General features: G+C 42.0%; 1 protein-coding gene across 1 annotated transcript; it reads left to right on the top strand.

The window, feature by feature from the left end:
* Positions 1–45,910: 45,910 nt before the first annotated feature.
* On the top strand, positions 45,911–125,514 carry EIF2AK3 (eukaryotic translation initiation factor 2 alpha kinase 3). The gene is made up of 17 exons (XM_036751866.1): positions 45,911–46,406; positions 63,454–63,583; positions 85,301–85,495; positions 86,963–87,093; positions 91,137–91,371; positions 91,584–91,746; positions 93,195–93,335; positions 93,750–93,872; positions 94,967–95,187; positions 95,693–95,805; positions 99,710–99,832; positions 103,078–103,227; positions 104,940–105,714; positions 109,072–109,239; positions 112,274–112,375; positions 118,998–119,060; positions 124,314–125,514. Exons 1-17 carry the CDS (start codon positions 46,093–46,095, stop codon positions 124,488–124,490), a joined length of 3,324 nt encoding a protein of 1,107 aa, XP_036607761.1. The 5' UTR covers positions 45,911–46,092; the 3' UTR covers positions 124,491–125,514.
* Positions 125,515–144,179: the final 18,665 nt, after the last annotated feature.

Genomic DNA, 144,179 nt, shown 5'->3' with positions numbered 1-144,179 from the left:
TTTCCTCTGATTCCAATGCTCAAGCTCTTTCCATTGCATTCTGGGCTCAGTCGACATCGTAATTTCAAAGTTTCTACATCTTCATATAAAAATTTATGCTCCTGAAAGCACGGCCCATACTCTGAAAGCATGTGGCCTCAAAGAGGGATACAACCTTTGAAATTCCTAGAATTCCTGGATATGCATCAATCCTTTCCGGGGACTTCCAGGGTCTGAGAGATTTTCACAGCCCCTCAGTAGATGCTTTATCACCCTGTGTCCCATGGCCAAACAGATTTGTTCTGTGATGAGTCACTTCCTTTAATTCAAATGAGATAATATTTGTAAAGCACTTAGCACGGTACCTGGTGCACAGTAGGTACCATATAAATGCTCATTCCCTTCCATTATACTATGGTGACATGACTAGAACTCACTGAAATAGACCAAGTTCAACAAGAGGCAAGGTTTGACCAATAAGGTGTGTGTGCGCGCGCGCACGTGTGTGTGTGTGTGTGTGTGTGTGTGTGTGTGTGTGTGTGTGTCTGATTAGACAAATATACATCTGGACATACCCCTTGATAGTGAATGGGTGCTGCCTTCATAGTGAGAGTTACAGATGAGAGACAGAGGAGACTTTCTGTGGAATGTTGAGAGCTTGGGACTTTGGTTCAGCGAGGTGCTTACACATACCTGCCAGGGTGGGCACAGGACTGCCCAGCTCCTATCTGTTTGCTAAACTCTATCAGTAGAGTGGCAATCAACACCATCAGCTTGTTAAATAAGTGTTGTCACTTACTACCTATGTGACCTTGGCTTATCCAGTTTTCAGTCTTACCTCCTTGGTATCAAGCAATCAAAAATTTATTTATTAAGGGCCCACTTTGATGGGCACTGGTTATACAAAGACAACAATGAAATCATCCCTTCTCTCAAGAAACTTATGCTATTGAGAGAAACAACATGTACACACGTAAGTATGCATAAGACTCTGAGCCCCATGAAGGCAGGGACCGTTTCTGTACATTGTGGCTTCCTTGGTGCATTGCATACACGAGGGCTTACATGTCTTTTGAATGAATTACAGTATCTTTCTGTTTGAGAAGGTAAAATCTTTTTCTTCTAAGATCTTTTAACCACAAAATGTGGAATGGGTTACCTGGGGGGAATGGGATGGGCTAAAGATTTCAAAGTTGTTTTCAGCCCTGACTGCAGCTCAGTTAAATTGTTAAAAGATTTCCCAGAGATAAAATGCACATGTTCACAGAACCAAGAGGAGGGTGTGAAAGGAGGGTAACATTTTCATACTACTTTTTATAAAATATATTTTAAAAAATAATTTTTAATATATTTTTATTCTGGACTTGAACAAGAAAAAATAAATAACACTTCCATAAACAAAGCAGACAGAACTACATGTGAAAATGGGAATCTCCATTTTCCTTTGAGTATATAATAAATTCAACATGCTACTTTCAAAGCTGTCTTAGTTATCTGTGTCCTCTGAATGTCTTTCAGTTCTCTCCTGTATTTTTAAAATTGCTTCAGTGACCCTCTTTTTTTCTTTTTTTGGGGGGCAAACCTATTGGTAATTCTCCTGTTCTTTCCCCCAAATCTCCCCAAAATTAAAAAAAGGAAAAACACAATTCTTTTTTTTTTTTAAAGCATACTCAAACAAAATAAACTTACCCATTTTCTATGTCCAAAAAATCCCCACTGTCCGGAAATGGGTGGCATGATGCACTTATTTTTAATGCCAGAAAATTCTGCTCTCTGTGATATGAAGATATTTATTTTGTGATAACTCAATAGTTGAGGGTCAAAGCTTCTGGCAGATGGGGGAGGGGGTGGCAAAGAGGATTGGAAAGAAACATTCTTTGTGTGTTCTTCCCCCATTAGATTGTAAGCTTCTAGAAGGCAGGGACTGTCTTTTTCTTATCTGTATCCTCAGTGTTTAGCTCAATGTCTGGACCATAATGTTGATTTTTTTTAAAGGGAAGGGATTTGATGTGGACTAAACTCTTTAAATAAAAATCTTTCCTTCAGTGGGATGGGATATCAAATGTATACCTTTGGAGCTCTACAGACAGACTCTTCCAGGTCTGGAGTCAGGAAGGCTCACCTTCCTGAGTTTAAATTTGGCCTCAGACACTTACTAGCTGTGTGACCCTCGGCAACTTAACCCTGTTTGCCTCAGTTTCCTCATCTGTAAAATGAGTTGGAGAAAGAAATGGCAAACTACTCCAGTAAATCTTCCAAGAAAACCCCAAATAGGGTCACAGAGAGTCAGATTCACCTAGCACTGTGTGAATGCTGTAGAAATATCCATTAACAACCGCACTTCCGAGTATTGTTAACTTATAATGAGCTCCTCCTAGTGGAGAAGAAGCAATGGTGCATGATGCGATTTTTAATTTTTTCTGCAGCAGCAGAAGTGACATCATGGTTATCTTCTCTTGGTTTGCATTGCCAGGATACATATCTGGGCATGGCAGCCCAGAGCAGCCCAGAAATGTGCCCATGGCAAAGGGGAGAAAGCGGCCAACAATGCAGGAATCATTGCAAGTAATCTGTACTTAATGGTCTGTAATGTTTTCAGTGTATGTCTGTGGTCTGGACAGTTAGATTGTGGGAACCTGTCTAGATCATAACTAGTTTATGAATCAGTATACAAGTTCTAAGAAGTTGTTTGTGTATCGCATAGAGGTTAAGTCACAATAATTATAGCTAGCACTTATATAGGAGGCAGCTCAGTGGATAGAGCGCTGGTCCTGGAGTCTAGAAGACTTGAGCTCAAATCTGGCCTCAGACACTAGCTATGTGACCCTGGGCAAGTCACTTAACCTCTGTTTGCCTTAATGCACTGGAGAAGGAAATGGCAAACCACTTCAGTATCTTTACCAAGGAAACCCTGTGGACAGTTAGACCATGGAGTCATGGAGAGTTGGACACAACTGAACAACAACTATGTGTCAGGCACTTTACAAATATTACCTCATTTGAGCCTCCTCCCATTTTTCAGTTGAGGAAACTGAGTCAAATAAAGGTTAAGTAATTTACCCACGGTCACATAGCCGGCAAGTTTCTGACGTCAAATTTGAACTCAGGCCTTCCTGATTCCAGGCCCACCCCTCTATCTCCTATGCTACCTACGTACCTCCAGAGGTTAATTGATTTGCCCTGGGGTCATACAGTTATTAAATATTAGAGTCAGAATTTAAACCCACAAGTTGGGGATTCTAACCACTATACCAAAGGTGTCAAACTGGAAGTTTTACGACTGTTTATGGCTGGCTAGCTGCAAGTTTGACACCTCTGTCAAACCACCCTTGGATAATGCACGACATGACTAATATAGAAATATATCTGCATAATTGCACATACATAACCTATATCAAATTGTTGACTGTCTCAGGGGCTGGAAGAGGGGAGGCGAGGGAGAAAAGGAGAAAATTTGGAACTCAAAAATTTTTTTAAAATGAATGTTAAAATTTGTCTTTACATATAGTTGGGGAAAACATATGATTCTTAAAAACTAAAAAAGTTAACGCACACTGATAATTAAGAAGAATTATTCATAATACCATTTGGGTCAAGGCTCATTATAACAAATAGTATCACTAACCTGTCTCTCTCTAGCACTGTGAGGCTTACAATATATATACTTTCCTCATCCTGAGAAGTGGGTAGAGTGGACATCTATGTTCACACATGCATGTATACGGATACATCATGTATATATATATATATATATATATATACATATATATATATATATACATATATATATATGCATGCACAGATAAGAACATAAACAGATAGAGGTCTGGAAATCCATGAGTTTATTTCTGTGGAAAGTCCTTCTACTAATACAGATGAGAAGATGGGCAGCTGTTCTGAAACTCACGAGTCTTAGAGCCTTGGCATTGAGAGGTTGAGTGATTTTCCAAGGGTCATACAGCCAACGTGTGTCAGAGACAAGACTTGAATCCAGGCCTTCCTGACTCTGAGGGCAGTTCTTTATCCCCCACCCACCTTCCTCAAGGTACAAGTATTATTATTCCTACTTTACAAATGAAGAAACTGAGGCTCAGAGTAGTAAAGTGACTTGGCTAGGGTCATATATCTAATAAGCATGGGGAACAGGATTTGAAATCTGGCAGAGGTTTTTTTTTTTTAATCGATTTTAAACTGAAAGATTTTAGAGATCCAACTTTTTCATTTACAGAGGAGGACACTGAGGATCATAAAGAGAGATTTAAAACCAGATTTTCTGGTTCTGAGTCATAGGGTCATCCCTCTAGAGCTGGATGGGCCCTCAGGGCCAGCTAGAAAATGAGACCCATTTTCTTTTTTTTTAAATTCAATTTTATTTCATTCTCAGCTCCAAATTCTCTCCCTTCCTTCTTTCTTTTATTTTCTAAATTCAATTTTGTTTTCAATTCCAAAATCTCTCCCTTCCTTCCCTTTTCTTTCTTTTTTTCTTTCTCTCTCTCTCTCTCTGTCTCTCTCTCTCTCTCTTCCTTCCTTCTTCTTCTTCCTTCCCTCCCTCCCTCCCTTCTTTCTTTTTTCTTCTTTCTTTCTCTTTCTTTCTTTCTTTCTTTCTTTCTTTCTTTCTTTCTTTCTTTCTTTCTTTCTCTCTCTCTCTCCCGTCCTTCTTCTTCTTTCCTTCCCTCCTGTCGTTCTTTCTTTCTTTCTTTCTTTCTTTCTTTCTGTCTTTCCTTTCTTTCTTTTCTTTCTCTTTCTTTCTTTCTTTCTTTCTTTCTTTCTTTCTTTCTTTCTTTCTTCTAAATTCCATTTTAATTTCAGTTTTGGGCCTTATCTTCTAAGATTATAAGTTGCAGAGCAGGGGTTGATCTCTGGTGGTGGGAGATTTCTCACTGTGTGTTTGAGTGTTTCCTACAACAATTAAATGACAAAATCCAACACTGCAACCTCCCCCCACCCCCGCAAGAAACGATTCAGGACCAGGACATTTTCTATAACTAAAGAATGTGGGTAGCCCTATGGAGTTCATTGTTAGGGGATTTAACCAGTATACTTTAAAATGTCCACCTGGCCCATGGATTGATGCTGAGGAAGCTCTCAGCCTACCCCGAGGGTGATGCAGGGGTGTGGCCACCAGGTGTCGCACAATCTCCTCCCTTGGCCAACTGGACCCCGTCATTGGAGAATCTGGTAATTGGCTATTTATAGGATATGAAGTCTTCTTCCTGTTTAGCCCCACAAGAGTCTCTCCCGCAGCCCAGGGTCACAAGGTTTTGGGGGCGGGCTTGAGGTTTTTGAAGGCCATCCAATCATATTTCTAGAGTGTGATTTCATATATCAGCAGGTTGGCTTTCAGGTTTCGTCCCTGTTTCTGGGTGCCGTATGGTGCCTTCCTCATCAAGGCATCCCTGAAGAAAACAATTGAAGAAGAGGTTGCAATGAGTGGGGGCTTCCCCCCCCTTCTGATGCAGAGTCCTGTGATCTGGAGTGGGGCAGTGGGGGAGGGTGGCCAAACAGAAGCACAATTCACTTTACAAAGGTTGTGAGAAGGAACCAGCTGCTGCACGTTTCCCCAACACATTCCCCATGGGCCCCAAGCCACCTGCTTACAGTTACTGTCTTCCTGAGAGCACTCCTAACTAACACCAGCATTCTCACCTCAAGGCCACAGGGTGGACTCGGGCAAGGCTAACGCTCTCCAGGGTCCTGAGATGGGGGGAGTGGGGTTAGGATGGGACATGCTTAAGGCAAAGGTTCTAAGGCAAGGAGGGCTTACTATGTGCCAGGCAGTGTACTAAGTCCTAAGGTTACAATAGGAGCAAGAAGAAAGATAGCCTCTGCCCTCAAGGAGCTTATATTCTCATGGGGAAAACGATGTATAAAAGTTAGCTGAAAAGAGACATGGAGAAAATCTGAGAAGGCAGAGTGAAATACAGGGAGTAGAACGAAGATTGACCTGCATGGGCTTGACCCAAAATGGAGGCCTGGGGAGAACTCACCCACAGGAGAAGGGAAGGGGTATACAGTAGAGGAATGCTTTAGGTTGAGCAGTCGACCGACCACGCTGCTATGTACGCCGACAGATGGAGGAAAATGGGGTGGCTGTCCTAGAACTGCCCCCATTCTAACTCCAGACTGAGAATTCCACCAAGTGCTCGCTGAGACATACAAGTGAGAGTGAAAAGCAGGCTGTGATTCATTAACAGAGGCAGCCTGGAGTAGGGGAAGGAGCCTGGAGACAGGAAAACCTGTGTTGGAATCCTGCTTCTGAGGCTCACTGTAATCCTGGGCAAATCGCTTCTCTGAGCCTCAGCTTTCCCATCTGTAAAATGGAGATGGTAATAATACCACCTGCCTCAAATGGGGTTGTTACAAGAACCAGATAAGATAGGTTACATTTGCAAACCTTAAAACATTACATAAATGCAAGCTGTTATGATTACATCATTAGGGAAAGGGTTACATTGTTTTCATTAGCAATCATGTAATGACAGTATAATTGCCCCCATTTGGCCTGAAGATACCAATGAGTAAGAGTCATAGAGTTAGCTTTAGGATTCCCTCTGCCTCTGCCTTCCACAATATTGGTCCTTACCCACCTCTTCAGCCTTATTTCTCTCTGTGAACTTTCTGCCTCCTGTCAAAATGGACTGCCAGCTGTTCCATACAAAATATATCATCTGACATTAAAAGATAGAACAACCAAGGGACCATTAGGAACAACGGAGAGAGCAGTTTCAGTGGCATGATAATGCCAGAAGCTGTATTATAAGGGCTTAGGAAGAGATTAAGAGGAGAGAAAGTAGAAGCACCTAGTGTAATTAGGGAATTTAGCCACAAACGGCAGGAGAGATAGATAGGAGAAATAGACTGGGAGTCAATTTGAGAAAGGACCTTTTTTATTACTCTTGAATCGAGCAACACCCATTAAACATTGACTCATGTGTTGGGATGAAAATAGGAGGCAGCGTGAGGGAATGGATAGGATGAACCCTGGAAGATCCGGGTTCAAGCCTGACTCTCTGACATATACTGGTTATGGATCCTGGGCCAGTCATATACATCACTGCCCTAGGCATTTCTCTAAGATATTGCTGAGAAGGCACCAACCTGCCTTCAACAAATGTGAAGGTGGATGCTCACTTAGTGACCGTTGTAAGCTTCTTAGACTCGGAGGAAAGTAAGGGAACTCAAAGATTTTCTAGGTCAGTTCTAGCCCCCAAATAGGACCATTTTAACTGGGTAGGACAAAGTACCACACCCTGGACTAGCTAATTCCAAACTAATTTGTCTATACCTTTAGGCTTGGAATATATGACATGGAGTCTTTGTGGGCAGGGTAGCTCTGGGATTCATACCAAGGTTCAATCAGTTCAATAAACGTTTATGAAATGCCTACTATGTGTTAGGCATTGTGCTAAGCCATGGGGATACAAAGAAAGGCAAAAGGTAGACCCCGCCTTTGAGGAGCTCAGAATCTAATGACAATAGGCAATATGCAAATCACTAGGTACAAAAAGGATAATAAACAAGATAAATGGAAAAATAGTCAACAGAGAAAGGCACCAGAATAAAGTGGGGACGGGACAGGCTTCTGAAGAAGATGGGGTTTTCACTGGGATGAGGAGGAAGTCAGGGAAGCAAAGAGGTGTAAGTGAGGAAGGAGAGCATTCCAGGCGTGGGGGATAGCATGACTCCATGCCTACCACTATTTCTACTACACCAAGCTGCCTCTGACAGTGTACCCATATTCACCACTCTGAATGCGTCCTTTTTTTAATCACTTAACCTCCCCGCTCCTTCCCCAGGAGCCTCTCATTCTCATTAATCCAAACACCTTTCCATAATTCTTATCCTATTCCTTCACCCTCCCTTCTAAAAATCCTTCCCTTATCCTCTCCCCCCTCACTATCCCCTTAGCCTTTTATTTCTTTCTGAATTTAGTTTTTAAAAAATTTATATTTTATTTTAAACTATAAAATAAGAAAAGAAAAAAAACAAACTTAAATACTAAAACTAAAATAATACAAAATAAGCAAAGAGATAAAAAAGCAATGTCATGTGCACAGCAGAATGTAAGAGAGGATTCAAAATATACAGCAATAAATTTCCATTTCAAGAAAGCCTATATAATAAATACTATTCCTTGTGTTGGGAGCTGTCCATCTTTTTTGCTTCCTTGTAAGTTTTCTTTTGTTCTCTGCTGTGCAATTTTTATTTTGGTCTTTTCCCGCCCCTTCCTCTCTCCCACCCCCTAGGCTACAATTAAGCTTGGACACACACACATACACACACACACACACACACACACACATATATATATACACACATATATATACATACATGCATATATACACTTATACATACATATACTTAGATATCTATAATTATATTCATATATAGACATACACTCGTGTGCATCTATGTAACACTGTAGTATTTGTCCTCTATTTCTCTGCTGGTGGATAACCTGAATGTGTCTTAATATACAAATTGTTTCCTTTTTTATTCCATATTTCAATGGATCCATAGTATCATCAATGCAAGGCATCTAGATGGCACAGTAGATAGAGGGCCAGGCCTGGAGTCAGGAAGACCTGAGTTCAAATCTAGCCTCAGACACTTACTAGCTGTATGACCTTGGGCAAGTCACCTAACCATGTTTGCCTCAGTTTCCTCACTTACAAAAAGAGCTACAGAAGGAAATGGCAAACCACTCCAGTATCTTTGCCAGAAAAATCCCAAATGAGGTCACGAAGAGTCAGACATGACTGAAACGATTGAAAAACAACTTCATCGATGCTAATCTACCAGCACAGCTCACAATCCCCAACTCAGGCTAAGATTCTCTTACTTTAAGGAACATGCTCACTAAAGAATTCATTCTCTCTTGGTTCCTAGAATCTACCCTTATTTAATGCCCAACTACCCCAGGTGGCCTCTTTGATACTTCAGTCTATAGGAAAAAAAAGCTAAAGTTACCTTAGCCTTTGTTGAGATTCAACTCAACTCAGCTACAATTTATTAAATGCCTACTGTATGCCATGAGCTGGCTCTAGGGGTACAAAATGAAAATTCCTTCCTTTAAGGAGTTTACATTTTACCAGTAGAGAAATGATAAGGTCTCAGGGGTGTGCTGGTGAATGTTAATCAAAAACACCTCAAAAATGCGTGTTTAAGTTTAATCTGCACCATTTTCTCCATCACTTTCTTAAGTCGAGACAATCAACAAAACAAGAAATTAAGCCCTGACTTATTTATAACATTTGCCAATTTCTGAGGTAAAAATGTTCACACTAAACACTTAACAATTGGCTGTAGTAGAAGAGGGTTCCAGCACACTCCATAGACATAAACAAGTAAGTCTAAATAACAAGCAACATAAATACAAAATAATTAAAAGGATGGGGTGGGGAATCACTGATAAATGGGAGGAGCATAATGTTTTAAATACGGGAACTGAGAGTCCAGTTGGACTCTGCTCTGGATAGATGACATTTGAGATATTGTATTCAGATACGGGCACCACATTTTGGGGAGAACAGATAAAAGGGCATTCAGAGGAGGGTAGCTCAAATGATTGGAGAGCATGCCATATGAGGATCAGCTGAAGCAGTTGGTGACATTTGACAAAAGAAGAAGGAGGAGGAGGAGAAGTAGTAGGAGGAGGAGGAGGAGGAGGAGAAGAAGGAGGAGGAGGAGGAGGAGAATCTATATAACATTGTAAGGTTTGCAGAGTGCTTAAAAAAATATCATCTCATTCGATCCACACAACAAAACTGGGAGGTAGATGGTATTATTATTCCCATACAGATGAGGAAACAGAAGTTAAATGATTTTCCCAGAGCCACACAGCTAGTAAGTGTCTGAGGCTAGATTTGAACTCAAGTCTTCCAGGCTCCAGATTCAGCTACTCTATCCACTGATCCATCTAGCTGAGAAGATGTAGATGGGACATGATTGTTTTCTTGCAGTCATGTCTCACTCTTTGCGACCCCATTTGGGGTTTTCTTGGCAGAGATGCTGAAGTGGTTTGCTGTTTCCTACTCCAGCTCATTTTGTAGACAAGGAAACAGGCAAACAAGGTGAAGTGACTAGCCCAGGATCACACAGCTAGTAAATATCTGTGCTTGGATTTGAACTCATGAAGATGAGTCTATCCACTCTATCCACTGCACCAGTTAGCCGACCCTGTATATATTTACTGTCTGTACTGTCAATTGGAGGGGGAATCAAATTAGTTCTGCCTGCTGCAGAGGGCAGAATTAGACCCAGTGCCTTAAAGCATAGATCATTCTTCTGCTCACAAAGCTCCACACCACCCTATCTATGCTTAAACATCTATTGATGCGAGAGGTTAGTAAAAGTTAGGGAAAGCTAAGTTTCCACAGAATAATTAATGAAGTGTCAGCTTGAACAAAGAAGGGAATAAAAATTAACTAATTGGCTGAGCCAGCCGATGAGAGAATAGCTAGTGGCTTTCTGAAAACCACAAATTCCGGATATGGGCAAAACTGGCCTAAACCAGCCAGATAACGATCCAGGTTGAACAGAGAACTGGGTCAAGTTGCCATTATGCATGCTTAATTGGCTAATTGAATATCACCTTGCACACCCACAGGGAGGAATTTTCCACCATTTTTGAACGTGGGATGCATGTTGGGGGGGGGGGTGTGGGACATACCAAGGAGTTGCATGTGAGGGGCGTATAGGGAAGATTGTAACCCAGAAGGAAATGGATCAATCAGTTCTCTGAAGGGAGGTACTGGATCAGTCTGTGTCAGTCTAACACAATAAAGCTGTCGCCCCTGTATTCCCCTCTCCCTCTTCCTAAAGAAGGGCAGAGTCTGTGCCTGGCCAGGAACACAAGTCCAATTCCTTTGGATTCCTCAATAATAATAAATTGCCTTTGATACCTAGATCTCTGTGCCAAGTATATTTCTAACATTGACAAAAGTACATGGTCTTCCATTTGACATCTAAAGCTTTCCACAACTTGATTCCAGCCTAGCTTTCCAGACTTATTCAACACAACTCCTGTTACTCACTCTACAATCTAGCTAAACTGTCCTCTTGCTGTTGTTTTTTTTACACGCCATATATTGTCTCCCAGCTCCTCAGCTGCACTTAAGGACCTAGAGGGCCACATGTGGCCTCAAGGCCTCAGGTCCCCTATCCCCAGTCTAGACAGAAATATACAAGGCTAAGGAAAAATGATATTGCAATGAACAGCATTCCCCTGGTCTGCACCCATCAAAGTCCCCACTTTCATCTCCTCTAAGTCATTTGTTCCCTTAACTTTAAAAAAAAAACCAGACGTGATTTCATTGAGGGAACTGCCTCTACTAATGCAGACCACCACCTGTTCTGCAATTTATAGTCCTGGAGAATTGTCTGGACGCTGAGAGGTTTAGGGGACTTGCCCAGAGTCATACAGCCAGGAGGTGTCAGAGACTAGACTTGGACCTCTTGTGCCTAATAAATGGATTGATTGAAAGGATGAAGAGACAGATTTAGCTTCCTAACAATTAGAGTGGTTGAGAAGAGAGGAAGGGGTGACCTGGGGAGGAGGATGGACTAATGGTTAGAAGGCTGAGCTTGGAGTGGGGAAGAATCTATTGGAATCCTCCCTCAGACACTTACTAGCAGCAGGATCCCGAGCCAGACACAGACGTTGAATCCTCCTCAGGCTCTGTTTCTTCCTCAGTAAAATGGAGTAATTATAGCTCTTATCTCACAGGATAGTTTCCAGGAGCAAATGAGATTGCTAACATGTAAAGTGCTTTGCAAACCTTAAAGCTATAGAAATGTTAGTTGCTGCTATTATTAGTCCATTTCACTGGTGATCCTCAAGCAAAAGCTGGCTGACCACTCGTTGGGGGCCTCTTGGTCAGGTACTGGGTTGACCTCTGAAGTCCTGCAGTTAGGTGGTGTGCTGGCTAGAGCAATAGACCTGGAGTCAGGAAGACCTGTGTTCAAATTCAGAGTCTAACAACTACTAGCTATGTGATCCTGGACACATCACTTAATTTCTCAGAGTCTCAGTGTCCTAATGTGTAAAATGGCGATAATATTGGCACCTATGTCCTGGGGTTGTAGAGGGATGAAATCACAGCTCTGACTTTTTTTTCTAAGAGGATTTGCTATATGCCAGGAGCTGAGGATACCAAAGCAAAAATTCATGAAGAGCAAAAGGGATAGCGTGTAGCATGTTGCGAAATTAAAAGTGCTATGTAAATGTGAGTTACGACTATAAATTCCTAGACTAGAACCCAGTTGAGGATCTAAAATAGAGTGAACTCAGGATCTAGACCAGGGGTGGGGAACCTGTGGCCTCGAGGCTAACATGTGGCCCTCTAGGTCCTCAGCTGCACTTAGAGCAGGTCCTCAGCTGCACTCGAGGACCTAGAGGACCACACGTGGCCACAAGGCTGCAGGTTGGACACCCCCAGTCTAGACAGAAATATACAAGACTGAGGAAAAATGATATTGCAATGAACAGCATTCTGGTCTGCACCCATCAAAGTCCCCACTTTCATCTCCTCTAAGTCATTCGTTCCCTAAACTTTATAAAAAAATTGTTTCTTCCTTCCCACCTCATTTCTACCTCCTGGTCTTTTCTTTACTCCCGGTTTCTCCCATGTCACAGATAACTTTGCTTGGCTTTGACTTTCTTCCCATTGTTTACCTAAGCTGGTCAGGGTCAGCATGCAGACCTTTCTCCTTTCTCCATAACCCATTATCCCTTTGTATATTCAAACACAAGGAGCTTCATATCTTATCCACAAAGTGTTTGTTAAAGGTGTTCATAATGAATGGGGAGATTTTTCACCACCTGGTCTTCTTGAGAAGTGGGATAGAAGGTTCTAGACAGAATGGAACAAGGCTGAGTGAGGAAAAATGATATTTTAATGACAATAACAATAGCACCATTTTATTAGTGCATCAAAATTTAGAATCTCAGATGAGTAGGGCACTGAGGCTAAATTATTTACAAAAGGAGAATTGAGGTATCACTGTGGATAGAGCCCTGGGCCTGGAGTCAGGAAGATCTGAGTTCAAATTCACCCTCAGACATGTACTAGCTGTGTGACCCTGGGCAAGTCACTTAGCCCCAGCTGACTTAAAAAAAAAATCATTTACACAGAGTGGTGTAGAGGATAGAGAGCTGGCCTCAAAGCCAAGAAGACCTGAGTTCAAGAGCTCCTTCTGACAAGCTGGCTATATGACCCTGGTCAACATATTGAGTTCCGGGCAACTTTCTAAGAGAAGGTGGAGGGAGTTACCCTACGTGTCAGTTCCCTATGCCACTGAAACCACAGGTCTACACCCTGTCCTTTGAAGTTTAGAAAATGATGCTTTTACTGCCTTTGCCAAATGCCTTATTGCATTTAATCCCCACAACATGCTTGTGAAGTAGTTTCCATGAATATTACTAATAATTCCTATTTTACGAACTTGGAAACTGAGGCTCACAATGGTTACCTGTTTTGAAGGGTAAACAAACCTTGTGTTTGGTCTGTGGAGTGACTTACTGGTCATTTTTTAAGGTTCTTCTTAACTCATTAACAGACAGCCTGGCAATAGTGTATAGGGAGCCAGACCTTGGAGTCAGGAAACCCTAGGCTGTAATTCTGCCCGAGATTCTGGACATTTAAAATCAAAAAATCTCTCCATGCCCCAGGTATCTGTAAGAGTATATGTTACGGACCAGTTGCTGATTGCACCAGTGGTCGGGAGCCAAAGAAAGTCTTACAGCACCAATTGTGGAAAAATAGATTTTTGTTTCCTTCGATAAGGACAGAAAACAGCATCTATTAAGTGCCTACTATGTTCTGGGAGCCACGCTAAATGCCTTACAAATGTTATCTCATTTGCTCCTTATAACAACCTGGGAGGGCGGTGCTATTATGATCTCCATTTTGTAGTGAAGGAAACTGAGGCAGAAAGATTTGTACAGGTCACACAACCACCAAGTGTCTGAACCCAGATTTGAACTCATGTTTTCCTGACTCCGTGTCTAGTGCTCCATCCACTGTGCCACCTAGCTGCCTCATCAAGGCTGATCTAGGGCAGCTAGGTGGTTCAGTGGATAGAACATGGGCCCTGGAGTCCTGAGTTCAAATCCAGCCTTACATACTTACTAGCTGTGTGACCCTGGGCAAGTCACTTAACCTTGACTGCCTCCCGAAAAAACTCCAACAAAACAGACTGATCTGGCTTTCTGACAACAACATACCTCAGAGAGAGAACACAGACTTTCAGATTTGGGAAGGACTGGAGTGGCCATGTAGTCTGATCCATCACTGAAAAAGGATTCACTCTGGGACATATCCTACAAGTGGCCATCCAGCCTTTGCTTGGAGACCTCCAGTGAAGATGATGGGTTGCTTGGGTGCTTGCGCTTGGCCCCCAGTTCCAAGATCACATTTCTCCCTAGCTTCAAAACACTATCCCTGACAGTTTTCTCCCCAGGTCAAGGACACTATGCCATGGTTGAGCCTCAGTAAGACAAACTACCTTTCCCCATCACAAGAACAAGCTGACCTCTGAAGAAATTCTCTTGTAAAAACAGAACTATCTTGTAACCACAGAATTATCACATATTGATTCCCAAAGTTATCATGTACAATCCAGAGGTCAAGCTATAGTCATCAACCCTCAAAGCTATCTTCCTACAGGTGTAACAGACCAAAAGTACACCCCTGAGAAACCTCTTCCCCTGGTTTCCAGTGGTGGAAGAACAAGGATGTAAGTTATCACCTAATTAGCATGTCTGCCAGATAATCCACTACTTTTCCTATATAAGCTTTAGCATCATTCCTGTTAAGTGGCAAGTTCCCTAAGGAGCTCTGCCCACCATATTGCCGTTACAATAAACCTTTGCCACCTTGATTTAAAGAATGCTTGAGTCCATGAATTCATTCCAGATGACCCTGTCCTGCATTTCAGTCCTTGAGGGGTCCCTGAACCCCTCAAACTGCATCAGAGCAGAGCCCCCTCCTTCTAGAGGCAGCGCATTCTATTTCTGCTGTAGGAATGGAGGGGCAGAGGAGACAGGAGCCCTTCTTTTCAGACGCAGCACATTCCACTTCTGCCATAGGAATGGAGGGGCAGAGGGGACAGGGTTTGGGAGGCTGCAGCAGTAAACTCAACAAGCAGTCAGAATAGACCCGTCAGCCACAGAGCAGCCAAACCAGGCAACTGTTCTTCAGCAATAAGCACACAGGATATTGAGCAGACGTCACTAGTACCAGATGAGGGGAGGAGTAGCTAGACAGCATTTTCTTACGGAAAAAAAAAAAAACAAAAAACCAACATGTGGGGGTTGCAGTGGATGGCAAGCTGAAGATGAGTCAACCCTGTGACACAGGATGAAAAAAAATGCTAATGCGATCTGGGGCTGTGTTTGGAGGGGCAGGGCTTCCAGGACTTGGGAGGTTCTAGTCCTGTTGAACTCAGCCCATGTTTTCAGACCACATCTGAAATAATTGTCTTCTTTTCTGGGCACTTCCTTTTAGACAGGACCCAGTGTTCAAGGGTAGGAAGGGACCTCAAGTCCACATCATGAAGGTGGCTTGAAGGAACTGGGGGTGTGACGTGTAGCCTGGAGATGAGAAGACTGGGATTAGGAGGGGAAACATAACAGCGGTTTTGAAATATTTCAAGACTGGACTTGTTATGCCTGTCCTCAGAGGGCAGAGCTGGGAGCTTTGTGTTGCAAGGAGCCAAATTGAGGCTTAATGTCAGGAAAAACTTCCTAGGAACTGAAAATGTCCCAAAGTGGGATAGGCTGCCTTGCAAGGGGGAAGGGTTGGACTGGATGCCTTCCAGCAAAGGCTGAATGACACCTTCTCAGGTCAGAGGGAAAATTATTTCAATCAATCAATAAACATTTATTGAGAGCCAGGCATGGGGCTAGATGCTAGGGATACAAAGAAAGGGGGAAACTCCCTGCCCTGAAGCAGCTTACAATCTAATGGGAGTAGATAGCATCCAAGGGGCAGTTAGTAGATAGAGTGCCAAGCCTGGAGTCAGGAAGACCTGAGTTCAAATGTGGCCTCAGATACTTACTAGCTGTGTGACCCTGGGCAAGTCACTTAACCTCTGTTTGCCTCAGTTTCCTCATCTGTAAAATGAGCTGGAGAAGGAAATGGCAAACCACTCCAGTATCTCTGCCAAGAAAACCCCAAGTGGGGTCATGAAGAGTCGGATGCACCTGAAATGACTGAACAAGAACAACAAAGACAGCCTCCAAACCATTACGTACAAACAAGCTACATACAGGATAAATTGTAGATAGTATCAGAGATAAGGCACTAACATTAAGGGGGATCAGGAAAGGCTTCTTTCCAAAGGTGGGACTTCAGCTGAGATCTGAAGGAAGCCAGAGAAGTGAGGAGGTGGAGATGAAGAGGGGCAAGTTCTAGGAATGGGGTCAGCCCAGAGCTGACGAGATGGAGCATCATAGCAGGAGGCCTGAGTCACTGGATCAGAGAATACATGGCTGGGGTGTAAGGTATAAGAAGACTGGAAAGGGAGGAAGGGCCTTCATGGTTATGGAGGGCTTTAAAAGAGATAATTTTATGCTTGATCCTGAAGGCAATAGGGAGCCATGGGAGTTTATTGAATAGGGGAATGACACATACCTACATTTCAGGAATATTGCTTTGATAGCTGAATGGAACTCAGGGTCACCTCCTCCAGCGGACCTTTCTCTAGCCCTCCAGCTGGGAGGGCTCTGTCACTCTTAAAATTTTCCTGGAGTACTCTGTCAGAATCTTTCCTTTGCTCCCATCATACCTCACCATATAAGACATCCCACAGCACTCTGGAAGAAGAACGTTTTCTGTGTTACTCCTCAGGATTGTAAATACCTGTGATGGGTTAAGGGTGCCTCATCTCCAGTGCTATGAGCTCAAGTCCTCATTCTCCTCTGTCCTCAAAATTTCACAACACTGGTGCCTAACAAAGCTTAATAAATGCTTATTGAGTTCACTGGACCTCTATTTAAACAATTAACATCAGTTAGCTTTTACTTTGAAGACTTAGCAAGAGCAGAAGTACAATTATTTCCTCTCAACACTTAGGGACACATTCTCCTCTATTATATCTCAGTCTCAGGGGAGAGTGGAGTCATTCCTAATGCCACTTGTACATAGCTTTGGTCCCACCAAATCTACATCCAAATGAAGCAAAGTTAATGGCTGAAATATAAAATCTTCAGTTTGGCTTTTAAAGTCCTTCATAACCTGGCCCCTTCCTATCTTTCCAGTCTTATTACACTTTACTCCCCTCTACACACTCTGTGATCCAGTGACACTGGCCTCCTGGCTGTTTCTGATTTCTACCACTTCTTCTCCCAATGCCAGGCATTTTCACTGACTGTCTCCCATGCCTGAAGTTCTCTTCTTCCTCATCTCTGCCTCCTAGCTTCCATGGTTTCCTTCAAGTCCCAGCTAGAATCCCAACTTCTGAAAGAAGCCTTTTTCTACTCCTCCTCATCTTAGAGCCTTCCTTCTGAGATTACTCCCAATTTATCCAGTCTATATCTTATTTATACATAGTTGTTTGTGTGTTATCTCTCCCTTTAGACTGGAAGCTCCTTGAAGGTAGGGACTGTCTTTTGCCTTTCTTTGTATCCCCGGTGATTAGCCCAGTGCCTGGAATATTATTGTTACTTAATCTGTACTAGTTGACTGACTGGATAACTCCATCTCAATTGTCCCTGGGCTGGATCATTCCTCAGGGCCTTGATGACTGACTGGCCACAAAACCTGCTATGAATCTCAGATCTTTTGGTGTCTCCATCTCCTGATTCACAAGGTCAGAGACGTCTCCAATCTCCTTCACTTAAAAGCAGAGAGAGACACACACAACAGGAGCAGATGCAAGAGCAGGGTCATGCATTTGTGGGTCACATCATGGAAGCATGAGTGGGGAGATAAAAGCCTGTGGCCTCTTTTCCCACCAACAGCTTAGTCCTTGCCTCTTCACTTGAACATTCCAGGTAGGAAAAAGCCAAACCAAGGGAGAGGCCTTGGCTGAACAGTGACTGCTGAATGCACCCGGTCCTCCTTCTAGAGACAATCAAAGAATATCCTCATCAAGTAGTTAGAAGACCATTACCAGCTCCAGAATGTCTGGGCACATTCCAAAGTGCATGAAGGGATTGCATCAGCCAAGCCCATTACACTAATCTAAGTGTAACAAGAGCCCATGTGTAGTGAGAGCTGATCCCCACATACAGCTTGGGGGTGTCATTGTGTAGCTCAAAGGGAGGCAGAGTAGATGTCTTTATCCTCTTCTCTGACCTTTCTCCAAAGGAGACTTTAATTCCAGTCAAGTGAGGAAGCAGGAGGTTGGGGCCAGATGATACCATTCTCCTCTCCTCATAGAGGGGAGTTGTGGGCTAGAATTAGATCTATCCACTCTCTTAAATACCATTAGCCTAGACTCTAGGCCCTAGAGGCTATGATTTTCAGGTTTAATCTGACTTCTGCTTTCTGTTTCATTATTGGGAGGAAGCAGAACCCTAAGCTTTATATCCAAGGTTTGGGGCCTTTTTCACCAAATACTAGGTCCACAATGAACCCACCATAGTGAGTAGCAAAGAAACCCATTTATCCAAATCAGTAGCAAAACAGACATCAGGGAAGATATACATAGAAGAATATAGACCAGACAATAAAGAGTGAAGGAGTTCTCTAATTGGGAGTAAGATAACTCAGAGAGAGACAGAGACAGAGAGGGAAACAATGAGAGAGAGAGAGAGACAGAGAGAGAGAGAGAGAGAAAGAGACAGAGAGAGACATGAGAGAGAGACAGATGAGAGAGAGACAGATGAAAGAGAGAGAGAGAGAGAGAGAGAGAGAGAGAGAGAGAGAGAGAGAGAGAGAGAGAGAGAATCTTAGGTCTCACCCAAGGAGAAATGCTCCAAAGTCTCTAAGTGTAGAAATCTGGGGATGGGGACGTTATCGAGACTACTGCTTTCTCTCATATCTTCCCAGAGTCTTTTCCTTCAGCAATTTGAAATGGGGTTGGCCTCTTCCATCCTATGTCTCTTTTTAAAAATTTGTTTTAACATTTTTATTCATTTTAAACTTAAATGCAAAATAAGAAAAGAAAAAAAGAACATTTCCATGTACACAGCAGAATATAAATGATGATTCAATATAAACAATAAATTTCCACTTCACAAAAATCTATGCAATAAATCCTATGCATTGTTTTCAGAATGAAGCAGGTTTTCTGTGCTTCCTTCTAGGTTTTCTTTTGCTCTCTGCTGTGCACTTTTATTTTTTTCTTCCTCTCTCCTCCCCACTCCTTGGGGAAGGCTACAATTAAACAGGAATATATATATATATATATATATATATATATATATATATATACACACACATACATAGATAGATATTTCTATAAACACACCCATGTATATACATATATACACACATATAAGACCATACTATGCATATATCTATTTGTCAGTTCTTTCTCAGAGGTGGATAGCACCTTCCTTCACAGGTCCAAGTCTTTCCATGTTTTCTAAATCAACCAGCTCTTCATTTCTTATATCACAGCAGTATTCCATCACAATCATATCCTATCTGAGAGATTGTTTAATGAAAGTTCCCTCCCCCACTCCAATTTTCTGCTTTCCTTATAATTGTGGTAACAATGGTTTTATTTGTACAAGAAAATTTTAATTTAAAATAATCAAATTATCCATTTTACACTTTAACAATGCTCTTGCCCTATGATATAGATTATGGTCTGGTACTGATGAATTTCTTTCCTTTAGATTTTTTCCCCTTAGTTTCTTTAAAATTCTTGACCTTTTGTTCTTCCAAATAAATTTTGTTATTTTTTCTAAGTAAAATAATTTTAAATAATTTAATTGAGATGGCAAATTAGGATTAGGTAAAGTTGTCATTTTAAAAAATTATATTGGCTCTGTCTACCCATGAACAATGAATATTTCTCCAATTAATTAAATCTGACTTTATTCGTATAGTGTTTCATGTTTATGTTCATGTAGTTCCTGTGTCTGTTTTGGCAAGTATACTCTCAGGTATTTTTATACTGTCTAGTTATTTTAAACAGTCTAAAACAATATTGAACAATATTGGTGACACATAGCATAGTTTTCCTGTTTTTCTCTTTTAATTAAACCTATTTTAGCTTTAACTTTATCTGAGGTAATGATTACTACCCCTGCTTTTTTAACATAATAAATTCTACTCCAGTCCTTTATTTTATCTCTGTGTATGTCTATCATTTTTATTGTGTTTCCTGAAAGCAACATATCATTGAATTCAGATTTTTAATCCATTCTGCTGTCCATTTCCATTTTATGGGTAAATTTATCCTATTCTCATTCTAAGTTATAATTACTTGTATATTTCCCTCCTTCCTATTTTTCCTTACTATCCTTTTCCACCTATTTATGCTACCCCTCCTCATTGGTCAAATTTATTTCTACCCCGTACCATTTCCTTCTATCCTCCTCATCCTCTCCTCACCCTCCACCCTAATCTACCTGTCTTTCTAAGAGTTTCTCTTATTCCCTTTCACCCCTCCTAATTCTTAATCTACACACCTTTCTAAAAGTCTCTCCCTTATTCTATCCCCTTGTTCTCCTATTTCTTTCTAAATTCAGAAAACTTTTGTACCCTTCTAGATGTATACGTTTTCCCTTCTTTAACCCATTTCCCATGAAAGTAAGCACAACCAGACCTCCCCCCTTCACTTGCTTCTGTATCAATGCTTCCTTCTGTGCCTCATTTATATGAGATAATTACTCCTTTTTATCTCTCCCTATATAGTTTTATTTTTTTTTAGAATCACCCCATCATATGTAGCTTAGACCTAGCTTTTCTTTCAAACTACCCAAATAATGATGACAGTCAGAAGAGTACTAATATTTGTTAATCAAAAACTTAAGGAAGAAAATAATTATTTGAAAACTAGAATTGGGCAAGGGAAAGCTAATGACTTTATAAGACACCAAGAAATAATAATAATAATAGCAATAAAAACAAATCAAAAACATGAAACATAGAAAAGAATATTTTCACATATAAGAAGTGAACAGTTTGACCTTATTGAGTCCCTGGTTTTTAATGTTTACCTTATATTTCTCCTGGATCTTTTACATCAAATTTTCCATTAAGTTCTGCTTTTTTTTTTTTTTTTTGGTCACAAATACCTGAAAGTCTTTCAGTTAATTAAATCCCCCTTTTTTCCCCATTCAGGATTATACTTAACTTTGCTTGGTAAGTTACCCTTGGTTGTAACCCCTGCTCTTTTGCCTTATGAAATGTAGCATTCTCAGCCCTATGGTCCTTCAGTGTAGTAGCTGCTAGGTCTTGTGAGCTTTCAAACTTGGCTATGATAATCCTATAAGTTCTCCTGCTGGGATCTCTTTCAGGTGGTGATCAGTGGATTTGTTTTTTCCTATTTCTGCTTTACCTTCTTGTTCTGGAACTTCAGGGCAATTTTTCTTAATAATTTCTTGTAATATTGTATCAATTGTATACAGTTAATACTGTAATATTGTATTGTATCAAGATTCTTTTTTTGATCATAACTTTCAGGTAGTCTGACTATTCTCATATTGTCTCTCCTCAGTCTGTTCTCTAGATTAGTTATTTTTCTGATGAACTGTTTCACATTCTGTTCTGTTTCATTCTTTTGATTTGGTTTATTATTATTATCATTATTATTTTTATTTCTTGGCGTCTTATAATGTCATTAGCTTTCCCTTGCCCAATTTTAGTTTTCAAAGAATTGCTTTCTTCCTTTTTTTTTCTTCTGTAAGTTTTTGATTTTCTATTTTGAGTTGGTTGATTTTCTTTTCATCATTTTTTTGGATTGCTCTAATTTTTTTTGTTTTTTTTGGGGGGGAGGGCAGGGCAATTGGGGTTAAGTGACTTGCCCAAGGTCACACAGTTAGTACATGTGTAAAGTGTCTGAGGTCGGATTTGAACTCAGGTCCTCCTGACTCTAGGGCCGGTGCTCTACTCACTGTGCCACCTAGCTGCCCCTGCTCTTATTTTTTTTAAAATAAATTTTTCCTTGAGCTCTTTTATTTGATTTTTAAAGTCCTTTTAAAGTCTTCCAAGAACTGTTCTGGGGCTTGTGACCATTTGACATTTCTCATTGAAAAAGGTGTGGCCTTTTTAACTCCACTATCTTCCTCTGCATGTGAAACCAGATGTTTTCTATCCGCATAATAGCCATCTATTGTTGGTTTTTTCTCCTTTGCTTGCTCATTTTTATATTTGCTTTTGTTTTTAGCAGCTTATTGTTATAAGCAAGTTCTAGTCCCAAGGTGTGGGGAATGATGACCCAAACCTCAGGTCCTTCTTATTATTTTTCGAGCTCTGTCCTAGGGCCCAAACTTGGGCACTTTTCTCTACCCCTAAGCCATGGCTAGGGCCCCCAGCCATGCTGCCCAGCAAATACTCTTGCTCCATGTACTCCCTCCAGCAGCTGAAACCTCCAGCTGTCCTCTCTGCCCTGGAACTGAAACCAGGGATGCTGCTATCCTGTTAATGCCTACAGTCAGCAGGGTCCTGCCCCTCTGCTACCACACTAACCAGGTGTGTACTATCTCTTTCTCCCCAGAAGCTATAGCCTGGGACCATGTTTGGTCAGCACAGCTGTGATTGGGAGCCCTTGACAGTGGAAGGTCCTTCAGTCTTCTCCTACTCAGCTGTGTGATGCACACACAGTCCATCTGACCTCCACACAATCCTGTGATGTGAAAGTTCCTGAGGCTGAGGCTGACTCGAAACCCAGCTGGCCCAAGGGCTTATGCCTGTTGCTTCCACAGAGTCATCCTGGAGGTGTTTGCACTTCACTCTGACTGAACCTCCACCCCAGGAGGTCAAGTCTTTCCTGGAGTCTTCTCAAATTGTCTTAGGAGGACAATTGCTTTACCTTGACTTTTGTTTATTTCTGCTGCTCTAGGTTCACTTTGAAGCAATATCCTTTTTTTGCGGAGGAAATTTGGAGAGCCAAAAATTTTGTAACCTACTCCATCATGTTCCTAGAATCCTCTCCCATCTCCTCTCTCTCAAAGCTAGAAGTTAGAACCTCCCAAAGTGACTGGACAACCTGTCAAAAACTGAAGAACCCCATTCCTCATGTATTCATCTTCATCAATAACCAGAGAGCCCTGTAAGGCTTTGGGACAGGGATTAGATAAATCCATATCATGCACCCATAAGACTGTGAGCTCCTTGAGAGCAGGGACTATCTTTTATCTTTCTTTGTATCCCCAGTACTTAGCACAATGCCTGACACATAGTAGGCACTTAATAAATGCTTATTGACTGCCTGAATTTCACATCCCATCTCACTACTCCTGGCTCCCCAAGTAGGATACAAGCTCCTTGAAAACAAGGACATTAATTTTTTTTATCTTTACATTAGCCATACCTAGCACAGAGCCTTGCATGCAGTAAATGCTGAATAATCAAGTTGAGTTGTTGTACCTGGATAAGAAAGAATCATATTTTAGGAAAGTCACTGTCTCTCTGGGGTCTGGCTTCTTCATTTGCAAAATGATGGGGTTGAATTCCTTGACTTCTGAGGGACCTCTCTGCTCTAAATCTATAATCCTAGGTTCTTTCTGCCTCACCATAAAGTGGTTATCGAATTTCCCTTTGAAGATATCCAGGATTATGGAAGTCGCAGACAGCCCATTCTACTTGGGACGATTATTGAATCGAGTGCTGGATTGGGAGGCAGGAAGATTTGAGTTCAAGTCCAGCCTCAGACACCTACTAGCCGTGTGATACTGGGCAAGTCACTTAAAACTCTTATCTTTTCCCCTTCTTGACCCCTTCGTGAACCAGTTCAACTCTACACCATCTTTCTCTCTTGAATCCCTAACTCCCTTATCATATCATCAGTAACACCCAGCTAAGTCTCAACCTTGGATCATTCCTATCATTCTTTGCTTTTGTGCCTATACACATGGAGCTGAATGAAGGTGGAGAATCACTCACCTATTCTGACTGGGTCCGCTACAAATTTGTGTTACATGGCCTCAACTGGGCCCTCACTGCTGCCTGGCAATCCTACTATATACCTCCTTTATCAACTCACTATCCCACTGTCCACATTGGCTCTTCCAAACCTTCTCATCCTTCCTTAAACTTCCCATGGCTCCCTCTTCTCCCACTCTCTCAGCTGAGAACTTTGACTAATGTTTTACAGAAAAAAATTGAGGCCATTAGCCATAAGCTCCTTCTTCTCTATTCCATTTCCTAACACTCAGCTGCCTTCTACCACTCTCCTCTCCTTCACCTTGTCTCACACCGTACCCTTGACCAAGGCTAACCTCTCAACCTGTATAAGTGATCCTATTCCATCCCATTTCCTCCAAGAAATTGCCCTTCTGTCATCTTTACTCTTTCATTTATTTTCTTTTCTCCCCTTTTATTCACTTATTTGCTTACTTATTAATTCGTTCATCTATTTTTAACATTCATTTAAAATTTTGAGTTCTAACTTCTTTCCTTCACTTATTTTCAATCTTTCTCTCTCTATTGCCTCATTTCCTACTGCCCACAAACATGTCCATGTCTCCATCCTGAAAAACCCTCACTTGATCCTTCCATCCCTGCTAACTATGATCCTATATCTCTTCTGCCCTTTATAGCTAAAGTCCTGGAAAAGACCATCCACTTTCTCTCCTCTTACTCTCTTCTTATCCCCTTACAATACTCCTTTTGACCTTAATATTCCACTGAAATTGCTCTCTTCAAAGTTACAAAGTCTTAGTTTCCAAATCCAATGGCCTTTTCTCAATCCTCCATTCTCCTTGACCCCTCTGCAGCCTTCAACACTATTGATCACTCTCTTCTCTCTACATCTTCAGGTTACCTTGCTCTTTCTCCTCTGACCACTCTTTCTCTGTTTCCTTTGCTGAATCTTCCTCCAGATCATTCCCTCCAACCACAGGTTTCCCTCAGGGCTCTGTATGGGTTCTCTTCTCTCTCACTCTATACCACTTAATGTCTCATCAGGTCCCCTGGATTTAATTAGCATCTCTATGCTCATGATTCTCAAATCTGCCTTTTCTGCCCCAAATTCTCTGCTGATTTCCAACATCAAGTCTCCAATTGCCTTTCAGGTACCTCAAACTAGATGTCCAGTAGACGTTTCAAACTCAATATATCCCAAACAGAACTCATTATCTTTCCCCCTAAACCCTTCCCCACCCTACCCCTGTCCTATTACTGTAGATGACAATACCATTCTCACAGCCTTCCAGGCTCACAACCCAGGAGTTGTCCTGGATTCCTCACTGTCTCTCACCCCTTGTATTCAAGCTGTTGCCAAGACCTACTGATTTCACCTTTGCAACATCTCTTGAATATGCCTCCGTCTCTTGTCTGACACAGCCATCCCCTAGCACTGGCCCTTATTAGCTCACACCTGGACTACTACAATAGTTCCTGCTGGATCTGCTGGCCTCAAGTCACTCCTCACTCCAATCTATCTTCTATTTAGCCACTTTAGTAAATTTCCAAAAGTTTAGGTCCGATCATGTCACCTCCTTACTCAGTAAACTCCAATGGCTCCCTATTGCCTCCGAGAGCAAACACAGGATCCTCTATTTGTTATTCAAAGCCCTTCCTAACCTGCCCCCTCCTACCTTTCCAGTATTTGTACACATTACTCTGCCACACATATTTTTTGATCCAGTGATACTGTCCTCCTGGCTGTTCCATGAACAAGACACTCCATTTCTCAGCTCTGGACATTTTCTTTGGCTGGCTTCCACGTTTGGAATATTCTTCCTCTGCCCAGACTGCTGATTTCCCTTTCTTCCTTTAAGTCCCAACTAAAATTCCATCTTCTACAGAAAGCCTCCCCTAATCCCTCTTAGTTTCAGTGCATTTCCTCTGTTAATGATTTCCTATTTATCCTGTACATAGCTTGCTTTGTCTGTATTTATTTGCATGTTGTCTCATCTGTTAGATTGTAAGCTCCTGGAGGGTAGGGATTGTCTTTTGCCTCTTTTTGTATCCCCAGTGTCTGTCATGCATAGGCACATCTCCAGTCTTCCTGATCTATATCTTGCCACTGGACCAGATGGCTCCAGAAGAGAAAGTGAGGCTGGTGACTTTGCACAGCCCTCCCTCACTTATATCCAATTCACTTGCATGTCATGGCATCACCTCCCTGATGTTACGGACCTCTTCTAGAACTAAGGACAAACAAGAAGGCACTTAATAAACATTGATTGATTCCCTCAGTTTCCTTATCCATGAAATGTAGATAATATGAGCACCAAGCTCCCTGGGTTGCTATGAGGATAACATTTGTAGAGCATTTTGCAAACTTTAAAGTGCTACATAAATGCTAGCTATGATTATTATTATTATTGAAAGAAGGCAGGTCCAAGTACAGTACCAGAACCTAGAAGGCACTCTCCACTGTCTTCTGGAGTAGCTCACTAAAGGGACTTCTGGGTGATGGTAGGGAAAAGAACGAACAACCTGGGCAATCAAGGGTGGGATAATAAGCTCTATGATTTTCGCCAACACACATCCCGTAAATCAGTAATGTGGATCTTGTAACACAAGCACGAAAGAGCCAAAGTAAACAGAATCCAAAGTGGAGGGCCCAGAGCCCGGTGGCCAATGGCCTTTGCGGTTAATATCATCTAGCATGTTTATTATCTGACGGGAACAAGGAAGATACACAGGTATCTCATGATAATGACTCATGCCTTTGGCATTAAGGACTTCTTGAAAGCAGAACCAATCCTCAGGTCAGGCTTTAAACTGGCAGCAAGCAGAGAGGATGTTAGGCTGACATCTCACTGCAGTTAAACATTTGCGGATTTGATTTGATTTTGAAATAGAGTCAGTACTTTAGCAGATGTTGACCAGATCTCCAGAGGAGACCCAGCCTCAAAGTTTTGTACAATTCCAAAGGATTTTATGAACCTATGAAAAAGTCAGTTCTCACCTTTATAGACTTTCTGTCTGCCAGTCAGCTTCTGATCGACTCCACCTCTTACAAATGTCCTTGCCTTTGTCTCCCCAGAGTCTCTCTATCTCTCTCTCTCTCTCTCTCTCTCTCTCTCTCTCTCTCTCTCTCTCTCTCTCTCTCTCTATATCTCTATCTCTCTGTCTCTCTCTGTCTCTCTTTTTCTAAGCCTCCCAGTTTGTATCATGGACCGACCCCAAGGTGGGATCTTAGCTTCCAGAATTTAGCTTACCCAAACCCTAATTACCTTCTACCCCTACCATGGCCACCATTTTGGGGATCCCAGTTTCAATACCACCTTTCCACTCTGCCTTCTACCCTTTGTCTCCAGATACTTCAGACCACAAAATGCCTTTTCTAATGGTTATTTATTGATATTTTAAAAAATAAATGTTATTGATGACCTCTCCCTTTTACAACAGTCATTTCTGGAAATAGCTCCCCTTCCCCTTTCCTCTATAATGAAGCCCTCACATAACAAAGAAAACCAGTTATGTGATACAACAATGTTCATGTCTTGACAGTGTGTGTAGCATTCTGTCCCAGTCATTCCCCTGCCTCTCAGATGAGTAGAGGCAGGTATTTTAGCTTGAAATAATTGGTCCTCCAGAGCACAGGTGGCTTTTCAGCCTACTCAGACGTCAGCTTCCTTCTATCTGTCTTTTCGTTTATATCATTGTGGTCGTTATGTAAGTTGTTTTTCTACTTTTTGCTTATTTCATACTGCATAAATTTGCACAAATCATCTCTAGGGATTCTCCATAAGGGGGAAGATATGTTATACACGTAGTATATATTTTATATTCAGAATATATATTCAGGAATAATATATTAAGGCAAAATAATCAGTGGTGCTTCCAAAAGAAATCTACCTCTCCCCAGATTGAGGAGTCCCTGAGTTTTCCAGCCTAATCCTAAACTAAAGGTCCCCATGCCTTGTCTGGTCCATGATCCTTTCATGCCTGGACATTCTCTACCTAAGCTACAGAACCAAGATAACAATGGCCTCTTCCATCTTAGAACAACTAACTCTAAGCCCGTTTGGGACTTTACCTACCTGGACTCTCTGAATTGAGTTCATTGATTCATTCTCTTAATCTCTGGTCAATAAAATGTAAATTCCTTGAGAGTAGGGGTTATTTCATTTTTGTTTTTGTTTCATTTTTTCATTTTGACTTTAGTGCCTGGTACATAGTAGGTGTTTAATAAATGCTAATTGGTTGACAGATTGCTTCTCAGGACATCAAAAAGCCTCCTGATGGCTTAGGGGTGCTGCACCACTGCTTTCATATTATCACTTAATTAAATACAGATCCCTCCTCCCTCTGTTGGAATTGGGAGTGAGATTGCAGTACTTTCACATGAAGTTGTTCCCAAAGATGGCCTTTTATTTATGGCATCTCTCATTAGCCATTTTGTTCATGTCCTCTCTGTGCTCTGCAGCCTATAGGGAGGTCACTTTTCTAAGAGGATCTCCTTGGTGAGAGTAACTTCTCTTCTGTCTTCTGCTTCTGCTCTACCACTCCTCACTGTATGTATATATACATATACATAAATTATATAGTACAAGCTTGGAATCTGTAACCACAAAATCTATTCAGGCTAACAGGTGTAGAATCATTGCCTATTTGAATGCAGAAAGACCTCTGTTGAATCCTTGGTCATGTACCCTCTTCAGAGCTGAGACTCCCTTCTTATTGCCCACTTCTTTTCTTCAGAACCACCCCCTATTCATATCTAGAATCTTCTATTTTAGATTAGAAATGTCTTATTTTCTAGATGTTTGGTGTCTCCCTGCCTAGAAACTGCAGGTGTGGGAAACCAATCAGACTGCCTGGCCAAGACCCCTTCCCTCCCTATAAAATACTTGAATGACCCTATCCCAGAATTTCTATAATCTAAGGGAGCTTCCCTGAAGCATGTACCCAGAAGTCCATTTGAGAACCTGGTATGACCATGTGCCAAGTACTAGAAGCCTTTCCCAGAGCCATCGTGGACGCCATCTTCTTTCCGTGTCCAGAAGATCATCATGGACAAAAGATTCCTGGTCACTTCCCTAACTGTCTCTATCTTACTCTCTCCGCCCAAGTCTCATTTTGAATGTGTCAATCTCAGTATTAGTGTGAGGGCATCAATATAAGCGAACGTCAGTAAGAGTCCCAACCCTAGTATGAGGGGATTGGCAAAATACCTTAGTACCCTTCCCTTGCTCTCCCTGTCTCTGATTTCCCTTAAATATGCCAAATGAGAGGACTTAGTACTTTCACCAATGAGTGGCTAAGTCTTCTGTGAAGCCCCATTGATCCCCAAAAAAGATTTTCATATCACCTAGGCTGAGTAAGGGGAGCATATTGGGGTGATCAAGTTTTGGTCATGTAGCGAAGGACAGACTGGCTCCTAAAATAGATTGGTCATTTGAAGAAGATGATGATTATGATAGTTTGCATTTCTATAGAACTTGCAAAGTGCTGTATATGTGTTATCTCATTTGATTCTCACAACAACCCTGTGAGGCAGCTGCTATTACCAGCCCCATTTTACAGAGGAAGAAACTAAGGCTGAGAAAGATTAGGTGACTTGCCCAGGGTCACCCAGATGAGGTAGAATTTGAACCATGTGCCTAGAGAGCTCTCTTATTCCTTTGCCCTCTTCTCCCCCATTTCTTAGGTAATGGTAACTCTACCCAGCTATTCCATAAAGAAGCAAATGATAACCTTGTCCTCAGGAGTCCTTGAAAGATGTAACATGTCTCTGATTACCTGGTTGAATCTAGTTGTGAGGCTATCCAGAAGGGACCAGAAGGTCTGTGGCACAGGGAATAGCAAAGCCTCATGGGATTTTGTTGCTGAAGGTACCATGAGAAAAAAGTTTGCTAGTTTGGCCTGAAGAGAATTTCTCTCTTCATCACCAAGGCCTTGATATGGCCTTGGAAGGTAACCAAGAAGAACGAGAGTCTATAAGATGGATTTTGATGATTTAGCCCCAGGGATCATTCATCTGTAGGCAAAGCACTGGGTTTATCCTCAAGGCTGTGAAAGACAAAACCAGTGGGTCCAGTAGAAAGAGTCCTGGATCTGGGATCAGAGGACATGGGTTCAAATCTTACCCCTTTCCCTTCTCTCTCTCTCTCAGTTTTCTCGTCTATAAAATGATGAAGTTGAACGGGTTGAATGCTTAAGATCTACGGTCTTATGTGCAATATATGTGTGTATCAAATATATGTTTATTAAAAACATCTGCATTTTAAAGAGGTCAGTCACGATTTAAACTAGCTTCATGTAGCTTTACTTCATGAATCAGACTGTTAACAAGCCTACGTGGCGCACTCCCAGTTTGGCCAGCTTACTTCTTGACCTCCTCCAGCCTTTTGGTCCAACAGTCCTTTCAAGGTTTCTTCTTGATCGGTCATCCCTGTTTCACACCCGCTCCATCCTACAGCTTTTTCTTTATTTTTCTCTTGGTTTCTAAGGAAACAGGGCTATCCTCTGTCTGGAGTCCAAAATATCATCTCAGTGCCTTGTCCACAGAGCCTTAGATCATTGTTATTGTTGTTCGCTTACTTCCCACTTTTCATGACCCCATTTGGGGTTTTCTTGGCGAAGGTACCAGAGTGGTTTGCCATTTCCTTCTCCAGTTCATTTTACAGATGAGGAAACTGAGGCAAATAGAGATTAAGTGACTTACTCAAGGTCACTCAGCTAGTAAATATCTGAGGTCACATTTGAACTCAGGTCTTTCTGACTCCAGGCCAGGTGCTCTATCCACTGTGCCACCTAGCTGCCCTTACATCCTTAGAACTTGCCTAATTCAATTCCTTGTTTTATAAATAAGGAGATGGACACCCAGAGAGGATAAAATTACCTGCTTAGCTTATACAGGAAAGGAGTGGCCCAGTTGGGATTAGATTCCAGGTCTCCTTGACTTCTGACCCAAAGTTTTTTCTACTATTCTACTACTTAGAATATTTTTCTGCTCTTCTTCTGTTCTATTCTACATCTCATAGGGAATGTACAACTGCTTCCTGCGGAATTGAATTTAACACAACAGAACAAAAAGTTCAGTTCCTGAGTGTCCTTCTGCTGCCGCTCTAATTAGGAGCTCCTTCTGGCTTCCACAGGGAGCACTGTGAATCAGTCTTTTCTTCTCTTTTGAGTCTTTCTTTTTCCACATGGTCTGAGCCAGCACCCTTGGCTCATGAACAGAGCTGGAAGGGAAACTTGTGGTTCAATTTCTTCCTTTATAGATGAGGAAACTGAAGCCCACAGAAGTTAAGTGACTTCTCCAAGGTCCTCATGCAGGCAGTGTAAGAGGCCCAGTGTGAACTGGGGTCCCCTAACTGCTCATGCTGCTCCCAGTCACTCTCAGGCTCTTTCTTTTGTTGTTTGTTTAATGCTGACCATTTGCACTTTTCTAAATCTTGACAACTCATAAATTCAGATAAACTCAGATAAAGACCTATATTTGGAGTCAGGAATCCTTAGATCATAGCATCATAGAGCTAGCACTGGAATCAATAAGCACCTACTGTGTGCTCGGCAGCTAGGTGGTGCAGTGGATAGTGCTGGGCCTGGAGTCAGGAAGACTCATTCTCTTGAGCTCAAATCTGGCCTCAGATATTTACTAGCTGTGTGACCCTGGGCAAGTCACTTAACCTCTGCTTAATCCAGGGGAAAAGGAAATGGCAAAACATTCTAGTATCTTTGCCAAGAAAACACTGAAAGGGGTCTCAAAAAGTCAGACACGACTGAACAAGTATGCTAGGCACTGAGGATTCGAAGACAGAAATTAAACAGCCTTTGTTCTCAGAGAGCTCTAATTCTCTTGAAAGACCTGAGTTCAGATTCTGCCTCATATGCATACTAGCTACACGACTTTGGACAGACCACTAAACCTCAATAAGCTTCAGTTCCCTCCTCTGTGAAATGGGGTTAATAATAGCAACTACCTCACAGGGTTGTCATGAACTTCCAATGAGATAAAACGCGAGGGGCACTTTAAAGCACTACATAAATGTGAGTTAGCGTTAGCATCAGTACCGTTACCAGTGTGTAATTATCAGTTATAGTTACCATCATCAGTTATAAGTGTCTCCAAAGAGCTTGCTCTTCCTTTCCTTTCTTCTTTATTTCGCCGTCATGGTTCACACATCTCTAGGGCTCCGCCGGAAGGCTTGTCACTTTTGCCCAAAGGCCACATAATTCACAGGGCAGACACTCAGTGGTTTAACTTTTCATAAGTTCATGATTTCACTGATAAAGAACTCTGTAGATGCTGATCTGAACTACTCTGGTTGGTCCATAATCTTTAAGAGTTATTGTGACTGAATAATTCATCTCCGTTAGGTGATGAGCAGTCTCTGTGTCTCTGTCTCTATGTCTCTGCCTCTGTTTCTGTGTTTCTACATCTCTGTCTCTCTCACATCTTCACTCAGCAGGTCCTTGGTATGCACATAGTCTGTCTCTCTTCTAAGAACTGAAGATGATTGGCTTGGGACAGGAGTACAAAGGTGTTAGATATTATGGCCGTAGCCTCCTTGCTGATATGGCCTCACGGGAAAGTTTCTGGAAGTTAGGTGCTACCAGCCCAAGAGATGACAACCACCATGGCACTGATAAAATTCTTGCAAAAATAAATACTGGGGATAGCTTGGTGGTGCAGTGGATAGAGCACCAGCCCTGGAGTCAGGAGGGACCTGAGTTCAAATCTGACCTGGGACGCTTGACACTTACTAGCTGTGTGACCCTGGGCTAGTCACTTAACCCCAACTGCCTCCCCCAAAATTGTATGTTCTTGCTCATGAGATCTAAGAAGGTTGTTCATGTAAACTCCAACTTCCTGTGTAAAGGAAGTGAATTTAATTCTGGAGGGAGTATGGTCCTAGAGAAGCAAAAGAAGGGAGACTTTAAAAATACATTTTATTGATATCTTTTATTTTTACATCATCTAAATTTCTTCCTGTATCTCATTTTGCAGAGAGTTGTCCTGTATAACAAAGAATTTTTGTTAAAGAAAAAGAGGAAAAAAAGGAAAAGCCTGCAAAACCCATCAACACAATGAAAAAAACTTGACAAAATATGAAATGTTCCCTACTTCTAGACTCCCTTATTGTCCTGTCCCCCTCAATGAATGGGTGGAGGTGTCTTCTTTTCACTTTCCTTTGGGGCCATGTTTAGTCTTTGTAATTTCAAAACATTCATTTCTGACTCTTTCATGATGGTTATTCTTTCCATTTACGCTATTGTAGTCATCGAGTTTCTTGTTTTTCTGACTCTGCTTACTTTACTTTGCATCTGTTCATGTAGATCTTGTCATATTTCTCTGTATTCATCACTTCTTACAGAACATTCCATCACATTCATGTACCAGCATTTGTTTAGCCATTCCCCAATCAACAAGCATTTACTTTGTCGAGCGATGAGCTATCACAAAAAGTGCTGCAATAAATAATCTGGCATATATGAGGTCATTCCTTTTAACGATTACCTCCTTGGGGCATGCCCCTAGCAGTGGAATATCTGGATTAAAGATTATAGACATTTTAGCCATTTTATTTGCACAGTTCCAAATTGTTTTCCAAAATGGTTGCATTATTTCGCAGCTCCACCAACAATATATTAATTAGCATGCTTAGAATTTTAAAAAGTCTAGAGATTTTAATGCCTAGAGATTTTAAAAATATTTTTTAAATTTTATTTTTATTCTGAAATTGACAAACAGTAAATAAGATGGGCATATATGTGTGTATATGTATATATACATATATGTATATATACATACATGCACATATGTATATATACATACATACACATGTGTGAACACACCTTCTAGGGAGAGACTAAACTTCAGGGGTCTTGGAGGGAAAGTGTAGGACTATGTGGAAGAGCTCTGTGATCCATCCAGATGTCAAAAGTTTGCCCCAACGACAACCCCAAATTCAATTCCTTCCAAGAGGAACCATTGGAGTACCTTCACAATATCAATTTATAGGCACCTGTGAGTCTTCTATATCATATGCATTTTCTATAGGATGAAGTAAAGGTTTATACTCTATCCTGATGCATGTTACCTGGACTGTCCATATGGAAGCTGTAGACCCTATGACCCACATTCATGGAAACTTAGGTATTAAATTTTTCTGTAGTAAACTTTGAGTGGGGATACAATGAGCCAAAAAGAGATCAGGATCAGATCCAATCTGTGTGAGACCAGAAGCTTTGGGGAGACCCTGAGTGATGAGTCACAACTCAGTCAGGAAACTGACCAGAAAGAAAGATAAAGAGAAAGATGGGCACTTCTGTACAATGGATTTTTCACGAATTCATATGTATGTTAGAGAAGAGGATTATCACTACGTCATAACAGAAAAATATTGGCTCACTTAGTTTCAGTTCCTTCAAGACACATCTTGGAGGCTACCTCCAACTGGAAGCCTTTTCTGACCTCCTCATTTCAGTGTTCTTTTCTCCTCTAATTAATATTGTATTACCTCATCTCTCTTTATCCTCTGCTATATCCTTTAGCAGAATATAAGCTGCTTGAGGGCAGGGTCTGGTCTTTATTTTGTCTTTGTATCACTAGGACCTTTACAATGGAATCTGTAATGTTATTGGTATAGGGAAGTCTTGGATGAAGGAGTTCCCTCCAGCTACCTGCCATGTTGATACTTGGCAATCACTGCTTCTATTTCTAGATGTTCACCAACCATCTCTTTAATGTTTTGTTCTCACTACCTATAGCTTTAGAGAGTCACTGAAAAGTTACATGACTTGCCCAAAGTCACATAACCAGTATGTGTCAGAGGAAGAACTTAAGGCCAGATCTTCCTAGGCCAGCTCTCTAGGGACTACATCATACTGCCTCTCACACTCTACCTAGGAGGCAATTTGTTGGATTGAGTTGAATTGGACTTTAAAGTCATCAAAAGTGTGGGTATGTGGCCAGGCAGTCCATCCCTCAAGGTGACTATATGGCCTACCAGCCTTGCATTGGCCATCTCTCCTTGGAAGCAAGGCTATGCTCCACCCAGCCCAGATCATTCTTCATATGAAATCAGATCCCCCTTCAGCAGTCATTAGGGAGGCATGCTGGGAGGCAGAGCTGACCATCACCTCCATTATTGGAAATTTGTCAGATTTCACTCAAACTACGATCAAAAGATTTTTGTTGTTTGTCCTTTGTTCTCAAAGAGGCCCATGACGTAAGGGAGGTGATGCCGTGACATGCAAGTGAATTGGGTTTAAGTGAGGGAGGGCTGTGCAAAGTCACCAGCTTCACTTCCTCACTAGAGCCATCTGGATCTAGTGGCCAGACATGGATCAGGATGACTGCTGATGGTCCCATAGCCTTGTAGGCTGCAAGGTAAGGATGGCTCCAGCCATTGCCATCTCCCTGCTCAGCCCTGCTCTGTGAATTGGGGAAGCAGCAGAAAGAACACTAGCTCTGAAGTCCAAGGATACGGGTTCCAATTCTGCCTCTGAGGACGACCTGCAGGAAGACCTCAGACGAGACAATAAATAGGCCTCACCTGTAAAATGAGAGGGTTGGCCAAAACAGCCCCTGAGGCCCCTTCCAGCTCTGGGTCTAGGATCCAGCCCATTGACCGACTTCTGCGGAAGGGTGACCAGTTAGTGTTTAGTGTTAGGTACTTGAATAAAAATATATGAACCATTCTGTATATGTTCATATGTGTAGGTATAGATACACTCATAGAGTTTGGGTTCGGTCTCATTATTGTGCCCAAAGCAGGAAGATAGTCCATTTAATTTCAATTAAATAGCAATAACTGTAATAGCCAACATCGATACAGAACTTTAAAGTTTGCAAACACTTTACATAAATTAGCTCATCAGATGCTCATAAGAACCCTGTTTGGTGAGGGGGGTGCTATTATTATGCCGTTTTGTTGTTGTTGTGGAGTTGTTTCAGTCATGTTTGTCTCTTCCTGGCCCCATTTGGGGTCTCCTTGGCAGATACTGGAGTGGTTTGCCTTTTCCACCTGCAGCTCATTTTACAGATGAGGAAACTGAGGGAAACAAGGTGAAGTGACTTGTTCAGGGTCACACAGCTAGTAAATGTTTGAGGCTAGATTTGAACTTAGGTCTTCCTAACTTTAGAGCACTTACAGGTGCTCTAGCCACTGTGCCACCTAGCTGCCCTATATCCCTTTTACAAATGAAGAAACTGAGGCTGAGAGAGATTAAGTGATTTACTGAGTATCTGAGATGGGATCTGAACTCAGGTCTTCCTAATTTAAAGTCCAACACTCTATGCACAGCAGCACTTTAAGGTTTGTAGAATGCTTTATTAACATTAACTCATTCGACCCTCTCAACCATCTTGGTATTCACTGTTACTATTTCCATTTAACAGATGAGGAAATTCAGGCTAAGAGTAAGTTAGATTTAAAATCCACTGAATCCAATTCATTCATTTTACAGATCAAGAAACTGAGGCACACAGAGAGGCTCAGTGACTTTTCCCAGGGTCACAAAGCTAGTAAATGTCCAGGATGGAAGGCTCTGGTGACTTTGTCCCTTTAGGGTGACTGTTGACTTTCATTAATACAGGGCACATATTTCAAGCCTTTCTCTTTATGTACATATTTTTCACAAAGTTCTGCATTTTAAAAGCCCAAAATAAAGCAAATGGAGTGAAAAGATTCGAGGTTCCACTGTGACCTTCTTCCTTTTCTAAGGGTTTCTTTGAAAATGCAGCGAATGACTCCCATGGGCTTCTCTGAAGATAATCAGAACAGAAACCTTGTGGTCAGGTGGCACTTAGAATAACCGAAGATTGACGACACTTTCCCTTGCTTCCTGGGCTGGTCAGCACTGTTTTGCCTAGGAACAGTCACTACTTCCTTTTTTCTTTACCACCTCTTTTACCTACCCCCTCCCTTCACAAAAAAAGGTGCAAAAAAAAAATCTAAGTTATCTCCATAGTCCTACATGTGGGAGGGTCCGATCTTGACTAGAGCTAGCTCAGAATTAAAAAGCTGTTTGAATCCCAGAAATCTCTTCTTAGATTGACACACTGCTGAAACCTAGGACCAGGCTTTCTGACATCAGAATCATAGCCTGTCAGATCTAGAAGAGACCTTAGGGCTTGGTTATATAATCCAATCCTGTCAATTTATTCCTAAGGAATCTGAAGCCCAGGAATGAGACTTGCCGAAGTAGTAGGGACCAGGGCCTTTTACTTACACAAATAGTAGGGACCAGGGTTATTTATTTATTTGTGCTGCTTTTTAGAAGGTCAGGGCAGGCTGTTCACGTATTCAAATTTTTGCCTTTTTCAATAAATCCTGGGGGAAGTGGGAGGTTGGGGCCAAGTTGGGGCAGGGAGGGCAGAGCGATGGAAAGAAGATCTCTTTACTTCTTCCTCTAGGATTTTCTGGGTCATGATCAAGGTTGGCATACAGCAAGCTGCCCTCTAACTCCAGATGGTAAATAGAAGGGGAGAGTTAAGTCAAGGGCAAGAGTCCTTCAGCTCCTGGCCTCCTCCCAGAGCATGTCATCTGTAGGACTTTAGCCAACTTTATTAGAATCTTCAGGTAAATAAGGACTCCTGATACTGGTGGGCCCCAGTTCAGTTCTAATCAACCCACTGTCCACACCATCTGTCCTTGGCATGTTACCATTGGTCTTCTGGGGAGAGAAACCAGCTTTCGTGCTCTTCTCTCACCCAGAGCTCATGAGCCAGGGGACTTGTTTAAGAGAAGCAATGAATTTGACTACTTAAAGAGACTGTATTTACTAGACTTGGAGACAGAAAGACCTGAGTTCCAATCTGGCTTCAGACACTTACTAGATGTGTGACCTTGGGCAAGTCACTTAATCTTATTTGCTTCAGTTTCCTCATCTATAAAATGAGCTGGAGAAGGAAATGGCAAACCAACCACTCCAGTATCTTTGCCAAGAAAATCCCAAATAGGGTCACAAAGAGTTGGACACGCCTGAAAAACAGCATTACTGTTGGGGTAAGATATGTAAGCTATTGCAAATCTTAATGTGTCATGTAATTGGGGGGAGAAATTATATTTGTATACACGTATGCATGTATATATATACATACATATACATGTATATGTATGTGCACACACACACACACACACACACTAGCTTTTACTAGGATTCTTGGAAAAGACAAGAATGATGGTCCTACTTCTTGAACTCATGAGTCATGAGGAAATTGCTTTCCCCATCAAGGAATAGCTTGAGCAATCCTGTGTCAGGAAGCTGGCCACTGCTTGCCCTCCTTGGATAGGAGCCACTCCCCTTAGGCGATTTTTCATCAGACCATCAGTGTTAATGGAGGATGGGCTCATGTTCCCTGGCCTTCAAAGCCTGAATGCTGCAGTCTTTTTGATGAGAAAGCCTCAGCTAGCTGGCGTGAGCTAGAATGCCTGGCAGCTCCACCCATCACAAAATAACAACCCAGAACTGTGGTTCCTTGGGGAGGAACCAAGATGACCTTTGGCTGCATAGATTGACCGGAGCATTTCAAACACATCCCTGCAGAAAGAGGGACAGAGTCAACTAGTCAAGCCAACTGGCATTTATGTTGGAGGCACTGTGCTGAAGTCCTTCTTCCCCAAACTGGGCTAAGCCTTGTATAATGACATCTCTTCACAGCCTGGTGCCTTTTTACCTCTCCAGACTTCTTACACTTTACTCCTGAGCATACACTAAAGCCATCTAGCTAGACTGGTTTCTGTTCCTTGAACTGGATATTCCATCTACCATCCCCATGCACTAGTGTGACAATTTCCTTGGCTTCTTCTGAATATCAACTCGAACCCCACCTTTCAAAGAAGGCCTTTCCTGGTCTCGATTCCTCCTCCAACTTCAGCTTTAGCACCTTTACTTTGGAGATGACCTTCCCTTCACCCTGAGTATATTCTGTATTTACCTAGTTATTTATATGTTTTCTCCCCATTAGAATGTAAGTTCTTTGAGGGCAGGCCTTTCCTGTGTCCCTAGAACCGAACACCTTGGAAAGAAGGGATAGGTTAGCTTTATAACACAACTCTGCAAGTCTTTATAAAGCACCTATTGTGTTCCAGGACCTGAGCTACATACAGAGGGTATAAAGACAAAAATTAAAACTGCCTCTGCTTTTAGTGGGATAGGAGATGTAGAATAACCTCAGAAAGAAGGGTCAGAAGTCAAATAAACAGGTGGAGGTCACAGAAGAAGCACAGTGAGAGTATTTGGGAAAAGGGAGCAGGAGATCGTGTCCCAGCCTGCAGAGAGGGTAATCGGAAAACTGAGTTGAAATGGCCATCAGATTCAGCAGTTGAGAGATGTCTATAACCTTGCAGAGAGATGTTCAGTCAGTAGCAGGTGTATGAACCATTAGTGATATCTGTGAGCAGGTGGAGGTGCCTAAACCCAGATAGCAAAGGTTGGGAGGTAGGAAGTGAGTAATGACCATAATGTGTGGAGGAGACTTTGTCTACCTGTTTGGCTACAACAAAGATGTGAGATCTAGGACAGTTCCTGGAAGGGGTTGGTACAGTTAAGTGAAAGTTTTTTGAAGGATGGGGAGATTTGGAAGTGATTGGGAGCATTGGGGCGGGAACCAGTAACTTGCCTGTGTTTTGGTAAGATTACTGACATTCAGTCTTCCTCTAAACACTCTTAACCTGGTGTTTATAAACTTGTTTATTTTTTTAGGTATTTTGATAATTTTTTTAATATAACTGATTTCCTTTGTAATCCTATGTATATGCATTTATAGACAGTATTCTGAGAAGGAATTCAAACTCAGAGGATTACAATATCATAGGATAGTCGATTTAAAATTAGATATCTAACCTCCTGGGAGCAGGGCAGAAAGGTTAAAACACTTGTCTAAGGTCACACAAATACTAAATGATAGTGAATAAGAGAACCCAAGAGTTCTGATTCCAAATCTAGTGCTGTTTGGGGTTAGAATTTTAGTTAAGCAGCTTACTAGTTCCACATCCTTGGACAAATTCACTTCAATTTCTCTTCTCTTCAAAATGAAGGAAAGAGTCTATTGGGGTAGGAAACCTGTGGCCTTGAGTCAGGCTCTTTGACGGAATTCGTCAAAGGGTCAAACTTGAGGACCTAGAGGGCCACATGAGGCCTGGAGACCACAGGTTCCCCTCCCTTGGTCTAGGTGATCTCCGAAGTCCCTTTCAACTGAGATCCAGAAAGAAGGTAGGAGACTCAAAGCAACCTTGTTGTCTCTGAAAGGTAATCATAATAATAACTCTAATTTCTACAGTGCTTTAAGGATTAAAAACTTCTTTCTTCATAGTAACCCCAGCAGATAGATGGAAGGGTGTGGCTTAATGAAAGAAATCAATCAAATCATCCCACTTTACTTAAAGTCTCAAGATGCTGAGTGCTGCTGCCTTACCGAGGTGAGAACACATCTGTATTGAATCAATCATAGCCTTTAGACTCGTTGTGGAAAGAGTACTTGATCAATTGTAGTGAATTTGGATTGGAGGAAACCATGGAATCTTGGATATACCTTGGGGGTAATCTAGAGACTCTCAAGTCCGTTTGGTCTCAAGAATTTGGAGCTAGCACAGAGTCCAGAGTATTCCGGCTAAACCTTTGTTAGGCAGTGCAGTGGATAGAGCCCCAGCCTGGGAATGAGAAGGATCTGAGCTCAAATTTGGCCTCGGATACTTGACACTTACTAGCTGTGTGACCCTGGGCAAGTCACTAAAACCCAATTGCCTTGCCCCCCCTGGCCCCGCCCTTGTCAAAAGGAATTGACTGGGGGAGAAGCAGAGTCCCAGGCCTCAGTCTCTGTCTCTTCCCCACTTAGAGGAAGACCCTGTGAGTTTTGAAAGGTCTGAAGGATTTTAGATTTCCCATCTTCCTTTCTTTTTTTTCCTAGCAACATCACTTGTCCCCCAAACAGCTCATGGCCTGGCAGTGTCTGCATCAGGGTCAAGGACAGACGGGACGATGGTTCGGGGGTCTACAAAGAGCCCAGTGAAAAAGCTACCTCACACCTAAGGGGAGTATCTCAAGGATTCCAGCAAAAGGACTTCAAAGAGCTGTAAGTTACCCCTTCCCCTCACATGCTCTCTGAGCTTGAGCCCACTTTCCCCTGGATTCTCCACGTACTGGTAGGAGAACATCACTGATTTTGGGGGGGAAGTTTGGTGCCAATTGTTCTTGCTATACTATTTTAGTAAATACTCCTTTCTAAACACTAATTAAGTCTGGATGAATAATTGATAATTAACCCATAATCATGGTGGGAAGTACACCAATGGGAGGTCATGAACTGTATAGAATTAGAACTGAATAAAATCATATAGAGCTCCATAGAACTATATAATCGAATTGGAACTGCTCCTTTTCATTACAGCTACCTCCAGGAGAGGAAGTAGCCTCACCATGGGGACCCAGCCTGCCAGGGAGAATGGAGGTTGGGATAATCCCCACTTAGCATGAACTAACTATATAGATATTACTGTACTCATTTTGCAGGTGAAGTTGGTGTTGTCAAGGTGTTGGCTGGAGCTAACCTAATTCCCCTTGCTGTTGTGCATCTATTGCCCTCTGCTTCCACTGTTTGATGGATAGAGTTAAATTCTTCTCATTCCTCCTATGGGAGAGTTCTGCTCATTCACATTAATGATTCAATGTCTCAGCTTTGCAGCTTACCATCAAGAGTTTCTCAAGCATCAGTGGTTGGTGTGAGTTGCAGAGTCAATGAACGCAACAACTAGGTCAACAGATGGAAGCTTCCAGAAGATGAACGGCTAAGAGAGGTCCTTGCCCTTGTAAATGGCAGCTTTGATGCTTGCCCTTCTGCCCAGAAACCATTTTTGTCATTGCTTCCTTTTAATTACTTGTAAATTCAGTTTCACATTCCCAAGAGTTTCTATAATTCTATGGGTCAGGAGAAGAGAGGGCAGCAACTCTTTCTTATATTTATCTCGTCATCTCCACAACACTATCCCTGAGACAGAGTAAGTGTTTAATAAAATCAAATAAGTCCTACCATCAAAAAGCTCACCTTTTATTGGATGGAAACAACATATAGAGAGATAAGTAAATGTAAATATAATATAAATATGCATGTGTGCATGTTTACACATCTACATGTGTACATATAAATACATGCACATATGTCCATGTATATGTTATGTGTTTATGCATACATATGTGTGTGGCTATAGAGATAAATGGCTGGCTGGCTGGCTGACTGGTAATTTGGGAAAACCTGAGGCTGGAGAATATTAAACTGAGTTTTCTTCTGAAGGACACTAGGGAGAGCACTGTAGGGATGGGTAAAAGCCTATACAAAAGTATGGCACCAGAAATGGAATGTCCAGTACAGTGAATAGCTGGTAGGCCCAATTAGCTAGAACATGGAGCATGTGAGTGGGAGTGATATGAAGTCAGTTTAGAAAAATAGGCTTGAGCCAGGGAAATGATGTGGTCAGAACCATGCTCCAGGAAGATCAATTTGCCAGGTATTTGGGGAATGGATTGGAAGGGGAGACATTAAAGGTAGAGAGACCAGTTAGGAGGCTGTTGTAATAGTCTAGGCCAGTGGCGTCAAATTCAAAAAGAAAAGTGGTACATAAGGATTCCTGTGGGCAGCATATTGATTTAGAAAATCACATATTAATATTATTTATGTTTTATTGTGTTTTTATTTATTTTGTTAAATATTTCCCAACTACATTTTAATTTGGTTGGGCTATATGGGAGTGTTGTGGGCTGGTGGGTTGGACACTTCTGGTTTAGGCGAGAGATGATAAGGCTCTAAACTACGGTGGCTGTGGTGTGAGAGGAGAAGGGTCATATGGCAGAGATGTTGTGGAAGTAGAATAAACAGGACTTAACCACTGTTTGGGTATTGGGGCTGAGGGACACTGAGAACTGAATCTGGGCAACTGGAAACAGTGATGCCATTGGCAGAAACAGGAAAGTTAAGGAAAGAAGGGTGAGCTTTTGGAAGAAGATAATGAATCTTGGTTTGGGCATGTTGAATTTGATGTGATGATGAGCCATATAGCAGGAGATGTTGACTAGGGAGATGGTGGTATGGGATTGGAGCTCAAGAAAGAGAGCTCTCTCTCTCTCTCTTTTTTCTCTCCTCCTCCTCTTCTCTTCTCTTCTCTTCTCTTCTCTTCTCTCCTCCTCTCTTCTCTTCTCTTCTCTTCTCTTCTCTTCTCTTCTCTTCTCTTCTCTCCTCTTCCCTTCCCCTCCCCCCCTCTCAATATGTGAGTCACCTATATAGAGATAAGAATTGAACCCAAGGGAACAGGCGAGGGTTCCATACAGAGCCCTGGGATACATCCAGATAGAAACAATAGGCTGGAGTCAACACATCACTGTTTTGAGGATCAAATGAAATAATAATTGTAAAGTGCTTGGCACATAGTAAGAGCTAGATAAATGTTAGTTGTTTTTATTCTTATTAGAGGGGGTGACAAAAGAAGCAAGCTTCCAGAGGGCAATGGAACAAGAGCACAGGGAGAGGGATTGGTCTTGGCAAGGAGAAAGACTGTGCCTTCCTCTGAGGCTAGAGGAAGAGGATGTTGAGGGGATTTGAGGTGTGCAAGTGGGGACAATAGGAAACTCCTGTCAATTTTCTCAGACAGGTTCATGAGGGGAGAAGGAAGGGATAAAGGTCTGGTGTAATTGGTTTGAGAAGAGTAGGTTTGGAATAGCCACGGTGGAGAATGTGATAGGAAATCAATTAGGAAAAAGTGAAAAGATTGTAATGAAACAGTCAGGACAAATATGGAGGGGACCCAATGAGCACAGCTTGTGACCTTGTCTGTCGGTTTTCAGCAGAGGAGGCATATAATGGAGGTAACCCAGGCCTGGGTTGGGAAAATGATGAGCAGTGATAGGACAAGAGAGAAAAGAGGGAGACAATGGAAAGTTGAAAAGATTAACTATCATGTCAAGATTGAGAGGTCAGAGTATCGTGATGGAACAGGAAAGCAGGGAGGGGTGGAGAAATGAGGCAGAGGAGAACAGACTTGGGGTGGAGGAACATGACAGCTGTCTTCAGGAATCATTAGGGATGTTAGACAGAGGTATTAGACTTTTTGGCCTCAGAAGGCAGATCTAGGAACATTGGGTAGAAATGGCAAAGAGGCAAATTTAGGCTTGGTTGGAGCTGGCCAGAAATAAAAGAGCTGCGATAGAGAGGTGGTGGTAGTGGGCTTCCCCTGGGGGGTGGGGGTTGTCTTCACGAAGAGTCTGGATGAGACCACTATTTTGTATAGTAGGGGATTCTTTCGAAGTGTGGGTAGATGAGCTGGCCACTGGGTCCCTTTCAACTCTTGAGTTCTTCTTACATCTCCTCAGAGGCAGGAACAGTGCATTACCTCATCTGTATCCCCCACAATGCTCTGCACACGGAAGGCGCTTAATCAACACTTACTGAATTGAATTGTGGGAACAAGCATTTTTTAAGCACCCACTGCGTTCCAGGCACTGTGCTAAGGACTTTACCAATGTTGTCTCATTTGTTCCTCCCAACTGCTGGGATGTAGGTGCTCCTGTGATCCCCATTTTACAGCTGAAGAAACAGACAGACCAGATTAAGTGACTTGCCCTGGGGTCACACAGCGGCTGAGGGCAGATTTGAACTCAGATCTTCCTGACTCTAGTCCTAATGCTCATTAAAGATGTGAACATCTAGAAAGGGAAGCATTTAGATGACAAAGAATCAGCCTGGCTTCATCATGTCAAGCTAACCCCATGTCCTTTTCTGACAAGCTTATTAACTAGTAGGTTAGGATAATGCTGTGGATACAGTTTGCTGAAATCTTAGCAAACCTTTTGATAATGTTTTCATTTCATTTCCATTTGCCTTAGTTTCCTCAACTGAAAAATGGGGATAATAATTGTACCTTCATCCTAGGGTTATTGTGAGGCTTAAATGTGATAAAGTGCCTGGCACATAGTAGGCACTATATAAAAACTAGCTATCAGTATTATCATATTCTTGTGGAGAAGATGGAGAGATGTGAGTTAGATTAGATGGTGTCAGAACTTGGAGGTCCAGAAAAGAATATATTGAGTGAATAGATGAATGGTAATAATAATTTATATTTCTATGTCAGTTTAAGGTTTACAAAGCATTTTACCTACAACTACCCTGTGGGTCAATTACACCCATTTAACAGTCAATGAAGTACATTCAGAGAGCTTCCCTGCATTGCCCAAGGTCACACAGCCAGTGTCAGAGTTGGCATTCGAAGCTAGGTCTCTCCTAACTGCTTTTCCTGCTACAGAGTCACTGGGAGGTAGTCTCCTTCTTGGAGGAGCCATGTAAAGTATTTGGGATTTTAATCTGCCTCTGTTACTGGCACAAACAGGAGCTCAAGATTTTTTTCGAGCTACAACTCCTTTAAGGTTGGCTCCGCTCTCACCTTGGACTCCGCCTTCCGCTATTCCTTTCACATGGGATCTGCCCGGTTTCGTCATGGCCACTGCCCCACCCCTTTACAGTCAAAATCAGCCACGTATGAAGTGATGCTTCCAGCCAATCAGAGAGAAGGAACCGCCGTTCCTCAGAGTGGCGTTAGTGTTAGCCAATCACCTTTATGTATTCTTACAGCTTCCCAACCCGAGAGGAGATGATCATCTGATTTCTGACCAATCCTGTATCAGATAAATTTCCGCGAGTCCTAGCGGTACCACCAATCAAATAGGAAAAATGTGGGGAGATGAGTCTTCCATTGGTCAGTCACACCCGGAAGAGCGACGGACTCCGGGAGCTCCAAGTACGATTTGATTGGCAAGCTCCGTGTTGACAACCAGAGAAAGCACGCCCTCCCCACAAGACTCTGCCCCAGGACACTGAGTGGCAGCTATTCGAACTAATAGATGGGCTCTACTCCCGAGGAGGGCCAAGATGGGCGAGGAGGCTACCCAATGTGCAGCCTCGGCGGTGAGGGGCCGCAGAGGAGGCGGGCCTTAGACGTGGCCCGGGGAACCGAGCCGACTGTCAAAGCAGTCTGGGTGTCGGCGCTGCCGCCGTGTGCTTCTGCGCCCGGCCCGGGGCTAGTCTAGAGGAGCTGGAAGAGGTTCATTACGGCGGCCGGGTCTCCATGTCCGCGCGGGTGGGGCGCCGCTGATGGAGCGCGCGACGCGCCGGGGCCCGCTCGCTCTGGCTCTGCTGCTGCTCGGGTTAGCGGCTGGGACGGCGGCCGCAGCCCCGGACCCGGAGCGCAGCGCCGAGTCCCCGGGGCCGGCGGCGGCGGAGGAGGATGTGACTGCTTTCGGCCTGGGCGCCTCGGCTGCCCCTACTTCGGCCGCCGCCGCGGTGCCCTCGCTGGCAGCCGCTGAGGTAACGGTGGAGGATGCAGAGGCGCTTCCGGCGGCCGCGGGCGAGCAGGAGCCGCGAGAGCCGAACCTGGACGACGAGCCGGACTTGCGGCAGAGCAGCAGGTGCGTGAGTCAGGATCTTTCCCCTCACTGTCCCCCCCTAAGTACACAGAGGGAAACTGAGGCCAAGAGAGGCCCGGCGACTGGTCCCAAGGGGCAGAGCAGAGATTTGAACTCAGGGCGCTACCGTGGGGAAAAAAGCACGGGGTCTGGGATCCGACGGCCCGAGTCCTAATGCTATCTCCGGTCCTGCCTGCGTGACCTTAACCTTCTGGGCCTTAGTTTCTCCGCAACAAAACGTGGGGTGGGGACCAGACGGCCCCCGAGGTCACTTTCATCCTAGAACCCTCTGACTACGGTTCTCTTCCTCGCTATCAAGCCTATCATAATTTGTTGCTGGAATAGAGACTTTAAGAGATCATCGAGGGGTAAAATGAGGCCCAGAGAAGGCAGGCGACTTGCCCAAGATCAAAGTGGCAGAGTCGAGATTTGAACCCAGGCCTTCTAGAACCAACAGTCTTTGATTTCCCTCCACCAGAGAATAGGCGGGAACAGAAGTGATACCGGGAATGGGAGCTCTTTGAAGTTCACAGCTTTTTTACCCCGGCAGCATTGAGGGCATGTATGCGATCCATCCCCACTCGGTAGATGAGAAGATGGGCTCAGGGAGGTCCTAGATCAGTTCAGCAGTTTAGCGAGCAATTGTGTATTAAGCGTCTACCACGTGCAGAAGTGCTGGAGGTACCAGGACCGAAAGGAAACAATCACTACCCCTCTAAGAATTTACATTCTCCTGGGAAGTGCTAAGGGTACACAGATAACATAAAGTGATTTCAGGAAGGGGGGAGTGTTAATAACTCAGCGCAGAGCAGCCCTAAAATGTTTATCCTGGAATGAGGCTTAGAGATCAATTTGTCCAATTTTCTTACTTTTATCGAGGAAGAAGACCGGGCCCCAGAGAAGGGTAGGGGATGGTCCAGTATCACACAGCTACCTAGTGGTAGACCGGGGTTCTCCCGACTCCTGGCCCCGTGCTGTTTCCCCGGCAGCACACAAGTACGGACTTGTCTCTAGCAATCCACATCTGGAAAGGCATAGGAAAACAATAGGGGAAACAGATTTGGAAACACTCCTTCATTTCATACACGTGGAAACTTCCCTACAGTAACTCTGGTGGGGGACTGTCAGGCTCAGGAAAAAAAAAGATCTAAAGCAGGTTGGAGGCTTGATTGCTGAGGAAACTTTTGAATAGGAAGGCAGTGGTAGGAAACCCTAGGGTAATCCCCTGCCGGGACACTCTAGACGGGAACGTCTGTGGTCAGTTTCTGTTACGGTCCCGATCTCCCCTCCCCCACCGCAGGACTGCATGTGGGATTCATCCTAGGGGCCTCAGTTGGTTTAGGCTGTGGGGCTGTTGGTGCTTCGCTGTGCCTGTCTTCACACCGCTTCCGATTTCACAGAATCAAAATATTTTGGAGCTGAAAAGTACTTTAGAGACCACTTCCCATTAAGGACGTGGTATCTTCCCTTGTCAAATGAGAGTCCAGGCTCTGACCAGGAAGAATGGAAAGTGGAGGAGGGAGGGGGTATTGGAGGAACAAAGCTTCCCTGGAAGTTATGGGTGGGGTGATGCCAATCTATGTCCCATGCAGTTTTTTCTTGAATACATTTAATGATCACTTCCCATAGTGCCTACAAGACTTCAGGAACTGGAGTGAGATTGTTTCTTGGAGAGTCAAGTTAAGTGAAATAGTTTAGCCCTTTCAGTCATTGTTTGAAATGCTTGGAGAAAAGAGACCTCACTTTCTTCCACTCATTGTCTTCTTCTTTCCTTGGCAAAGTTACCTTTTAAAACACAACAGCACTGTTTTAGATGTCTGACCATGAAGATGCTGTGCCCTTGCATCTGTATTGATGTTTTTCAGCAGGAACTTTGAAAAGATATGCTACACAACTTCCTTTGAATGTTGGCTGACCTTTTCCCCCCACCCACTACATAAACTTTGTAAGGTGGTTCTGGATCAGGGATCACTAACTACTGTCTGAGTTGCTTAGCCTCCTACTTTTTAATAATACAGAGCACTGCTCTGGAGTGTAAGTCATCCTATAACCCCTCAGGATTCTGCTTTCAATTGAGTCAGTTAATTTCATCCTGAATTGCATCTGTCAATCAGTACTTGAGTTAGAAAATTGGGATGAACTCTGGACTAAGGAGATGACTAATCCTGGTTTACTAACCAGAACCAGCTGTTTAAGCCAGAGGAATGAAAACGGCTTCAGTTCCTTAAATTCAAATGGAGATAATATCCTCTCTATTTCACAGAGTTGTTGTAAAGACCAAATAAAATGAAAGCCTGTTCTAAATGTACCATGCCAATGATGATTACTTCAGAGTATTTTGCAGACAACTAATCTTCCCAGCAACCCAGTGAGAAATGCTGTCCTATTTAACAAATAAGGTTGACTGGAGAAATGTTGAATGGATTAAACCAACCTAATGCTCTAAATCAGAATCAAGACTAAGAAGCAAAAGAATCTGACAATGTGGTGGTTTCCAAATTATTGTAATACCACCTTCTTTAATTTTATTAATTTTGTCAATTTTAATTTTTAATTATTTATAAACAATATATACATAGTTATGATAAAAATTTTATATAATAAAATATCGCTAATAACATTAATCATTAATTTATTAATTTCTTCAGTTTTATTAATATCCCAGTTCCTCTTAATCCTCCCTTTTCTGTTCATTATTTCCTATTTATCCTGCATATAGTTTGTGTATATTTATTTACTTGCTGTCTCCCCCATTAGATTGTGAGTTTCTGAAGGGCAAGGATTGTCTTTTGTTTCTCTTTGTATCCCCAGTGCACAGTGCCTGGCCTGCAGTAGGTGCTTAAAGCTTATTGACTGACTGCCTCTAGAAACCCTACACTATTTTTATGCTTCTTTAAGGTAAATGGATGAGAACTAAAATTGTGTAGGGAGCTATTTAATGGATTTTTATATGAAGGCCAATTTAAAGTAGACCACCCTTTGGTGAAATTGTTTCCTAGCACTCTACCGAAGCAAGAATCAGTATTAACTTCATAGTTAGATCTTCTTGAAAAGGTATTAGCTATCATTCTTTTGCAACTCTTCCATGAATCAGACATGTGTAGAAAAGGTTATTTAAAAATAAATTTCAGAAGTACTCAGTCAAAACAAATCAGAAAAAGTACTATAAAAGCATTTTAGCTTCATTCTACTTTTTGTTATTGTTGTAGAAAGTCCAGACAACCTTTTCTTTTTGTAATGTGTTCATTTAAAACACATGCACACATACACACACACACATCAAAACTGAAAAATGTCAGTTCCACCATGACAGCTCATGTCCTGTTTGTATCAAGGAGGAGGAGTTAAGGAAACAGACTTTAGTTAACCAAGCATTCACAACCAACAGCTGAGGAGAAATATTTGTAAAGGTATAGACAAGTAAATAAGTACTAAAACAATTTTGTGTATTTTCTTTTGCTATTCTGAAATCATTGTGATAATTCCTAATTGTTGATTGCAAACATTTTCTTTAATAGAATTTTCAAAGTTTTATTTGTTTCAAAATGGTTAATGCTGTACATTAAGTTTTGGTCACTGAATTTAATTGTTTTTGAAAGTTTATTTTAGCTGTGCCAGGATTGTGAGATGTGCTTTTTCTCCTAAGAGACAATTTTAGGAACATAAGATTTCAACTCTTCTATGTCCCTCCCGGTTTTTAATCAGTCAACAAGCATTTTTTCTAGCACCTTTATTTAAGTGATGGGGACGTAAGGGAAAAAAAAAAAGCAAGCTGTGCCTGCCTCCTCAGAGTCTACCTCTTGTTAGAGGAAACAACATAGACTGAAAAGAAAATACCAAATCTGTGCAAAGCACAATCCTGGGTTTCAGATGGGCTTTGGCTCTTGTCACTGTGTTCAATTTTGACTGAAAAATGAATCTAATTTTGAGTTTGTTGTGGTAGACTGGCCTTTTGAGGGCTTTGTTTAGCTGGAAAGCTGTATGTAAAGGTGTGGAGAGGACGGGATGAAAATGTAAGAATCCTGTGGTTGGGAATCACTTTATGGAAAGGTTTTGTATGTAAAAAAAAAAAAAATCAAATACCTGGAGTGATGAGTCTTGGTGCTGTAGCTTTTGTACAGTAGGATCAATATGGAACAGTGGGTCTAAAGGTGAGTATACCTGTTTAATAATATGTAGGATAGAATGATAACTCACATTTACATAGAGCTTTAAGGTATGCAAAGCCAGCCTGGGAGGGAGGGAGGTGGGGTAAGGCTTAGAATCCCCATCTTATGGATGAGGAGGCTTAGGTAGGTGAAGTGACTATTCCCACAGTCTGCCGGGGTCAGGTGAGGAATCTGAACCCAGATGTTTTGCTGAAGGAGGAACTCGAAGTTAGATGACCCAGATCTCCTGACTTGCAGTCTGGTATTCAGAAAGTTGGGAAAAATCCATTCATTTCAACTACTCCATGCTGATGTGCCTAGGGAGAAATTTAGCATTTAAGAGACTAAAAGTTTGTGGTAGAGTTGAGGGCTCTTAAGTAACTCTTTACTACTTTAGTTGGCATTTTGCATAGTGGCACTAGGGGTCTCTGCATTGGGTTTGGGATCTTCAAGGGGAGAATAGGTTGATAAAATGTCAGGGACTGAGAGTGAGAAGCAGGAACTGGAAGATTTATTTTTCAAGGAAAGAGATGGAGTTTAGCAACTCTGGCGGCATCGGTAGTGGTGGTGGTGGTGGTGGTAGTGGCCGCAGATAAAAGATTTGAGAGTCTCTGGGAAAGTGAGATCTCAGAGGATAGAGTGGGATAAAAGGGCAAGGAGCCCACAGAAATAAGATAATCTGTATAATTTTATTAAATGGCCAAAGTAGTTTTTGACTAAAAACCATATGAAGACCACTGCAATAGCTCTTCTGTTTGTGTAGCTTACTTGTGACTAGGAGTCTTACTGGGAGTCTGGGCCTAAGAGTTAGATTCTTTCTCTTGATTTGCAGAATAAGTATATATGGCTGTATTTTCCTGACTCAGTTTCCTCAAACTTAATGGGATTTTCATCTCCTTTTGTGAATTTACTTTTAACTCAGTCCAGTCTGACTTCCAACTTCATCCCTCAACTACAACTGCTCTGTCCAAGGTTACAACCTATGGGCTCTTAATTTGATGACGTTGTTTTAGTTCTCATCCTTCTTGATCTTTCTGTGATATTTGATACCACTAACTACCCCCTCCTCCTAAATTTGTACTTCTCCCTGGTTTCTTATGACACTACTCTTTCCTACCTTTCTGGCCAGTCCTTCTCAGTCTTCTTTGCTGGCTTGTCATCCATGGATGTCTCCTATTGCTTTTTCTAAGGTCTTCTTTTTCTACAACTTTTCTCTTGGTGGCCTCATCAGCTGCCAAAGGTCCAATGATCATTTCTATGTTGATGATTCTCAGTTCTATATATCTAGCCTACATATTTTCCTTTAACATTAGACCTGCCTCACCACCTGTCTATTGGACATTTAGAACTGGATGTCCTGTAGGTATCTCAGACTCAGCATGTCCAAAATGGAATTCTGTCTTTTCCCCAGACACATCACTTTCCTTAATGTCACTGTTCTGCTAAGAGTACCATCATCCTCCTGGACACTCAGGTTCTCACTTTGAGTCATCTTGCACTTTTCACTCTTCCTCAACCTTAGTATCAATACATTGTCAATTGTCATTTGTTCTACTTCAGATCGCTTTCATCTCTCCCCTTCTTTCCATTTGTGTTATAATGACCCTAGTTCCAGCTCTCTTGGTCCTTGCCTATACTACTACATAGCCATCTAATTGTTCTCTCTGCTTCTAGTCTCTTTGGCCTCCAATCCATCCTCCACTAGCTGTCAAATAGGTATTTTAAAAGTGTGAGTGCGACCATTCTCTCCTCCCTCCCACCTCCACCCCCCCCCCCAAAAAAAAAGCAGCTTTGGGTTCCCTTTTGTCTCAAGAATAAAATAAGGTTCTCTCTCTGGTGCTTGAAGTCCTTCCTGGTCATCCTTCACCTCACACACTCACTCTGCTTCTCTTCTCTATACTGGATGGCCTGTCTCCCACTCCACACAGGCTGGTCACCAGTCTGCAATTCAGTCCCCTCTTCCTTCTGTCTCCTGAAATCCCTAGCTCCATTTAAGGTTAAGCTCAAGTCTCACTTTTTACGAAGAGGCCTTTTTTGATCTTCCCTGAAATGACTATGTATTTACTTTGTATCTCTATTGTATTTTTTGTATACAGTGTTGCTGTTTTGTATTATTTGTGTATAATGTTGCTACTTTGTATCTGTTTCATATTATTTATATACAATGTGGTGTTTTGTATCTGTTTTGTATTACTTGTGTACAGTGTTGCTTTTCACTAGTATAATGTAAGCTCCTTGGGGGGAGGGACTGTTTAGTTCTCTCTTTGTATCCCTAGTGCCTTGAACATAGTAGGTGCTTAATAAATGCTTCCTGATTGGATGGTTGAATGAATGTTAATATGGTATCTGAATATAGAGCTCACTGTCTCTTTAAGAATATGCTGTCTTATAATCATTAGTTCTTTGAAAGCGCAGTGGTGGGTGAAATACTTTTCCTCAGCCACACTGTCATAAGTGGACGATTGGCCACATTAGGTTAAAGTTGTGACTTTAGGGTTTGGTTTACTATTAATGAGTTGAATGCCTGTATTTTTTTTTTCCTTTCATTCTCTGTCACCTTGAAATAATACAGGGGCACAGTCAGAGGGGGGAATTGAAGAAGATACAATTTCTGTTACTAAAACCTATTAAACTTAGTACCTTCGTTAAAAGGACTCAGAACTAAATTAAGGAGGCTCTGAGATCCAAAGCTGGAAGGGACCTCATAGGTAGGAATATCCATTTGAATGAGTCATTAGTAATTGTATCCTTTTTAAATCTTTTACATATTTAAGCAAAAAAAATTTTTTTTTACTTTGATGGCCCTTGAAAATCTCAGGCTGTTCTAATCTCAGCCTGAATCACCGGAGTGGCCTGAGCTAGGTCTGGATTAGAACAGAGACCATCTAGTCCAGCCCCTTCATTTCCAGTTGAGGATGGTAAAGTGACTTGCCCAGGGACATTTAGATAGTTAACCTCAGAGATGGGCTCTGAACCAGGAATCCAGGGTAAGTATCTTTCCATGATACTGGTCATATTACTCATTTCAGGTCTGATTTGCTTTAAGGGCAAAAAATGAACATACTGTTGAACTGATAAGTTTTTACCTTACATTTAGTTCTCTTTCTAGCTTGATATGAAGCCAAACCCAAAACTCATCAGAGGAAGAGAAGAGTAATATTTTGTCCTCATTTAAACTGAACTTGGAGCAGCCAAGCCAGGTGACCCAGCGGATAGAGGGCCAGGCCTGGAGTCAGGAGGACCCATCTTCCTGAGTTCAAATCCAGCCTCAGTCACTTGCTAGCTGTGTGACCCTGGGCAAGTCACTTAACCCTGTTTGCCTCAGTTTCCTCATCTATAAAATGAGCTGGAGAAGGAAATAGCAAACCACTCTATTGCCAAGAAAACCCCAAATGGTCTGATGAAGAGTCAAACATGACTGAAATGATTGAACAACCTCAATCCCTCCTCAGGCGTAGACCACTCCTGAAAGATAGTAACACACTTTTTGTATTATTTTACTTCCAAGTCCTCACCTACTAAATAAATATTGCTCTCTAAATCATACCTCCTTTATTTGAGTAGATGCCATCACAAGACTAGCCATGCCCCAAATCAAAATAGAGCAAAAGCCAAGTATCTGACTATAAGGTCAAATATTGCCAGTTAAATCATATGACATTTAAAGCAACAATTAAGTTTCACTTAAAGAAATATGTCAGGTCTTTAACATCAGTTCAGTTCAGGAATCAGTCAATAAACGCTTGTTAAGCACCTACTATGTAACAAGTTGGTTCTGAGGAAGGCAGGAGCCAGTCCCTGGAGCTTCCAATTGTCCTTTTTTGATTTGATTACTACCTATGTCAGAGTTTTGCCAGGAAGCTAGGAGATGCAGTGGATAGAGCACTGGGCCTGGAGTCAGGAAGACATGAGTTGAAATCTAGTCTGTCACCTTACTAGCAGTGTGACCCTGGGCAAGTCACTTAACCCAGTTTGCCTCAGTTTCCTTATCTATAAAGTGAGCTGGAGAAGGGAATGGGACACCACTCCAGTATTTCTGCCAAGAAAACCCCAAATGGAGTCATGGAGAGTCAGACGTGACAGAACAACACCACCTGGGTTTTCTGCAGTGGGATTAGTACCTTCAAGTGGAGAAGTCTGGAAGGGAGAGTATAACAATTCCAAAACCGAAGAACTGTCTGTTGTTCCACTGTAGCTTTGGTGACTTATTTTGGCAAACTGTCATTCAAGTAAAATTCAGTGCATTCTAGGCGAGGAACCACGTTTTGAAAGGATTGGCAGGCAGAGTTGCGACAGCAATTTAAGTGTATTGGGCAGCTTGGTGTTGCAGTAGGGAGAGCCCCGGGCCTGGAGGCAGGAAGACCTGAGTTCAAATTAGGCCTCAGACACTACTAGCTATGTGACCCAGGGCAAGTCACTTAAGCCTGTTTCCCTCAATTTCCTCATCTGTAAAATGAGGATAATAATGGCACCTAGCTGTCAGGGTTGTGATCCCAAATGAGGTCATAACTGTAGAGCGCTTAGCTCGGTGCTTGGCACATAACAAGTGCCATATAAATGTCAGTGATGATGACGCCAAGCTATACCACATTGCCTGGCTTTTCTTATTCATTAAGTGTCTTAAAAATAACCCTTTCACCCATATTTTAGACACTTCAAAATATGAAAAACTACTCATGGGAAGATGTCTGATGCTTTCCATGACTTTCAGCTTATTTTGTTCACTTTCCACCTTTGTTTGATGTTTGTTCTTAACAATTTGCTATCACATTTTCGACTTTGTTCCTGTGTTGAACAAGAGTATAGTTCTTTGTGGGGCAGCTAGGGGGCGCAGTGGATGGATGCTTGGCCCTGGAGTTCAAAGAAGCTGAGTTTAAATCCGGCCTCAGACACTTGATGACCCTGGGCAGGTCACTTTGACCTGCTTGCTTTGGGAAATAAAAAAAAAGAGTATAGTTCTTTACTGCTTGGCAGGAAGTACCTGCTCACTTTCCTGTTTATATTATTTTCCATTTTTGTATCAGTGTTCAAAGAATTCTGAATTGTGACATTGATTTTGGCCCGAGGTCATTTAACTGAGTTGTAACATAAAAATTTGCAGAAAGATGATGTCTGGAGCGATTTGTCCTTGACCCCCTCTCTCCCATTTTGGTTATGAACTTATATTTTGAGAAATGCCAAATTCATATTCCTTTAAAGTTTCTGTAGAATAATGGATATGATAATTTCTTTGACTTTTGATTTTTTACTTTTATTATCATAAGCTATTTAACTGTGCTGCCCATAACATTATGCTAGATTGGGCAGTCAGGTTATTCTGTTGAGTCCTGTTCTATATGCAGTGACATAAACAGGTGAATTTATTGTCCTGTTACTGTGCTGTCCCCCTTACTCCTCCCCCCATCTTTGTCCACAATGTCCCCTCCCTTGGAGGTCCTGCTCTTTCCCTCTGTACATGACCAAACCATCCTTGCCTTCCACATCTGCTGCAGCCCTGGGCAGCATTCTCGTCTTTGAACTCCAGTGGCAGAGGTCCTGTGGAATGCATGTGGCTCCTAACAATTTTTAATACTTGTATTTATGCTGGTCATTTTCCATACTCCCTTATGACAAAGGAAAAAAAAGAAAGCAAGCACACCCTGTGCTGAGAGGGAGGAGGCAGATATGTTTCTCATGATCTCTGGGATTTGCATGGTTTTTTCCATTTCTGAGAGTTCCACTTACTTTTAATGATCTTTTCACTTATAATGTTGAAGTTATCTGTATTCTCCTGATTCTGTTTGTTTCAGTAGCCATTGATCTATACCTGTTTCCCCATGTGGCTCAGTAAGCATTTATTAAGCACCTTCGATGTGCCAGGCTCTGCACTAAGCACTGGTGTACACAGAAAGGCAGGACAACAAGAACAACAAACACTGGTCCCTGCTCCCAAGGAAATTCCCATCTATTGAGGAAAATAGAGCTTCGAATAAGCGAGGTAAACTGGAGGTCATCTCAGAGGGAAGGCGCTCAGACTAAGGAGGAGTGGGAAAGACCTTAGCTGAGATTTGAAGAAAGCTCAGGAAACGAGAGAGGCTGGAGGTAGTTCTGGGTGAAGATGTCAGTTAGCAGATGGATGGAGTGAGTGTCTTGTCTGAGGAACACCAGGAAGGCCAGTGTCACCAGATTGCCAGTGTGCAGAGTAGAATAAGGTGTAAGAAAAGGGGAAAGGAGCCAGGTTATAAAGGGCTTTGAAAGCCAAACAGGATTTCATGTTTGATCCTGGAGGTAACAAGGAGTAACAAGAGTTTATTAAATGGTGGCGTCAAGGGGGGAGAGTGACATAGTTGGATCTGTACTTTAGGAGGGTCAATTTCCTGTTTCTCTGAATCATTTCTTACTGTGCTTGGGTAAGTCTGTTTGCTCTATGAGTATCTTCACCAAGGATGCCCTCTGATTCATGTTTAGATGATCCTCGTAAGGAATTTGTATAGCTAGGAGAATAGGAGCAGAGGTCAGTCATAGCTGTTTTCTTGCTTATCTTTAAAAAAAAAAAACCAAGATCTGAGTTTTTTTCTATACCTTTGATGCATTCCCCTAGTTTAGATACCTTGCAAAGGTCCCTCAATGCTTTCACTGGTCTTCTTTCTGTTATTTAATATAATTCTGCTGCTTCTTCCTGAGAAAGCTAAGTGAATAAATAGAATTCTAGACTTGGAGTCAGGAAGACCTGAGTTCAAATCCAGCTTCAGATACTTATTGATTCTGTTAGTAAGTCACTTAATTTCTGTTTGCCTCAGTTTCCTCATTTGTGCTGTGAAGATAATAGCAATGGAGTTATAAGGATCAAATGAGATAACATTTGTAAAATGTCTTGCAAACCTTAAACCACTATGTTAACTCTGGCTATTATCAATTTTCATCCTTGTTTTCTAAATTCAGTGCTATTTCGTCTTCTTCCATAAGTACCCTGGGGTCTGTGATTTTAGGGGTCCACATGGAAGATAAAGTTTGTTGTAACAGTTTTTGCAAATCTTGTCTCCTTTTCTTCTATGTAGTTTTTCTTTCTTTTTCATTCTTGAATTCCCTTGGGTTGACTTTGCCTAGTTGGTTGGTTTTAACCTATCACTGCTTTATGAAATAATACTGCTTGTAATTGTTCATTATCCTTCTTTGTAAAATTTTACAGATGGGTTTATTTTCCAAACTGGTGTTATCTTTAGCAGTCATATTTGTTTGGCAAGTAAGACAAATGTTTGCTTTCTGAGTTCTTGTAATAGTCAATTTATGTGGGTTTAACTTCTGGATGAAATTATAGTTGGTATCACTGTCATTTCTTTTGTCCATTTCCTAATTTAAAAATATCAGCAGCAGGTTTAATTCAAGGTTAAAACTTCTTAAATGCCATGTTTTTTTCTCATTAGTATTCTTTCTTGTTTATTATAAATTCCCATCTTAGCTCTGATAAATCAGTGGTCTGACTTGTTACAGAAAGCTGAATTAGGGATAAGAACTTCAATTCACGTCTAAAGCAGATCTTTCCTCATCCGGTAAAAAATAGGTAGTTTCATTCCTTGAACTGTTATTTTGAAGGCTGCTGTGCCCAATGCCTAACCATTCTTTTTTTTTTTTTAAGAAAGTGCTCATATTATAGAGGACTGAGGTATCTATATAACCCACAGGGCTTTGACTGCTTTCATTCTTTCTCCTGAATCATATTTATTTTCTTTTTATTAGATTATACTCTGTGAGGGTAGGGTCTGTGTCACATGTATCCCTCTCATCTAGCGCGAGTGTGGTATTCAGGGAGGACTAGCACCTCTGGTGGGAGGGCTGTGAAGCCTTTTTCAGAGATGCTCATTCATCTTTGGTGTCCACTTGCCATTCAACTCTCACCTGTGGCTCCAAGAAGCTATAGCATGTGCAGCGACCACTTCCTGGTAAAACCAGCTAAACCAGGTTGAGGGTAATTGATAGACCACAAAACTGTCACTGAATTTGGGGGATGTCTGCTCTAAGCATATGAAGACTTCCCCCAGTGCAATAGGCATATAAGAACAATTTGTTCCAACAGCCACAAAGGTGCCAGGAGCTTTGTCAGACATGGATGACCCAAGGTCATCCATTGTGTCCCAGCCCATTGCCAGTTGTCTTGACTTTTGTCTTGCCATTGGACTTCAGTGACTGCAGGAGAGAGAGTAAGACTTGTGACTTTGTGCAACTATATCTCACGTAAATCCAGTTCATGGGCAAGTCAAGACATTACCCCATGATGTTGTTGGTCCTCTTTAAAACAAAGGGTGAATAACATATAGCATGGTACATACCTATAGGTAGTGGATGTTTAGTGAATGCTTGTTGAATTGAATGCAATCCCAATATAAATCATCAGGTACAACCTTGACTCTTATTTGAACATTGAACAAACTCGCCATCCCTTGACTCACTTCTTAAAGAGGCCTATTCACTGAATGGGCATTACCTCACTCTAAGTGAGTACATGAAAAGGTCTTAGCCTAAAAGGGCAGGGTCTCCCATTGCATCCTGGGCCATCTCCAGTAATCCTGATGAATATTTGGTCACTGGACCCAGATGGCTCTGGAGGAGAAAGTGAGACTGGTGACCTTACACAGCCTTCCCTCACTCAAATTAAAGTCAAGTTTGAGTCGTGTCATCATTTCCCTGATGCCATGGTCCTCTTCCAGAACGAAGGACAAACACAACGACTTTGGGCAAGTCACTTAAGGCCTCTGGGGCCTAATTTCCTCATCTGTTAGATTTCAGGGGCTAGACTAAAGGACCTCTAAAGTTCCTTCCAGCATGATGATCTGTTGTCCTTGGTCCTTAATACATGACCTGACCTGCCTCCTTTCTGATCATATATTTTCTGAATGCCGCTTCTTTGGCCACTTGTGTGCAAGTGATTAGTGGAACAATGCTTCTTTTTCCTTTCATGTGCCATCCCTCTCTCCCTTGACCTATGGGTCACTCATGGATTAGTTTCTTCAGAGGTTAGGGCATTTCAAGGTTCATAACCATGTGGCACTGCCAGGTTAGTTTTTGTTTCTGTTTGTTTTGTTCTAAGGAGTAGGGCCTTTCAAGCCTTGCACAGTTTTCCACGTGCAGTCCATTCCACTGTCTTCTCCCTTCAGTTTTGGAATCAGCTAATTTCTGGTACCTGTCTCAGATATGTGGACTGGTCTTTCCACTATATGTCTGAACAATCGATATTTTTCATAAATTTCTCATTTAGTTAAATCCACTCTGGCCATTGCTGTTAGCTGCCCATAACACCTGTTAATTCCATTTGGCCCATGATGATATTCAAAATAGCTTTTTGTCAAAGAATTTGTTACTTGACCAGAGACCATGCCTGAGAAGATCCCATAAAAACACTTTTCTTTCATTAATTTTATTCATCAGCTATGTTGAAAATAAAATAATTTTGTTTAACAAATATTGTATAAGACGTTCTGCTCTGTTCAAGGACTACAAAGATGACAAATGACATAGCCTCTGCCTTAATGGAATTTATAATCTACTGGAGAGTTATTTCAAGTACCCAGAGGGCTGATATATGGTAGAGTTAATAGGTCAAGGAGATAATCAGATGAAGTGCCCTAGAAGAATCTAAAGAAGAGGACACTTTAGGCATTTAGCGTTTGTGGAATTTATTGGATTTGCTAGAAATTCACTGGCACAGGTGGAGGTTAGTGCTATCCAAGTAGCTAATCCATTAAACTTTCCAGTAGTGTGTCTTATAGCTAATTCATCCTGGTTCTCCAGATATATATCTCTTTAAAATGAAGGAGAATACTGAGCATCTTGTTTGGTTGAAGCAGTTGGCTAGTAGTGCCTATCCAAAAAAAAAAATATCAGGCTAGTATTTGGGTTCCAGCTGCTGGGTTTTAACAAAGGCTGGGCTGCTGGCCAGGGCATGTGGGGTGATGGGTCTATGCCATGGTTATGTATTAGAATGGTCTGCTGGTGCTAAGATTTAATTTTTTGTAAAACAGCTATCTGGTTGCTCTAGTTAGCCTAGAATTAAGACAGAAGTGTACAAAAATAGAGGGATAGAGATTGGAACTGTGATTTCATTGGTGTGAAACTCCAGGTTTCATTGGCTGGGAACTCCCACATAAGGAAACTGCCTCTATCCATGCAGTTCCTGGTCTTTTTGGCAACTGATAATTTTAAAGCAGGGATGGGGAACCTTTGGCACAAGGCCACATGTGGCCTTCTAAGTCCTCAAGTGCGGCCCTTTGACTGAATCCAGACTTCGAAGAACAAATCTCCTTAATAAAAGGAGACCAAGTTTTACAGAACAAATCCTTTTATTAAGGAGATTTGTTCTGTGAAGTTTAGATTTAGTCAAAGGGCCACATTTGAAGACCTATCCCCACCCTGGTTTTGGAGAGTTGCCTGCTCTCCAGAGCACTGAGAAGTTGAGTTGCCTGGGTCCACACAGCCAGTATATTGAATATGTTTCAAAAAACATGCAATTTCTTAGCTTTACTTTTTATTTGTCCATGCTGCTTAGATTTACAAAACACAATTTTACCTTCCTCATTTTGTTAGCTAGAATAATTAATCTCATAACTGTAGAAATAGATTGCAGTTGAGAACTTGACTTAATTTTTCAGGAGTTTTTTTTTTGTTGTTGTTGGGTTTTTTTTGGAGGGGAGAAGGGAAGGCAATTGGAGTTAAGTGACTTGCCCAAGGTCACACAGGTAGTAAATGTGTCAAGTGTCTGGGGCCAGATTTGAATTTAGGTCCTCCTGACTCCAGGGCCTGTGTTCTACTCAGTGCACCACCTAGCTGCCCCTTCTCAGGAGTTTTAAGTGATAAATAAGATGCTTTTTCTTTTCCTTATCTGAATACAGAATTAACTTTTAAAAATGAAATAAATGTTTTATTTTTTGTAGTTAATTAGAATTACATTCATTAGTGTGAAGTAAGAGAATCCAAAGCATCTAAGAAGTAGTTTTTAATCATTTCTAAAGAGAAAGTAATACCACCAATTTTTTGAGGTTTCTGAAAAACCCTCAGAACATGAAGCTGGCTAATAGATTAGGGGAAAAAACCCCAACTGTTAGGCCAGTCAAAGTTTTGCACTGTGGATTTCTTCTCTTTTTTTTTTTCATAAGGATAAGAAAGAAGCAGGGAATTTGGAAAGTCAAATGGGAGTGTTTGCCCAATAAATTATAAACAGAAAGTAGAAGATTGGGTTAAATGAAAGTTTCTAGCCAAAGGGAGGCTAGGATTTTTGATCATAGTGATCCTGCTTTAGGAGCCTTGCTTACTGTTTTTTACTCAAACTTATGGAAACCTTAGTTAAATTAAGTAGTGAAAGATAAAAATAGATTTCTTTAAAAAGATACCCAGTTATACCCAGGCATTAGTGTTTCTTTAAAAAGAGATTTAAAATGATTTAACTAATTGGAAAATCACGCTCTAATTTTTTATTCAACCACACCCAGAGCAGGTGTTCAATGGAAGTTGGTAACAGAATTACTGCTCTTGATTTGAGATACTAAACCCCCGAACTTCACCGAAACATGTACATAAGGAGAATTGCTATGTTTATATGTGGAGATTATAGTCTACCTTATCCCCTTTTGAGATTGGTAAACTTTGAGTGCCAGAATATTGTCTCTTTTTCATTGTGAAAACCCTTTGAATAGTTGGAATAATGCCATGATTCCAGTAAATTACAGTTAAGTGTTTCAGATTGCCACATGTATTCTGCTCCAATAAGTGACATGCTGGGAAAATAATGGATCTTTAATGTACTGAGTGAAATAAAACTGAATTGATAATACAAAATTGCCCCCTTTGGTTGGTTTGGGGGGTTAATATTGTTAGTTGGGACTGAATTGCCTTCCTGTTTCTAAAAGTTGGAGATTTGAAGATCTTGTAAAAAATCCATATATAAATTTACTTGGTTTATTCTTGAGGAAGGTGCATTGAGGACATGCAGGGATTTTTGTTGTTGTTGCTCTTGGGTTAAGTTCTGTTATTTGTTTACCTGTTATTGGTGAAGTTTATATTTTTCAGAAAGGAAATTAAAATGTTTTGTAGGGAAATTAACCTCTTAATTAGAGAATTAGCTTTTCATGGACAAGGACAACTTTGAAGCTACATGTTGAATTTATTATATACTTAAGTAGAAAACTACATAATAGAGATCTGCAGTTTTAAGTACAATCCTCTTTTCTGTTCTACGTATATCGAAATGCCCATTTTATTTGATGTTCAGCTTCAAAATAAATAAATCTTTGAAAAGAGAATTATCTTCTGAATCATACTCTGTAAGATTTTTGGAAAGTGTGGATTTGTGGAACTTACTATTGAGATTATTTTATTTTAGAAAAGGATATGAATGGAATATTTGCCAGATCATTTTTTTTTTTACTAATGGTTGAATTTGCAATTTTTGCAACAAATAAAAAGAGGGCAAAATTGTTGCAAACTAATTAGAAAAAGTGAAAGAAAAAAAATATTTACCTCTCCTTTTCATAAATGCCATGCCTTAATTCTAGGCCATAAGTCCTTACCCCAATTTTAGGTCATAAACACCTGTCTTTATTCTAGCCCATAAGTGTCTGTCTTGGTCCTTGCCTGTGAACCTCTTTCTTGATCCTGGGCCATGAATGCCTGTCTTGATTCTGGGCCTGTCTTGATTCTAGGCCCATCTTGATCCTAGGCCTGAGTGCCTGTCTTGATTATTCTGGGCCATAAGTGCCTGTCTTAATGCTAGGCCTGCTAGAATGATCATATCCCTGTTCTTCTCTCTTTTCTCTCCAAAGATTCTTGCTTTCTATCTCAAAATGGACTTGGTAGAATTGAGAGTGTTTTTATTTATTAAATGTCTTCTTGGTAGTGCTTTAAATTTTGACTGGTGACTGTTTTTAAAATTATAGGTCATTGGTGATTATCAGTACGTTGGATGGACGAATTGCTGCCTTGGATCCTGACAATCATGGTAGAAAACAGTGGGATTTAGATGTAGGATCTGGCTCCCTGGTGTCATCCAGCCTCAGCAAACCAGAGGTGAGACTTTTTTTTTCTGCTAAATTTTGGTCTAGTTTTTTTTCTTTTTTGCAGTGTATATGCTGCTTATTAATGTTATCTCGGGGCTTCTAAGAACCACATCTGTATTAGAACAACAAAACTCTTGAGTTTCATTAGTTAGAAATCCATGTTTTATAGCCCTATTGACAGTTCTCTATATTTCTCACAAGCTCCTCTTTATTCCTTACAATATCATTTCAGAAGAATCTGTATTTCTTTCAGAAGAGCAAATTAAGATTCAGAAGTATTAGGTTTTAGCCCCTTCCTCCTCTTCTTCTTGAACAAGTCTTTTCTTTGCTTGTATCAGTCACTCTCCTGACCCATGTTATTGCACATACAAAAAGTCCACCCTGACCTAGTAAGTGAAGATGAGCAAGTAGTAGCTCTTATCCTTGTGATTCCTTCTGTTGGCACCCAAAGTGAGGGCTCTTATGGGTCTTCCTGCAACAATTTGCAGCCCTTAAGTTAGGGGGTAATTTTAGTTTTCCCATCTATGATTTTACTCCCAAATTTTCAGATTATTGACTGGTAAAAAGTAAAGAGTGAAAGCCATCTGCAGATACAAAGCTCTGAGAATGACCTGTATACTTGTAATTTGGGGGAGAGCAAAGAGTAGGAGAAGAGACTTTAGCTGGACCTGTGAATCTGTCAGTATAGGGAACTCTGTGTGTGTGGAAATTTCTTCAGCAATCCAGATTAGCAACTCATCTGCCATTTATAGTCTTAGAGAGTTTCTGGAGATGGTGGTGGGGTGTGTATGTAACACCAAGAGGTTAAGTGATTTGCCCGTGGTCACACAGCCTGTACATGTTTCACTCAGAATTTGAACCCGTGTCTTCTTGAAACCAATCCTGGCCAAGGATCGTTCCCATTCATTGGAAAGCTACCATCCTCATACAGCCCTATAGAACAGGATGTAGGACATGATAACTCTGGGAAACTCAGCCAAATTTTTTTAGCCCCTGGCAGGGATGTCCTATGGAATCTACTCCCAAATACATTTCTTGCTTGCATTCTAACATGTAGCTCTATGGTGGGTGGGAAGCCATGCCAGATTTCCTGGAGACCAAGCTCATGTTGGGTATGCTTTTCTATGTTAACTTTAAGTTGTCAAGCATTTTGATTGTAAAGTGCATTAAGATTTTCAGATGCTACATGCAAAATAATTACAACTAAATCTGATTTTATTTGGATTTCCTGGGGTTGTGTTTGGTTTTCTTTTAAGCGAGACTTAAGAGATGATCAGCAAACATAGGAATTTGCCCCTGCTAGAAGACTGTAAGCTGCTGTCCACCTGAGGTAATGTTGTAGAGTGGTGCAAAGCATGTTTGTGTTTGCAAACCAAGAATGTGCCTAGAAAAGGAAGCTGAGCTGTTTGTTTGCATGAACTCAAAGTGGACCCCACATACCCCATATCACCAACATACTTGTGTATGTGTGTATTTAAGTAGGAGAAACTGTGCATGTTCAGTGGCTCACTTTCAAATGTACCTCTATTAATTATTTTTACTACAATAAAATTGCATCTTCCCCATCTTCCTTTGTCTCACCTTATCTGGTTTATCTAAGCTATTTTGGATCCACCATTCTACTCTCTCACATATATAGATTTCGTAGAACTTGGGAATTTTATGCATGTAGGAAAGGTCCCCACATACCAGTTTATGTAGCAAGAGGCCCCCTCACTACAATAGACAATTTCAAACTCTTGTCTAGATGGATAATGGCCCTGAGGTAATATTTAAGATAATTTAGATTGTCATATTCTGTCCTTCAAGAAGCAAAAATGAAAAATCTGAAAATAATAGGTTGCCTGTAATAACATGGTAGGTTCCCTGTCTTTATTGCCCCCCTCACCCCAATCCCAAAGGCATTTGGGTCCCCGCCAAGGACCTTGAGATGGCAGCCTAACTGTCCTGTTCTTCATAGTCATAGAAGATTATCAGAAGCAAACCATGCAGGTTTTCAAGAGAGGCTCAGGAAAGGAACTCTGATTGGGGATGCTGAGATTGGGAGATAGAAGAGGTTCTTGGCCAGGTACTGGCTGGATGAAATGGAGGCTGAGGTTTCTTCTAATCTAGGATCTGTGCTTTTTGAGTTCAGTACAACTATTGTTAGAGCTATGAGAAATTGTAAGAGTTTAATAATAATAATAATGATAAAATTATACTTTAAGGTTTGCAAAGCACTTTACAATGAATTTGTAGTCCAGTGTAGGAGTTATATTTAATGAGAGCTTCCTTTCTTTGCATAGAGATCCAATGATCTGGGTTTACTTTGTTCCTGGCCCATATCCTTACACTGTTATCCAAGAAGTTTTTATTCTCTTTCGAGTTTCACTTTATCCCTGGTGTACAGAGTTTTCTCTGTGACACCGCTGACTGCTCCAAGATACAGCAGTTCCCATTTTTACCCCCCATTTGCTACACAGAGGGCAGTCTAGGTGGTGTTCCTGGACCAATTACCTCAAAAAGTGATCTTATTGTCTCTAACTTTTACTGAAGCAAATTCTCTTTTTCACTAACTGTTATTTCTTGTGTTCCCTTTTAATTTCTGAGATCCCTAGAAACCTCTACTTCATTTTCCAGCTGGTGAGGCCACAGAGAAAAGCAGCTTTATTTATCCATTACCACTTAACTCTTGACATTTAATACTCTTAATTAACATCTATAAATATTGGCATGATCATAAATATATCCTTTGAATACGTAGAATGGGGGGTGTGTGGTGAGGGTAGCTTCTCAACATTTTTCCTTATTTACTTTACATGAATGATAAGACTTGTTGGCTATTCCTGATCTGGCCAGCTAGAACTTTGAAAGTTCAGAAGGAATTTTGCCTTCCTGCATTGGATTACAAGGAATCATCTCCCAACTCAGTTCATCAACCTCAGTAAAATCTTCATTGAATATTAGGCACTGTGAAAGAACATTACACATGGAATCAGGAGGACCCCAGTTTCTGTCTTGGCTCAGAGTATTACCAGATGTACAACAATGGGCTGGTCACTTAGTCTCTCTAAGATTCAGTGTCTTTAAATGGTGGTAGGGATAATTACACGACCAATTTTAGGGGCTTGTTGTGAGGAAAGTATTTTGTAAAACCTGAACATCTCTCTAAATCTGAGTCATGAGTCTGGCCAATCTATTGCCATCCCTACTGATTTCTAGGGCTTATGGACTTCTAGTGGCAGGCAATCATTTGTGGCATATTGAGGCCATCTCCCTATTATTTAGGTACTCAAGGACCTCCCTGGATTTCCGACCTTGCTTCAGCCAAACTCAACTACTTGTCCCTTATGCTTGTCCATTGCTTTCCAACTGCAATTTTTTTTTCTCACTCTGTTGCCTCTGCCTGAAATATCCTTTCCCTCCTTCCTTCTCTAATTTCTCATTAAAATCTTCCCCATTCTTTGAGGCCCAATTCAAATGCCACACTCTCCATGAAGTCTATCCTGGTCATCTGGATTTGGAAATAATTGTTGTTTCCTTGGATCTTTCCTATCACCCTCTTTCTATCCTTCTTGTGCCTTTTATCCTATTCTGCATTATGGTGATTTTATTGTTATTTCATGTTTATGTATCTTGCACTTAGTAGACACTTATAGATATTTGCTGAATTGAAATATATACATAAATTGAGCGCTTTCTGTCAGATTGTGAACTAATAAGGCAAATAATAGAGACTTAATGACTTTTTAACAACCTGCCTCAGGGCTTTCCATATAGTAGCTTAACAGAAGGGCAGTTGGATGAGAAGGTTGAAGAAGAGGCAAAAGTTTTTTGGTTTTTTTTTTTTTTAGGAGGGACTAAGTGTGGTTAGAATCACATGTGTGCTTTTTGATCAAAGAATGCCAGGGTTTGAAGAGTAATAAGTAAAGCTGTTTTGAAAACTTTAGTAGAGAAAAACCTGGAAAGACTTACATGAACTGATGCTGAGTGAAGTGAACAGAACCAGGAGAACATTGTACACAGTAACAGCCACATTGTGTGATGACCAACTTCGATAGACTTAGCTCTTCTTAGCAATGCAAGGATCTAAGATAATTCCAAAATACTCATGATGGAAAATACTATCCATATCCAGAGAAAGAAGTTTGGAGTCTGAATACAAATCAAAGCAGACTATTTTCACTTTTTTTCTTTTTTGTGGTTTTTTCCTTTTGTTCTGATTCTTCTTTCACAACATGACTAATGTGGAAATATGTTTAATATGATTGTACATGTTTAGCCCATATCAGATTACATGCTGGAAGGGAGAAAAAAATTTGGAACTCAAAATCTTATAAAAGTTAATGTTGAGAACTATCTTTACATGTAATTAGAAAAAATAAAATACTATTAAGGGGGAAAAACAAAACAAAACAATACCTCCACAACCTTCCAAAATGAAATTTTTTCAGTAGTGATGGTTTTCTCTAAAATGTTTTGATTAGGAAACCATTTTCTAACTATAGGTCGATCAAACACCTGAACAAGTTATGTTGAGGAGTGCTCTGATCGTTCAGTCCTGCAGCCGTGAAGTGGAGAGAAAAAAGTGTGCTTATTATTTTGCTGTAAACAGTGCTTGATTATTAATGAAAATTTTTTTTCTCTGAGAATGAGAAAGATTGACAGTTCTATTATATATAGAATGTTCTATTATTGAATATTTATTCTATTATATATAGAATGTTCTATTATAGAACATACATTATGTTCTATTGCACAATCGTATGCTGTAGGAAGATAATATTATTTGGCAAAACAGTTTTGATTTGCCTAACTTTTCTTTCTGCTCCAGATTTATTTATCATTATTCAGTTGTTTCATTTATGTCCAACTCCTTTGTGATCTCATTTGGAGTTTTCTTGGCAAAGATAATAGAGTGGTTTTCCATTTCCTTCAACTCCAGGAAACTGAGGCAAACAGGGTTAAGTGACTTTCCCCAGGGTCACATAGCTAGTGGGTGTCCAAGGCTAAATTTGAACTCAGGAAGATGAGTTTTCCTGACTCCAAGCCCTGCACTATCCACTGTGCTACCTAGCCATACTAAGGCAGCTTAATTCAGCTGAAATATAATGTAGATGATCTAACATGCTTCTTTCTTTTTGGTGGCAATAATTGTGGTGACTGACATTTATGTTGCATTTAAGCTTTGCTGAATTTTTGCATGTATTATTTAATTTGATCTGCACATGAACCCTGTAATTAGTTGCTGCTCTCATCATTTTACAGATTAGGAAATTGAGGCTCAGAGAGGTTAAGGGACTTTCCTGAATCATATCACTTGTGATGCCAGAAGTGAGATTCAAAACTAAGTGCTTGTGGCTCTCAGCCAATCATCGTTTCTAGTAGGCTGTGTTGCCTCTTTGCGGAGAGACTGACTGGTCTTGTATGATATGGTTCCAAAGGCAGTGAGTGGGTCACATCAGGAATTGACTATTGTGCAAAAAAGGAAGATATCAATAAACCTTTTTAAAAGAAATAAGTACAGTGAAATAGATACCTATGCCATGCATATCGGATGAGGTGGTAAAGCTAATATTTATAAACATAAATAAAAAAATCCTAGGAAAAAGACTACCTGATGTGTAATCTCATTTTCTCTCCTGTGCTAATTAATATGCAGTTTAAACCTTGACAAAGTCTTCATAGACTGTCCTAAAAATTCATCATATAAAATATTAGTTCTTGTTTTGAGCCCCTCATACAATGTTTGTACCCCATTGTTCCAAAACAAAGGGAGTATAACATATATGGTTTCTTAAATTGTACAAGCATTAAAATAATATTGTAAATTCCAGTAGTGATCAAAGGATATGAACTAACAGTTTTCAAAAGAAGAATTGCAAATTATTCACAACCACATGAAGCAATGCTCCAAATTACCAGTAGTAAGAGAAATTAAAATCAAAACAACTCTGAGGTTTCACCTTATACCCTACAAATTGTCAAACATGACAAAATGGCAGTAATTAATGTTGGAGGGATTGTAGAATGACAGGCACACTAATTCATTGTTGATGGAGCTATGAAATGGCACAACCATTTTTTAAAACAGTTTGCAATTATGCAGGTAAAGTAACTAAACTGTCCATACTCTTTGAACCAGAGACTTCATTACTGGGCTTATTGATAAAAAGATAATCCTCAAAGATGCCAAGATATCTGTAGCAGCCCCTTTTGTTATAGCAAAGCATCGGAAACAAAGTAGATGTCAATTGATTGGGGAATGGCTAAACAAATTGTGGTCGATGAATGTGATGGAATATCATTGTGCTGTCAGAAATGATGGGTGTGATGAATCCAGAGAAGCATGGAAAGATCCATATAAACTGGTGTAGGTGAAATCAGCAGCTCCAAGAAAACAATATACACAGTGACTGTAACAATGTAATGGAAAGAACAGCCACAGACACAATCAAAAGTGAATATGACAAAATGACATAGTAGATCAAATATGACTCAGTGGAGAAAGACTAGAGGACTCCCCCAGCCCACCCTTCCACAGGTGTCACACATGGCACAGGTTTTCAGACTTTTCCAATGTATCAATCAGTTGTGCTGATTTTTTTTTTCTTTGAAAAATACTCTTTGTTATATGGGATGACTCTGGGGGAGAGAGAAGGGAGGGATGCCGGAGATAACTATATTATAAAAAACAAAAGACATCAAGAAAAAGTTATTACAAAAGAGAAAATCTGAAGTACAAATACCCCATCTGTTCATCTTTGGCACGCTTGTTGAAGTAGAGCCTCATCACTTGTCCCCTAACTGAAAACTTGTCATATATTTATCCTTGTGTTAAGATGCAGAGGGTTTTTTTTCTAATTGTCTGTTTACAAAAGGAACAAATCCCACCTCCCACCCACTGCCACCCCCTTAGATTATGATTCCACAGGTAGTGTTTATTTGGGGGTTTTGATTTAATTCAGCAATGTTTAAACCCAATGAGGCATGAGTTTGTTTCTGACTGGTGAGGATGGAAACAGTGAGATTCTGGTGGGCTTCCTTCTCTTTCAAAGAGCCTTTTAAAAGACTTTCCTCACATGCTTAGCGGTTATTAACTGATGAATTGATTGATGTCGATCTGACCTGTGAGTTCATCTGTGTAGGGAGCTCCCAGGAAGGGCCTTCTTCTGCTAATGCCCATTAGAGCCTTTTCTATATCTTTGAGTCTGAGAGAGTTTCCTGGGATGCTGAGAAGGGAAGATACTTGCACAGGATCACATGGCTAGTCTGAGTCAGAGATGAGATATGAACTCAGGTCCTCCTGACCTGGAGGCCAGTTCTCTAGCCACAAAGCCAAGCTGCCCAGCTACTAATAATTTTCTTAAATTATCAGAGCTCATGAATTCTCTAGAAAGGATCTATTATTAGATGCCTGCACTTTCATTCCCTAAACCATGGTTTTTAGGAAATTTTGAAAGTTATTTTGACTCTTACCATAATCACTTCCAAACCAAATTTACTTTTTCCCTGTAGACAGATTAATAATTTATAAATCAATAGCTCTTACCATGTTAAAAAATTGAATCAGTTTTTTGCTGATTCTTCAGAAATGATCATGCTTTCTATTCAAACACAGTAAATTATTTGTTAAAATCTTGGGAAAATATGTAATCCAGTGGTGAAAACACTAGCTCTGGAGTCAGAGGAACTGAGTTCAAATCTTGCTTCTCATACTGCTGCCTGGGTGTCAGGCAAGTCTCTTAACCTTCCTCAGACTCATCTGTATAAAATGAGGTTGGATTGGATTGCTTCTGAAGTCTCTTTTGGCTTTAGGTCTGTGGTGCTATGAAATGATAGATTGTGCCCAGGATGAAAACACTTCAAACTCAAGAGTTTTCAAATTGGGCAAAATTGAAGCAGCCGGTGGCACAGAGGATCTAGAGAGCTCTGGGCCTGGAGTCAGGAAGACCTGAGTTCAGATCTGGCCCCAGACACTTCCTAGCTGTGTGACCCAGGCCAAGTCACTTCAGCTCTGGCTGCCTCAGTTCCCTCAACTGTAAAATGGGTATATTTATAGCATCTACCTCCCAGGGTTGTTGTGAGGATCAAATGAGATAATATTTGTAAAGTGCTTAGCACAGTGCCTGGCTTATGAGAGGAGCTGTAGAAATGTTAATTATTAGGTTTCTGTACTTGTAAATTGAAATTTAACAAGTTCCAAATTTTTTTGGTGAGATTCTACAAATGCAGAGTATTTTTTATTGCTCTATTAATTTGGTATGTTAAATAGTTAACTTTAAAAATTAAATTGAATTCTGTTTGGTTATGTGTTTATCTGAATCAGAAGAAATTAAGTTTACTCGTCTGTACTTAGCTATCACCACTACCATTGCAATTTCTCTGGCTTGAAAAATGACTGTCAATTGTATAGTGGTGCTACATTTGGCTAATTATGTAATTGCCTTTTTACTAATTATTGAAATGAAATACTGCTTTGATTTAATTTTGTTTTTATTAGCCCCCTGGAAAAAGTTTTGGCTTATAGCTGAATAGGATGCTGAGAACTGAACTAATTTAGTTCAAGTGTGTGCACTGCCAAGTAAGAAATGGATTTGACTGGCCTTCGAGGAAAGGACTTCGATGCACAATTTGTTAGTCACCATATCTGCTGCTCATTAATCTTGGGGAAGGTGGAGATAATTGTTTAAAATGCATAATGTTCACATCCATGTCGATGCAGGCTTATGGGCTAATTAATGAGTCACCCTTGCTCCTTGGTTTTTAATAGAGAAAATTTTCTGGTTTGGGGGTTGAGTGTAGAACAAAGGAGTATTATGTTTGAGTTACTGGCTCCACTGCATGTCTGCCTGGGACTGTGATTGTTGATTTCTTTGGAGTTAAGACGCTCTGGGGAAAAAGGGTGACTTTTTTTTATGATTTATACCCTCTCTGAGAAATTGCTGACTATAGAATAGGGGTTTTCAACTGATGTGAGGCAGTGTGGCCTACTGGAAAGAACCAGTCTCAGAATTAGGAAAAGCAAGGCTCGTGATCAGCCCCTAGAGATACTGGTGCTTCAGCCCTGAGGGAATGATCTCTTTGATCTCTGGGCACCTGGAAGACTCTTAGGTTGCAGAACAACCAATTGTTGTCAGTCAACCTAGGTAGAGGAAGTTTCCTTATCAGGAGGTCCCTATACCAAAGCAGTCATACAAGGGCCAAAAAAAAAAAGAAAAAGAAAAAGAATCAAGAGTAACACCCACATCTGTGCCCCTTTCTCTGACATGGCCTCTCTGACTGGTCGGCCATGTCTTTTGATCAAAGAGCATCACCAAGGTCTTGTGCCCTGCTTCATGAGAACTTCCCTGGCAGCACCATCTCTCATGGAATTCAGAAGATTTAGATGCTATGAGGCTGTGTAGGTCAGGCCTTTCATTTTTACCAATGATGCATCTGAAGCCCTGGAAAGTAAAGTGATTTGCCCAAGTCATGCAGGTGGTAAAAGACAAAGCTGGAATTTGAACCCAGTTCCTTTGACTTCAAATTCGGACCTCTTTCCACTATACTAGGGGTTCTTAATTTCCATGGATAGAGTTCATGGGGTCTCTTTACTTGGGTTGAAAAAAAATTAATTTCTTTTTTCAATAATTCCTAAATTCCAGTTCCCAATGTAGGCCTCAAATCTGATTCTGAGAAGGAACTCAGAAACTTCACCAGACTGCAAAAGGGGGTCCATGACACAGAAAAGGCAAAGAACCCCAGCACTACACCATTCTGCTCTTGTCCTTTCACTTTCATACAACTCCATATATTGGGGAATGTCAGAGTTTGGAGGAAATAAAAAACCATTCTCCCTCCCACAAAGGTTGGTGGGGAGCAGTGCTCCTGGTGCATGATGTATATTGTAAACTCTTATGCAAATAGGATATTTGAACAGGGAATGGGAGAGTAGACTTGACAGTTTTTTTTCTCTTTGGCCTTTTTTACCATAAGTAAATAGAAATTGTCTGTGAATGTTGTTGTTACAGGTGTAGACATAAACCACTGTGTTTGGCATGATTTTTGAGATTCTTTTTGGTTATTTTAAAAATGATTGCCTACTAAAGGAGTTTTTTAAAGGGTTATTTGTTTTTTTTTAATTCAAGATGTCAACAAGCATTTATTGAGCACCTATTGTGTGCCAGGCACTTTGCTAGGTGCTGGGGCTATTATTGTATATAGGGAAGAAAGACAGTTTTCTAGAATTTAGGAGGTGGGAAGTGGCAGGATAGATAGATATGAGAATCAGTAGCATAGACAAAGAGGAAGAGGAAGAAAGTGGAGGTACCCATTGTAAATACCTTCTGGAGGAGTTTAGCTACAAAGAGCAGAAGAGTTATAGGGATATGGTTAGCAGGGACAGAAGGATCAAGTGACTGCATGTTTGTAGGCAGTAGGAAATGAACCAGTAGACCAAGAGACAGAGTGAGGATGACAGAGAGGGCAGTCTGTTGGAGGAGACAGGATGGAACTGGATCACTTGAACAGGTAGTAGGTTTAGTCTTGGTAAGGAGTAAGGCCACTTCATCCTGTGACAGGGGGTGCAGGAGGAGGGTGTGGCTGAAGGCACCTGAGTGGTAGGACATGAGAAAGAGGAGAGAAGAGGGAGCTCATGGCTAGGGGCCTCATTTCTTTCTATAAAATATGAGTCAAGGTTCTCAGTTGACAGAGTGGGCTGGGTGGAGAGGGAGCCATGGGAGGTTTGAGAAGGATGAAAAGGTTTGGAAGAGCTGCTGTAGAGAGTGGGAGAATGAGTTGATAAGGAAGTATGTAGTAGGATTGCCTAGCAGCAGTGAGGGCCCAGTTGAGGTTGGATTACATAAATTTGTAGTGGACTCAGTAGAACAGGTGAGTGATTTTTTTTCCCACCTTTCTTCAGCAGCCCGTGTGTAGGAATGAAAACAAAGAATGATAGGAGTGATCCAAGGCTGAGACTTGGCTGGGTGTTACTGATGATATGATAAGAGAGAAAGACAGTATAGAGTTGAACTGGTTCACCAAAGGGTCAAGATGGGAAGAAGAGAAGAGAGAGGCCAGTGCAGGGGACATGGTCTAGGAGGGAACTGAGTGGGCGCAAGGGACTGGAATTCACTGTGTGGATGAAAAGTAGGATTTTTGGTAAAAGCAGGCAGAGGGAGAGGTGGAAATGGAATATTATGATAAAGAGTGTAACAATCTTTCGGTGTGGCTGAAGTGGGATAGAGAAATAGGGTGGGGAGCTGAGTGGTTAGGTAATTTGGGGGAGAGTCACTGTGTATGTTGAAGTCCCCTAGCATAAGGGCAGGCGTGGGGAGGAGAGAAAAATTGTGAACCAGGTACTGAACTCATTAAGGAAGGAAGGAGTTCTGTAGAAACAGCTACCAGGAGTTTGATTGGGTGGAATATATAAATTCCATGAACCCCAAAGGTGAAGAGGTTCCTGGATGAGGAAGGTAGGGGGAGAACCTGGAAGTGGCCACGGGGAGCAGGAGCCTTCCGACTCTCTTGCCTCAATCAATGAGCCAAGGAGAATGAGGGAAGATGCAGCCAGCACCGGAAAGTACTAGAAGCCAAATAATCCTGTTATATCTTTGTATTTTATTTCCATGCCAGGTAAACTTGTAGTTACTTTGGGGTTGAAGACTCTTTGGGGCAATTAAGCATGCTATGTGTCTGAACACTGGGTTTTCAGATTGTTGCTGTGAGGATTCTTGTAAGAGCTGAAAAGGCAGGCGGTATTTGAGAATGCCCATTTTCATACTGAACTCAAGGCAAGTAGGGGGAAAAATCCGTGTTTTCATTCAGGTAAAGGAAGTTTGTATTTATATTTAGTAGTGTTCATTTGTCTTCTGATACAGTAACTGGTACCTACTTTCTTTGTGTCTTCCCTCGCTGTCCCTCTCTCCATCTGTGCATTCATTTGGAACCCTGACTCCAGCCCTAGCTCCCCTTTGCTGAAGCCTGAGTGAAGATGGTGAATTTCCCTAGTAACGTGTTCCATCTGTCTTCATTATGCCAGAAATAGAGGATGAAATACTTCACTTAGCTACACGGGGACTGTACAGACAGAGACTTTTCTGATTGGATGTTTGCCTCTGTGTTTCTGACCAATGTGGCAAATTTTAATTTTTACAAAAAGAAAAAAAGTAGTGAAAATGCATTCTTCTCTTTTTGGACAAAAAAACAGACATTAACATTTAAAAATATGGCTAACGGGAAAAGCAAATCACTCAACAATTAGGGGACGTATTGCTGAGCAGTGAATTGGAACAAATAGCTACTTACCGTCTGACGGATCAGTGGAATGTATAAAATGCATCTCTGTAACCTACATTTTCTCTACCGAGAGATTTCAGCTGCCTCTCTGGGTGACTCATTCCTGGGCTTAGAAGGTGAGGTAATGCTTTTGTGAGGGGGTGATGTCATCTCTCTACCTGAAGTGCATACTGATGCTGCTTCCTGTAGCTTTCCAGGAAAAGCACCATCTGGGTTCACAGCTGGAGTTGGAAAGAAAACTCATTCTTTACATTATGTAAGTGGTGGCAAATGTTAGCAGACATGTGTCTGCCTAATCATAAGCACCTAATAAAAGAATAGCAGGTCAAAAGAGGAATTTTAAAATCCAGAAGTAAATAATTGCATAGCCTCATATGGGATGACTCGGAAATGCAATCTCTTTCCTTAGGCATAACCTGAGTTATCTATACTGATAAATAGTTGCCACTTCTATAAAGGGACAAGTTTGAGGAAGTCTTAAAATTTTTTCCTTTGTCGGTGAGATCAATATTTTCAGAACCTTTTGTATTTTACCTTTCCTTCTGGCTTGAATCCGTTTAGGTCTATTCCTGACAGCCCTGTAGAGTGGAGGATAAGTGAAACTTCTCTTTAATTTTAAAAGAACATGGTCAGATGAAAGGAAAACTTAGCATCGTGGCTTGATTGGGGGAGCTGTTACTCTTACCTTATCTTTTCACGTGGTAGTCTAGTCTCACTGAATACTCCTGTTGAGCGTGGTCTTACTCAGGAACCAAAGTAGTTATTTAGGAAGAACTTGGAAGTTTTAGGAGAACTGAGCAAAAATGGATTTTTTCCCCAGCTTCTCTACCCTTTATCCCTTCCATTCTTGTTTGATAATACTCATTTTTCTTCTTCCATGTTAAAGAATTATATATAAGACTGAGGGTAATTTAAATACCTATCATTAAATTCTGGTGTCAAATTATATTCAATATTTTAGTGTAAAAATATATAGACATGGATATAAAAATAAGAGATTACATATAAGTTAGAGGACATTAAAGTATTTGCTTTGTAAGTTTGGGCAAGCCACATTATCCCTCTCAATTTTTCTTAGCTGTAAAAATAGGGATGATAATTCCTTCCCTTTCTACCTTACAGGACTGTTGGGAAGACCAGTGAAGTAATGGATGTAAAAATTCTTTATATACTGTAAAACACTATAAACATGTAAATTATTGTTTGATGACCATATATGTATTGTAACATAAGAGCAATATAGGAGACTCTCATTGATAAAATCACACATTACAGTAGGCTGTGCATCCAGCAGGCTGTGGGCTAATCTCATTAAGTGTCCAAACGTGAAGTTGGATACTCTCCAAAATATCTCTAGGAGAGGAAATATGTAAAAGCTCTTCATGTTACCCGAGTTCTTTAAGAAGAAAATGGATGTAAGAAAAGAATGTGAAGAGTAAAGTAGTGATGTAAGCTTTAGTGAAAGTCAGAGGCGTGGAGGTGGAGTGGCTGATAGCCTTTGAATATTACATTGAATATTATATTGAAATAGGGACAGTCTCACATCTTAAAGTCACCAGAACAGACAGAAGTACCGTACTCATTGGTGTTTTCTGGCTTCAGATGCTAATAGCCGTGTGTGTGTGTGTGTGTGTGTGTGTGTGTGTGTGTGTGTATGTGTGGATAAGTACACCAATAATAATAACAGCAGCAATAACGTCGTGGAGAGCCAGCATTGATAGAGCCCTTGGAGGTTTGCAAAGCTCTTCACAACAACCCTAGGAGAACGGTCGCAGGCCCAGGTCGCACAGCTCAAGTGGATAAAGCAATCAGATCTTCCTCCCACGAGTCTGGCTGTCTATGTGCTATCCCACCTGTTCATACTTAGAGGATGACTTCTAGTGTTAAATGAGTTGTCTTGACCTACAGCTCAGGGAGACATTACTTCAGGGAGGATTTTTGTGGCATTTGAGTTAAGCCTTAAGGAGTGGTCAGGATTTTGACAGGTAGAGTAGTGGGGGGTGAGAGGGAGATATTCTAGGCAGAGACTATGGTCTGAGGAAAGGCATGAAAGTATGAGATATGTTTAGGAAATTAAAAAGAACTCACTTTGGTTGGAGTATAGGGTGAGTGTAGGGGAAAAGTGGGAGATAAATCACAAGGTTCACTTGGGGGCTTCTAGTGGCAGGCCTTGAATGCCGGGCCAAGGAGTTTGAATTTGATGGGCTAAGTGTTGGGCAGCTGCAGAAGGGTTTAATGGCTGAGGCTGTTGGTATTGTGTAGAATGGGCTGGGAAGGAGAGAAATTTGCCTCTGAGAGCCCCCTTATGAAGCCTTGACTATATTCATGGTGAGATTTCATCAACTTGTTCCTTTACTCTATTTAGGCCTCTCTTTTTCCATTACAAAGAGGATGTTGGGCAAGAATCTTTTTTTTTTTTGATTGAATTTCATTTCATTTTATTTATTTTATACATTTTTTTTTTATTTTTAGTTTACAACATTCAGTTCCACAGGTTTTTGGGTTCCAAACTTTCTCTCCCTCCCTCTCCTCCCCCCTCCCCCCCCAAGATGGCATGTAATCCAATGTAGGTTCTATATTTACCTTCACATTGAACTTATTTACATTAATACTTCAGTTGTAATGAAGAATTATAATCAATGGAATGAATCATGAGGAAGGAGAAACGACATCAATTTTTTTGTTTTTGAGGAGGGAAGGCAGGGCAATTGGGGTTAAGTGACTTGCCCAAGGTCACACAGCTAGTAAGTGTGTCAAATGTCTGAAACCGGATTTGAACTCAGGTCCTCCTGACTCCAGGGCTGGTGCTCTACTCACTGCACCACCTAGCTGCCCCTCGGGCAAGAATCTTTGAGCTCTAACATCCAGTGCTTCTCTGGTACCAGGCAATGAAGGTTGAGCCATGGTGATGACTGGGAATGGACAGGGGCAGGGAATGAATGTGAGAGACACATAGGAAGAATTAATGTGGTAAAGTGGCCATTATGTGCAGAGCACTATATTGGGCGCTTTGGAGATACAAAGATGAATGGGAATATTCCTGTCCTCAAGGAGGTCAAAAGTAACGCTGAGGTTTGGCCCTGGCTTGATTAGGCATATGTTAGCGTCCTTAACAGACCATTGAAATACACAAAAAAGGCCTCAGCACAGTCCAAACAGACATGAAAACCTCATGCGCCTTATTCTTAGGACAGGCCTTCATTCAGAGCCTACTTCCTTGATCCAGTTAGTGACAGCAGGTGGGGATCTGATTTCCCGTCCCTCTTTCTGTTAAAGGGAGCACCATCCTTTCAGGCACCCAGGTTTACAACCTAGGAGTCATACTGGATTCTTCCTGTCACTTTCCTCTTAGATTCAGGCAGTTGTCAGTCAGTAAACATTTATTAAGAACCTGCTATGTGCCAGGCACTGTGCTAAGCATTGGAGTAGCGGTTGGTATATTCTACCTCCCCCACATCTCTTGCAGCTGGCCCCTGCTCTCCACTCTCACCACAGCCACCCTACTTCAGGCCCTCCTGACTTCTCATCTAGACTGTTGCAGTAGCTTCCTAAAGGTCTCCTTCCATATCCCTGCCAAATCTGTCTTCCTGAACTGCAGCTATGGCCATGTCCCTTCCCCATTTGAGAAGTTTTAGTGGCTTCTGAGGTAAGATAAACATACTCCTGGACTTTAAAGTCCTTCATAATGTGCCTGTGACCTTTCTTTCCCGTCTGACTATACATAATTCATCATTATGCCCTCTATGCTCTAGCCAGCTGTCCTATATGCTAGTCCCGCTTTCGTCACCCTGACCCCCCCCAATTTGGAATGCTCCCTTTCCTCACCTCTGGCTTGTGAAGCTCCGGCCTTCCAGTCAAGGTGCAGCACCTTTCCTGATGATCACAGCTCTTAGCTCCCCTATCCCTAAACTTCCTTCTACCTATCTTGTATGTGTTGTTTTGTATTTACTTCTCCATGAACTTGTTAATTCCTCTCTCTAGGAGGTAAGCTCCTGGAGGGCAAGGACTGTCTCTCTTTGTGTTTGTACTATGGAGCCTAGCACAGTTGGGGCACACAAGCTCCTTCCCCTCCCCCTCTCAGAGAGCCTTCCGATGCGATGAATAAGATTTTTTAGAGAGGAAAAAAAGTCAGCACAACTGATACATTGAGAAAGTCCGTGTCATGTGCTGCATGTCGCATTTGTGGACCTCCATCCTCCATGAAGGGGGGGCGGGGGTGTCCCCTCATCCCTATTCGTTGGAGTGCTGCTTGATCTTTATATTTTTATTATGTTTACTTTGGATCTTTTGGGGTATAGCTGTCCTTTCCATTTACATTGTTGTTGCGGTCTCAGTGTGTCTTGTGTTCTTGACTCTGCTGACTTCACTCTGCATCTGTTCACGCACATCTCTTTCCATGCTTCTCTGTGTTCATCACACCCATCATTTCAGACGGCACAGTGATATTCCAGTACATTCATGGGCCATGGAACACAAACTCTTAATTAGTGCTTGTTGACAGATTGATCCTACAGTGAATCAGAAAGGGTTTTGTTACAGGCAGGGGCAGGAAGAGATGGCAGCTGGTGGCCTAATAGGGAGGGAAGAAGCACGAAACTATAGAAAACAGAAGCAAGAATTGAAAAAGTATAATAGTCTGGCCCATTATTCCTTGTGACAACGATAGTGGCAAAGCACAGTATAAGTAACTGATGTGGTACTGCTGAAAAAGTGCTAACTTTGGAGTTAGGGGACCTGAGTTCAAATCCTGCCTCTGACACTACTTGGGTGGCCTTGGGCCTGTTTCCTCATTTTTAAAATAAGGGAGTTGGACTAGATTGTGTCTGGGTCCTTTCTAGCTCAAGTTTTAGAATTCTTTGTTTTTAATGATGAAGAAGAGGTGTGATCTATTTTAGAAAGATTTTCACTGGAGAAAACAAAAACAACTTTAAAAGGAAGAAGCATGAAAGAGGAAAGCTTTCTGCTGCAATAACTTATGCTTACTAGTGCTTTACGGTTTTAGAATCAGGTGTGGTAGTACAAATGCTGGGCTTGGAGTCAGGAGCCTTGGGTTTGACTTCTGGCTTACCAGCTGCCTGCCCATGAGCTGGTAAACCTAGAAAATGGACATCATAATATTGCTCCACCTACCTCAGGTTATTGTGAGGGGAGTTGCTTTTAGCCTTGAAAGTAATATATGAAGTGAGTCGTTGTAATGCGCATCACTGAGTTTAATTCACACCAGTCCTGTGAGGCAGGTAATGTGTTATCCCTGTTTTATAGATGAGTAAACTGAGGCTCACATTGACATTTGACTAGACTCATGTAGCTAATAAATGGCTGAGCCAGGAGCCAAACTTAGGGCTAATTACTATAAATCTTTTAACCACACCATGAAGATCTTGGATTAGAAAATCCAGTTATGTCGATACCTCAGTGGTGTTATAGTCCTCAAAGTGGACTTTTCTTTCTTAATCCAAAGGAGATGTGAAGATGATCTTCCTTCTCTGATAAGTCTCTGCACACCAAAGCTTTGCTTCGCAGCAAACCCAGGCAGGAACCTTGAGCCTGCTTCCTTTTCCAGGTAACCTGAGTCTTCTCCTTTGTTGCCAAGCTTCTGGGAAGGCCCTGTGGGTTCATGGAACAAATGCTGGGCTTGGAGTTGGCAGAGATCTGACTTCTGCTCCAGAGGCTGGTGCTTACTATGAGTCGATGAGCAGGGCTTTTTATACCTGAGCTTCAGTTCTTCATCTGTGATGGAGGAGTAATAATGCTCGAAGCACCCGCCTCACTTTCTTCTTCCTCCTCTCTCTCCTCCCTCCTCTTCTTTTTCTCCTCTCCCCCTCTAGAAACCTGTTTAACCATTTTGTCATTTCAAAGGTCCTCAGTTACCTTGTCACCAGAGCCTGCCTCTCTCCCCTTTCCTGTCCTGCTTTCTTCACTGGCCTCTCTTCCTCCTCCTCCCCCATCAATGTGGCAAACTGAGTTTCTGTCCTTGGCCCTCCCTTCTTCTCTCTATAATTTGTTTTCCTTAGTTGCCTTATCTACTTTCATGGTGCCAGTGATCACCTTCCTGTAAGATAAATCCAAAATCTGTATGTCTAGCTCAATTAGGTTAGGCTCCCTGTGTTCAGAAACATGTCAGTGTTCAAAAGAGAACACAGCTGTCCTAAGCTTGTTTTCATTGTGCACTCACTGCTTGGTTATGCATCCTCAGCTGAGTGTCTTGTAACCTCAAACTCACTGTATCCAAAACCAAAACCACAGAATCTCCGAGGCCCTCCTGTCTAACCTGCACCTGAACAGAAATTCCCCTCTACATCATGGCTGCAATGGTCATCCAGCCTTTATCAGAAGGCTTCTAGTGCAGGGGAGCCTCCACCTCCAGAGGCAGGGCTTCACACTCATGAGTACATGGAGTTGTTAAGAAATTCAGAGTGCCGTCAAGCCTCTGCCTCTCTGTCTCTTTAACCCATTTTTCCTGGTTCTCCCTTTTAGGGCCATATCCCTCTCCCACATGAGCCCTTTAAATAGCCGACGACAGCCATAACATCAGTCCCAGTACACAGAACTGATCTTTTCGGGGCGAGGTCTCAAGGCCCCTCGTCAGTCACTTAGCCTCCATCTGGTTGCTATCTAGCTTGTTAATGGTCTTTCTCTGATTTAGTCCTTCAAATCATAATCATAACAATAATAATTTATTGTTGCTGTTCAGCTATTGCAGTCATGTGACCCCATTTGGCATTTCCTTGGCAAAGATACTGGAGTGGTTTGCCATTTCCTTCTCCAGCTCATTTTACAGATGAGGAAACTGAGGCAAAGAAGGTGAAGTGACTTGCCCAAGGTCACACAGCTGGGAGATAGCTGGCACTAGCTTCCTGACTCCAGACCCCTCTAGCCACTGTGCCACGTAGCTGCCAATAATAATGATAGCTAGCATTTATATAGTGCCTACTGTGACAGGCACCATGTGCTAAGCTCTTTAGAAACATTATCTCTTTTGATCCTCAAAACAACCCTGAGAGGTAGGTGCTATTATTATCTCCATTTTACAGTTGAGGAAACTGAGGCAGACAGATTATGTAACTTGCCCAGGATCACCCTGTAAGCAAGTGGCTGAGATAGGATTTGAACTTGGGTCTTTCTGTCTCAAGGCCCAAATTTCTATTCATGGTGTCCCTAGGATCCTTCCAGAAGAGTCATAAAAGACGACTTTGAAAAAACTTGTGAAGTGACTAGCTAAAGACAGGACATCTGGAGACAAATGAAGAACCAGAGTTTTCTTTAAAAAAAAGTATGGTAAATAAATAAGCATGATAAAATAACTGATTTTTAAAAACCTTAAAAAATGATTTAAAAAAACCATGAATACCAACCTCCAGGGACAGTCCAACGAGATGTTGACCTCTTGTGCACTGTGTACTAGACACCTCTTAATGCAGCTTGAGATTGCATTAGCTTTTTATTGGCTGCCCCTCGAAAGTGCACCTTAAGAGGTTTCCTCTTCTCAGCGTGTGCATGGCCATTTGTCCGGCATGTCATAGTAGGATTTCCTTTGCTGTATAAGTTGGATTAGATCACTGCCAAGGTCTACTAGCTCTCGGCTTCTCTGATGCCGTGATTAATCAGCCTGCTGACTCCTGTTGAGCTGTGAGTCCAATAAAGGGAAACAGCTGTCCAGACTTGTGACTCTCTTCTTAGACTTGTGAAGTTGGTTTTCTTTCCCCAGGTAGAAGACTTTATACTTATCTTCATTTCATTTCATCTTAGTGGATTTGGTCAGCTTCTTCTAGTCTGTCTGTCAAGATCTTTTTGGGTCCTGACTTCGTCATCTAACATGTTGGCTACCTTCTTTGTAACATAAGAGTCTTTGAGTCACTTGAAGGCCTCAGGAGGAAGCCAGTGAGTATCCAAGCTGGGCCATGACACCAGGCCTTCTCAGCTTCAAGGCCAGCTCTCTGTCCACTCTACCTTTGCTGCCTCTCAAGAAGCACTTAATAGATGTTTATTGAATCTTGTCTCCCTGTCCTAGCAGTTGGTCAGGAGTCTAGCAAATGTCTGATATTCTCCTCTCTCCAATGAAAGGAGTACAGGATTTGCTCTCAGGGCCCCCATAATTATGGACACTTATATAGTATTTAAGGGTTATAAAGACCTTTCCCACAGTTATCACATCTGATCCTCACAGTAATGTTAGGAGGTAGATGAAATTATCACTCTTTATAGATTATGAAATTGAGGCCCCCCAGAGGTTTTGTGACTTGCCTGTTATCACAGCTCATAAATGTAGAGGGGAAACTCTGGCCTTGGAGCTGCAAGTCCAGTGCCTGGGCCTTTGAACCAAGCTGCCTCTGCTTCCAAATAAGACGACTGCCCGTTGTCTGGCCTTGCTGCTGACTGACAGAAAGCTGCTTCAGAAACCATTCTGTTTCCTACAGAAGGTTCTCTTTTGATCATGTGAAACCTAATAAGCATAATGCTTCAAAAATAAATACAGCTGTGGAGTTCCTTTGTACTTGGTTTCACCAAAAATGTCAAGTGTAAAGAAACTCTAGGTTCACAGTGCTCTTCGTCTATTAATAATGTTTTATTTGTGGATGTGATGCTTTCTGTTTCTAAAGTGAGGGAAACGGTACATTTTTCTGTTGAATTTTTGGCTTCCCTTTGTAATTATGAAGAAAGAAAAAAGAAATCAGAATCTTAGGCTTCATCAGTGCTTCTAACTGTATGGTACCTAAGTATGGGAACATAAGGAGCCATATGCTGTCTGTGTTTGGAAAACTCTTCAGTTGAACCAGGTGAAGAAAAGAATACTTAGCTTTCTTTCAAGGATTTAAAAAAAAATAAGCAAATAGCTCCCTCCCCACCACCTTGTTTATGAACTTGAAAGTAGTTTCTAAGGAACAGTAGTAATACATTCTGAAATAGACTTAACATTAGTGACTAAATTTTGTTTCCTATTAGATCTTCTTTGGAGAAATTGCATAAGCAATACAATCTGATCTGTAATCCTTCCTTGTTTAATAACTACTTACATATGCTAACTTTGTATTATGTTGTTTGTTGAATGAAGAAAGATCACTTAGGTTGTTAATTTTAATTGAAACATCTCTAAGTGATTTTTTTTTTTTTTTGGAGAGGAGGGTGGCACTTACCATATTGATCTGAAGACGGGATGTATGTTTTTCCCCCTCTCAGGTTTTTATAAAGCCTAGGTGACTTTTTAGCTTATGCATTTACATTTTTTTTCCTTTCAAAGGATCTCATTTTAAGGCCATGACCTATATTCAAGAGTAGCCTTATCATTGGATCAATCCCATAATTGTGTGCTATATAATAGTGGTTTTAGAATGAAATGTATAGATAGCCTCTATTTAACTTTCCTAATGTCAATGCCCATAGTTTGATGTTTTGTCAAAATCACCCAACCCTCAGCTAATGGCCTTGGTTTAAATTTCCTGACTTTTAAAAAGTAATGTTACTATTTTAGGTATTTGGGAATAAAATGATCATTCCTTCCCTGGATGGAGACCTCTTCCAGTGGGACCGAGAACGGGAGAGCATGGAAGCAGTTCCTTTCACAGTGGAGTCTCTGCTTGAGTCTTCATATAAGTTTGGAGATGATGTTGTTTTGGTTGGAGGAAAGTCTCTTACCACATATGGGCTCAGTGCCCACAGTGGAAAGGTGAGTGAATTGATGGGATCTCTATTTTGGGCATAGGGAAAGAAAGATGGCAAAGATGGCACTGAAGGATACAGTACTGAAGAAGTAATCGAGAAGGGATACTTGAGGTCTCTTGTTCTGTATTCTTCTTTTGAAGAATTTAGAGTGCTTTTATGTATGCTTTTATTATGTAAGTATTCACTTATTCTAACAAACAAATGAAACTTAACAAAAGTCATCGATTATCCTGCAGACCAAGAAAATGACCTAGGCCTGGAGGTATAAATTAGAACCTCTGTGGCAGTGAGAGTTGATTGGAAAGATTTGAACTATTTAAAACTCTCCTTCTCCTTAATTCTTTAACTAGATGGTCTGTAAGTCACAATATGATGTGGGTAGGCTTAGGATGATTGCACGCCAAAGAATCCATATCTAAGGATGTTTTCACATGCATTTCATTTCTGACTTTGTGAGAGGACAGACGTATCTCCTTGCTGTGCCCTCCCCCTCTCCCAACCAACTCACCTGGGTGAGATTGTTAAGGTGATGTGATGTCATTCATGAATGTCTCCTGCCCTGGGAGTCCTGAGCTCTGCTCCTCGTCTGACCCCACTAAGGTCTTGAGTCTGAATTTTCTTCCTTGTGTAATGAGGGAGCAGGGTAGACTAGTCAAGCCTTCTTAATCTTTTTCCACTCGTAACCCTTTAGCACTTCTTCAACTGTGGGTCCCACAGTTTAAGAAGCGCTGGACTAGATTCTCTTTAGACCCTTCCAAATATAAGAATCCTCAGCTTGTGATTCTAGGTCCTACTACACAAACTGGTACCATAGCAGGGTTATTTTTCTGATGGTTTTCATTCAATGCCTGCTAAGATTCCTTCTTTGCAAAAATTTGGAGACATTTTTAAGCTGTTAGAAAAGGTTTCTGACGATACCACCAAACACTGGTGTTATAACAACATTCTGGAGACTTATTTTTACTGATGTGGAAATATCCCCTAACTTACCAAAGACCTTTTTCCATGAAAGAAAGATAAGAATACTTACTCTCTGTCCCTCACCGAGTTACAGTGAGTGCCAAATGAAGCAGTCAGTCTGAAAGCATGTTGTGAAACTACTATTGAGAAGGCAGCATCGTAGGGAATAGGAAGCTGGATTGGCATTCAAGAAAACCTGAGTTCAAACTCTGCCTCAGACACCGACTCAGTGTGATCCTGGGAAAACCACTTTAGCTCTGAGTCTTGAGTTCCTTATTTCTAAAATGAGGGTGATAATAATAATCCCTACGTCACAGGATGATTGTGAGAATTAAACTAAATAGCACCATTAAAGTGCTTTGCCAGCCTCCAAGTACTCTGTGAGGTGTTGTTACTCTTACTAATGCGTAGGTTTCTTTCTGCTTCCAAGAATTATATTTCTCTGTTCTCTTGTTCTTTGTAGCCTTTGGATGTTGGTGGCTGATGGTTTTCATTGCTTACTTCTTTTCAGGTGAAGTATATTTGTTCGGCCATGGGCTGTCGCCGATGGGATGATGAGGAGCTGGAGCAAGAAGACATTCTCCTTCTACATCGGACACAGAAAACAGTCAGGGCTGTTGGACCACGGAGCGGCCATGAGAAGTGCGTATTCATAGGAAGTGTTTTGTTGCTGTTCAGAATTTTTTTGTAAGACCAGGAGTCATACATTTCTTTTTGGAGGTTTGACTTGCCAAGTGCTAATAGAGAGTGGCCCAAGGACTGTGTCTAGTGCACCAGTGGAGGTGTCATCTCAGTAATGTATATGTGGCTTCTGGTGACACAGATCACAACCATACATACCCATGGACAATGGATACTTTTCTTTCACTTGATTTTTTTTGGGTGTGAATACTTAGGCTGAACTCTAGAGTGATCATGGATCTCATTCAGGAGGCGCTGCAGTGTCCAGGGCTTGATAGCAATTAGAACCATATCATGTGCAAAGAAGAGCATCTGGAGAACCTTACCATGGAATCCCTCTTCACTCTGACACTGGCCACACCTTTGGCTTGTTCTATAGCCCATTTGATCTTTCTGTTCTGAAGGTCACCAAAGTTATCTCTGTTATTGCATCTTTCAAAGAATATTGTATGATTTTGACATATGCATGGGAGACAAGTTCTTGAGGGAGAGCATTTAAAAGGCAATGTTTTGCTTTGCCAACTGAAGTGTTTTTCTGTAGTTAACAGATAAGCCCAGTGGGATCTCGTACTCTACGGTTTTTGATTGATTGTATGTTAGTAAAGACAGGGTTGGCTCTGCCGTGTAATTGGAAGGCCTGCTTTTTCTCTCCTCATGCTCCCATCAAAGATGCCTTCAGTGGATGAATATAGTTATTCTGATATAAATTTTATATAAATGGTAAAATGGCCTACTAAATATTTTTTATTTGTTTGGTTTTTTTTTTCATTCCCCTCAGGTAACAGTAACCTGAAAGTTTTGGGGTCTTTAAATCATCCATTGACATATAATAAAAGTATGGTGAGTCTCAGTGCCCTGCTCTGATATCTCATCATCTCAGTTCTGGAAGTCTGTGCCTGGGTAATCTAGGTCTGGTAGGTTCTCCTTTTCAGGAAAGCCACAGGTACAGGTACAGGTCACAGAGTGAAGAGGGTGCTTCAGAGGACACCTGATCTAACCTACACCAGAGTCAGATTTCCTTCTACAATACAGCATTCAACAAGGGGCCATTTTGCCACCCAGGGCATTCATTTTCATTTTACTTGCATTTATTTGGCATCTACTTATTTTTGTAAATGTTCTCTTCCTTGAGGGCAAAGAGTTTTTTTTTGACTTTGTATCGCCTGGCCTAGGACATTGTAGATGTAATAGATGTTGGGCAATTGACCAATTTGTAACTCTAATTATTAAGAAGCTGGTTTTTCTCCCCCCATATCAAGCCTAAATCTTCCTCTTCTCCCTAGTCCTACCTTCTGGGCCAAACAGAAGAGATCTGTCATGTGCTCCTCAAGTTTTTTCTTCTTCAGGCTAAATATCCCTTAGTTCCAAGTTCTTGTCTAGCATAAACTAGAGAGATACTTCATCATCTTGATTGGCAAATCATGTTATTCTCAACATGGAGGCTGTCTGGCACTGAGTACAAATGGAAGAAAGATTCCCTATAGATGTTGAAGTCCTCCAGATTATCCTTCTTGTAGAAGAAATTATGTTGACTGCATCCAGCCCCAGGACATTGCAGAGCCTCTTAGATGAGATCCATAATAACTCAAAAGTTTGTGATAAGTCAGGGTGAATAAAGAATCTCTCTTTTCCCGTCTGTGACGTGCAATTGGATGGACAGCCCGTAAAGGTGAGAATATATCCAGTAAACCTTGGGCAGTCACTACAGATGGACAGTGAACTGGACCCAGAATGGGTAGGAGAAGAGTGGATTGGATTCCATTTGGGGAATTGTGCCATGCTCTTATTACCTCAAACCTCTCTCTGAAACAAAGGTTCATCTTTTTAACCCATATTCTTCCGGTGATGCTCTGTATTTGCAAAGCATAGAGTACCACGGTTGACAAAAGATGATGGTTGTAGATCACTCAAAGAGTTATGAAGGGAAGCGTAGTGGGAGTCAAGTATAGCATTTTGCCAATGAAAAACTGAGGGCTATAAAAGATATCACCATAGAAAGATGGTGGGAAAAGGAGGTGAGCTCGTCATCCTGCAAGGTCAAGGCACGTGCAACATTGGCTCATGTGCAGTGTCAGAACTAGAGCAAGTTTCTGGAGTGTTGGCATGTCCTGTGTCAAGGATTTGTGGGAGCACAGAGGATGAGGAGGCTTGGAAAGGTTGTGATCTGTGCGCTCAGAGACAAGCGTGCACCTTAATGACATCCCAGAGCTACCCAAGTGTTGTCAAATAGAAGGACTCATGTAGGTCATACCTTGTCTAGACTGTGTTTATCAAAGTGTTCCATGAAGAGTGTGATCTTTTTCATGACAGCCCCGTTGAGCAAAGACAGATTGGTTAACAATACTTTCTGCTCAGTTTTGTTCTACCCGTTGGACTGTTCTCATTTCTCTTCACCAGGTAACTGTATCTTTGGGTCTTGAAATATAATTTTATGCCTCTTGTCTCAGTATTATTTCTTTTGTTGATGTAGTTCTTTGCAAATAGCAAGTTGCTTATATCATGAATATATTACAATACGTGGGGATAGGGAGTGGATCTATGATTTCATTGATCTAGCAAACTTCCAAATGATAAATTCCTCTACCCATGCCAGTTGGCACCTTCTCCACCACATATTGTCTTGGAGGGTTACCTGGGACACTAAGAGGTTAAGGGATTTGCCCAGAGTCCCACGGCCAGGGTGCATCAGAGTTAGGACTGCAACTCAGGTTTGCCTGGCTCCTAGTTCATTTCTGTCCTTTATGTCATGCTCTACTGAGGCACAAGAATGAGATGTCCTCAGTTGGAACTGCTCCTCTGATTTTTAACTCTGCTCTGTGCTTGCATCAAGCACCTTTAAATTTAAACTTGCTGCAGAATGACAGCATTGTTATGTCATTTTTTTCCCTCATTCAAAAATAAGCCAGGTTTTTAGATCTTGCTTGTCTGCTCTGATGCAGAATTTTTATTTCTTCACTGAAAATAGCCCCTCATCAAGATGACAAGGAATGTTTCTTCTTTTTTCTTTAGACCAGACCATGAGTGGTAGCAGTTTTGGATAGCTGCTGACTACCTGACATCAGCACTCCTCCTCTGGATGGAATTTAGTCCATCCAGTGTGTAGTGAGTGCTGAGTCAGCATAGAACTTAACGTACACTTTGACACGTAATTCTGCCAAGCTTTCACCAGCAGGAAGCTGTTATGTCTTAAGATCCATTCTCTAAATGTAGTCTTTACTAGGAGCCATGTAGTCGGATGACTCATTTCCCAGCCCAGCTATTTTATAGCTTAGTGACAGAGAATACTTTGTCAATATTTAAATGATTTTTTCTACTCTTGGGACAGCACATAAACAGATGGCCATCAGTGGCTTTTTAAGTATTGAAAAATTAAAACAATATCTTGAAAGAGCCAGTGTTATTGTCTTTATTGGGGTAGATAGATTCAGAAGTTCAATGTCTAAGTCATAGACATGTAGGTTTTAAAGCTAGATGGGGACCTTAGAGGTCATCTGGTCCAGGTAAGGAATCTGGAGCCTGGAGAAGTTAGTGACTTACACAGATGCTGAATCAGAGGTCCAGGATTCACATCTAGGTCCTTTGACTCCAAATCCAGGACTGGATTTTTAAAATAGAGAGATGGCAGGTTGCAGGTGGCTTTGTTCTATTTAGGGTCACCTGTACAATTATTTTACTGCATTCTGCTTTTACAAAACCATTCTGAATCTGGGTTAGAATGTTTGGGTGGAAAGAAAATCAGTGTCTGAAACCCACGCATATGCAAAATGTTTTGCTCAAAATGTAAGGTGTTAAGTCATGAAATAGAGCAATTTTTTAAAAGCTCTCATGCGCCCTCTAGTGACCTAAGTCAGCACAACAATATGTTCAAGTACTGAGACAAAATTGGTGCGATTCCTTTTGTCAAAACTTAAAGTTTTGTTATGTGTTTCTTTAAGCTAGAAGAGTGGTATGCTTAGTTTTGTTATTTAAATGTAATTTCTAAAATGTGCCTTTGTAAATTTAAGGTGGAATTTCAGTGTTGGCCACTTTGAACTGCGCTATGTTCCAGAGATGGAAACTAGAGCTGGATTTATTGAAAGTAATTTTAAATCCAGTGTTAAAAAAGGAGAGTCTAAAATCATTTCAGATGTGGAAGAACAGGAAGCTGCCCTGCAGGACACTGTGATAAAGGTCTCCGTCACCGACTGGAAGGTTCTAGCCTTTAGCAAGAAAGGTGGACATCTGGAGTGGGAGTATCAGGTATTAAAGAAGCAGAGTTGAAATTGCCAGGTGTTTGTCATGTTTTCAGGGCTCATTCCGGTGGGGTGAAGAGCAGCCATCCTTTGGGTGGGTGGGTGGGGTTCTCCTGGTGCTGAGATTCTTGTAATTCAGACTATGTACAGTTGAATAAATTAGGTACACGGATGGCCACTTGGTTGGTAAAGTCCAGCTGTGACCTTCTCTTTGTTCAGTTTTGCACTCCAATTGCTTCGGCTTGGCTGGTTAAAGATGGGAAAGTCATTCCAATTAGTCTGTTTGATGATACAAGTTATTCATCTGAAAGTGAAATTCTAGAAGATGAAGAAGACATTGTGGAAGCTGCCCGAGGAGCCACTGAGAACAGTGTCTATTTAGGTAAGGGAGAATATGTTCTTTATTGTAGGGATTGTGGGCCTGAAGACCTGGGCTTTCCTTACTTCCTTTTGACTTCAGATGTTTGTAGAGTAAGTCTGAGTGCAAGTTATCGTTTTTGTGGTTCCTAGTTAAACTCTAAGTCTTGGGTTGTTCTCTATAAACACTGCTTTCATTTAGTATCCTGACTCTTGTCCTGATGTGGCTACTTATCATATCTCCCTATCCCCTTGTGAGAGGGAGGGGGAATGATGGGAAGGGACTGTCTTGTTTAAATTTTGTTTGCACCTAGCGTAAGGACGTATACCAAAGAAACTTAGTAATGTAGAATCCACATTCATGTTTTCCAACCGTTTATTCAGCCATGAATCTGAAGAAAATGCTAGTGTTCTTATGGCCAGTGCAGGACTTGAGCTTTTAGTATGGTGCTTTTCACAATTGCAGAAATTATCATTTGAAAAATATTCATGAAAATTATTTTCTAAACTCCCTTTCCCACAATTACTCTAGCAGTCTGAAAACAAGGGGCAGTGCTTGAAAATAGAACGTCACCTTCTACTTGCCTGCTGCCAAACAACACTGGAGGAAATAGTGTAATCTTACTGGGTCCACTGGTTGGTGGGGCCCCCCTGAGTTTTGTGTCATAGCTTTATTTTTATTTGATTTAATCCCTATCACAACACCCATAGTGGTGTTTCAGATGTTTTCTTCTTTGCTCATCTTTTGCATGACCTATCATTCCCCCTCCCTCTTACATGATTCCTGCCTTCCAAGAGTTTGTAATCTGAAATATGGGTCAGTACCTTTGACCCGCCAACATTTGGAGGGAGCTTTACTTAGGACCTATGTGTAACATTTTGTTCAGATTACAACAAGGTGGGGGAAAAAAGGATGAAATTCCCTTTGATTACTTGTTATGTAGTGCTATTTCTCTTCTGGTGAGATTAAATTCAGTTTGACAAATATTTATGAAGCCCCTTCTCTGTGCGGGGTGCTAGCTGGCAGATTATAGAGATAAAACCAAACGGTCCTCACCCTCCTGAGGGGATATAGTATGTACACAAGTAACTGATTACACACATAGACACGTTCAAGAGGGAAACCACACACAGTAGATTATTACTTGAGAAATCCAGAAACACAGCTTCCATATTTGTCTTTCGGTTGAACATTTGTAGATAAGACTTATGATATACATCTAAATGACCAAAGGAGGAAAATTCAAATTTATTTGTGTTTTAGATTCGGTTCTGACCATCAGCCAAGGCCCACAAGAAGTAGTATTTTCTAGTATCATCAGAATAATTCACTAGCCAAACTTGAGTTCTTTCTGTCCTACATTGTTTCTCTTTGAAAAGAGGATTCTAGCATGTCGTTCATCAGAGAAGAACTAAAAAATAACCCTCTTTCACATTGTTGGTGGGATCATTGTCATCTGGTTTACCCTTTAGGGATGTACAGAGGTCAGCTGTACCTTCAGTCATCAGTCAGGATTTCAGAAAAGTTTCCTACGAACCCAAAGGCTTTGGAATCTGTCAGTAATGAAAATGCAATTATTCCTTTGCCCACAATCAAATGGAAGCCCTTAATTCGTAAGTAATAAAACATTTACCCTATTGTACATTTTTAAATCCTAGTCATTACCCTCTTTGCTGTGGCTGTTTAGGCATTTTATAATTTAAGACCCTTTCTGTGTGATACTGAAAGACCAAGCTTTACCGATGAACCCGAGGGCTAAATGTTCACCTTCTTTACCAATAGATTTTAATGGTAAAGTGCAGATTACAATTTTGTAATGTTGTACAGGCAATTGTTTCTATACTGAATGTTTTGGTTCATGAGTTTTAATATCCTACTTAAAAGTCTCTTCACCATTAATAATTATGAAATGTTTCAGACAAAAACTGCATCTCCCCAGCAAAAACCTATTTACAATACTTAACTATAAGGGAGTTTTCATTCATGTCATCACATATGATTGACACTTTTCCGCCTTCTATTTGTAGATTCTCCTTCTAGAACTCCTGTCTTGGTGGGCTCTGATGAATTTGACAAATGTCTTAGTAATGACAAGTTTTCTCATGAAGAATATAGTAATGGAGCACTTTCCATTTTACAGTATCCATATGGTAAGTGTGAATGTCTTTGGTATGAAGACATTGAGTTTTCCTCCTCCATGATCTTTAATTAACAGAAAAAATGATAATTGGTAGATAATTGTCAGATTATCATATGGTATTACTATAAAGGCAGATGAAGGAAAATACAAAGGAGTTTTAGATGTAGAGCAGTGAGGGGGGATCATTTTTCTTGAGCATAATTTTGGCATACTTAGCATGATTTTTTTGGTGGGGACCTATAATTTTATTGATATGGGGAACTCCTGGGTAGAAAACATCTGCTGATTAGATCAGCAGAAATCAGCAAGATCTAGTTTCTGAGGCCACTTGAGGCACCGAGAAGTTATATGTTCTATGCATGTCAGAGGCTGGCTCTGTCTCCTCCACCATGGAGCCTCAGAATAAGGAAGATCAGTCACAGAGGTGGAAGGGGCATTGGAGCTCAGCTAGTCTGTCCTGTTTCAGAATAAGAGTGCCCTCCAGAAGTCCCTGACAAGTGGTCTTTCTTATGCTTGTCTGGGTGTTGGAAGGCACACGGTAAAGGAGAATCCATCAGCGGCCCACAGGAAGCACATGGGCTCAATTTTGAATATAACTAGCCTGGTGAGAAGTTAGATGGACAGCGGTGAACTGCTAGGCCATGGAAATGGTTGTTTTTTCTTCACTAAAACAATAAAAAGGAAAGTGTTCTAAGTTAATTATTGTAGGATATTATGTGTTAGCATTTCAACAAGACCTAAAAGAAATAATGATTTTTCCATTTCAAGCTCTGGGATTCCGTGGCAGAATAAATTTAATATGGAAGTTACTTATCAATGAAGGAAGATTCAGGGGAGGCTCATCTTTGGCAAAGTCTTAAATGAACCAAACGGAGAGTGAGCCGGACTGTCTCCATTTATTTAGACCTGCTGAGAAGGTTCAGTGCTGAGTGGATAGACCTTTAGCTTCAATGAGATACTCAGTTGTAGATGAGCTGCGTGAAGGCAGACTTGAAAACAAAAAGACAGATTAGTTCATTTCATCTTTTTTTTATCTCTAACTTACTACAAGTGATATTTCAGTTAATCTTTTTGTATGAATTTCTTCTTTTTTTTTTTTGAAAGATAATGGCTATTATTTACCATACTACAAGAGGGAGAGGAACAAGCGGAGCACACAGATTACTGTGAGATTTTTTGACAATATCAATTACAACAAAAATACCCGGAAAAAGGACCCCGTCCTCCTTCTGCACTGGTGGAAAGAAATAGTTGCGACCATCCTATTTTGCATCATAGCGACAACTTTTATTGTGCGCCGGCTGTTCCACCTGACTCCTCATAGAGTAAGTAATTTTGATGGGATTTGTTTGAAAGGTTTATTGATATAGAAAACCTATACAGATTTCCTTTACCTCTCCTTTTTATAGTCACTTTGGTGTCATAGAATTTTAGATCTTATGCTAAAGACAATGAAAACCAGAGTCAATAGGTTTTTATCGTTGGAAGCATTTCTCTTCATTGACAGCACAGAATGATTTTTCAAGCATTAGCAGCACTAAGTTGTGCTACAGATACCTCTGACCCTATATGATGAATATTTTTATCATATTGTTGTGGCCCTCTAATGAGTAGTGAATAGCTCTCCAAGTTACTTGCTTACCTTTATTTCTGTGAGGAGTGCTTTATAGTTATATAAATCTTACGTATGTCTTAGTAGGTTGACTCCCATATACTTGGTGCATTTCATAGTTATTCTGGATGGTATTTTTTTAGTTGTTGATTATTAGCTTTTATTAAATACTGTATGGAAATGCTGATGGGACAACTCTTTTCTTTCATCAATATCAGCAAAGGAAGGAATCTGAAACTCAGTGTCAGACTGATAATAAGTATGACTCCATAAATGGTGAGGGTAGTGACAGTAGCTGGGCTGACTCCAAATCCTCTGGATATACATCAAGGTAAGAGTCCAGTATCATAATGTTAAAGATATATGTTTCTCCTATATGATGAGAGTCCATTATATCTGAGAAGAAATGATAATGAAACCTAGCATAACTTGTTAACTTCTGTGCTTCATTATCAATCACTTACATTTGTATCTGCTTTTGCTGGGAGATTATTGGGTTCCAAACTTGTTGCTTGGAACAAAATGTTAATCCTCTCATGTTGCTTAATCTGTTAAGAACTATTTATTTTTCCTGATGTTGTGGGTGGGAAATAAGACGTGAGAAAATGAGAGGATTTTGACAGATGGAATTGAACACTTGGCACAGTACACAAGGTGGGGGAAGAAAACTGCATCCTGAGTCAGAGGGCCTTAGAGTGTATGCAGTTGAACCTTTTCATTTCTCACACAAAGAACCTGAAGGATGCACAGGTAGGAAGTAGCAGAGTTTGGGCCCAAACCTAGGCCTCCTGATGCAAAAGCCAGGGTTCTCTCCACTACTCAGGTTGTCCCCTAACTAAGGAAGCAGAATAAATACTTTTATAGAAAGTGGTGAAGTTACATCAGAGGAAGGTGCACTGGCTCTGTGGCTCCTGGGTTTGTGATTCAGCCTTTGATTTTGGGGGGTTAAAGGAGGTAGTGAAAACATGGATAATTGGAATTCCCAGGTAGAGCCAGCTTGGCTGTTGGGGAGCCGTCCAGTCAGCCAGCAAATTGCTCTCTTAGACCATCTGTTCATTGTCTCATTGCTCCTTAGCATTTGGAATAGAGAAGGACAAGCAAAAGCTGAGAGTCCTGCCACCTTCATACTTCAGGTAGAGTTTTATGGGATGCAAATTTGATTGACATCTAAAATGAGGCACCCAATCCCCACACATCCCATTGTCTAGTAATCCTAAACAAGTCTGCAAAGGTAGACTGGAGTGTGACTGCCAAGGACTTTGTAGTTTCTATTGTGTCCTCACGATGGGGAGCCACTTGGGTACTTGTGTTTTAGGAAGATCATATTGGCAGCTGAGTAGAAGTACTCAGCGATGGGAGGAGAGGCTGGAAGCAGGGATCAGTTAGGAGCATATGGCTATAGTTGAGGCAAGAGCTGACAGAGGTCTGGAGGAGGGTGGCGTGGGGGTTTTGGTGGACCACAGTACGAGTCAGCATTGTGATGTGGCAGTCAAAATGCCTAATACGGTCCCAGACTACATCAAGAAGGGCCTTCATTGCTGGGAAAAGAGAGGTGAAAGTTCCACTGCATTCTGTGCTTATTGGACGTCACCTAGGATCGTGTATGTGATTCTGGGCCAGGACACTGGTACCCAGAGGAGGGCAATCAACATGGTGAAGGGCTTTGATTCAGTGATGCAGGAAGATAGCTTAGGGAAGAGAAGGCTTTGGGGGTGGGGAGAGGGGGTGACAGTCATGTCCAGGTATTTCCTATAAAGGGGGGAATCAGACTTATCCTGTTTGACCTAGAAGTTGAAAAGAGGCCGGTCGAGGCTGGACATCAAGAAAAGCTTCCTGACGGGTAGAACTGTCCCATAGTGGAATGGGCTGCCATTGGAGGTAGTAGCTTCTCTCTCTTGGGAGGTTTTCAGGCAGAGGCTGAATGACTGCTTGTCAGGTATGTTATAATGGTCCTTTTGTGTATGGGTTGGACGAGAAGGGACTGCTGGGGTCCCTTCTAACTCTATTTCTGTGATTCCATGGCTATGTCTGAGGTTATGAACCTACATCGATTGGAATTATGGTGGTGTTTTCAAGAGAAATAGGAAAGCGTGGAGGAGGGAAAGGGTCTGGGGAAAAGATAGTAAGCTTCTTTTTGGAGGTAAGGAGTTTGTCGTGCCTATAGGGAATATAGGTGGTGATGTATAACAGATGGGGAGTGACGCAGATCTGAAACTCTGGATAAAACGCAGCCTGAGACTGGATACATACAGTTGAAAGTTATCTGTATAGAGGTAGTGATGGTGCCATGAAAACTGATGGTAGAAAAGGCCCAGGATAGAGCACTGGGGATCAAAGCACAAAGGGGCAAGAGACAGAAGACGATCCAGTGAAGGAGACTGAGAAGAAAGAGTCAGACAATTAGGAGGAGAACCCAGTGTGGAACTGTACAGAGAGAGATCCAGGAGCATCATGACTCAATGACTGAGAAAAGTCCATCAGATCTGAGAACAGTTGAGCTCATTGGTAAACTTTTCTTGCTTCTGGTGAAGATGTGAATTCTGAAGTAGCCCCTCCGTCGAGCAGTCATCAAATAAGAGGTTAGGGAAACGAGGGGTCTGAGTGAGCAACTATGGAATAATTGAACATTTGATAGTGGGTTGGGAATAGGCTGGTGTCCAGTATGTGGGCCTTTATAATAGTTATAATCCCCTAAGTAAAAGGCGATAATTATCTATTTTCAAAAGATGAACAATGTCTGCATAATGGGCTATCTTTCATATTGTGACCTCCATTAGCAGGACAGTTAGGGGTAGGGGTGGATTTGTTGGGAGGCACACATCTCTTTCATCTGTCCCTTTGTGGCCAGGGACTCACATTTTGAGTTTAACTCATCACAGTGAGGCATGCAGAAGATGGCTACAACAGCTTTGCTCTCTATGCCCATAGGAAGTTGAATCTATTATTTACCCTCATCAGGACCATGCTCTAGCCAACTGTATTAACTAGCTGAGTCATCATGTAAAGATTGTAGATGAGAGAATCCTGGAAGTTGGAGGGGATTTCAGAGGACATCTTGTCCAATAATCTCCCACCGTATGCAATAATCCCTTCTGGAAGTATTGAGTAGGATTGGTAATTAGAAAGATCATTAGCTAAAAATAATTTTGATATAACGGAATGAAATCCAATATGGGTCTACATACCAAACCAAAGAAGGAGACAACTCTACTGAAAAACTGTCTGGTTTAAAGCAACAGTGAGAGCAGGGAACACGAGATTGTAGAGAGTTGGGTGAGTGATGGGACAGAAGGGCACAGAGGAGTTCTACTGGACATTACTAGAAGGAGAGATTATTCCCAGTGAAGTAGAAGCTTATTTTCAGATTCCCAAAGAAGATAGGAAAGCATTTGCTTTGCAGAGACAACGAAGGGCATTGGACAACTAGGATGTGTGTTTTAGGAGCTTTGGAATTCTAACAATAATGACTGTCCACGTTGATATCATGTTTCGTCATTTGTGAAGTGCTTCAGTACACAGATCACTTTGTGTCGGTGGGTCCTTGGTCAAGTAACTTAACATTTTGTTTCCTCATCTGTGAGATGAAGGGGGAGAGCAGATTTATAAAATCCCGTTTTTGCTCAATAGCAACAATCTTACCTTCCCGACCAAAACTGATTTAAAGTTTTTAACATAGAAGACAACAAGAGGGTGTAGAACTTAGAGTCATGATGACAATCTTTGATCCTCTTCATCGTCACATGGAGGTGACCCTGGTTTTCCAAAGGCTGAGCCAGCAGAGCATAGGCCTCGAAGTGTGAGCTCAGTGATAGACTGCACTTATGTTGTTCAGGGACCAGCTTTAAGGTGGAGAGGCTCATCACTGCCAGCCACAGCAACTCTCAAGGACCATCTCCATTCTAGAGAGATTGTGATCTGCATTGGGGGAGGGAGTAAGTACCCACATCATTGAAATTACAGATTCTTGAAGTATCGAAGGTAGCAAAAGATAACTAGTCTTTCTCTTTTATGTGGGTAGCTTGAGTGAATTAAGTAAACCAAAATGGTAGTTGTGTATTTCTGTGTGGATAAGAAAAACATGATCGTGAAGTAGGAAGGATCACATATAGTGGTGGGTATGATGAGATCCCTTCAGCTTTTAAGCTTCTTACGGATTATCCCCTAAGGATGTAGACTTGAAATCTTTGTTCCCGCATTTTTACTATTTAAAAATGTTGTTAAAATTTCCTTTTTAGATATCTAACAGATTTTGAACCAATCCAGTGTATGGGTCGTGGAGGATTTGGAGTGGTCTTTGAAGCTAGAAACAAAGTTGATGATTGCAATTATGCCATCAAAAGAATCCGTCTCCCCAATAGGTAATGAATATTGACTTTATAATAAAGTTTGGGGCTCATTCTTTGTGATAAAGCCTTATGTGAGGTAGTGTCAGATTGCCTTGAAGGCAGCATAGCATTCTTGTTTGAAGCTAGTAATTATTAATTATTTGAAGCTAGTAATTATTAATCATTAATTATTTACTGAGCTCTTCTAATAAGCCAAGTACTGGGAAGATATGTCGAAAATGGGCATTATTATCTAGAAACCAGAATTAGAAGAAATTGTCACCAAGAAACCAGCATTTGCTCCATCCTCATCCTTCTGGGTCACTCTGCCACTCAACTTCCCTCTGGATACACCCCTCTCTGGATTATATCTTGGTGTTCTCTCGTGGTTCTCTTCCTTGTCACACTGTTCCTTCTCAGCCTGCTTTGCTGCATCTTCATCCATGTCATTTCTGCTAACTGGGGTTGGCCCCCAGGGCTCTGTCCTCAGCCTCTTCTCTTTTCTCTTTGTACTCTCTCACCATCTCCCATGGGCTTAATTATCGTCTCTATGCAGATGATTCCTAGATCTATTTATACAGCCCAATTCTCTCCCGAGCCTCAATCCCACGTTACCAGCTGCCTTTTGGACATTTCAAGCTAGGTGACTCCCAGATATCTCCAACTAAACATGGTTTTTCTTCAAGATGTCCTCACTTCCAAGGCCACCACCATGCTTCTGATCACCCAGCTTTACAACGTCAGTGTCACCTTCAGCTTCTGCCCCTCACGCGCCCCATCTGTCCAGTCAGTGACCAGATCATGCTTTTTCTACCTCCCCAGCATCCCCTTCTTACTCAATCACACACACAGCCACCATCCTGGTTCAGTTCCTTCTTATCTCTGGACCACTTCTGTACCAGCCTTCCCATTGTCTCAAGTCTCTGCTCTGACCCAGTCCATTTTCCACATCATTGCCTATGTGATTTTCCTAAAGCAAGGGTCTGACTATGTCCTCTTGGACCCAGAAAACTTCTGCTGCCTGCAGGACTAAATATAATCTCCTCTCTTTGGTATGTGGAGCTTGGCACTGCTTGCCCCACTGGACTTCATACATATGCCTCTCTTCTGGCCTTCTACAGTTCTGCCATCTTGGCCTTCTTGCTGTTCTACATACAATGCTTCAGCTCCTACCTCCCTGCCTTTGCATTCACTCTCCCCCACACCCTGAATGTTTTGCCCTTTAGAATACCAGATCTGCAGAGCATGCCCCAGTCTGCCCCTTGGTATTTGTCCCAATATTGCCTATTCAACATATCCAATTTGAGATCACCAAGACGTTTTAAACTCAGGTGTCTAAAACTGAACTCACCATCTTCTTCCAGACTTCTCTATTTCTGTCAAAAGCACCACTATCCTTCCAGTGTCTTAGGTCCATAACTTAGCATTAATTTCTCCTCCTCTCTTTCTCACTCATCCTGCATATCCACCCAGTTCCCCAATCTTGCCTTTTCTACCTCCACAGCTTCTCAGTCAGCCAACCCCTTCTTCCTACTCACACAGCTTTCACTTTAGCTCAGTCCCTCATCACTTCTCACCTGGTTTATTGCAGCAGCCTCCTTGCTGGTATCCTGAATTGTTCAGGGGTACAATCTATCCTCCACACTGCTGCCAGAGTTATTTTCCTTAAGTGCAGGTGTGACTGTGAGGCCCTCCAACTCTGCCATCTCCAGTGGCTTCTTGTCGCCTCTGGAATAAAGTATAGACTCTTCTGTGTAGCTTTTGAAGCCCTATGGAGCCTGCCCACTCCCTTTTCCAGCATCACTGGACATTATTCTCCCCTTCTGCGCTCTATGAGCTGGCCTCCCCGTCCCTCACTCTGTGATCCAGCCTCCCTGCTTCTGTGCTCTGTGATCTGGCCCAGCTGGCTTTCTTTCTAGTCCTTGGGGCTCACCACACTACATCTCTTGTCTCCTTGCTTTTGCATTGGCTTCCCTTGTGCCTAAAATATGTGGCCTCCTTACCCCTGACTCCTAGAGTTCCTCTCTTCCTTTAATTTGCACTTCAAGCATCATCCAATCTAAACCAATAAACATTAGGCACCTGCTAGTGCCAGACACTATGCTAAAGGCGGTGGATACAGTTAACAAAAAGAAAGATGGTACCTGCCCCCAAAGAACTTACAATCTAAAGGGGAAGACAGCAGAAAAAAGGCAGGGCAGCAGATGGAGGGGGAGAGAAAGATGGGACACCAGAGGGCACCTTGTTCTGGGGAGCTGACTCCAGGAAGAGCAGCAGATGCCAGGTGCAATGATCTGAGAGTCCAGCTTCTGCCCTCTCTAAAGGAAGGCTTTGGGAGGAGTTTGGGACTTGCCCTCCAGCCCCAGTCAGAGGGAAGAGGAGGCTGAGGGAGGCTGTGCCAGTCAGGGCTGGAGTTAGCAGCATGGTGGTAAGTTTAGAAGTGATGAGCTCATCCTGGGCAGGGCATCTTGTTCCATGAGTTCAAACCAGGTAGGGCAGCAGAAACAGATGGAATGAGCTTTGCCACTTTTTCCCATCATCTTCATGAAATATTCCCATCAACTACCAGTGCCCTCCCTCACAGACTGCTTTGTGTGTGTATGTATATATGTGTGTATTAACTTTGTATTTATACTATATGTGTTTTATATTTTTGTACATAGCCTTTATATGGCACACATATATACATAAACTTCCTTAGCTGTGTGGCCTTGGGCAAGTCACTTAACCTCTAATTGCCATTGAAAAAGGAATTGGCAAACCACTTTAGTATCTTTGCCAAGAAAACCCATGGACAGAGGTTCACAGGGTCAAGAGTGAGAAATGGCTGACCAACAACAGATACTTAATAAAAATCGGTTGATTGATTAAGGTAATTAAGCAAGAATTTAAAAATTGTAGAGATTTATTTTTAAAAGCCTAGCATAGTGGTTGACCTGTAGTAAGCTCCTAGTAGATACTGATTTGATGAATGAATAAATAACTCTGTCATTCATCAAAAAAAAAAAAAACAACAACCCTTTCTGAATGAGGAATTTTTTTCCCTGCCACATGACATGGGCCCCTGCAGAAGAAAGAACCTTTAAGGCTTTTTCCTCTCTTTTTCTAAAGACTTGCAGTTGAAACAGAGAAGTTAGGAATACCTAATTTTATACCCCTGCATGAAATATTGTCTTTCTAATTGGAGAGTGATGTAGGGTGGTAATTTAGAAAATCTTTTTTGTTTATTATGAATTTGTCAAAATAAACAACCCAGTGCTTCACATCTTTAATAACAGGGAATTGGCCCGGGAGAAGGTGATGCGAGAAGTGAAGGCTTTAGCCAAGCTTGAGCATCCAGGAATTGTGAGATATTTCAATGCCTGGTTGGAAGCACCACCAGAAAAATGGCAGGAGAAGATGGATGAGCTTTGGCTGAAAGATGAAAGGTGACCTTGCTAATGTTCCCTCCTTGGAAGGCTTTTACTTTGTTTGAAGGAAAATTGGTTTATGTATCTTGGGGTAAAATTCTAAAATTTGAAAGAGCAGCACATTCTTGCTCTTAGTGATCAGATTTCTTATAACTTTTCCTGGCCACTTGTCCACTAAATCTTTCTGTAATTAACAAAAACCATTGGTGTCTGTTGTCTTTAGATCACTTCTATTTCCTGAATATATCCTGTCCCCCTTGGCTACCTAGTGAGTCACTCCTTGTAATACAGAGTGAAAAATAAAGAAAAAGACAACGCAGTGCAACCAAAGTAACTAGTATATTGATCGTGTCTAGAAATTTACTCCATATTTTGTGCCCATAGGCCCCCACCTCTGCTAAGAATGGAAGTAGATACATTTTCTCAGCTACTCTCTGGGGCCATGTGTGTCTGTGTGTACATACATACATACATGCATATAGATGTTTGTTTTCTTATTTGCTTTTAAGAACAATTCTTTTCCTTAGAAAATGTGTCCCTCTGAAATTTAGTTCAATGAGAAACTTGCAAGTGATGTTTCTCAAGTGCAAATCATTCTGTGGACTGCTTTAATTCTTTTGGCTTTCACTTTAGAAATTAACAATATTTTAGAAATCTTCTTTCCTAGATACTTTTGGACTGAACATTTTAAAACTGAGTCCTGGTAGGCATCTTAAATAAATGAAATCATAACAAGGAATTAGCTCCCCCTCCCAACATGTGATCAAATGAATTGGCTAATTTTATTTGTACAAAATGTGCTTTAATGGATTTGCTGATGGCTTTAATGATGGATTCATTCTTTCCATGCTTGAGCAAAAAAAGGAATCTAATAGCCTTAGGAAGAGATCATGGTACTATAGCTATAGCGAATAATGCAAAAGAAAAAATCCAGAGTAAGATCAGCAAAATAAATACAAATTGTCAAGGGAGGAGAGTTTCTTTAATAATAAGAATGGCCTAACTTCAGATTTTGTACACCGACCCCTTCTCAATTGAATTATGATAAACGAAGCACCTCTTAATGTATGTGGTCCACTCACTTAGAGTACTGATCCATTGGTTTTAGTTTTCTTTAGAAGTAGCCCCACAGTGAGATTGTAGGCCTGCTAAATTATATATACCCCACGCCACCCCCAATTACTATTTGAAACATCTCAGAGGCTCTGGGAATTAGGCTGGCAAGTGGCTAAATACACATTTAACAAAATGGGGAGGGAAGACAGAAAAGTCAGGAATGGACCAGTTCAGGGCTTCTTTTGGACTATATCATTACCGGGAAAGAGGTGACGCTATTCTGGCACAATCTAAAGTGGAGAGACAACTGCTGAGATTGACCCTTGGAACCAGACATAAGGGTTCCCCAGGAAGGTTTTCAGCTAAAAAAAAAAAAACAAACCAAAAACTCTTCCTCTTGTGGCATATCAGCCCCTGGTGATTCCTTTTGAGAGTGTGGCATAAGAAAAGCCTTTGAATTGACTTGTCCAAATGGGTTAGTAATATGGAACTCATTATTTTATGCTGCTTTCTGTCATTTAAAACTTTTTTCTGTTAGATCAGATGGTTTAATTGTGTGACTGATTGTTCCAGGCTGCTCTGTGCATGGTGAATCACTAATGCATTATAGAGCAGGTGAAAGTAAGAGGAGCCTTAACCTCAGAACAATCTCCCCTGCTTTTATTATCTTACAGCACCGATTGGCCTCTCAGCTCTCCCAGCCCGATGGATGCACCGTCAGTGAAAATCCGCAGAATGGATCCTTTCTCCACAAAGGAACATATTGAAATCATAGCTCCTTCCCCTCAGAGGAGGAGGTCATTTTCTGTAGAGGTTTCCTATGGCCAGGAGAGTTCTGAGAGTCATTTCTCTCCCCTGGAGTTTTCTGTTACTAGTAATGGGGATGTGAGTGGATCAGGAGACCCAGTGGTGAACCTGCAGGACAGCTGCCTCACAGACTGTAGTGCTGAAGATGACACGATGGATGGGAATGACGAAGGCCATTCCTTTGAACTCTGTCCTTCCAAAGGCCTTCCTTACCGAAAGTCCAGGGAGAGAACCTCCTCTTCCATCGTATTTGAAGACTCTGGTTGTGACAACACTCCCAGTAAGGACCTCAGACCCGTGGCGTTACACAATGGCAGCCAGTGTGCACGCAAACTCTCCAGGCTCCAACAGTCCGACTGGAAATGTTCTTCTGAAAGCCCTTTGTCCATTTCTCCTCCAAGACCGACAACCTTAAGTTTGGACCTCACTAAAAACACTGCTGAAAAACTCCAGCCAAGCTCACCAAAGGTGTATCTTTATATTCAAATGCAGCTTTGCAGAAAGGAGAATCTCAAAGACTGGATGAACCAAAGGTGTGCTCTGGAGGAGAGAGAGAGGACCGTGTGTCTGCACATCTTCCTGCAGATAGCAGAGGCTGTGGAGTTTCTGCATAGTAAAGGACTTATGCATAGAGACCTCAAGGTGTGTATTCCTCAAGGTGTATGCCAGGTGGGTTTGGGGCCTTCCTCTTCCTTGGATCATTTCCAGAAAGAACTGCCCCAGGAATCAGGAGCCTGGGGCCTTCCATCCCCACAGGGAGTCTGTTTTCTCATTTGTGAGGGGCAGGATGATGACGATGTCAGGGTCTGTCTGTAAAGTGCTGTGATTCCACTCCAGATAGATGCACTACTTTGTGGGATGGCATGGGAAATTTCGCTGCACAGTTTTGGATCCTTTCCAAAGGACATTACTTTTTCTCAGGGCAGAGAAGGTCTGCCGGTCCTGTCTCTGCTTCATTTAGTCAGTGTCTGATGAGTAGATTCTTCCCTGTTCTCAGATGCTTTCTATGACCTTTGTACTTTGCCCTGTTCGTTAGTGCCTCTGCTGCAGGGTCAGGAAGGAAAGGTTGTGGAGACAGAACCTGTCTCTTTATTTGTAATTGACAGTAGCAGTGGGCAAGGAAGAGAGCCCCAAAGAACTTTCTGATAACTTCATGCTTTCATTTCAGAAAGATTAAGTTACCCTACGGTTAAACCTAATTTAATGGTGTGTTTCAGCCTTAGGCAGCAGTGAGGTTGAGAGCACAGGACCTTAATGTTCCTGCTCTTTTAATTATTACTAGTAGTAGTAAGAATAGTGATGGATGTGGACATAGCATGTTAGGTTTGCAGAGTGCTTAAGCTGCACCATGTCCTTAGGCCCTCACAGCAACCTCCTCCCTGCCCATGACATCAGTGCAGGTGTGGTCTCCGTTTCACAGATGGGCGAAATGAGGCTCAGGGAGGTTGGATGACTTGTCCGCGGCCACATAGCTGGAAAGAATCAGAAGTGGTTCATCTGTATTTTAATTCAACAAGTATTTCTCTTACACCTAGGAAGTCCTTACTAAGACCAGGATTGCCTGACACTTTTTAATTGCTGTAAGTGAACTTTTGCTTTAGCATAAACTGCTTTGCTTCCAAATAATCATGGCCGGGTTTAATAGCTATGTCTGGTCAGTTAACAAGATAACATAATTTTAATTTAAACTTCTTAAGTAAACCAGTTTCATAGGTTCTGCCTGCTCAGTTTTTGCTGCTTCACATTTCCCGTGATGCTTTTTGGCATCCCCCCATAAAGAACTAAACTTCATTTCTTGAGAGCATAGGATAGTAGATAGAGAGGCAGCCTTGGGATCAGGAAAATGGACTATCCTTTCCATTTTTCAAAGGAATTCACTTCAGTATACATTTATTTAACTTCTCTTATGGCAAAGCATGTGGACAGAATTAGGGTGGCAGTCAGGAAAACTTGGATTCAAATCCTACCTCTGATGCTAACCGTATGACTCTGCTCAAGTCACTTAGCCTGTAGATAAGCTGGGCATCTCCTAAGGTCTTGCCTACTTAGTCATAATGTTCTGTACACATAAGTAATTCTGACAAAAAATCATAAAATGACGTGTACAAGGCACTTAGAATAAGATGTATTGTCCACCCACAACAATAATAATGATAATAAGGCTTCCTGACCCTGAAGCAGAGGCACTAAGGATGATAAAGCAGGTGATCTAGCCATTCTAATTGCATGGAAAAAACTAAGACATACCTGTGGTTGGCTTTGATATTCCTTAGCTGCCTGAGTCATAGAATTTAGGAGCTGCAAGGAAGCTGAGATAATAATTCCACTTCGTTCATTTTATAGATGAGTAACTGAAGCCAAGAATTTTCATCTGGTGTTTCTTGTCTTGGGATGAATCCCTAAAATCCTTTTTTTTTTTTTTTTTTGGTCAAAGCTGGACCTCCCTGGACAGTTATAAGAACTTGGCAGGGGCACTTAGGTAGCTAATTGGGTAGTAGTTGTGGCAATAGGCCATTAGGGATCAGGAGTCACTGCCCGGAACTGAAGGTCAGGGGCTACCCAATGGATTCTTTGGGTTGGGAGGGAGAAGACCAAGGGAGGAAAGAAAAAGATATTTTCAACTTCAGAGAATAGTAACTCTCTGGCTACACAAATAACTGCTTACTGCTTAGGTAGGAAGAGCCATCTGCTGCTATAAATGCACATTTCCCATAATCAGGCAAGTTTTGTCAAATAATAATATTACTGTTCTGTTTTCCTTTGATTGAGGGAGACTTGTACCTGACTCTAGTTAGGCAGAGTGGAGATGCACTGGGTTGACCTATTGATCTTCTGAATAGCATCCTGTTTGAGATACTGCCTTCTTTAATGACATACTGCAGAATTCCACGAAGAGAGGGAATGAGCCTCTTTCCCATTGTGTTTGCTTTCGAGAAACCAGGTTATCCTTCCTGGAAGTGAATCTGTGGAAAGGAGCCTTTTTGTGTTTCTAGGAGTCCATTTTCATTACTTTATGAAAGGGTTTCTAGGGTTTGAGAAAAGAAAGCACAGCAGAATCCTTTTATCTTTAGTTGAGACTAAACTGTGCATTCTGATATATTCAGTTCAACAAGCAGTTACTAAGAGCCTACTATGTGCTAGGCACTGGGGATAGAAAAACAGTCCCCGTCTATACAGTCTAAACAAGGGGGTCTTTCTGGCACCCCTGGCACCGGGTGTCCTAGTCAGTGTTATCTGCTCCTGCCTTTTGGCTAAGTTAACAAGAACGCCTCTGCTGCGGAATGGGTGTGGTGAGAGAAATGATGACATTAGAACGTCAGTCTTGCTACTTGTTAGCTGCTTTGGTGCCCAGGTTGGGGAGGGAGAAATTTGAAATGATGGTTAAAGTAAGTTATGTGCATTTTGTCATTCTCTGCTTGTGAATGGATCTGAAGAGAGACCCTAATTGATTTGGGGCATTTGGATACTGGTGAAGTTGTTCAGGTGCCATCATAAGCTGACTGGTTTTCCTTTTTACACACTTCAGGGAATTCTCAAGATAGGTTTTATTGTTATTTTAACTTATGTATTTACAGAGAAAGTGAGAGAGAAAAGACGGGAGGGAGAGGAAAGGTAGATGTGATCCAAAGAGCAGCTTAGCTAAGTTTAGAGAGTAGCATCAGAAGTTGGTCTCTAGGTGATGAATGTTTTGGCCACAGCAAACTAAAGGAAACTGTCTACTAAGATGTAAAGGGGCCATGCTTTCTATCAGTAGGAATGCACAGGGTTGAAGGACTGCACATCCATTGACAGATCTTTTGAAGTATGAGATTAATCGAGCATCATTGAATCAGTTTTCTTTTTATTGACAGGCCACCTTCAAAACCACCACCCATTCATTCATGGTTGAGAGTGGCCTGTGCCTTGGATCAAGTCCTTTCTTCTTTCCAGTAATCTCTCTGGGTGTTAATTTTCCATTGTTTCCCTCTCTCCTCACTCCCTCTTCTGCTGTTTTCCCAGCCTTCCAATATATTCTTTACAATGGACGATGTGGTAAAGGTTGGCGACTTTGGACTGGTGACTGCCATGGACCAGGATGAGGAAGAACAAACGGTTCTGACCCCGATGCCCGATTATGCCAGGCATACCGGACAAGTGGGGACCAAACTTTACATGAGCCCAGAGCAGGTAAGATGTTTTTCCTTTAAGAACAACGACCATAATATATTGTGATTGGAAGCAGCAGCTTATTAATGATTCTGATGGAAACCTAACAGTAGCAGGCTATTGCCTATCCATTCTGTAAAGTCATGAACTCCTGCTATGTGTTTATAAATGCGTGTGTGAGAGCCTTACACACTATGTGCCCAGCTTAAAAGTGAGAACGTGGTCAAAGAAAACCCCTCAGAGTTTGGGTAAAAGATAGAGAAGTGCTGCTGAAAGTCCAGAGTCCCCTTGGACTAGGTCCAGAAGGCAAAGACCTGGGACGTGTGGAATGGGCAGGGACTGCTTCACTTCTTTCCAGTAGCCCTGTTCTGTGTTAACGGCTGCTAGGGACTAGTCTGGGCAAAGTCTATTGATTAGATCTAAGATGACCCTCTATGAGGAAGTTTCTCAAATGGTGTGCTCGCCCTCTATGAGTTAAGAGCAAAAGACTCATTTTTATAAGTTTTTTCTCTGAAGCAAGGCTTCTTGTTAGGAATGATGTTGGACAATAGAATAACTGCAAGTCATTCGTAATTCTCCCTAAGCAAAGGGAAAGGATTATAATGCCAGGTGCAGTCCCCCTCCCTGACCCTATCTATAATTCTGGGTGCCAGGAAGTAAACCCTGGAGCCTCCTCCTGTGGGATGCTAAATCTAAGGTCTGAACTCTGGGAGGACATGAAGGGTGGCTTCTCTTTTTCTCTTCCTGTGCCCTTATTTTTGCTATATTATGTCAGGGAGTTATTTTACATTTTTGACCAGCCCTATGATTTCATTGGTGTGGGAAACTTCCCAGGTGAGGAAAATCCATTCATCAATGCAGATTGGCAACTGTTTTGCATTATTTATAGTCTTAGAGGCTTGGCCAAAGCCCTGAGAGGCTTTGCCTCAGCTGGGCTCACACAGCCACCCTTTGTCAGAGACAGTGCTTGAACAGAGACCTTCAATCAAGTCAACTATCATTTATTAAGGACCTACTGTGTGCTAGGTACTGGCTGTATGAGTACAAAGAATGAAAAGTCCTGACTTCCAAAGAGCTTACATTCTAATGGACGAGACAAGTTCATTCTAAGTATATACAGAGTCAAACCAAATAAATTCAGAGTGGTTAAAGACAAAGGAGTTTGAGAGAGAGGCCATCAGCCCTGAGGATGAGGAAGGCTTCCTGTCAAAGAGACTTGGAGGGGAGGATGTGGGATCATGCATAAGGAACCAAGGGAAGACCCATGAAAGAGATTTCTTGACTCTGAAGCTGGTGCTTGCCATCACTCCACACAGCCTCAGGTGTGGGTCCACAAAGCAATGAATCTCTCACACACATCTTCCTCAAAAACCTCTTAAGGCCCACCACAGTTCCCAAGGAAGAAAAGAAGCCCAGTGGAACTGGGATAGGCATCCAGCAACTGCAGTCATTGAGAAGGGAAGGATCAATGGAGAAAAGAGAGGGGAGGGGAGGCAACTAGAACTTGTCATGTATCACTTTAGGAAAGGGATTTGGGGATCACGAAGATGCAGGGGGCCTGTTTCCAGGACCTTGTGGTAACACTGTGGCTGCCAGTGTAAGAAATACACTTTCAGAGCCTTCGAAATGGTGACAATATCCTCAGTCCTCTCTTTGGCAATTTAAGAGCCGCAGACCCAAAAGAATGACCCCTTCTCTCTCTGATCTCCAGTCTCCTTCTCTCACCTGCTTCCTTCTTTGGCACTTACACACACACAAATCTCTGCCATCCTTTGAAAACAAAAACAAAACCTCATCATACCTTGTTGTGTTGATCATTTCAGTTGTATCTGACTCTTCGTGACCCCATTTGGCCTTTTCTTGGCAGAGATACTAAAGTGGTTTGCCATTTCCTTCTCCAGCTCATTTGACAGATGAGGAAACTGAGGCAAACAGGATGAAATGACTTGCTCAGGGTCACTGAGCTAAGCTAGTAAGTTTCTGAGGCCAGATCTGAACTCGGGAAAATGAGTTGTTTTGACTCTGAGCTCTGTGCACTGTGGTGCCTCCTAGCTGCCTCAGAGTAGTCTTTTAACAAGTCAGTGGTAGCTTGGAAGATGGTCTCTAGTGGGACAGACCAAGGATCTGTGCTCCTCCCTGTGTGGGCTCTAACATTTTTACCAGTGACTCGGAAGGAGTGTTGTGCTTGTTGGATTTGAAGGCAGCAGAAAGCTGGCCTGGGTAGTTGAGCATCAGGATCCCAAAGGCTTTTGATAAAGAGGTGCAGCATTAGGTGAAGGCTAATGAAATGCAGTAGAAGTTCAGGAATTATCTGTACAAGTAAAAGTGAAGGTATGGCTAGACGGGCATTTGAATAAAAAGATCTGATGGTTTGAATGGCAGCCATCAAAGCTAATGTCATTTTAGGCTGTATTGAGGAAAATGCATGTCCAGGACTAAGGAAGTGACCATTCCAATGTGTTAGGCCCTGGTTAGACCACGTCTGGAGCTCTGTATTTAGTTTTGGGCCCCACATTTGAGGAAAGGCATTGATGAGCTTAAGAGGTTTCAGAAGGTGTATTGGATGGTGAAGAGCCTTGAGGTCATGCCAAATGAGGATTGTTAAAAGAATTCAGGGATTGAGAAGTTGCTGAGAGACAAATTTGGCTTGATGTTAGGAAACACTTGTTCATAATCAGAGCAGCTGTCCTAAAGTGGAAGGGCCTGCCTTGGGAGGGAGGGAGGGAAGAAGCTCCCCATCACTGGAGCACTTTTCTGGCAGGTTGTAAAGGGGCTTCATGTCCAGGTATAAACCAGACTGGAAGTTTCCCCAGGCTTCTCCCAGCTCTGAGCTTTTGAGAGGCCACGTGACCTGGGGAGAACATATTTGGAGGGTTTTTAGCTGCCAACTACATGATTAACAGAATTTTTATATTCTTAATTAACTGTCCTTGATGCTCTGTGTGGGCCAGGAGGTAACTAGATATTCCACAAATGTTACTGATGCCTTTTTATTCACTGATTTCCTCACGGATATTGTTTATTTCACTAATTCCCATCTCATGTTGGATTTCAGATTTATGGGAATACTTATTCCCATAAAGTGGACATCTTTTCTTTGGGCCTGATCCTATTTGAACTGCTATACCCGTTCAGCACTCAGATGGAGAGGGTCAAGGTGAGTATTTCTTTTAAAAAGAGTGAAATGAAAATAATGTTAAAAGATGTAAGAATAAAGTTAAAGGAAAGACTAAATTCTTAAAGTGATAAGCTAATCGACATTAGAAATGAAACATGACATAAAGAAGGGCAGTCACATGAAGGATGAGATTACCCTGGGAGAATTGTAACAGTCGTCAATTTAGAATTATTTACACAAATTCTGTTTAATTTCAGTTCAATCTTTAGCCTTTAAATTCTGGCCAGTTGAATTTGTTCCCATAATTTTGCTTAATCTTCCTATAATTTACCAATCTGTTAAATGCATACTGTATGTCCACTAAAATGTGTGAGGGAGACAGAAATATAAACCTTATTCTTATCTTTCAAGAAATTTGCCATCTAGTTAAGGAAGGGAAAGGAACACATGTGAAACAAAAGAATTAGCACTCTACATGTGATGAGAAGGTCAGTACTTGAAGAAAGGCCTCAAAAGTTGATTTGGAGAGTCACAAGAGCAGGTTAGGGTGTAATGGCATTCATTCTTCAAACCCTGATTGAGTCCCTGCCAAGTGCCAGGAACAGTGAGAGGCTCTGGGGCTGCCAGGACAACAGTGAAGCCATCTGTTCTCCGGAGCTGACCCTGTGTTACTGACTGGAGTGAGGGTGAGTCTTCAGGGAGGTTCACTGGCCCTTTGAGAGAACAGGGAGTGGATCAGAGTCCCAGTTACTGCAGAGCAGTGCCGTGAGCTCCCCCAGAGCCTGCTTTAGTTAATGATGCCATGTAACAGGAACAGAAGCCTAGGGGAGGGATGCAGGGAGAGAGCAGCTCAAGTAGACTGTGCATGAGGGCAAGCAAGTGGAGCAGCCAGATGTGGCTGCACCCTCAAGGGCAACAGGAGGACTTGGGGCTTCATGCAGTGGGCATTACCCCAGACTGACACAGGATCCCGAGCAGGGGCTGCACATGAGAAAAATGATGTCTGCCCTTTTTCATTGAGCATGGAGCATGGTTCACTATGGTATGGAGCATGGTGCGCACTGGTCAGCCTGCACAGAGGTCTTTGTTAGTTTGGCCCAACTGCTTTTTTCCTCATTCTTTTCATTCTTTGTTCCAAAGGATGGTTCTCTGGAGATGGAAAGTTGTGGGGGGAAGGAAGAGAACTAGATTCAGAAAGGAAGGGGGTGCAAAAACAAATAGCAATAAATGGCTTAAAAGGATTAATTGGATTTATGTTTTTCAACCCCAAGGCCTAAAACAAAAGTAACATTTTCAAAACAAAATGAATTCACTCCTAGCACTGATTATGTCAAAACTAGCCTTTGTCCCCTAGTCTACTTTGTGCTAAGTCACTTGCTTTTTCTTACCCCTTTCGAATGTTCCCAGAGAGCTTAGGCAGGAAGTGAAGATGACCCCTGGTGACCATCACCTCGGTGGAGCTGGGGATCACTTGCTGGTCCCGAAGGTAGTCTCTCCTCCTGACCATCTTCTCCTCACCAATAAGCCTCTCTTGTTCCTTTGCTACCCAATCACAAGTTTACCCAGGAGGTGGGAGGGCACATCTCTTTCAAAATTTCTCTCACAATAGTTTTACTGCATTTTGAGATGAGGAGTGCTGATTTAAAATGAAGACATGTCACCTCAGGGCTGCCTTCTGTGCCTCTTCTCATTCATAATCCTGGCTACCACTGCCTCATTCACTACTTTAATAATTTGGTTTCATGAGATTGATCTCCTTCCCCCTTCATCTCCTTTCCTACCTGTCTTCAACCCCCTTCATTTAAAGAGATGACATCCCTCCCCACCCCCCACCCCCACCCACCCTGTCCCCATCATTGTCAGACCTTGATTTGGGCGGGGCAGCCCTGAGCATTCTCGTCCTTCCCCAGTTCTGCTTAGTGTGAAGGCCTGATTACAGGGCTTGTTAGATGATTGGGTTTCTCTGACAGCAGAATGTGCTCAGAATCTCACCTCCAGCAGGAGAAAGCTGCTGCGGAATCCTGACTGACTGCTGTGGGCCGTGCACTGTCATTCCTCACCTGGAATGCCCATCTGACTCACTCTCAGTTACTCTGCTGGTCTGCCTTTGATCTGTGTTTTTATATGTTTATATTAATGCCTGTTGTTTATATCACATGGTGCTCCTCCCCCTCCCTTCAGTACTTCCCCTCTTCTCTAAGAGCCTTCCTTTGTAAAAAAACAAAAGAACCAGTTCAGGAAAACAGCCCGCAAGTGCCCCAGTGCATGGAGCATCCCACCCCTGGGGTCTCCCCCCCTCCCATGGAAGGAGGGAGCTGTTTCTTCCTCTCCTCTCTAGGGCCAAGACAGGTCTTTATAGCCGGGTGCTGAGTTTTATTGTTTACTTTTTGTTTACGTTATTGCAGTCTTCTAGGTCATTTTACTCATTCTGCTCACTTCAGTCTGCACAAGTTCATGCTCATCTTCGAGTGTTTCTCTGAATTCTGTAGGAATGTTCCATTGTGTCCACAGGCCACCCTTTGTTTAGCCACTACCCAGTCTTTGGGTCCCTTTGTAGAAACGCTTACCTGCATGTTAGCAGGCAGGACCCACAGGCCAAGAAAGGCTTGATTCCGTTGCTTAAAAACAACAAAGCTGGAGTTCCGGGGGACTGAGCCAAGATGGCGGCAGGAAAGCAGGGACTAGCGTGAGCTTCCCTGCCGAGTCCCTCCAAAAACCTATAAAAAATGGCTCTGAACCAATTCTAGAAGTGCAGAACCCACAAAACAACAGAGGGAAGCAGGGCTCCAGCCCAGGACAGCTTGGATGGTCTCTGGGTGAGGTCTATCCCACACGGAGCTGGGAGCTGGGATCTGGGAGGGGAGCGGAGCAGAGCAGAGCCCAGCGTGAGCTGTGCGGACCAACTGAGCTGCAGCAGTTACCAGACTTCTCAACCTACAAACACCAAAGACAACAGAGAAGGTTAGTGAGAAAAGCTGCAGGAGTGGAAGGAGTTTGGGGTAGGGCTACTGGCCCCAGGGGCAGCGGAGGTGGGGCAGCTACAGCTGCAGTTGCTTCCAGCCCTAGGCCCACCTGGTGGGAGGAATTAAGTGGTGGATCAGAGCAGGAGTGAAGAGCCTGCTGAAGATTTAAGCCCAGTCTGGGTTGGGGGTTCTTGGGGAAGGAGGAGTGCTGGTGTGGCAGAGCTGGCACATCCCCCCCAAACATGGAACATAGAACTCTCTAGTCTACAAGCAGTCATACCCCACTGAAAAACTCAAGGGTCAAGTCAGTTGGTTGGGAATATGGTCATGCAGTGAAAATGCACCCAGATTCAGTCTCAGACTTTGGATTCTTTCTTTGGTGACAAAGAAGACCAAAACATACAGACAGAAGAAGTCAACAAAGTCAAAGAGCCTACAACAGAAGCCTCCGAGAAAAACATGAACTGGTCCCAGGCCATGGAAGAGCTCAAAAAGGATTTGGAAAAGCAAGTTAGAGAAGTAGAGGAAAAATTGGGAAGAGAAATGAGAAGGATGCGAGAAAACTATGAAAAACAAGTCAATGACTTGCTAAAGAAGACCCAAAAAAATACTGAAAAATACACTGAAGAAATAGACTAACTCAAATGGCAAAAGAGCTCCAAAAAGCCAATGAGGAGAAGAATGCCCTGAAAGGCAGAATTAGCCAAATGGAAAAGGAGGTCCAATGGACCACTGAAGAAAATACTACCTGAAAAATGAGATTGGAGCAAGTGGAAGCTAGTGACTTGATGAGAAATCAAGATATTATAAAACAGAACCAAAGGAATGAAAAAATGGAAGACAATGTGAACTATCTCATTGGAAAAACCACTGACCTGGAAAATAGATCCAGGAGAGAGAATTTAAAAATTATTGGACTACCTGAAAGCTGTGATCAAAAAAAGAGCCTAGATATCATCTTTCAAGAAATAATCAAGGAGAACTGCTCTGATATTCTAGAGCCACAGGTCAAAATAGAAATTGAAAGAATCCATTGATCGCCTCCTCAAATAGATCCCAAAAAGAAATGTCCTAGGAATATTGTTGCCAAATTCCAGAGCTCCCAGATCAAGGAGAAAATACTGCAAGCAGCCAGAAAGAAACAATTTGAGTATTGTGGAAACACAATCAGAATAACCCAAGCTCTGGCAGCTTCTACATTAAGAGATCGAAGGGCTTGGAATATGATATTCCGGAGGTCAATGGAGCTAGGATTAAAACCTAGAATCACCTACCCAGCAAAACTGAGTATCATGCTCCAAGGCAAAATATGGATTTTCAATAAAATAGAGGACTTTCAAGCTTTCTCAGTGAAAAGACCAGAGCTAAATAGAAAATTTTACTTTCAAACACAAGAATCAAGAGAAGCACGAAAAGGTAATCAAGAAAAAGAAATTGCAAGGGACTTACTAAAGTTGAAGTTTTGTTTACATTTCTACATGGAAAGATGATGTGTCTGATTCATGAGACCTCAGTATTAGGTATATATGTTTATGTATATATATAATATATACATAAGTGAATGTGTATGTATGTATATATGTATGTGTGTGTGTGTGTAGTGTGTATATATATATATATATATATATATATATATATATATATATATATATAGGGAGAGAGAGAGAGAGAGAGAGAGAGAGAGAGAGAGCGGACACAGGGTGAGTTGAAGATGAAGGGAAGATACCTAAAAGAAATAAAATCAAATTAAGGGATGAGAGAGGAATATATTGAGAGAGGGAGATAGGGAGAGATAGAATGGGTTGGATTATCTCCTAAAGGTGGCAAGAGGAAGCAGTTCTGTGGGAGGAGGGGAGAGGGCAGATGAGGGGGGAATGAGCGAATCTTGCTCTCATCAGATTTGGCCTGAGGATGGAATACCATACATACTCAATTGGGTATCCTACCCCACAGGAAAGAAGGGGGAAGAAGATAAAAAAAAGGGGGGGATGATGGAGGGGAGGGCAGATGGGGGTGGAGGTAGTCAAAAACAAACACTTTTGAAAGGGGACAGGGTCAAGGGAGAAAATTCAATAAAGGGGGATGGGTTGGGAAGGAGCAAAATATAGTTAGTCTTTCACAACTTGAGTATTGTGGAAGGGTTATACATAATGATACCCATGTGGCCTGTGTTGAATTGCTTGACTTCTTAGGGAGGGTGGGTGGGAAGGGAGGAGGGGGGAGAATTTGGAACTCAAAGTTTTAAAAACAGATGTTCAAAAACAACAAAAAAAAGTTTTTGCATGCAACTAGAAAATAAGATACACAGGCAATGGGGCATAGAAATTTATCTTGCTCTACAGGAAAGGAAGGGAGAAGGGGATGGGAGGGGAGTGAGGTGACAGAAGGGAGGGCTGACTGGGGAACAGGGCAACCAGAATATAGGCCATCTTGGAGTGGGGGGGAGGGTAGAAATGGGGAGAAAATTTGTAATTCAAACTCTTGTGAAAACCAATGCTGAAAACCAAATATGTTAAATAAATAAAATTAAACTGAAAAAAAAAACAACAAAGCTAATTTTAAAAAACTGCTTTTATTGAATTTAAAACAATGAGCTCAAAGATGAATTGACAAAAAGCCTTACCTGTTAAATCTAGGCTTTGATCTTTGTTCTTTTTTAATTCAGTGCATTTCTAAAATGCCTTTCACTTTCTCCAGTCCAGGGCCAGCCTTTTCTCCTGGCCTTTCCACCCTTGAGTGCAGACACACCTCTCCCTCATCTATGGGCCTACAGGGAGAGCCTTCCAGTTCTTTGGAGCATCTTCCTTTTTGTGTGTCAGCAATTTAGGTTTCTCCACAGTGTAGTAAGAGCAAAGGTGACTCAGCATTCTGGCTTCTCTTTTAAAGTGGGTGGAGAAATAAATGCCCGTTCCATTCCACCCAGAAATAGGGCTCAGATGAGGAAGGGACCATGGAGACCATCCAGTCCAAAGCCCTCACTTTTCATTTGAGGACACCAGGGGCTAGCAACATGAAATTCCTGGCCCCCGGTTACCTGGGCAGCAGGTATTAGAACCTGGACTCCAAACCAGGGCCTTTAATTCTACATCTGGTTGCCTTTCTACTATACCACACTAATGGCTTCTGAAAATTAGTTTTCCTCATCAGGGAAGGAAGGGAGGGGAATAAACATGCATACTACTCCTCTGTGCTCCTGGCCCTGTATGAGGTGCCTTTACAAATATTTGATCCTTACTACCAAAGATGACAGTTGCCCGTTCAGTATAGAACATAATATTGGCATGAAGTTTAGTGAGTAGATGGCTCAGGAATGTGTCTCCCCTGGGGGGAGGTAATATGCCTGTTCTGCATAAATCCATGAATGATGGACTCTGGCACAAGCTCTTTCATCTCATGATATCCTGGAGTCAAGGCCATGTGTCACAGGCTTTTCCTGCACTGTTAGGATCTAATTACATTTGCGTTATTTGCTTGGGTTTGATCTCTTGATGCCGTGTACATTGGGACTCTGTGCAGCAGTGAGACAGACAGTTTTGGCAGGAAGAGATGTCAAGTTTCCCTTTGATTTCATTTCACACCTTTCCTCCTGGTCTTTCTAGCCATCAAAAAAGTTTTGTTTTCAAAATGTTTGGTAGACCTATGATGGGACAAGAAATAAAAAGATGAGAAGATATTCAACATTTTTTTTTCTTTTTCAGACATTAAGTGATGTAAGGAATCTCAAATTTCCACCACTGTTTGCTCAGAAGTATCCTCAAGAAGTAAGTACATTTGTCCTCACTCATCCCCCTTGTTCTTTAGAAACCCAAGATGGTAGAGCTGGAAAGGACCTCTGGAGATCATCTAGTCCAGAGATCGGGAACTAGAGTCCAGTCTCTCCTCCCTATTTTGTAGATAAGGAGATTAAGGGTCAAAAGCTGAAGTGACTTGTCCAAGGTCACTGAGTAAGCACTGGCAGACCTGGGGTCTGCTCTCTGGCTCACCGGCCCAGCTCTCTTGATGCCTAGTGCAGTGATTTTCCCATGGTACCATCCTGCCTCCCACACATAACATTAAATCACCTGCTCCGCTTGTTCTGGGAGATAACCATACATGCTTCTAGGACACATGCTTAGCTTTTCAGAACACTTGCATGTTTTAGCCTTACAGGTTGTGCTTTTTGGTTAGAAAAAGCTGTCCACATATCCCACTGTTAATAATTTTCCTGTATCCCACTAAAAAGTTTCTCCACTCAACCACATTTTAGTTTCTCATCAGATTTCATAAAGAAATGTTTTAAAATGTGTTGAGTTCAAAAGCAATGAAATAAATATTTGTATAAAAGTGCTCGGTCTTCCCTTTTCCTTTGGTCCAGTTTCCCTCACCCCCCAGAGCCCAGAAGCGATTTGCTTTTGGCTTTTTGTATCATCCCTCTTTCATTTACCTTTACCCACATTTGCATGAATTTACTTGCAATTTTTTTCAGCTTTTCTTTTCCCCTTGACTTTCTTCCTCTGGCCTGGTGGTTTTCACTTGTCTGGTGGGCCCTACCCACCCCGTCCTTTTCTTCTTGAGTCCTAGGCCTGTTGTCTCCATTGCCTTTAGCCTTTCCAGCTGCTTCTCCCTTGCTTCCCTTTGTCTTCTAAGGATGGACGTTAGACCAGATCGATGCCAAAACTACCTTTCCCCTTAGCCCCCAGCCCCTTTTCTGCCGTCCTGCCTTCTTGAGATGCTCTTGTTTATCCTTCAGGAAGGCACCTTTCTTCCCTCACCTTTGTTTTCCTGACATCATCTAAAATCTACAATGTCCTGGTCTAGCAGACAGGTCCAGTGTTATTCTCCCCACTGCAGTAATTAGCAAGATGGGGAACAGAAAGATTAAGGCACTTGCTTTAGTTCCTGCAGCTAATTAGTTGTGGGGCTAATGGTTAATTAACTGGATTGTGCCAGCTGTAAGCTAATAGTTTTCCACACAATGGGCAGGCCCATCTGCAAATAGGCTACTTTCTGCAAATTTGCCTTAACCTAGAGGGACTGTTTATAAGCTTAGAAATCTGAAATACATGGAGGATGTGAACAATCTGGCTTTGATGATTCTTTACCAGTTCTCTCTCTTTGTGTTCCCTATGCCCTTCTATTAAACACATACACAGAATCTAGTCCATCCTTGCTTTAAATAATAGAAGTTTTTTTCTTGGTAATTAATTATTTTATTAATAATGCTAACATTTTATTATTAAAAGGGTCAGTGACACTCTCAAATGCCAAAGACCAGTCATAGTGGCAGGCTCACAGAATAATAGAAGTTTTAAGTAAAGTATTTTTATTCCTATCCATCACCTCTTATTTCAGTGAAAAAAATTGAGGTCATTCACTGAGAGCTCCTAATTCTTCCCTCCTTGTCCTCACATTCCTCAGACATCTTCCCCACTCTCTTCTCCTTTACCTCTGGGTCTCACAGAGGTGTGACTCCTCCTTGCCAGGGCACACCTCTGAATGGACAAGTGGTTGCCTCCCATCCTATCTTCTCCAGAACATTACCCGTCTACAGCCCTCTAATCCTCAGCCTCTTCCTATCCATTGGCTCCTTCCTTTTTGTCTTTGAACATGCCAGTGTTTTCCCCATCCTTAAAGAACCTTCACTTGATTCTACCATCGCTGCTGGCTGTTGTCCTATATCTCTCATCCACAACCTGTGCCCCCACGTCCTCTCCTCCCTGATTCTCAGTTCTTTGCAGCTACGGCTTGCAAGCAGCCTTATCTTCAGGCTCAAAATGCTCTCTCTCCCAAGTCACCAGCGACTTCTGAATTGGCAAATGTAATGTCGTATTCACAGCCCTGATCCTTCTTGGCCCCTTGAGTCTTCAACACTGTCAGTCAGTCACCTCCCACATTCTCTCTCCTCTAGGTCTTCATGGCATTGTTCTCTCCTGGCTCTCTTCCTACCTTTCCAAATGCTCTTTTGTTTCTGGTTCTTCATCCAGATAATGGCCGCTAACTGCAGCTGTCTGCAAGGCTCTGTGCTGGACCCTTTTCTCTTCTCCCTCAATGCTGTCTTGTTTGGTAGCCTTGTCGACTCCCCTGGGTTCAGTTTGCATCTAATCTTTCTCCTGAGCTCCAGTCTCACATCACTGACTGACTGCCTTTCGGACATCTCCAATCGGATAGCCCATAGACATCTTACACTGGACACATCCAAAACAAAACTCTTTATCTCTGTCCCACCATCATTATCATCCCATTATCATTATCGCTGATATTATATACACCATTAGGACTCCTCCCACCATCCCTGCTGTTATTGTGGAGGGTCCCACCTTCCTCCTGGCAACGCTGACATCACCCACAGCTCCTCGTACACACTCACTTCACTGCTCACCCTCATCAGCTCTACTTTTACAACATCTCCTGTGGATCCCCTTCTTTCCATACGTACACCCCCAAGCCCAGTGCAGGCCATCATCACCTCCCCCTGGACTATTGCAATATCTTGTTGTTTGGTGTCTCGGATGGCAGAGTGAATGTTCCTGAAACACAAGTCCAACCTGGTCATCCCCTTTGTGTCCAGCGTTCTTATACTTGCTCCTCTCCGTGTGCTTCTTCTTGAAGTGACATCTGTCTTCTTGATGTGGCTGGCACCTGTCACCTCGCCAGTGCCCTCCTCACCTCTCCTTCTTGCTTTCAGGACCTGGCTCCTGTCCCATCCTCTGCAAGAGACCTTTTTCCCTGTCTCCCTCTGAGATCACTTTCCATTTGCACCCAGTCTGGTCGTCTGGTCACATGTTGCCTCTTCCATTAGAATGTGCACTGACCGAGGGCAGGGGCTGGGTTTTTGCTTTTCTTTGTTTCTGTAGCTCTTAGCACAGTGCCTGGCACATAGTCAGTGCTTATAAGAGTGTGTTGACTACCTGACTATGAATTATGGGTTGTGGACCTGTAAGATCCTTTGAAATCATCTCGTTCAAACTTATAGTCCAGCCTCAGACACTCACTAGCTGGGTTCCTACCTGGGGCAAGGCACTGAATCTCTTTGAGCCTCAGTTCCCCTATTTGTAAAACAGGGATCAGAACAGCACCTACCTTTCAGGGTTGTGTATCTTTGAACAATTTTCCACAGCCAAAATAGAACATACATTCAGCCTTGATCCAGGGTTGTCGTGAGGATTAAATGGGATGATATTTGTAAAGCACTTGGCACAATGCCTGGCACATAGTAGGTGCTATATGAATGTTAGTTATTATCGTTGACTCTTCTTAGTTAAGGCATGAAGCGAAAGCCCAAGGTTATCTGGGTTGGAAGTGGATGAGCCAGCGTTTGCCTCCAAGCCTTGAGACTCAGTGGAGGGCCGTTCCTCCTGAGTCTTCCCCTGCCTCCATCTGTACTGCCTCCAAGCAGTACAGTCATCTTTGTCTGGAAATCTGTCCTTCCCTTAGTCCAGTGTTGCTCCCTTCAAACTCTTCTCCCTTTTAAAATTGTCCTGGTTCATTCTGTACTTTCTGCACCTTGGATTTTCTGCCCCTTTTTCATCCTTTAGATGCCATCAGTGTCTTGGAGGGGGTGGGGGTGGGAGGAGAGAGAAAGAGAGACATTCCCTGTTTTACCCTTAGCCAGCTGATCTAGTCATGACATAGAGAATTAAGACAACCCAATGTATACCCAGGAGTTTGGATGTTGAGTTGAGATAATTTCATTAAACCCTATTTATTAGTATTATTTTTTTTTAACACCACACTGCATCCAGTAAGAGAGGGGCAGTGCTTTTGAACACAACTATTCCTCTATATTTCTAGCAGGAAGAGTGGTCAAAATGAGTCCTTGAAAGAAGAGCAGAATGGAATATTCTCTTTTAAGTGTTAGGGCAATGCTGCCCATGTGTGTTTCTTGGTGAATTTTGAGGATTTTTAAATGAATAGCCTGATAGAATGGGAAACTTTGGACTCTGAGCTCCACCCAAGTTTTCCTTTCCTCCTTAGTGGCCTGGAGATGACCCTGGGCCCACAAAGGTTGTGCCAGTGGAGAATTAGGCCTGGTAGGTGCTGCCAGGATGGGGGCCCATGGGCATGGGCTTGGATTCAGATTGTGTCTGTCATTCCTGGGTTAGCCTACCTTACTTTGGAGAGACTCACCACTATTTGGTTGGAGTGGCCATGGTTAACTTACAAAGCCATTTCCTTGGGCCCATAATGGCAAAGGGGATTATCCACATTGACAAAAGTCACAGATCTCTTGAAGTTGAAGTCTGAAAACGTGGATTTTGTTTCAGTTCTGCCTCCACCCTTTATCAGTGGGGTTCTGGGCAGGTCAGTTGGTTAACCTCTTAGGGCCATCTAAATTGGAGGCAATGATTGTACTGCCTACTTCACATGGTTCTTAGGTTCAAATTGTTAATAAGAACTTTTATTCACTTGTATTTATAAAAAGGTTTCTTTATCATTGAGTTCATGCTTAGCAGGGAGTAGCACAGTAAATGGTAGTGGAGAATAGGAAGGAAGGGCTAGGATAGGTCAGTGTGCTAGGCAGGCCCTAAGTGAAGCCCTGGGGATCCAACCCCTGGCCACCTTGCAGCTTCCATTCTATGGGGGGGAGGGGCAGGGAAGCAATATGGATGCAGAGGTGCGGTACTGAAAAGGAGGGTCGGGAGAGGCAATGGGGCTATCATGAACTGAATGAAGCTTGAAGGATGTGAGAGAGGCCGAGATGACAGAGGGAGCAAATTCTAGGCATGAAGGGACACCCCGTGCCGAGGCCTAGAGTTGGGAGATGGAATATTATGGGGGGAGAGCAAAATACTGGTAAAAATCATATGCCAGGGAAACTAGAAGTATCTCAGCTAAAGACAAGGATAGAGTCAGGCTTGGTACAACAGCCCAAGTTCTCCAGCAGATTGTGAAAATCTTTATGCATTTGAGGGCACGTGGTTCAGTAATAAGGTGTTCATTGTCAGAAAGCCAAACACTGTTGACTGATGTGAAACCTTGCTTCCTGAGCTCATCTTAATTCTTTTGCCCTAAATTTTGTTTCCTTCATATTTCAGTACATGATGGTTCAACACATGCTTTCCCCATCTCCGACTGAGCGACCCGAGGCCATGGACATCATTGAAAATCCTTTATTTGAAGACTTGGAGCTCCCGGGGAAAACCGTGCTCAGGCAGAGGTCTCGCTCCCTAAGTTCATCAGGAATGAAGCATTCAAGGCAGCCGAGCAAGTAGTGGCATCCTGGCAGCCCAGCTGACCACAGCCCTACTGGGCCGGCCTGGCCCCTCCAACCCTCACAGCCTCAAGAGTCACATCCCACCTACTTCTTAGACTTGAAAATCATATTCTCGGGCCATTTAAATTTGGCCTGTTCTGGATAAGGCAGATTTAAATGGCCTTCTCAGGCAAGGCATGAGAACGTTGATCAATGTTTGTTCTTCAGGCAGTCCCTGAACTTCTCTCCAGGTGGCCGCCCTGGCTGGCCACTCTTCCCACTCCTGACATCCTTTGTTCTTCCGTGTGTTAGGGTCTCTTTGAAGCCCACTACCCGGGGAAGAGAAAGAGATTCCTAAATGTATATAGAATTAAGATATTTTTATAGCACAGAAGAAGGTCTCCACATGCCATGATTCTATTGTTCTAGAAATTTACTCTTTGAGGACATCATGGTTATTTTGAAACTGGGCTTCCCAAAAGCAGACTCCCTTTTTGTCCTGGTTGGGTCATTTAGGAATCTGCACACTTTACAGGGCAGGCAGCACAATGGTAGAGAGGCCTCTGTCCAGAGCTAGTTTTCTAGGGGGTATCTGTGGTATTATCATTCCATATCTTAGATGGTCCTACGCAAAGGTTAAGGGCGGTTTATATTTGCACTCCATTAGAGGGAAATGAAGCTTTCAATGTAAATTGGCCATAGGCACTAGGGTTTTTTTGGAGGCAAAAAAATCTTAGTAAGAAATGAACATATATACAGCTAATTCTTAGAATTATAAAACATGTCCAACCTAATGAAATCATATGTCTTAACATAATCTCGTAGATTGGTACTTTTTGAAACCTGATTGTAGACTACTGCTTAATTATCTAACTTATCTGCCTAATATGGTTTTATTTTTCACTGTAAATATGTTCATTTTTATTTATAAAAATGCTGAATCAATCCATTTGGGTTGGTGGTGTACAGAACACACATGAAAGTGTGTTAAACTATTGTGACTTCTTTCAAGTCTAAATGATTTAATAAAACTTTTTTTATTTATGGCTTGTCTTTTACTTTGTGAAAATCATAAAACAGAGGACTCTTAAATTTTCCAGGGCTGATCACACCTCTGCCTTCAGGAAGCCTGGTTCTAGAGGCCCAGAGGTACCTCACCTTCCTTTCTTTTCCTTTCTATGTAAGGTTCTCCAAAGTCATCAGCACCAGCACCAAACACATTTATTGGCTGAGTGCCTAAGCCCACTGCAGTCAGATACTTGGTGGTCTCAGCTGCCATGAATTTGTCATCTCTCTCTATGGTGGTGATTTTCAGATCTACTCACTCAGCCCTAGCTTCTTCTCTGCCCACCTCCAGTCTCACATTTCCAACGTATCTATTAGACATTTCAAACATGATGTCCAGTAGACTTCTTAAACTCACTGTGGCCAAAAATGAACTCATTATCTTTCCCTCCAAAGTTCCTCTCCTTCCAAACTTCCCTGTTACTGTTGAAGGCAAGACCATCCTCCAAGTCCCCGAGGCTGGCAAGCTCAGCTTCATCCTCAGCTTCTCACTGTCCCTCACCACCCCCATATCTGGTCTCCTGCCAGCTTTACCTTTGTGGCTTCTCTTGAGTACCACTCCCTGTCTCCCCCTCCTCTGATGTAGCCACTTCTCTGTAAAAGAGAGGACCTCATTCCTTGAACTGCTAGCATAGCCTGCCACCAGCCTCTCCCCACTCCAGTCCATTCTCTGCTCAGCTGCTAAAATCATTTTCCTAAAGCACAGGTTGGACCATGTTACTCACAGTCAGTAAACTGCAGTGGCTCCCTATCACCTCCAGGATCAAATCAAACATCGAATCCCCTGTCTGGCGTTTGACACTCTTTAAAACCTAGCCCCTGCTATGTTTCCAGTCTCCTCTTCCTTCCCCCACCCTCTTTGATCTAGTGACACTGGCTTCCTTGCTATTGCTCATACAAGACCCTCTCATCCCCTCACTCTTGGCATTTTCACTGTGTGTGCCCCATGCCTGGAATTCTCTGCCCCTGGATTCCCTGGTTTCCTTCAAATTCTAACTAATGTCCTACCCTTCACAGGATGTCTTTCCCAATCCCTCTTTATTTCCTCTGTTGATTATTTCCTATTTATTCTGAATATAGATTGTTTGTACATGGTTGTTTATATAATAATAATAATGTTGTTTTGAGTTGTGTCCAACTCTTCGTGACTCCTTTTGGGGTTTTCTTGACAGAGATACTAGAGTGGTTTGCCATTTCCTTCCCCAGCTCATTTTATAGAGAAGGAAACTGAGGCAAATAGGGTTAGGTGATTGGTCCAGGGTCACACAGCTAGTAAGTATCTGAATCAGAATTTGAACTTGGGTCTTCCTGACTCCAGGCCCAGCACTCAACCCATTGTATACCCTAGCTGTCTAGTTTGCATATTGTCCTCCCTGTCAGACTGAGAGATCCTTGAGGGCAGGGACTGTCTTTTGCTTTTCTTTATATCCCCAGTGTGTAGCACAGTGCCTGGAACATGGTTGGTGCTTAGTAAATATTTACTGACTGATTTTGAGAAAACGGTCCAACTGGGAGTGGGATGCTGTACACATAACAAACTTATTAACAATACAAGATGGCAGCAATTCATCTAAGTAGTTCTACTGACTGCTTCCTAAAGAGCATATTCTCCATGCTGTTCCTTCCACTCTCAGGATAGTTTATATCCCCTCACTAAGGGATGCTTTGCTATTGGAGCGGCAATAGGGCCACGGTCTTGAAAACTGTGCTAGCAAACAGCATGAGCTGTGATAGGCCCTACTGTCCTGGGAAGACTTCAGGTCCAAGGTAGGTGCCAAATATCTGTTATCTCAAAACTAGCTAGTTTAATTCCCAGAAAGTAGTCATCATCACATGGTGATGTCTTTGATCAGAACTGCTCCAGAAAATAGTCTGCCAAGGGGCTGCAATCTGGGGTGAGGGATAGAGAAGGGGAAGGATAAGAATGTGAGTCTTAGAAATGATAGAGCCCTTTCTCAAGCTCTAAAGGTGAAATGTCATTTTGACTTCCTGGATGCCCTCACTTCCCGGGGAATCACCATTTTGGTGATGGAGTTAATGCAGACACCTGATTGACTTGAGGGACTCACCATATTGGTGATGGATTTAATGCTGACAGCTGATTGGCTTGGCCCACTGCCGCTGAGAACTCCTGAGCTCAATTGCTTCACCAAACTCAGCCTCCCTGAGAGCCAGGATTAAAAGCTTCCTGCACCATGCCTGACCCAATTAATATCTGGATTAAATACCTGACTCAATGTATGTTTGAATGAATGAAAAACACCTTTGTCTTCCCATGGTTGATCTAGTTGCTCCAACTGCATCTAAGACAAAACTCTTTCATCTAGCCGGAGTTACCCATGTTATGCACTTCTACTTCTCACCAGGTTGTTGCCTTAATTTGCCAATTATTTTACCAAAACAAAACAACTATTACTAGAGATCAAGTACCAAAAAACTTATGGTTAATGTGTTTATTTCATCATTGTGCATTTCATTAGTCTGGGCTGCTTTAAGAAAAAATATCTGGTGATGGGCAATCTAAGAGAGAGGAAGGCACCCTAGGCTCAGAAGAAGCTGACTTGGAGAAGAGCCGGTGCCTCAAGGATATCCCTATTTCTAGTTTGCTGCACTAGAGACTAGGGGGATTTCCCCTTGGGTGAGACTGGGGACCCCCCTCTTGGTCGAGCTAGGATATCTCTCTCCCAATGGAACAGAGTAATTCACTGTGTATTTTTGTAAATTTTCAACGTGCAAGGCAGATTGAGTACAGCATAAGTACAGTTCATTTCCAAATATGAGTATTTAGTACCATGTCTGCTACTGTCTAATCACTATTGCTAAAAGAGATACCAAACAGCTCCTGGAAGCTAGTGTAATTCCGATGCAAAACATAAGCCACATAATTTCACATGATGGGAACATGGCTAGTGATAAGGGTATTTACTCTGTTTGTTCAGAGCACAGAGCATTCATGCCTGTCTATCCGTGTGTCTTGTCCATGCTCCTTGTAAGTTTGCTATGGGGCAGTTGGGGTTCATTCAGGATGCCTGGGGCGTCTTCACTTTCCCTTCACATAGCAAGGCTAACAGTGGATGTGGGTACCTTTAGTAACCTCTGCCCTTCTTATTGAAAGGCAGGAGGACAGAGCAAAGAACTCCCCCAAAGCTTCCATTTAAAGAGGCACCAAGACCAGCCAACTCTTCATGTCCTACCAGCTGTTCCTCTTGGCTTGGGCTCCTCCATGCCTATGCCCCCAGGAAACTCATCATCTTTTGAGATTGTATTAACTTCAGGAGATTAAGCATCAGGAGGAGAGAATGGGCACGGATGTCAATGGGATTTTAAAATATACAATATGAGGAATTATTTCACTAAAGTAGAGGAATAAGGTTGTCTGGGCTTAGTTGAGATTGGACTCAGGAGGAGTTAACAGGAGTGAAAAACTCATCTTAGAGTCTGAGGAGGGAATTTTTAGTGGATCCAGTCAAATGATGATGAATGAATGAAATGCACATTATATACACTGTGTTTTAGGATGCTTAGAGATCCTTTCTTGTAAGAACTGTTTAGAAATTGTAGCTCTCTTGACTTTTGCATAGCTAGAGAATTGATCTTATGTGTGTAGGATTCCAGTCTGTTTTATCTTTATTTCTGCACCTCTCTCATCTTCCCTTTGGAATCGTAGACTTCTTGAGAGCAGGTACCTTGTCTTATGAATCTTTGTATTCCCCTTGGCTAGGTGGCACAATGGATAAAGCATGGACCTGAATTCCAATCTAGTCTCAGACACTTACTAGCTGTGTGACCCTGGGCAAGTCACTTAATTTCTGTCTGCCTCAGTTTCCTCATCTGTAAAAATGAGCTGGAGAAGGAAATGGCAAACCACTCCAGTATCTTTGCCAAGGAAACCCCAAATGGGATCACAGAGAGTTGGACATGACTAAAAAATGGCTGGACAACTCAATCTAGCCATCACCTCATTTCACACTCATCTGCTTTCTTCTAAATTTCTCCATCATGATCTAGGTACCTTCTCTCCCTCACCCGGCTCTGCCTTTCAGCTTCCTTTTGTATGTTGTCTCCTTGAGGGAAGACTTGCTTTTATATTTCCCTTGAGGGAAGACCTTCTTTTTCATATTTGTATCCCCAGTGTTTAGCACAGTACCTGGTGCATTGTAGGCATTTAATAAATGTTTGTTGATTAATTTTATAAATGAGAGATAAGACCATCAAACACATTAAGAGGTGCAGGAAATTCTAGTGCTTAACAGTTAACTATTCATTCCAGTCAACTGGTACAAAGCATCTTGGGCTAAGCGAATCTTAGCCCGAATCTCAACTGGGAGAGGATCAAGGGTCCACAAAGCCTGGGGGAGATACCCCTTGAGTCCCTTACCTTCCTAACCCCTTCTTCCCAAGGGTTTGGGTATGGGTCCTTGAGTCCCTTCCAATACTGTGTGCTCACTCTATCAATATTCTCCTCCCTCACCAAAGAGACATCAAAGAAATCACAAGTGTGATGCCCAATCCATCACCAATCCATCCTGTTAAAAAAAAACTGAAATCTTTTTTTATTACATGCATCTCAATGCAATGTTTGTTGAATGAAATATTTGTTGTATTGATAGAAAGTAGTCTAAGCCATCCTTGGCTTCCAAGTGAGACCATCCCTCACCCATTTCTTACCCTTCTATCTCTTATATGCAAAAGGGCTGAATAAATTTTATTGGGGTTTGAGTCCCTACATGGCTTCCTTGGAATCTGCCATGGCTTAGAACACTGACCTAATATTGAGACCCACAAAGCTGTCAAGGCTACATCTTCCATCTAAACCCCAGGGAAGATGTCTGAAGCACTCCTCTACTTTTCTCTGACATCTTATCTCTCCTTGCTGTCTTCTGCCCCTTCCCCATACTAAAGATAAAACAAAAATCAACAGCTAGTAACTAATTTGGGATTGCAAATTAACTTGGCCTCTTTTCTTAGGTTTTGAAACCTTTTCAAGTTCTCTGGGTCTTGGGATCACTGAATTGTCCTTTGCTATGATTTTCTGGTCTTCAAAGACATCTGTTGTTCTCTGCTCCCATATGCTAGAATGTAGAGGTTAATAAGCCTCTCCATGATAAGAAAGAATGAAAGTTTTGCATGTGTACATAGTCAAGGGCTTTGAGGCACTCACTGCACCTATCCAGAGAGCCAGCAAAAGCCAGCCAAAATGCACCAGGATCTAATTAAGTCTATTTAGCCACTTTTCTCCCTGTGCCTAGACAACTATACAGTTTAAGATGAGAAAATTCTTTTTCATTCCTATTAAATCCCTGATTATTATTATTATGTAACCCCAAAATTCATTTTAGAGATTACTCCAATGAAACCCCAAAGGTGCCATGTAGGGCTGAAACTCCTCTGATGCACCCATGAATGCCACAAAAATGAATCAAAGTTAAAGAACAAAAAGATGAAGCAGATAGGATCACAGGCTCTCCATCTCCATTTCACATTTAATCCTTACTTTATGTATACCAGCAACAAAATCCCTGACTCTCCCCTATCCCCACCTCCACCTTGCTTTCTGGCTTGCAGAAACAGAGTAGAGGTTGACAAACTTTTGCTGTAAAGAACATGCAGTAAGTACTTTAGGCTTTGCTGGCCAGGAGGCAAAAGTGGGGTTATGATGTCAGGATATTCTATTGTATTCTTCCCTTAATATTTGCCTTTGAACAAGTCATTACATTGCAGCTTAATCACTTCCATTTGAAGGTTAGGTAGAAGCTCCTTAATTGCACAGGTAAATGGATTTGAAATATGGAAATTTCTTTTGCACTTGCATTGAGGTCCAAAAAATGCTGCTGGAACTGTAGTTTGAGCTCAGAAAATATATCCACTGCAAATCTGCGTGGGAATGAAGATTTCACTTCTTTAATTTTTGATAGCAGCTTGACATGACTTGTGATTCAAAAAACATTAGTTGTCAAATTGATTTAGCCATAGTGTAAGTTTCACATATAAACACTGTTTTGCCTTGTAATTTTAGATTGAATTCTTTAAGAAACATTATCAAATCTACAGCAAAAACTAATTTCCAAAGCTATTCAGTGTTTGATACTAGCGGTCAAGAGCAGTTCTTCAAGTTCAGAAAAAATTTCAATCGTAACCCTGAGCTCAAAAAATTGTCATTTGTTTCCTTCTTTTTTATTCTTCTTTTGACATGATGAGTATGAAAAATGTGATTGAGTTTTAACTGTCACTGTGATTTGCAGTGCCTAGCAACAGTGAGATGAGAGCCCTGAGAACATCCCATATAGTTTCTGTCACCAAGATTCAACTCTGCCCTTGTAGCACAAAAGCAGCCAAACAAATGAGCTGAGTGAGACTGTACCCTGGTAAAACTTTATTTACAGACACAGAAATTTGAATCTCATGTAATGTGCATGTCAGAAAACAGTATTCTTCTTTTGATTATTTTTCAACTATTTAAAAATATAAAAACTATCCTTAGCTTGAAGGTGATACAAAAACAGGGCCACAGGCTGCTTTTGGCTTGTTGGCCATAGCTTGTTGACCCATCTTAGATAGTGGAGACAGCTGAAATTGCTTTGTTTCTTGTGCATATTATTCTTTGGGAGAGGTTTTATAGATCATGAGGGCTGGAGAAAAGATGTAATTTCCCCCCTTGTTTGTATTGCCATCTCAAAGTCAACCTATATTTTTTGCATGCTTATTTAATAATAGGTAGCATTTATAGAGTACTTTAAGGATTACAAAGTGATTTAATAATAAAATGGCTAGCATTTATATAGCACTTTAAGAATAATAATAACTAGCATTTATTTGGCACTTTAAGGTTTTCTAAGTGCTTTAACAATAATAATAGCTAGCATTTATAAAGTGTTTTAAGGTTTACGAAGCACTTTAAGAATAATAATAGTTAGCATTTATTTGGCATTTAAGGTTTTCAAAGTGCTTTAACAATAATAATAATAACTAGCATTTATTTAGCACCTTAAGGTTTACAAAGCACTTTAGGAATAATAATAACTAGCATTTATTTGGCACCTTAAGGTTTTCAAAGAGCTTTAACAATAATAATCGTAGCTAGCACTTATATAGCACCTTAAGGTTTATAAAGCACTTTAAGAATAATAATAACTAGCATTTATGTAGCACTTAAGGTTTACAAAGCACTTTAAGAATAATAATAACTAGGGGGTGGAGCCAAGATGGACGTTGGAAAGCAGGGACTTGTGTGAGCTCTCCCCCAGCTCCCTCCAAACACCCGTAAAAAACGGCTCTGAACAAATTCTAGAGCTGCAGAGCCCACGAAATAACAGAGGGAAGCAGGGCTCCAGCCCAGGAAAGCCTGGATGGTCACAGGGAAGGGTCTATTGCACAGAGCTGGAAGTGGAGCAGAGCAGAGCCCAGCATGAGCCGCACCAGGACCAACCAGACTGGGAGCCGAGTGGAACAGGCAGTAGGGCCCTGAATCATTGAACTGTGGCAGTTACCAAACTTCTCAACCCATAAACGCCAAAAACAACAGAGAAGGTTAGTGGGTAGAACTGCTGGAACTGAGTGAAAGGAATACATGGTCGGCCCCAGTCCCAGGGGCACAGAAGTGGTGCAGCTCTGGGAATGCTTCCAGCTACAGTTACTTCTGGCCCCAGGCCCACCAGCTGGGAGGAATGAAGTGGCGGATCAGAGTGGGAGTGCAAAACCCTCTTGGATCTGAGTCACGGTCTGGGTTGGTGGTTCTTGGGGGAGGAGGAGCACTGGTGTGGCAGAGCTTGCTGTGTAGAAGTAGTTCTGAAAACAGCAGCACAAGGCCCCTAAAGCTTGGGACAAAGTACTCTCTACTCTACAAGCAGTCATACCTTTACAAAAAGCTCAAGGGTCCAGTAGTTGACTGGGAACATGAACAGGCAGCTAAAATGGACCCAGATTCAGAATCAGACTTTGGAATCTTTTTTTGGTGACAAAGAAGACCAAAACATACAGTCAGAAGAAGTCAATGAAGTCAAAGAGCCTACATCAAAAGCCTCCAAGAAAAATATGAATTGGTCTCCAGCCATGGAAGAGCTCAAAAAGGATTTGGAAAAGCAAGTAAGAGAAGTAGAGGAAAAATTGGGAAGAGAAATGAGAGTGATGCAAAAAAAAATCATGAAAAACAAGTCAATGATTTGCTAAAGGAGATGCAAAATACTGAAGAAAATAACACCAGGATAACTCAAATGGCAAAAGAGCTCAAACAAAAAAAATAATGAGGAGAAGATGCCTTGAAAGGCAGAATTAGCCTAAAAGAAAAGGAGGTCCAAAACACCACTAAAGAAAATACTACCTGAAAAATGAGATTGGAGCAAGTGGTAGCTAGTGACTTTATGAGAAATCAAGATATTATAAAACAAAACCAAAGGAATGAAAAAATGGAAGACAATGTGAAATATCCCATTGGAAAAAACTACTGACCTGGAAAATAGATCCAGGAAATTATTGGACTACCTGAAAACCATAATCAAAAAAAGAGCCTAGATATCATCTTTCAAGAAATTATCAAGGAAAATTGTCCCTGATATTCTAGAGCCAGAGGGTGAAACAGAAATTGAAAGAATCCACCCATTGCCCCCTGAAAAAGATCCCAAAAAGAAAACTCCTAGGAATATTGTCGCCAAATTCCAGAGCTCCTAGATCAAGGAGAAAATATTGCAAGCAGCTAGAAAGAAACAATTTGAGTATTGTGGAAACATAATCAGGATAATACAAGATCTAGCAGCTTCAACATTAAGGGATCAAAGGGCTTGCAATATGATACTCTGGAGGTCAATGGAGCTAGGATTAAAACCAAGAATTACCTACCCAGCAAAAGTGAGTATAATGCTCCAAGGCAAAATATGGATTTTCAATAAAATAGAGGACTTTCAAGCTTTCTCAGTGAAAAGACCAGAGCCGAATAGAAAATTTGACTTTCAAACACAAGAATCAAGAGAAGCATGAAAAGGTAAACAAGAAAGAGAATTCATAAGGGACTTACTAAAGTCGAACTGTTTTGTTTACATTCCTATGTGGAAAGATAACATGTAGGGATGATATTTAAAAAATTAAATTAAATTAAGAGATGAGAGAGGAATACATTGAGAGAGGGAGAAAGGGAGAGATAGAATGGGGTAAATTATCTCACATAAAAGTGGCAAGAAAAAGCAGTTCTGTTGGAAGGGAAGAGGGGGCAGGTGAGGGGGAATGAGTGAATCTTGCTCTCATTCGATTTGACTTGAGGAGGGAATAACATAGACACTGAATCCCCCCTTTTTTATCCCCTTCCTCCTTTCCTGTGGGGTAATGATAGAAGGGAGGGCAGATGGGGGAGGAAGTAATCAAAAGCAAACACTTCCAAAAAGGGACAGGGTCAAGGGAGAAAACGGAATAAAGGGGGACAGGAAAGGAGGGAGCAAAATATAGTTAGTCTTTCACAACATGAGTATTGTGGAAGGGTTTTGCGTGATGTACACGTGTAACCTGTGTTGAATTGCTTGCCTTCTTAGGGAGGGTGGGTGGGGAGGGAGGAGGGGAGAGAATTTGGAACTCTTAAGTTTTAAAAGCACATGTTCAAAAAAAAAGTTGTTTTTGCATGCAACTTGGAAATAAGATATACAGGCAAGGTGGCATAGAAATCTATCTTGCCCTACAAGAAAGTAAGGGAAAAGGGGATGGGGGAGGGGTAGTGGGGTGACAGAAGGGAGGGCTGACTAGGGAACAGGGCAATCAGAGTATATGCCATCTTGGAGTGGGGAGGAGGGTAGAAATGGGGAGAAAATTTGTAATTCCAAATCTTGTGGAAATCAATGCTGAAAACTAAAAATATCAAATAAAAAAGTCTAAAAACAGAATAATAATAGCTAGCATTTATTGGGTACTTTAAGGTTTTCCAAGTGCTTTAACATGAACAACAGCTAGCGTTTATAAAGTATTTCAAGGTTTACAAAGCACTTTGAACAACAACAACATGTTAAGCAACAATAACAAAGCACTTTACAAATGTCTTACTTCATCCTCACAACAACCCTGGCAGGTAAGTGCTATGATTATTCCATTTTACACATCTGGAAACTGAGGCAGACAGCTAATCAGTATCCGAATTCAGCTTCGAACTCGGATCTTCCTGACTCCAGGCTCAGCGCCCTACCCACTGTGTGGCCTCACTGCCTCTATACGAATGTTGGAGGGCAGGGGTGGGGTGGGGTGAGGAAGTAGCAGTTAGCCTTAAAGAGGCTGCCGAGAGATGTGGTGTCTTCAAGAGAAAGCTGTGCTGCAGTGAGGGCTAGAAGATGGAAGGAATGTGAGAAGAAAGGGGAGCTGATAACCAGTAGAGAAGAGTCTCAAAAGGTACAGTGGAAAGGGAAGGAGACAGAGAGGCCTGGGACTGTTTACTCTGGGAAAGAGGCCAGCTCACATCATGTACTACTTTTATTAGTGAACCCCAACTGCCCCCCATAACACACACGTAAGCGCACACGTGCACACACCCCACACACACACACACAAACACGCACTGATCCCAATAATCCTGGGTAGTGAGAGTCTATACGTCCAAGCACTGTCTGCCCTTGTGGGAAGGCGGCCCGGAGAGGATACAGGTCATGGAGTATGACAATCCAGGAGCTGGATGTGAGGGAATGGGCTGGTGGGAACAAGAAAATTAGGCACATGTTCCCCATCCACCAATGGCAATTTTCTGGCTGCCTTTCCATCTCTGCCTTTTAATACGAGGTTGCTGGGGACTAGCTAGAGCTGAATTTGCTGTGGGGAAGCCTTGGGGATGGAGGTGAGGATGATCAGTGTGAGCTGCCCTTCACCACTGATTCCCTTCTTTCCTTCCCCAGTTCTGTGGTGATCCCAAGTGTCCTGTATGGAGCAGGAGCAGGTCCCCAGACCCATTAAAGACCCAAGAGAGAGACATCATGAACCCCTGGGATTTCTGGCACCTCCCCCACCCTCCATAACACACACACACACACACACACACACACACACTCACGCAGGCACGCACGCACGCACGCAAGCGCACACAAAGGGGACAAAGCCTCAGCTGCCCCATCCTAGTTCTGGCTGTGGTTATTGGACACAGAAGGACAAGAAACCTTCCAGACAGGATTCCAGCAGGGTGAAAGTTTTGTAAAGTTGACGACTCTATGGTGTTTATACCCTATTTTGTCCTTATTTTCTTCCCAGCCTGCAACTCCCTAAGAAAGTTTCTAAATCCCAACTGTGCTCAGGTTTGAGGGCAGCTCAGTGGCACAGTTGATAGAACATGGACCTGCAATCAGGAAATGTCATCTTCCTGAGTTCACATCTGGCCTCAGACACTTACTAGCTGTGTGACCCTGGGCAAATCACTTCACCCTGTTTGCCTCAGTTTCTTCATCTGTAAAATGAGCTGGAGAAGGAAATGGCAAACCACTCCAGTATCTTTGCCAAGAAGACCCCAAATGGGGTCACAAAGAGTCAGATGTGACTGAAACTACCAAACAACAAAAATAATCAGGTGACACCTAACTCAGAAACTGAGGATTCCAATTCACTAAAAACTAGGCAAAACTTAGCTGCAATGGGAAAGTGAAAACAGAAGCAGCATTTCTTTCTTTTGAGGTGAGTGGGGTTAAGTGACTTACCCAGGGTCACACAGCTAGTAAGTGTCTGAGACCAGATTTGAACTCAAGTCCTCCAGAATCCAGGGCCAGTGCTCTATCCACTAAGCTACCTAGCTCCCTGAAGTAACAGATTTGTTGTTCTAAGGACCCAATGAACAAGTAAGGTGTTGAGGTTTGTGTGGTCTGGCTTTCTGGCCATGCCTGGAACTTTCTCCTATCTCTTTTCCACCTCTTGGCTTCCTTCAAGCCTTTCCCCATCCCTCTTCATTCGAACATCTTCCCTCTGTTGGTAATCTCCAATTTATTCTGTTTCTCTCTTCTTTATATGGGTTTGCATGTTGTCCTCCCCGCCTCCCCCATTAGCTCCTTGAGAGCAGGGACTGTCTTTTGTCTTTTGTTGTATCCCTAGCACTCAGCCCAGTGCCTGGCACATAGTAGGTGCTTAATAAATGCTAGTTGACTGATTTTTTTTTTTTTAGAGAGAGAGATATTTGATGTTTCAATGGCAATGAGGGAAGCTGGTCAGAAAACAGTAAGGATCCTTGAAATGTAAAGGGGAAGCCAGGCAGGGCAGGGCCTAAGAGGGTCTCAGCTGACCCCTCTTGTACTCTGAGTTTTTTATAGATATAGATTTATAGATAACATATCAACTGCTAGAAAGGACCTGAGAAGGCATTTAGCTCAATCCCCTCATTTTATGAATGAATGAATAAATGAATGAATGAATGAGTGAGTGAATGAATGAATGAATGAGTGAATGAGTGAGTGAGTGAATGAATGAATAAATGAGGAAGCATTTAGTCAGCACTTCCAGCATGCAGAGGCCTGTGCTAAGCACTGAGGCAGCAGACAGAGGGAGCTCCATTCTCATTGGAGACACAACATGAAGGGAAGATTCAAGCTGCAAGTCAGATGGAGAAATGTCACAGTCTTTGGGGTGACATTGGGTAACAATGCATTCTCCCTAATGTCTTTATTTAACATCAGTATTCCCTCTTGGGTTCAGGGTCCTGGGCTGCCATCATCAGTCTGAGGGGAGATGGTGGTCAAGGTGCTGCTTCAGGTAGAGTGTGGCAGTAAGCCGACTGTCGGTGGGGATGCCCGGCCCCTTCTCCGCTGGGGTTGTCTCCCTGGATGGTGGTTGTCAGAGCTGGGCTGGACTCAGCACCGGGAGTCTAGGGTCTGGGGGTGCTGCCGCTCTCCGGGCTCCTGGGCTCATTGGCTCACTGGGGGCAGTTGGTCAGCTGTTGTGGTGGTGACGAGGTGGGTCCTTCCCTCCACAATGATTCCTCCTCTCAGTGAGGGCTGGAGGAGCTCTCCCGGAAGTGGTTCTGTTGGCCTGCGGGGGTGGCATTGCCAGGATGGGAAAACGGACTGAAAATAGTTCAGTGACTGGCTCCACCTGACACAGGTGATAATGGCAGTGATAATAGTAACAGCTAACGTGTATAGTGCCTAGTATGTGCTAGGCACTGTGCTAAACACATTACAACTATTACCTTCTTAGTTCTTCACAACCACCCTGGGGAGTAAGTGCTCCTGTTATGAGGAAACCGAGACCAAAGGAAGTCATGTGACTCATCCAGGCTCACACACTAATAATAATAATAATAATAATGGTTAACATTTATGTGGTGCTTACTGTGTGCCAGGCACCATGCTAAGTGCTTTATAATTATGATCTCATTTGATCCTTGCAAAAACCCTGGTACATAGGGGCATTTTAGAGATGAGGAAACTGAGGCAAGCAGAGGTTAAGTGACTGGCCCACAGTCATACAGCTAATAAGTAAGTATCTGAGGATGGATTCAAACTTGGGTCTAGGGAGAGAATCCAGGCCAGTTGCTCTATTCACTTCACCACCTACCTGGAGAAAACAGTCAATAAAATTTTTATTTATTTATTATTTATTTTTTATTAAGTGCTTACTATGTTTCGGGGGCTCTGGGGTTATAAGGAAAGATAAGAGCCAAGACTCCTTATCTCCAGGAGCTCACAGTCCAATGAGGAGGACAACATGCAAAGAACTAAGTACAACCAAGTTATAGATGGGGAAAAATGGGCAATGAGAGTGGGAAGGCAAGGGTCCAGGAGCTGAACTCAGGCGCTCCAATGAGACAATATTTGTAAAGCCCTTCATTGGCATAGCATCTGGCACATAGAAGACTTTCCCCCTTCCCTATCGCTTTAATTGACTTGTCCAGGGTCACACAGCTAGTAAGTATCTGAGGCTAGATTTGAACTCAGGTCCACTTGACTCCACCGTGCCACCAAGCTGCCCCCTTGTTGCTTTCTTAATGTCTGCATTCTTGTTACCCCAGTAACCACTGAAGGACTGGGGTGGATCTGGCCGCTACAACAGGAGATTTGCTAGCTACAGACTTCATGTCCCGCAGCCAAGATCATAGCCTGGTATCTGTCACTTATAGGCTCTTAAATGCTGAATGAATGAGTGAATGAATGAATGAATATGCACTTATTAAGAGCCTGCAATCCTGCCAAGCACTGTACTAAATACTGGGGATACAGACGCAAATGGTACAGAGTCCCTGCCCTCAAGTCCTTGACTTTCATCCAAATCAGAGGAATTTACTGAGAAGTAATTTCCTGTTACCTGAGGAGTCTGGCCATAAGACACTACTGCACCCTTCCGGGAGTCAAGAAAGCATTGATTTCATATTCTGGAAGCAGAAGGGGTTGGGTCAGGGAGGGAGGAAGGAGGGAAGCCTTTGCAGAACTTTGGTGCCGGGTGGTTATGAGGAGTGGGGAGATGGCACCTGGGTGGGGGGGGGGGGGTCTTTGGCCAAGGTAAGGTGGGAGAATGAGGTAATCACTAAAGGACCACACAGGGCTGGAGTTCCAGATGTGAAAGAGTCAAGTCCTCCAGAGCTTGGTTTCCGAAGACAGGCATGGGATCTCGTGGGGAGTTTCCTGATCCCAGTTAGAAGTCCAATGACACACGAGGTGGGAGTTGGGACTGAGTGCTGGGCTCTTCCAATCTACCGCACCATGAGGAAGGAGTATACCAGAATACAATGAGTGTGCTGATAGGCAGCTAAGTGGCACAGCGGACACTGGGGTCAAGAAGGCCTGAGTAATATCTACCCTGGATACTTACTAGCTGTGTGACCCTGGGCAAGTCACTTTACCTTTGTCAGCCTCAGTTTCCTCAACTCTAAAATGGAGATAAAAACTCCCAGGGTTGTTGTGAGAATCAAATGACATAATACTTGTAAAGTGCTTAGCACTAGTGCCTGGCACATAGTAGGTGTTTAATACTTGTTCTCTTTCCTGTAGAGAGGGTGATCAACTGTCTCCAATTTGGCTTGGCCCTGTATTTTGCCCCAGAAGCCAATGCCAGTTGCTTCTTCTTGGTGCACTCTGAACAACCTTTCTTTTTTCTTCAGTTAAGTCAATAAGCATTTATTAAGCACCAACTGTGTGCTACACACTTTAATTTTTTTCTTGCAGTTTTCAATTCAGTAGCTCTGTAAAATGAGCCAGAGAAGGAAATGACAAACCAACCACTCCAGTATCTTTGCCAAGAAAACACCAAATAGGGTCCCCAAGAGTCAGATAGTGACTGAATTGCAACAAGGAGAGCTGTCTTAATCAAAGTGTTGTCAGCAGGAAGAAGGAAGGGATCTGTTCTCTTTGGCCCCGAAGGAATGATGATTAGAGTGGCAAAAAGTCAAGTTTTGTTTAAAAGTGGTGGGAAAACCTGCTAATAACACAAGCAATCCAGTTTGCCTAACGAGGCGTGCTGGAGATCTCCGTAGGGAAGCTAAGAGCTGTGGACGCTGCAAAGGGCAATCCTGCTCAGGAAAGGCTGGATGAGGTGGCCTCTGATGCTTCCTCTCTGGGCCAGGCTGGGTCCTGCCAACCTGGATATTTTGTCACTGGTTTGTTTCCTCTGCAGTGGCCTGTGTCAGAAAAGGAGCAACAGGGTCCTCCTTGGTTGAACTCAAAGAGACCACAAGAGGGCAGCAAGAGACCAGAGAAAGACAAGACCAGCCCAGCCATGAGCCACAGGATGGGTCCAGAGGCAAATATTTTACAGTAATAATAGCTAGCATTTATATAGCACTTTGAGGTTGGCAAAGCGCTTTACATGTGTTATCTCATCTGAGCCTCACGGACCTGGGAGGTAGGTAACCAGGCCCAAAGCTAGTAGATGTGTGAGGTAGGTGACTTCCTGACTGCACCACCTGAATGTCCTACTAATGGCACCTCCATCGCACCACGCTCTGCCCTCTGGGGTAAAGCAATGGCTTTTTGATAAGACAACCCTTAAAATACCTGAAGGCAGCTCTCATGGCCCCTTTAAATCTTTCTTTAGGCTAAACATCTTTCCTTCAGCTTGGATTTAAGATCCTTCATCATCCTGACCATGGTCCTATCAACCTACCAGAATTCAGAGGGATCAGCAAAAGCTTTTCATTGAAGATGGGGTTTTAGCTGGGATGGGAAGGAAGCTGGGGAAGCCAGGAGGGAGAGGTGATGAGGGAGAACATTCCAGAGCACCAACAACGGCCAGAGAGAAGGCACAGAGCCCAGAGATGGAGTGTCCTGTTCATGGAACAGCCAGGAGGCACCACATCACTGGTCGAAGAGTACTTGGAGGGGAGGAAGGTGTCAGGAGGCTGGAAAGAGGGCGCAGAGAGGAGCAGGTTATAAAGGATTTTGACACCAAATAAAAAGGGGACTTTGGGAGGATGGGTGGGGTTAAATGGTCAGAGCAGCCCTTAGGAAGATCCATTTAACAGCTGAGTAGATGGTGGACTGGGCACCAGGTGGCACAGAGGATAGAGAGCTGCAGTCAGGAAAACTTATCTTCCCCAGTTCAAATCCAGCCTCAGACATTTATGAGCTGTGTCACCCTGGGCAAGTCACTTCACCCTGTTTGCCTCAGTTTCCTTATCTGTAAAATAAACTGGAGAAGGAAATGTCAAACCCCTCTAGTGAGGTCACAGAGAGTCGGACACAACTGAAAAATGATTAAACAAAAAAACAGAGGGTAGACTGGAGTGGGGAGAGACTTAAGGCAGGTAGACTCCCCAGCAGCGACTACAATAGTCCAGGTGTGAGGTGATGAGACCTCTACCCCAGGGTACCGCGTCAGGAAAAAAGGGGTTGTATGCAAGAGATGTTGCAAAGGCAAAATATTGGGTATTGGAATGAGAAAGAGAGGTGTAGGAAAGTCCGGGATAACACCTAAGCTGGGAGCTTGAGGGACTGGGGAGATAATGATCCTGGATAGTTATAGGGAAGGCAGATAGTAATCGGCAGCTGGGTGGTACAGTGGATAGATCTGAGTTCATTACTAGCTGTGTGACATTGGCCAAAGACAACAAATAGATATGAAATAGAACAAATATTCCAGTAATCTGTCCTTATCATGGATGACTCTGAAAATGTCATATTTGCATCTCAGCACCTTGGTATCCCAGGTGCTCTCTGAGGAAGTAGAAAAAGCACTTACAATGAAATTGGGAAAAATATCCATAATTGACCAAATGCACACAAAATAAATTTGTGCTGGAGGTGATGTAATTTTAAAGAAACCTGATGATCTATTTCCAAGATATCTTAAATGGAAAGTCATCAAAAGAATTGAAAAGATCACTATACCTGAATGCAAAAAAGAGGTTACTAAGAAAGACATTTCATATGTATACAATCCTTATGAGAAAGAATCCTAAATTATGAGATGAAAGAAGTTTGAGGCCAAGTCTATCATTTTACAAATGAGGAAATCAAGGCAAAGCAAATGTTAAGAGACTTGTCTAGGGTCACACAACTAGTCGGTGGTGTCAGAGGTGAGATCTGAAACAAGGTCTTCCAGACTCCAAATACACATAAAGTGTGTCTACACTAGGCTGCCCCATTAAGCTATTATTATCCCATTTTTACAAATGAAGAAACTGAAGCTGAGAGAAGTTGAGAGACTTGCCCAGTGCCACACAGCTAGCAAGTGTCTGAGGTGGGGCTCAAGCTAAGGTCTTCCCAACATCCAGTCCTGTCCTCCATCTACTACACCAAACTGCCTTCATCTATTAATATAGTCCATCAACCAATCAATGCCTACTAGGAGCCTGGCACTTTGCTAAGCAGGAGTGGGATACAAAAAAAAAAGGTGGGGGGGGGGCAAAAGACAGTCCCTGCCCTCAAGGAGCTTATGATCTAAATCAGGAGACTGCATGCAAATATATGGAAAGCAAGCTATATATGGGATCAAAAGGAAATAATTAACTGAGGGAAGGCACTAGAATTAAGAGGGGTTGAGTTATTCAAATTCAATATGTCTAAAATTATAATTCCCACCGAAGCTGTGCAGAAGAAGCCAGGCTTCTTTATTCCTATCGAAGGTACCATGGTCTTCCTAGGCACTGAGGTTCAGAGCCTCAGTTACCTTTGATTCTTCCTTCTCCCTCACCCCTCTATCCAGTCACTTGCCAAATCTTTATCTATCCTGTCTCCCACATCTCTCCATTCACTTCCAGCCCCTTCTTTGCACTAACACAGTTAGTCTCTGCCCTGGTTTAAGCCCACCTCACCTTTCCCCCAAGCCACTGGATGCCCCATTACACATCCCTCTCCAATGAAGTCATCATCCACCTCCAAAATCTTCCCCAGATCCTCTGGGATAAAATACAACCTCAGCTTAGTTTTTAAAGCCCTCCAAATCTAGACTCTCACCTCCCTTTCTGGTTTTCTATCACTCCCTTTCACATACTTTCTGTCCTTGTCTTTAGAGTCTAGTCTAGTCTGTTGGCTGTTGCCTGTACGAGACATTCTGTCTTCCATCTCCTTTCTCTTGCCCAGGCTGTCCCCCATGTTGGGTCACTGTATCCAGTGCTGATCTGTGCTTAGTCTGGTGCCTGGGAAGAACAACCCAAATGAAGAGAAAACCTCAGAACAGGAGCCAGGAAGAGTCCAACAGAGGCCTAATTTATCTGATAACTGAGCCCTACTCCCTTCTCCTAAGGGAGAGGCATTAAAGTTTTGGGTCTCCTTCTCCT

This window comes from Trichosurus vulpecula, chromosome 3 (genome assembly GCF_011100635.1).
Source record: "Trichosurus vulpecula isolate mTriVul1 chromosome 3, mTriVul1.pri, whole genome shotgun sequence".
NCBI lineage: Eukaryota > Metazoa > Chordata > Mammalia > Diprotodontia > Phalangeridae > Trichosurus > Trichosurus vulpecula.
This window is presented reverse-complemented; position numbering and strand designations above follow the sequence as displayed.

Bases quoted from the DNA above. Each gene is read 5' to 3' on its own strand.
- EIF2AK3 (XM_036751866.1), top strand. From the start codon at position 46,093: ATGGAGCGCGCGACGCGCCGGGGCCCGCTCGCTCTGGCTCTGCTGCTG. The intron at 93,336-93,749 runs GTAAGTAATAAA...TTCTATTTGTAG, and splicing joins CAAATGGAAGCCCTTAATTC to ATTCTCCTTCTAGAACTCCT. The intron at 112,376-118,997 runs GTGAGTATTTCT...TTTCTTTTTCAG, and splicing joins CTCAGATGGAGAGGGTCAAG to ACATTAAGTGATGTAAGGAA.